At 32.6% G+C, this 144,179-nt stretch overlaps 3 protein-coding genes across 3 annotated transcripts; 2 read left to right on the top strand and 1 right to left on the bottom strand.

The window, feature by feature from the left end:
- Positions 1–41,053: 41,053 nt before the first annotated feature.
- On the bottom strand, positions 41,054–60,378 carry LOC134696798 (uncharacterized). Its single transcript, XM_063558744.1, has 13 exons — positions 59,756–60,378; positions 54,811–54,859; positions 54,360–54,548; positions 51,213–51,548; positions 50,302–50,616; positions 49,936–49,998; positions 47,041–47,382; positions 46,410–46,724; positions 45,832–46,134; positions 44,707–44,778; positions 42,992–43,192; positions 41,765–42,423; positions 41,054–41,415 (listed from the first exon to the last, which is right to left on the bottom strand). Exons 1-13 carry the CDS (start codon positions 60,209–60,211, stop codon positions 41,182–41,184), a joined length of 3,534 nt encoding a protein of 1,177 aa, XP_063414814.1. The 5' UTR covers positions 60,212–60,378; the 3' UTR covers positions 41,054–41,181.
- Positions 60,379–87,708: 27,330 nt separating this feature from the next.
- Positions 87,709–110,403, top strand: LOC134697455 (uncharacterized). Its single transcript, XM_063559733.1, has 14 exons — positions 87,709–87,916; positions 97,642–97,944; positions 100,932–100,998; positions 101,293–101,336; positions 101,664–101,741; positions 102,138–102,167; positions 103,420–103,731; positions 104,560–104,841; positions 105,220–105,267; positions 106,501–106,842; positions 107,494–107,799; positions 108,188–108,490; positions 109,728–109,807; positions 110,163–110,403. Exons 1-14 carry the CDS (start codon positions 87,709–87,711, stop codon positions 110,163–110,165), a joined length of 2,406 nt encoding a protein of 801 aa, XP_063415803.1. The 3' UTR covers positions 110,166–110,403.
- A 4,611-nt stretch (positions 110,404–115,014) lies between these two features.
- Positions 115,015–140,581, top strand: LOC134697454 (uncharacterized). Its single transcript, XM_063559732.1, has 11 exons — positions 115,015–115,199; positions 117,546–117,881; positions 118,995–119,309; positions 119,613–119,675; positions 122,251–122,592; positions 122,913–123,227; positions 123,502–123,804; positions 124,113–124,184; positions 125,472–125,651; positions 126,437–127,095; positions 140,013–140,581. Exons 2-11 carry the CDS (start codon positions 117,701–117,703, stop codon positions 140,238–140,240), a joined length of 2,658 nt encoding a protein of 885 aa, XP_063415802.1. The 5' UTR covers positions 115,015–115,199; positions 117,546–117,700; the 3' UTR covers positions 140,241–140,581.
- Positions 140,582–144,179: the final 3,598 nt, after the last annotated feature.

Here is a 144,179-nt window from a genome sequence, read left to right as displayed (position 1 = left end):
ATATTCCATGTTCCTCTACTGTTGTATCATTAAAATAGTCATGGAAAGGTTGAATATGACATTTTTTGATAGTACAGATTTTTGAACACTTCCAAAGATGTCAAGTACCTACATTTAACTGATTTTTCTCTGAAACTTGGACTTCTTGTATATTCTCAAACACCCTTTTTGTAGATAGAAGGATACCAGAGGGGTTTATCAGTCATTTGTCAGAAGAACCTGTGTTACAATAGAATTGAATTTTTCATTACATTTAAACGAAAATATGAAAAAAATGGAAATATAGTCTTCAAAATTATGACCATTACCATTGAATGAAAATCAAATCAATCTGCAGTGGACAGAAGTACATGTACAATTTTTGTTTTATTAGCTGCTTTAAGATACAGTGGCAGATCTCAGGGAGTCTGGTAATTGGAACCTCCTCTTTGTATGGAAGATTAATGCATTTGAATGGGATCATATAGTTGAAACCCTCTTTTATATTCCTGGTTGAGAATACCACCACTTATGTTTAAAATTGTCGGGATTCACCCTGAGATAAGAAACTATATAAGATGTACAAGTTCTGTTGCTTGCCTTTATCAAGAGAAACAAAATCTGAACATCTAAAGAACCAGAAAGGGATTTAGAACATAATAATCAACACAAAGATAACTGAACATAAGCTTTATTGCAATCTGATATCATGAAGTTCTCATAATTCCTATTATAGGTCATATTTCAAGTTTTGCTTTATAATTTTTTCTTCTTATACTTGAATTCAAAATTTCTGCAACCAACTGTTAAGTCGTTTCAATTAAATTATTGATTGGATAATAACCTAAGCTGACCAGTAAATAAAATTTGAAAATGCCTTGTTGAAATAAAAAAAGTGGTATTATGTCATAAAATATACTGAATCAACTTCAAATAAAATCCAAATTCACATTTACTTGCTCTTAAATGCATAGTCAATTGAACTACAAAAAACAAAAACCTGAGACAACTGCAATGCATAACATAGAGATTGTTCACTTCCCATGTTATAGTAGTCTCAGACAAAAACAAAACTGACTTAAATACAGTATGTTCAGAAATTTTTGGAAAAAGAACAACAATGAGATATTTATTAATCTGATATGAGAAATAATCACATTATTTACTTTTATAAAAAAAAAAAACTCATGACATTATCTGGATTTACAATCATTGACTAAGCTTGTCAACATCTCACTTACTTTAAATGCTTTTAAAAGATAACCTGTTAGTACTAAAATAAAGAAATGTGGTATACATGTAACATAAGATATTTTATTCCAATTAAAGGGCACATGAAGAGCGAAGTAATGTATTACAATGATTTTTAAAATTGAACAATGATGTTGATATAAATCAGATAAATATGATGATAACCAACTCCATTCTTAGATTTTAAACCACAGCCAGATCAAAGCCACACATATATTAGAAAAAGGGCATATAACAATTATATCTTCTATTAACAGGCAAATATTCTCAAATTCTTTATTAAAACAATATTTGTACTCTATATATTGATAGTTTTCTGAGTTCAAAACATTTATTTTAAACTTTTCCACACCTCTAGGTTTTCTTGAATGAAAAGCCAAAAAATTTGGCCCCTGTGCTTAACTTTTTAATATTTTTACAACTTATTATGATATTATTATTAAATTCTTTTCTTAAAAACTTATAAAGGGGAAAATAACATTTAAATATGGTGTAATTGCCAATGAGATAACAGATCATTACAGTCTAGAAACTTATCACCAGAGTCCAAGTCTCTGTTAGCAGTGACAGTTTAATTACAAGTCACTTTACATACATCAACAATCAATACATTCCATTGTTTTCAGGCAAATGAGGAAAATAAGAGTAACAATAGCTTTTGCCGTACTACATGCACAAGAGAATAATATGAGGAAGGCGCTACCTTAAATGCCAGCTTTATACTAAGACAATGTCCTATATAATGATTGGTTGTTGGTTGTTTAACGTTCAGTGGCAAATATTTCATGCATGTTCATAAAATTATAACTTATAAGTTCAGATGGAAAATGTTTAGGGAACGAACATTGAACTTGAAAAGGCATGATATGATATTTTTTTTTTCTGAAAAAAATATTCTGATTCCCAAATTGATGAATAAAAAATCTGTTCAAGCATTGGACAAAATAAATATTTTGAATACAGATCTCTACCAAAAATGATTTTATCTTTCAGATATGCAAAATAAATTTAACTTTTATATATCTAAAAACATAAAAACTTTCCAAACCTCACATGCCAGTCTGTACACAGTATTTTTTAGGTGATAATAAGGCCATATTTGCCAATTTGTTAAGATAAACCTTAATACTAGAGTTAAATTTTGACTAAATAATTTTAATTGATAGCGTTGAAAGGCTTCCGTAATAAAAATCTGACTCGAATTAAAAACATTTGTATTTCTGATCATCTTCAGTTTGTGAGTTCTACATCAATATCATGTACTATTAAATTCAGAGTCGGTTTTATGTCATTTCTTGCATATATTTTTTCTCTCACAGAAACACATGAGTTATTTGGTAAATAAAACACTTGTCATTGTTTGAAACTTTTAGTTATAAAATTAAGTTAAGCATTTTTGAATGTTTCATTGATTGTGAAAATTTTAACAGAAAATGTACAAAACACTTGATAAAATTGCATTATCTGCAGAATTATTGATAACTTTTCTTACAATATATTCACAAGGACATAGAACTAACATATTGCATTGAAGGATCCAGGGGGTGGTGTTCTTGGGGTTGGAACCCCCCTTTTGTTTGGCCGATCAATGCATTTGATTGGGGACATATAGTAGTTGGAACCAACCCCCCTTTTTTTTGGACGATCAATGCATTTGAATGGGGACATGTGATTGGAACCCCCACTTCCATGAGTTTTTATTCATACATACATATATACTGGCATGACTGGTGCTGTTTCAAGTTGTCTTCTTTTTCGGTTTCTTAAGAAGTATTTGCTTAACCTGTTCAGTCACTATAAAGTGTTACAATTCTTATTTAGACGCAACACATAAATAGTGACCAAAAAGGTACTGCTTTCACATGAGAAAAGCTAGAAAAAAAATTAAATGTACACTTTTCAATATTTTTGTAGGACTTACTTTATACAGATCATATGAAATTAAGGAGATATGTAGTTAGAAACTTCTGCTGAATAGAAATATGTGGATTAACCTGATACCTGTTTTCAAATTAGTCCATATTGAAGTTTAAAGGATCCAAAATTAAAATATGTTTGATTTCAACTGACATAAAAAAAAAATGTTGTTTTTTATGTACATCTGTGGTCATATCAGGCTATATGTGGCGAAACATTTTATTGCCTTTAGTTTTGTACTTTTTTTGTTGGTCATGAAAATAAATTTGTAGTTCTGTTGTGAAGTTGCTAACATGAGAATACCCAAATTGCACCTAAATTGTCAGTTTTTTACCAACTTTTTTTATGTACAAGACAGAAGTTTATTCTGTGCTTGTGCTTATTTTATAGACTTTCCTTGTTTACAATAAAGTTACACCAATTTAATTTTGAGTCCATGTAGAGTCATTGAAAAATGGGTTTGAAATTACATCCAAACAATCCATGATACTGTAATGAGGTCAGACAGTACCCATATTCCATACATCTTTACATGTATGGTTGATTTCAAATACTTAAAACTGGGATATAAACAGAGATTTTGTTTTATTTCTTCAAATATTTCGAACAATTTGACATTATTCCATGCTTTAACTATTCCTTTTTGAAGAAAAAAGATGCTGGTAAGTAACAAATTTAATTTGCTCATTTTAAAAAGATGATAATAAGATAACTTCACATGGTGAAAGAAAACTTGTAAGATTTTTGCAGTTTTTTTTTGGCTGAAAAGGTGCAATTTGGTTACTGAGTACAATTTTGGTACTGTGATGTTTATATAACCATGATAAGTGTGTAATGTATTGCTAAATAGGTTGAAATGTGAACCTGATAGTGATATTAGTGATAAAGTACTTGGTAGAGTGAAAATGTTTTGATCCGACAGGTTTAAACTGATGCATAAAATATGCAGGCAACTATTCTGCTGCAGCTAGAATTTTAGGATGTACCCCACACACTTCCAAGTAACATGCCCTGTATATACATTTTGTACCTATCAAAGTCATGGTATTCTCATGGGTTACATGTATCATAATAACTCCATCTTCCCATAAAATCCAATTTTGGACAATGTGGGAGCATACAATATACACAGAAGTCAGTTCTAAATGTACTACTCAGACTCAAGTCTCCTTTTATGATTAAACTTAGAGAGAGAAAACAAAACAGTTTCCATCTCCTGGGACTGTATAAGGTGTGACACAATCAATAAAAAGATTTGTTGAGAGTTTGCCAAAGGAAGTACAGAATTAGAAGATTGTGAATTATTTGAATAATGTTTAAACTTTTGTTAAGTTTTAAATTAGTCTGTGGGCTACTATAGGATCCAGAGGGGGGACCGTTTTTCTTATGAAAAAAATGATGACTATATAGGGAATCACTGAAGCATGACTAGAGCGCCCCTTATAAATAAATAAATAAATATAAATAAGCTTTATTTAGAGTCGGCATGGTATATAAAACATAGACAAACATAAGCTCTAATGAGCTTTTAACCGACATATGAGACATTATATAACAGTACAACATTTATAACAATACAATACATAATATAGTACACATGCAATAAATATCACAGCACAAAAATGAAGCACTAAAAGCAGAATATAAGCATAAGCTAGGTATTAAGGCTAAAAGCATATAAGTGTAAACTAGGCATAAAAGCTGGTAAAAATGCATAGCATAAAAATTGAAAAAAATGGGATATGATCTAGATGATAAATAAATTTGCATAATATATTAACTAAAAGTCTGCACAAACCGTGCACTTACAGTCATTTCCATTCCATGACTTTAAAATATTTTTGAACTGACTAAAATTAGCAATTTTTCTAAAAGCATCAGGTAGATCATTCCATAAAACAGCAGCTGTGTATTTAAAAGAGTTCTTACCATAGGTTGTTGTTCGGACCCTAGGTATATCTACAATATTAGAATATCTAAAATTATATTTACAGTCTTTCAATACAACTAAATCATGTAAGCATGGTGGTGACAATTTATATAAAATTTTAAAACACTCAAAAGCCATGTTACGCATACGTCTTATTTTCAGTGATGGAACCTTTGCTCGTAAAAGTAGTTCATCATATGAACTAAGGGAGCTACCATTTGACTTTAATGGGGGGGGGGGGGGGGGGGGGGGTTAGGATGAAAAATTTTGTCCTGCTTTTTTTTTGTAGTTGTAATCGTTGTCCTGCCTTTTTATTTTTCACTCTGTTCGGTCCTGCCTTTTTTTTTAGTTTAATCTGACTTTTTTTTTTTTACCTAAATCGTCGTCCTGACTATTTTTTTTTGCAAGTGTCTCATCCTGCCTTTTTTTTTTACTCAAAACTCCTGTCCTGCCTATTTTTTTCAAATTTCATCCTAGCCCCCCCATAAAAATCAAATGGTAGCTCCCTAACATAGTCTTCATATATAAATCGTAAAGCCCTTTCCTGATTTTTTTCCAATTTGGTGGTGTTATTTTTGTTACAAAAATGCCATGCCAAAGGACAAAAATTAAAATTAGATAAAATAAATGTGTGGAAAATTGTCAGTTTATTCAATTTAGTAAGGTAGCAGCCAATGCGCTTTAAAACATTCAGTTGTTGGTATGCTTTCAACAATTATTTTTAATGTGGTGATTAAAATTAAGTTGATAGTCAATATCAATACCCAAAAGTTTGACAATCTCATCACAGGCTATTTTTGCTGACTGTATATTAAAAACAGGCTTTTTTGCAAATGTTTTATTTCCAACTGCATTGGCTTGGAATTTGTCAGGATTTGCCTGCATACAATTAAATATAACCAGTCAATTAAAACAGCACTTTCTCTTTCGAGTGTACATAATAAATTATCAAAATCATTGTCAGCATAAGACAGAGTATTGTCATCGTTATAAATATACAAGGTACCATGTTCAATAAAATAAAATATGTCGTTTATAAAAATATTAAATAATAGGGGCCCCAGGATTGAGCCTTGGGGTACCCCTTTTTGGATATCAGCCCAACTGCTGAGTACTCCCTGAAGTTTGATTTGTTGCCTACGATCTGTAAGATAATTTAAAAGTAATTTCACTGATTTAGAAGAAAGACCGTAGGCAGATAATTTACTTAAAAGAATATCATGAGGTAAACAGTCAAAAGCTTTCGAAAGATCCATAAGAATAACTGCCACATACATATTATTATCCAAAGCTGTTTTCCAATCTTCAAGGAGTCTCAGCAAAGTTGTCTGACATCCATGACCTTTTCTGAATGCACATAAAAAAGCATGAAATATATTCTCAAAAAATTCAGTTAACTGGTCAGACATAACCATTTCATAGACTTTTGAAATTGTTGGTAAAATGCTCACAGGTCTATAGTTCTTTTTATCCAGTGGATCATTCTTTTTATGTAATTGTACAACCTGAGCTTCTTTGAGTCTGTTGGGAAACTCACTGGATTCTATGGTGTTATTTATTAATGTTGTTATGTGTTTGTTGAGTACTGGTGCACCAGCTCGTAGTAGTTTAGATGATATTTGATCTACGCCAGTAGCTTTTTTTACATTGATCTGTTTCACAAGTTTGTTTACTGTGTCAACATGTATAGGTTTAAAATCAACCGGGCTGAAGTACGTCCATTATTCATAGTTCATTATTCATTATTCAATAATGAATAATGAAATAGTTCATTATTCACTATTCAATATTGAAAAATGAATAATGAATAATGAAATGGTTAATGTTTCATTATTCAAATTGAAGCGGTGAATAGTGAAAAAAATATAAAAAAAAATTGACCGTGACACTATAGCTATATTTTGATTCGCAATGACCATAAGAAGGTTTACGGACGACCTAAATGCCACAATATGCATAAAAATGAGGAAATATAAAAAAGAAGATGTGGTATTATTGTCAATGAGACAAACATCCACAAAAGACCAAAATGACACACACATCAACAACTATAGCTCACCGTACAGCCTACAACAATGAGCAAAGCCCATACCGCATAGTCAGCTATAAAAGGCCCCAATAAGACAATGTAAAACAATTTAAACAAGACAACTAACGGCCTTATTTATCAAAAGGTTTATCATGTTGTATGTGAGATTTAATTTTTAAAATACTAGGATGTGTTTTTTCTTCAAAAATAGTACCTTTGTCTATGTCATTGGCAACATTAAAAAAAAAGTATTAAAGTTGTCACAGACATCTTTAGTGTCGTTTAAAATTTTATTATCATCCACAAGTACAATTTTTTGTTGGCTACAGGTAGATTTTTTAGATAAAAATGGTTTGACTGTGCTATAAAAGTGTTTTGATTTTTGTCCTCCAGCACATCTTTCTTGAAAATAAATGTTCACTGATTTTCTTTTTAATTTTGTGACCATATTTCTTTGTCTTCTATATGCTTCCCAAGTTTTGCTTGTTTTGTATTTTTCAAATTTTGTTCTCAGCATTTGTTTGTGAAAGATCGCTTTTCTTAGTTCTCTGTTCATATATGGTACTGAGTTTTTTCGAGGGTATCTGTATTTCATTGGTGCATGACATTTTATCACATCTGAGACTTTTGTTTCAAAATCATTATATACCAAATTTAAATCATTTATACATTCATCTGATCATGTAAAAAATTTATATTATCAAGATCATTAATATAATTATCAACATTAAAAGATTTAAAACTTCTGTATTGTGTCTTACTGTTTACACAATTAGGTGTATGACCTTTTATAAAAGTAGATATCATATGATGACAATCACTAACACCAGTGTTAAAATCCAGTGTTTTGAAACAAAGAGTTGTTCTGTTTGTAAGAATAACATCTACAAGTGATGGTTCATACCCTCTCATATAGCATGTAGGTTTTTTTTACTATATTTGACAGATCAAAAATGTCACATATATCCTCCAATATTTGTGATTTGCTTTTAACCATAAAATCATAGTTAAGATCACCAATAACCATATAATTTTCTATAAATTTGGAACCTTTATCTAATAGTATATTTATGGAGTCATAAAAAATACTCTTCGCCATTGATGGTGGACGATAAATAGCATAAATTAACCATTTAGTTTTATCAAGAGTAATCTCATAAACAATGTTTTCAAGAGTCTTACATTCAATGTCAAGTCTTCTTCTGGCTGGTATGTCAGCTCTCATGAAAGTAGCTATTCCTCCCCCATGGTCAGTACGGTCTCTTCGCTGTAGTTTATAGCCATCGACTTCAAATAAGGAGTCTTTAAAAGAAGAGTATAATTTGGTCTCAGAAATAATCAGACAGTCAACAATTTTTTCTTAAGTAGAATTGGTTTAAGTTCATCAAACTTGTACCGCATACTGTTAATGTTTAAATGGCATATATGAAAGTTGTTTATATGCTTTTTCCTAGCTTCTCTAAGTTCAGTGAAGATGTCAGACCCTGAACTTTCTGAAGATGACGATGAGTTGCTAGTGTTCATACATGTAGAGTTTTGTAAGGAAATATCAAAAAATGAATTGGTAAACTTAAATGAATTACAGTCATTACATAACCACGGTTCTTCAGAGTTACATAGAATATTGTAACTGGTAGGTGAAATATTGGCACATTTAATGTGCCACCAGTAGTTGCAAGCCTCACACAATACTGCACGGTGGTTTTTCGCAACTGCTTTATAGCAGTGACCACATGGATGTTTAGCTGGTCCTGGGTTGAGTGAAATATCACCACTAATAACGAGAAGTATCAGAAGTCTGTGATGTCGTTGTTTAAACTTTACTCAACTGGGATAGATGGTTGGCATCGCCTGCTGTGTTTCATGTGATAAAAAATCATGAAGTGAAATTCAATATCTAGGTCGTTCGCTAGGGTTACGTTGTACGTGCCTGTCGAGTTTTGACAGTAAAATATGTCAGAAATAATGTTAAAATGTGGCACTACATTAAAATTGTTAAACCTAAGCTGCTCTGTTTGCTGATGTAATGATACAGTTAGTATAAAAACACATACTTGGTAAAACATCACCCTTCAGTGGGCCCTCCTTATGAAAAATGCTGGATTCGTCATTGACTACATAAGTAACCGTGATCACATTCAACAGTTTATCAATGTTCCTTGATGTGGAGAATAATGTGGCAGATGAACATAAGTAGTCTTGGTCAACCAGTGCACCGGAGTTTACTCTGCATGCCGCATGGCATATTATTTTTATTATTATTATTATTATAAAAAAAAATCCGAAATGTATTGCCTGCAGAGTTTTTTTTCTGTGTTCCCATGGCTGGACGGAACTTTTACGCTAAATATGTTATCGTTTACTATGATTTTGTTACATTCAAATGAAGTACCTGTGATTATTAAGACTTAGGTAATTTGTTTTGACCTCACTGATAATGGAATGTTAAAGCAGACGAAACATGGCGTCAGATGTTGTTGTCCTAACTTCTGTAATTTCCGTGGTACAATAAAATTTAAATAAGCTACCAAAGTTACCAAAATTTCTGAATTCTTGTTTAATCAAACAAATAAAAATGCATGTCTTATTTAAACATCGAAATTATTCCGATCTGTCCCGTTTTTTCAAGATCGCGTTAAAACGTTAAATTTGGCCGCCATTAAACAAAAATAATCGTACGAGATTTAACGAGAGTGACGAAACTTTTCAGATGGGTCGTCTAGAAAGAGTTATCGTTCTTTGTCCCAAAACTATGCTTCTACCATAAGTGCCAGCATAGCTGGCATATTAGAAATTATAATGTAAATAAGGAAATATCAAAGACAAAAGAGACAGGACTTAACCACTAGTCTATATGTAAAGTATTCCCTTACTAATCCTTAGAGAAACTGCTGTATACTAGTAAAAATGATGTTGATGACTTGGCCCCATCAATCAGCATTTTAGCATTACATTTGTGATAAACCTGACTTAGGTTTGGGGGACTAAAGACAGATTCAACATACAGATATACAACACGTTATTATCAATTGCAATCTGATCTATTTGTTCCAACCTGTTATGAGTATCAAACTTTATACCTAGGGTGGGAATTAAACCCTTGAATGTTCATTTACTTTATATTGTTCTTTGTGTACATAAAATGTACATGTATATGAAATATATCAAATGCCAAAAAAATGCTGTAATGTATCATTACACCCTCATAATCACTCAAAACCCAGTAAAGGAAATCCCTGCACCTACCTGTATGTATTATATAACTCTTGAAAGTATAACACGATAAAGGTTATTGGTAAGTATATAGTAGCATCAACGTGCAATTAAGGTTAACAAACTGTCAAACATAAATAATCTACCACGTGTTTGCTGTGCTTGAATTCAAAATGACATCAGGATTATTTACACGAAGTTTTGCTAAAGTTGCAGACAGTTAAATATGTCCGTTTACCTTATGAGGTCTGTTAAGAATGGGTTTGCTGGTATGACATGTGTATGCATGGAAATATAATGAAGATAATATTTATTTTTACATTCCCAAGGTATCCCCACAAAACACATGAATACTTTGTAACGATGGCTGGTAATGTGTAGCCACTTTCTAACGGTAAATGTAATTGGATGATCTTCAGAGATCAATAATAAAATTCCTTATAAATGATTCGATACGAAATTGTGTCAGCTTATAAATAGATGAAAAAATGTCAACATTGAAATTCGCCATTTTGACGTAGGAAACACACTAATTTTCAATCTGAGACTAAGGACACTGCGCACATTGCCAGAATATCATGCATAAACAGTCATCTGCAAATAAATCTTTCAATTTGTTTTTTTACACTTACTTTTCTATGTTTTAGTTAATTTAATGTTTTAATTTACTGCAGAACGGGACATCGTTCTCAAAGATGCCGTAGAAAAAAATATAGGTGGCGCTGTTTGAGGGTGTTTACAATTTACATACGGGTCCTTTTTGTGTCGACAAGTAGACCTTTATCTGTCAGATTCAGGCGTTTGCCGTCCAACTGACTTCTTTATCGATTGTATTGAGTCAAGCGACTGTGATGATTTTTATAGAACATTTCGATAACAAGTCAACGAGCAAATGTACGTAGCCGACGTCGGAATGTACAATGAAATATTACACATGAAAAACAAAACATAAATTAATTTTCCTAAACAATATGAACCCCGTCAAAAACCTCAAATACTCCATGAATAAGCTTTTTTGATAGGTGAGTATTAACTTCTATGTTGGCTTCATTTTCGGTTGTAAATTTGAGGCAGCAGTATTTGAGGGACGACATCAAAAGATCAATGTAGGATAAAACAAACTTAATTCAAATAGTTTGGGGGTTGTTAAGGGGTAAAAAATGCAAAAAAGTTTTGTTTATCCAACATCAATGTTACATATAACCATATCGTTCAATTATTTTTTTCCCAAATTAAGTTAAGAGGAGGGATAGGGGGTCAGTGAAAAAACTATGTGAATTCATTTTTTTTTTTATCCAACATTGAACTTTTGATGTCGTTCCTTACCGATGTTCATATCTCAAATATTCAGTTCAATGACACAAATCAAGATAAACAAACAGAGGAATTCAAATGAGCTATAAAGAAAAGGAGCGAGATTGATAGTTTCGACAGGGTATATTTCTGCTGCTATGCATGCATCAACGGTCATTGCAACACAGTACATCATATATTAGGATATATGTATAAGTAGGTCTGAGCCAGTGACAACTCTACAACAGATTTATCCATCGGATCACCAGCATTAATGATACATGGATGTGTACATTGTGTATATGTCGTGTAAAAGTTGCGATTTTGTACATAAAAATGGTTTTAACTTGTACAAAATTTACGAAAAATCTTACTGAGTAAAATATACATTTAAATTCACAAATGCAAAAAGAAAAACAATAAATAGACCAGAACGGTTTTTTTTTTCTGTAGAGGAAAAGTTTAAGAAATATATGTTTCATTACTTGAGTTGGCAAAATGTGTTTTCATGTAATTGTGTTTTATGCAGTCCATCATGGCTTAGATAAGTGTGACACTATTTACTAACAGCTTGCATTTCCTCAATAACAATTATATTAGATAGAAGTAACTAAATTCTTCAAAAAAAATAAGAACAATGTCTTATAATTTTGAGTAAAACTCCTCCCTCTCGTTTTATAGCACGCATAGACTAAAACAATGTCTTATATGCTTACTCTGTAAAAGCAAGAGAGAGCTGAAATAGTTTTCATCGGACCACGCTTCATTATCATTATCTTTGGAACTACTAGTACTCTTTGGCCTTCAGCATGACTCAATTTGTGTTTTACAAACTATAAAATCAGTGCACGATGATGTTTATATATATCCTCTACTTTGAAAGCATGTATTTGTAGCCTTTGGATGTTGTCTGCTTCATGGGCGGGTTTGTTGTCTTTTAGACACATACCCCATTTCCATACCCAATTTTATTTGTAGACACTATCTATCCTGGCCATCCTCTTATGTCTTTTAGTGTCAAAATATTTTACTATTGCCTTCAAAGTGGGCACTCACAGTTATAATTCATCAAAAATAGATATGTCCATAGATAGTCTTAAGAGGATCATAAATAATATCGTATGACTGGTCTAAGTAATGCTTCATAATACCGACCCCTGGACATTTACTGTACAAAAAAGGACAAAACACACAAACATGAAGGAATAATAAAAAAGTTATGAACATATTATTGAGGTTAATAACATCTATTGCGATAATAGAAACATATCCTTTTTTTCGATTTTGTACAAGTTAAAACCATTTTTAAGCAATATTTTGTACAGGTTATAACATGCACGAGGTACTTTTGTACATGTTATAACATGTATTTTTGCAGTATACAAGTTATAACCTGTACAATATTTTTGTACAGGTTATAACCTGTACAAAATCGCAACTTGTACACGATATATATATAGCAAAAGTAAATAAATACGGTGTACAGAATGTACATTAAAACTACGTTTCACATCAAATAATAACAGTTCGTTTAAATATTGTCACTAGCGCTTACATGTACGTAAACAGGTTTGATTTATCTCCCCTTACCGTTATTGTAACGTAATAATCGTTACCAACGGTAGTGTCATTTTGGACATTGTTAAAATGTCGCCTGAAGATTTCCAGAAGGCATGAAAGCGCTAGTGAACATATATTAACGAACTGTTATTATTTAATGTGAAATGTAGTTTGCGAATTTGAAAATTTTAAACATGCCTTATATATCATGTACTGTAGTACGAAGCTGGATTAAAACCGACGAGGAAAGGTAACACACAGCCACCGAAAGCTTTATTTTGGTGAAACCCAGGTGGTCGTGTGGTCTAGCGGGACGGCTAGGTACAGTGCAGGCGATTTGGTGTCACGATATCTCAGTAGCATGGGTTCGAATCCCGGCGAGGGAAGAACAAAAAATTTGCGAAAGCAAATTTACAGATCATCTAACATTGTTGGGTTAATGTTTAGACGAGTTGTATATACATAATGTACACAGCCATGTATCACAATCATTGCTGGTGATCCGATGGATAAATCTGTTGTAGCGTTGTCACTGACTCAGACGTACTTATAAATATAATTATTTTCTGTGACTGTATCTTGCATTAATTTGTAGGATCCTTTACTATAGATTATTGAGCTGATCTGTGACAATAACATCTCCATGCCTTATATATCATGTACTGTAGGACGACGCTAGATTAAAACTGACGAGGAAAAGTAACACACGGCCACCGAAAGCTTTATTTTTGTAAATACCAGGTGATCATGTGATCTAGCGGGACGGCTACAGTGCAGGCAATTTGGTTTCATCGATATCTCAGCAGCATGGGTTCGAATCCCGGCGAGGGAAGAACTAAAAATTTGCGAAAGCAAATTTACAGATCTAACATTGTTGAATTGATGTTTAGACGAGTTGTATATATATATATATATATTGCTTTCGCAATTTTTTTTGATATATAGTAAACTTTGTTGATTAGCTGCGTTTTGTTTGGTAGAGAAACAATATATTTCATATGAAGTGGATGTCAGCAAACTATAGGCTTATGTCGTAATTTTTTGTGTTGAGTTTATCGTGTAAAAATTTAATATCTAAATCTAGGAAACGACATCAATGGCTGTTAATATTTGAGTTATAATAAGTTAGTTTGAATAAATTCCGGTAGTATATTTACAGAACGTTATTGTTTAACGAAAAAATATCATCAAGATAAATGAAAGTGATTTAAAAAAAGAAAATATTGAAGGCTTCTTTATGTAATAAAAGTATTAATGCATGACAATTTGGGTAAAATATTCTTCGTAGAATAAATATTGCACTCGCAAGCAGCAATATAAAAATTTACTGTTGGCGACATTCAACAATATATGACTTTCAAAATAATTATGGATTCAACTACGTCATATCATGGGCTAACTGGGAGAAGAAGTTGACTTGGACAATAAAGTTTCTGATAAAAAAAATCGAATTTATAAGTTTAAAAAATGTGTGACCAAAGTCCGTTGTCAAAGACAATGAAACTGTAATATGTATATCTTGTCCTCTCGTTAAATATTGTGTTGTTCCCTCTTACAAAGCTTCTAATAATATATAATTATAGTAGCGAATGGTTACTAGGACCGACACAGTTTCTTTACTCATAATATAAGGGTAATGTCGATGATTCAGGTAACGATGGATAAATCCGTGCTTTTGATTTTGACATTAGATTAGCGACTTTTCAATTCAACTTTTCGTCGAATTCGATAGTTTGGTATTTACTTTTTATGCATGTACTTGTGGCGAAATCAGACTAACTCGGAATCCTTTTATATCTTTAATCAAATAACTAACAGTTATTTACAGTATGTACAGTATCAAAGTTAATAAATGCCATATTTGAATAAACTGCTAAATGCTCCTCCTTTTTCTTTCTAGTTTAACTGATAATACTTCCATACTTCTGTTACTACTATTTTTACAATGCTCTTTAATCATAAAAACCCGTAGCTTATATACCAAAATCATAAGAACATTCTAAATCTAGAACAAACTATAATTGACTAGAGAAATTATAAATAATCTATCTTTATTAACAGGGTAAATTACGGAATTTTCCAAAACCTTTCTTAACATAAATATACTCAATTACTTTCACTATCCATCTGGAATATTCTAGCACGATTCATTTACTATTATAATTAAAATAACAATGTAATATTACATAAACAGTGTCAAATAAAAGTCCAATGTCTTTATAATTGCGTACTATTCGCAACAGTACTGAATCTGCCATGTCTAAAGTACTATTATAATTATTATGTATTACACTTATACTAAGAAAGTTTGTCAAAAAAGTATATCATACTTGGAAGCTCCTGAAATATGTTTTACAGCTCAGGAAAATATTAAGTGTACTAACTGTAAAACACATATACTATTATAACTATCTAAAAAAAGGTATAAATTATTATGAATGATAATAATAATCATTTGTCATCTGTTATTTGTTGATATTGTAGGTCATTTGTTGCCGTTGGTGCAATTGAGTTAGGAAATACTAATTCTGGATGTGCCTTTTCTACAGTACAAGAATTCAAAACTAACCCATTGAAGATAAACACATTTCAACTAGATCATAATAATATATCTTCCTTTAAGACTCCTACAGTACTGCTTCTTACTCCAGAGGGTCGGTTTCATTCATTTGGAGCAACGGCAGAAAACCATTACGTAACTTTAGACGAGAAAGAAGAGGCTTATAATTGGTACTACTTCAATCGCTTCATAATGCAACTACATAAGAAGGTATTTTGATTTATATAGTTCGTTATCGAAGCAATATTGTATAAGGTAGTTAAAAATAATTTGAGATGTTAAAATCAGACATAAAACTATGGCCACATTCTACTGACACCAATCGATTGAAGCCATAATTGATCCCATGTGACATGGTTTTATTATAAGAATTCCGCAGGATAAAGCCAAACTTCCAAGTCAGATCATATATTAAATGTAAATATCAGTTTTACATACGTTCAATAAACTTAAAAACTTCATTGCATTTCATTCACACCAGAAGAAGAATCTTTAGGAAAATCCCGGTGCATATAAGTTAAATTAACCATAAGGAACGGTAAGTTGTCACTTTTGTTGTACACATTTATCTTGAGTTTCCCATGTGAAACTACTATTATAGTAAATAATCAACTAAAAAGAAAAAAAAGATAATTATATCAAATTAAAAAACAATTGAACTAACATCATGCAATTAAGCGGCAAAAAGAAGATTATCTAAACTTGATGTAAATTACCCGTTTTATTTAAGACCTATGATAATAGAACTCTTGACAAGTTAAAGCAAAGAGAATAAATAATATGAACTAAGGCAGTGTTCATAGAGGAACAAGTTTGATATCGATTGGGGAAAATTGTGTTCTCTTGAAATACCTACAATCCGTGTTCACAACTTTAAAAAAAATTATGAAGCTCATTGAACTTTAAAAATCGTAGTACATGTACCAACGAAATCCACGAAAATTGGTATCGAACGAATAATAACGAATCCACAGTAGAACATTAAAAAAGATATAGAAAACGATATTATTTATGTACGTATTGGCAACAAAGTTTATCGACAGGTTGTAGGTATTTCTATGAGCATTAATTGCGCCCCTTTATTAGCTGACTTGTTTTTGTACTCCAATGATTCGCAGTTTATGACCGTACTCAGTAAAGACCCATCTAAATAACATTAAATTGATAAATTCAGCAACTTTTATCGTCATCTTGATGATATTTACCCAAAGGAATTATGTTTAAATATGTAAACGGTAATAAATGTCCTTTCCTAGATTTAGATATTTTGATTATAGGTGTAATACTAACAAATCATAGTACGTCATATCCGGTAACGTATACGAAAAGGGTCGAAAAAAAATTCCCTTGAAATGACAGTTGTAGGTAAATAATTTTACATTTCATTGCAGTAAACACAAACTGATTTATAAACATATGCCTTATGTATTTGAAAGCACCTTTTTTTATATGGGGTTTCTATAGAACATTTTGTAAACTTGAGGTTACATTGTTATTAAATCTTGTACACAGGCATAAAAGAGGTGAACATTGAATTGGTTAAGTCACAGTGATAGGTTTTTTTTCTTATATGCAATGCAATTTTGTCTATATTACTGGACAGTATAAAACTTTACTCATGCCAATTAATGTTTATTTGAAACAAAAATACATTCTACACATGTTTTTACAAGTGCAATTAACAAAGGCTAAAAGTGGACATCAATGGTGGTGTTACCCCTAATATGGGAAGCTGTACATGCACTTTTGACTTTGTGAGTGATCTCATTTGTTAACATTTCTTGCAATAATGTGAAACATTACAAAAAAATGAAATATTCTGATTGGATTGAGTCTCAAAAACGCTAATATGAGAACATTTCATTGAAATAGAACTGTATCATGAATATAAGTAGACAGAGCAAGCCATACGCAGTGTTTTGGTGAGCTTTTTCTCATTATTTGTTATTTTCTACTAAAATAGAAGAAATTTTCTAAGTAATACTTTAATAATTATATAGTTATAAGTAAATGAAATTATTTTTAAAGATGTAACAACAAATTATTCATTTAAAGAGAAGCTTTTTATGTCCCTCTCTTGAACGCTGCTTAAATTTTAGTCTCACGTAAGGATTTTTACAAAAAGAAACATTAGAGACAGTAAACTTTTATATGAATTGTTCATTTATCTCGAACTTCTCATTTACTATACCATTTCTATCATAAATGAGTAACGGTTACCCCAAATGGTTATATAGTGACCTAAAAATTGAAATTTTGAATAAATGAGAGGTATAAATAGGCCCGGTAATTGAGTCTTAGTTGCGTGATTTTTTTGTTAGTTGTTAGTGGATTAGAAACTGGCTGTCAGTAACTACGAGTACTCTCAGAAATGTGCATCGGGTCTCTTTGCTTTAGGGTTGCACAATATCCGGTCATATCAACTCTGTTTTAGTTATATGTATTTCCTTTTGGATCCGTCAAATGAGTTAACAATTTCAACTGATTTTTACAGTTTGTTCTTATGTTGTACTGTTACACTACTGTCCAAGGCTAAGAAGGGTTGGGATACCGCTATCATGTTTATCCCCGCCACATTATTTATGTATGTGCCTATAAAATACATGATGAAGTTCTATAAAGTATAGAAAATAATAGCGAATTTCTATATTTAAAAAAATAAGATTTATTTCTCGAGCCCCTTAAACGTTCATTATTTGAGAAAAAGTTCCAAACACTTTTCATCTATTTACATTTGAGATAATAACAAATATTCAGCTGTTGGATATAAAATTCGATATCATTTTCTTAATTTCTATTTCAATCTCAAACAATGATTTCAGTTCACCTATTTCGTTTATAAGTAGCCAATATCGACAGGTTCCCCTTTATTACACATATATAATTTGCAGTTATATGTGTACTGGTATTATGTTTCGTTCCGTATTGTTGTTTACTTCGCCGTTTTATAACTAATCGCTTTCAAGGAAATATTTACAAAAGTATAATCAAAAGCCTTATGATTGATTAGAAGTTCATAATCAATGGAAACGTTATTTTTATATTTCATTAAATAAAACATAATTTTTAATTGAAAATAGTTCCTAACCATCCGAAAACTACAATAACGTTTGCAAGTAGTATGAAATTTTCGAAACCTGGTAGCTATCGGTCTTAGATTTTAGGTTTGAAATATTCAACTGTTGACCAATACAACTAATTCTAGCAGTTATTTTTTTATTAATACATCGTCAATAATTTTTTGAAATACTTTTAGGTTTTATTGTAGAATGCAGCCTCAAAAACAAGTTTTGTTATATAATAGACTAAAAATTTAGAATAGAGGAAAATTCTAACAATTTGAATAAATCCCACTAGTTATGCGTGTACAATAATCATGTTGTACCATTAGCAAAGGCTTCTTTACTGGTTTGCTATAATGACATTGAATTTTACAAGCAGTAACGTAGTTAGACGTTTCGAAAAAAAAAACATTCAAAATAGATTGATTCTTTTCTGTTTTCATTATCTGTCATTTTTAGGGTTATGTTTTCTTATGGAAACGTATTCTTGTCGCGCACTAAAAAACGAAGTACACATTTACTATTAAGTCACCCTCTATGACTTTGGTCTTTTTATTATTATTAGTGTATTTGTAATTGTTTAATTATAACTAATAGCATGGTCATCATATTTGTGAACATTGTTTGTTTTTTTATTGTCATGCACAGGACCTGACTAGCGACATGGTTATAGAGGAAATTAGAGGAAAAACAGTGAAAGCCACGTTGGTGTTTGCATTCTGTATAGAACACATCAAGAACATAGTCTTACAAAGATTGAAACATGCTATACGTGAATTAGACCACAACGATGTCCACTGGGTTGTAACTGTTCCAGCAATCGGGAATGGTCAAGCTAGACAATTTATGTTTGAAGCTTCCGCAAAGGTAACTTTAAATGTTGTTAAGGTAAAATATCTTAACCGTTAAACTAATAAATGGTGATATTTCTTGTGACCAAGAAAACAAATATACAACTATTTATTTGTTCAAATACACATCTTCAAGACATGCAACCAAAGTCAATAGACATGTGCGGAACTCCAATGCATAGCTAGAACTACACATAGACTTAGCATTATAGGTGACGATGACAAATAGATAAATACAAAAACAAAATGCACCTTGCTCCACTTGTTCTATTATGTATCCATATTCAATGACCCGTAAAATTCGGGTTAATTCGTACTTGGTTCATGATTAAAACAATAACTATCTTTAAAAAAGATATCCGACGTATTTAAATTTGAGTATATGTTTAAACCTATTTCGATAACCTTCAGAAGCACAATGACTTAATGATGCCGGACCTCTTTAATAAAATCTCTATCTGAATGTAACTACAAGAAATCTTTACTAAATCTGTTTATATTAAGGCAATAATATATCAGAATATTGTGATGACACCTAAGAAAATTATTTGTCAAAAAATCCAGTGCAAATAACAAGAAACAAATATACATTTACTACTGTTTACATTAAACTTAATTCATGGTTAACAAAGCTAGAAAAAGAGAATAAGAAGATACCACAGGTATATTATCATACACTTTATGTTGAAGACAGACTGGCTACGCTATGTCAAAATCCGAAAACCCATAAAGGGACAACAAACTTTTGAAATAACACAAAAAGAAAGCCTAAGAATGATCATGAATCCAACAAAAATACGAGGGGGTCATATTCTACTTCACATATATCATCCGTTATGTGTTTATAGATTTAGTAATAAATCTCATTTAGTAATAAGACATATAGGGAAAAACTACGAAATCGCAGAATGTGAATGTCTGCCATCTTCTTATATGATGTTTAGATTTTGAGATTAGACCATGTACAATAAGAAGTCGTTTTACATGATTCGAACTATATCTCAAACACCGATATATCGATATTCCAGTTCCACCGGTTTATACTACCTACTCAACATTATGGCTTATAAATATTCACTGGGGTAGAGCTGATGACCGTAACTGCATTCACGGTCATCCCAAGATGTCGGATGAAAAATTAGGTCAGTTTCTGTATTGTCTGTTAAAGTGTTTCTATATCATTTTGTAAATCATAATCAAAACATTTTCAAGATGACCGTAACATAAAACAAGGATGACCGTGATTGGTAAAAAGATAACCGTAACTTGTAAAGGATGACCGTAATTTGTCAAGACTGACTGTAATTTATATAGGACGACCGTTACTTTTATAGGATGACCATCAATACTAAGAAATATCCGTATTGTATTCAAAGCTTTTTTGTTGAGTTTGTCGATCTCAATAGGGGCTCGGTTAGCGGATATTAATATGTTTCATAATTTTTCTTTTTTTTAAACTATAAAATAATTGGCCGTATTTTGGATTTATGACAATGATAGTAAATTAAAGCCATATTTCTGGTAAACAATGAAATATTTAATGATAACGACGTTAAAATTTTAACACAAATTGACAGCAATACGACGAAAATTTGTAGAAACATGAATGTGTCCCTAGTACACGGATGCCTCGTCTAAGTCCGAGATTACTCTGACGTCCAACTGCTGTTTTGCCAGAAAAGCTGGGGCCATGGACCCATGGACGAACAACGGCCCCAGCTTGTCTGGCAAAACAGTCGTTGAACGTCAGAGTAATCTCGGACTAGCCTCATCTACACTTTCATTTTCTGTTTAGTGGACTGTGAAAATGGGAAAAAAACTGTAATTTGGCATTAGAATTAAAAAGATCATACCATAGGGAAAATGAATACTAAGTTTCAATCTTATTTAACTTGAAAGCTGGATAAACGGACAAACAAACAGACGAACGGACGAATGTACGCACAGACTAGAAAACAGAATGCCAATAAATGGAGCATTAAAACATTAATAATACATACGAATATTTGGTAATCGAGCCCATGTGTATGGTTTCAGAGGAAGCAGATTAAAAGTTTAATTTGTCTTGATATATACAGGTGGAAACACTTTTGAAATAGAACAAAAGAGTCGAAGCTCTTTGTTTATCAAGAAAGCGATAAATGTTTACTGTAACGTTTGATATAGTAACGGACGGAGGACATATCAATCTTTTAGTTCAGAAATATTCGTGTCTGCCCTTCCATTATGTGAATCAGGAAAAAATTCCCCAAAATAGGTAACGATTGTATCGAAAAGAGAAAATCGAGTGCACCTTTTTATGTTAGGGCATGTTTGGGGTGTATATTTTGTCTTTAAAACGTACAAAGCAAGAGTATTATTTGATAAAGCATCTCGCTACAGATTCTATCATTTTTGTATATCAAAGCTACAGGTTGACTATATAACGTTAAAACATGACAGTACAAAAAGATGAAATATATGGGTCAAGTGAAATACCTAATGAATCACTAAAACAGAGTAGATGTGTTCGAATAGCTTTTTTTTTCTAAAAGTGTTTGACGACAGTCTTTTAATTTAGATGATGAAAATGAATATCTTCGAAAAAATATGATTTTCTTGTGTGTGATAAATAGGGATTATAAATTTCAACCACTAAAAATGTTAAGTCTGCCCTCCACGAAATATTTAATTGGAAATTTTTTAAATGCTTAAGAATTTTCGAAAATTCCACCTGACATCCGAACAGACAATATTTTTTAAGATTAATCAATGCAGACAAGATCATTAACTGATGCTCATTAGCTAGTAGATACATTTGTCTTTTGAAATATAACTGACATATAACGATCGATCGTAATGGTGCTATGTGGATAAATTTATCAGTTTTTAAAAGCAAAATTGCCAGAGCGTCATCCCTACAATGGCTTCTATTTCTATGATTATGAGCAGGAACTGGCGTAATGGGGACATAATTTTGAAGAAGTAGAATCCTGACTGTATGGATAACATTTCTGTATATATACAAATTGACAACGTTCCGCCTTGTGATACGCTATTCGTACAAGACTATTTAGATGATCTACTTTGCTGGAGCTCACCTTCACTAGTTTAGTCGTATGATATTTTCAAAATATTTCTTTTATTTTATTTGCACGACCAAATGGAAGAAGATATAATATCAATGGGTTCACATGCATTGGCATTTTTAAAAATGTGTATTTATTATATGTCATTAAAAGGAATCCCAGAAACAAAACAAAAATCTTTTGTCTTGTAGTTGGAGGCTGTGCACCGCATTTTTTTCATTATACTTGTTGTCATTTTATCGCGCTTTTGTAGCATGTTTTCTATACCTGTTCATTTGCATGTCTTTTTGCAAATTCATTTTAAAAATTAAACCCTCTACTGTAAAAAAGATACATATGGTAATCTTTGCATTTGAAGCACGTCTTATTTTCTTCTTCCTATAGGATAATACTCTCATATTAATATGTTTATACCAACACGATACATCATTTGATACAAAAAGGTAGTTATATGAATATGGATATTTCTTAGAATTGAATAATAAAAGTTACGGTCATCATTTACAAATTACGGTCATCTTATTATATAATAAAAGCAATTACGGTCAGCCTTGTTATGAATCGCTGATTCTGTTACGGTCATCTCGATTGTGATTTACGGTCATCTGAGCGACTTTTTCAAATCGAATTTCCCGTTTCATGCACATTTCTCGGAAGTTATTATTGATTTCCGAGTGATTCATTTATTAATTTACATCGTTTCAATGTATGATTTGTAATCAAAATTATATAGAAACGCTTTAACAGACAATACAGAAACTGACCTAATTTTTCATCCGACATCTTGGGATGACCGTAAATGCAGTTACGGTCATCAGCTTTACCCCAGTGAATATTTTTAAACGTCTCCTTTAACGAATGTGATAATACAACTAATTAAATGACAAATCAATATTTCAATGACAGGTTGACAAAATCTTTTCGTTCAATTTGAAAACGGCTTTGTCCATACTGGTACACATATACATTTATAAAACTTGTGTCCAAATAGACAACTACGATATTGCTATTCGTTAAGATTAACGACTCGACAATGTTGCCTACACTTACCGTATTTGTTTATCTCTCGTCGAGTCTTTAAGATATTAATTGTAAGCAAATACATGTATTAGTAAAAGATAAAAAAAGGACACAAAATAAAACAAAAATCAGATGAAATATCAAGATATTTACCAAACAAATACCCGTGGATAAAAATAAAACGAAAATTGGTATCGAAACCAAAATATGAAATATATCTTGTTGTTATTTCTAGGCTGGCATAACAAAAGATAACCTGACATTTGCTTTAGAACCAGAATGCGCTGCGATGTTTTGCAGATATCTTGTCATGGACAAAAAAGAACATGGTGAAGATATTGAAATAAAAGCATTTGATGAAAATTCAGGGCTTATAGTGGTTGATTTAGGCAGTATGATATATGATTTCTAAATTGTTTGTTGTTGTTTAGATATATGATCAACTGAAATATCATTTAGCATATTAAATCTGCTTGTAAAATGTTATATTCAACTGAACAAGGTACCCCAAGCTCGCGTATGCAAATTTAATTGTCATTTAGCATTTATCTTTAACATACAATTTGACAAGCAAACAAACACAAATGTATATTTTCAATTACTCCCATGTATGAGGATTAAAATATAATATTGTAATTGATTCCTAGTGAACATTCAATTAACAAAAATACCAAGCTCCAAGAAAAATTCAAGACCAAAAGTCCTTTATCAAATAGCAAAATCAAAACCCAAATACATCAAATGAATAGATATCAACTGTAATATTTTTTCTAAGAGTAACCTCTCGAGAATGTTGTCTGCAATTAACGTGATTGTTTATCTCTTTTCAACTGTCTAAGATACAGATGGTACGTAGTTACAAATAGATCTTCTAGTAAAATATGACCAAGACAAAAAAGACAGAAAAATCTTAAGAAATATCTAAATATTCACAAACAAAATATCTGGAGTCTCATTTCCTCAAATGGCTTTAGTCAAATGGAGAAAATTAGAACACTTATTATAATTTGATCACTAGCTCTAATAATTGTATTCATTACGTCGTTTTCAAGACACAAACAGAAGTGTACAAATGACAACTAGAGGCTCTAAAGAGCCTGTGTCGCTCACCTTGGTCTATGTGCATATTAATCAAAGGACACAAATGGATTCATGACAAAATTGTATTTTGGTGATGGTGATGTGTTTGAAGTTCTTACTTTACTGAACGATTTTGCTTCTTACAATTATATCTATCATGAACTTTACCCATTAGTAACAGAGAACTATATTTGGTAAAAATTTACATAAATTTACCAAATTAATGAAAATTGTTAAAAATTGACTATAAAGGGCAATAACTCCTTAAGGGGTCAATTGACCATTTAGGTCATGTTGACTTATTTGTAGATCTTTGCTGAACATTATTGCTGTTTACAGTTTATCGATATCTATAATAGTATTCAAGATAACCAAAAACGGCAAAATTTCTTTAAAAATTACCAATTGGAGGGCAGCAACCCAACAATCAGTTGTCCAATTCATCTGAAAAATTCAGGGCAGATAGATATTGACTTGATTAACAATTTAACTTCTTGTCAGATTTGCTCTAGATGCTTTGATTTCATAGTTATAAGCAAAAAACTGCATTTTATCCCTATGTTCTATTTTTAGCCGTGGCAGCCATCTTGGTTGAATGGCCAGGTCATCGGACACATTTTTCAAACTAGATACCCCAAAGATGATTGTGGCCTAGTAGTTTCAGTGGAGATTTTGTAAAAGATTACTTAGATTTATGAAAAATGGTTAAAGATTGACTATAAAGGGCAATAACTCCTAAAGGGGTCAACTGACCATTTTGTTCATGTTGACTTATTTGTAGATCTTACTTTGCTGAACATTATTGCTGTTTACAATTTATCTCTATCTATAATAATATTCAAGATAATAACCAAAAACAGCAAAATTTCCTCAAAATTACCAATTCAGGGGCAGCAACCCAACAACCGATTGACCGATTCATCTGAAAATTTCAGGGCAGATAGTTCTTGACCTGATAAACATTTTTATCCCATGTCAGATTTCCTCAAAATGCTTTGGTTTTTTAGTTATAAGCCAAAAACTGCATTTTACCCCTATGTTCTATTTTTAGCGGTGGCGGCCATCTTGGTTGGTTGACCAGGTCACGCCACACATTTTTTAAACTAGATACCCCAAAGATGATTGTGGCCAAGATTGAATTAATTTGGCCAAGTAGTTTCAGAGGAGAAGATTTTTGTAAAAGATTACTTTAATTTACGAAAAATGGTTAAAAATTGACTATAAAGGGCAATAACTCCTAAACGGGTCAACTGACCATTTTGTTCATGTTGACTTATTTGTAGATCTTACTTTGCTGAACATTATTGCTGTTTACAGTTTATCTCTATCTATAATAATATTCAAGATAATAACCAAAAACAGCAAAATTTCCTCAAAATTACCAATTCAGGGGCAGCAACCCAACAACCGATTGACCGATTCATCTGAAAATTTTAGGGCAGATAGATCTTGACCTGATAAACATTTTTATCCCATGTCAGATTTCCTCAAAATGCTTTGGTTTTTGAGTTATAAGCCAAAAACTGCATTTTACCCCTATGTTTTATTTTTAGCCGTGGCGGCCATCTTGGTTGGTTGACCAGGTCACGCCACACATTTTTTAAACTAGATACCCCAAAGATGATTGTGGCCAAGTTTGGATTAATTTGGCTCAGTAGTTTCAGAGGAGAAGATTTTTGTAAAAGATTACTTAGATTTATGAAAAATGGTTAAAAATTGACTATAAAGGGCAATAACTCCTAAAGGGGTCAACTGACCATTTCGGTCATGTTGACTTATTTGTAAATCTAACTTTGCTGAACATTATTACTGTTTACAGTTTATCTCTATCTATAATAATATTCAAGATAATAACCAAAACAGCAAAATTTCCTCAAAATTACCAATTCAGGGGCAGCAACCCAACAACAGGTTAACCGATTCATCTGAAAATTTCAGGGCAGATAGATCTTGACCTGATAAACATTTTTACCCCATGTCAGATTTCCTCTAAATGCTTTGGTTTTTGAGTTATAAGCCAAAAACTGCATTTTACCCCTATGTTCTATTTTTAGCCGTGGCGGCCATCTTGGTTGGATGACCGGGTCACGCCACACATTTTTTAAACTAGATACCCCAATGATGATTGTGGCCAAGTTTGGTTTGATTTGGCCCAGTAGTTTCAGAGGAGAAGATTTTTGTAAAAGCTAACGCCGGACGACGGACGACGGACGCCGGACGCCAAGTGATGAGAAAAGCTCACTTGGCCCTTTGGGCCAGGTGAGCTAAAAAGGGGAATTCCTAAATGGAAAGTTTACAGACAAAAACACCCAAATTTAAAACTGATAGATCTTAGTGAACGCTTTATTAATGTTATGCTAATTCTTAAGACAAACTTTTTATTAATTTTCAAAGACATGTCCGTTAATGAAAATAAAAGTATACATTGCGTGCATATGATGAGATTTTCTAGATTTTGACTTCATCCGGAACGCCCAAATATTAAAATTTGTGAAGCCAGTGATACATGTAAAAAGAAGCATGGACAAGAAATATGCTGTTTAACCAAAATGTAGAATTTAAAATGTCATGAAAAGTTTACGGAAAAAAACATGTTAAATGGATTGCAGTAAATAATGTGGTACGATAAAAACTGTGAATATGCAGCCCTCTCTTAAAATATACATCGCGTGTGATTTTGTTTGTTTTTCTGAAATGTAACCATAAAATGGTTAATATAGTAAAATAGAGAATGCATTATCAATGGAAAAGGCAGCGGCAGTTTAAAGATGCATGTTTAAATACATATATCCATTACCAACATACAAGTTAAGGTAGAACATCAATAGACTGAAAGACATGCGTTGACAGGGAAAACTTTTCATGTGGTATACTTGGACACTCGCCGTCCGAATGTACACAGTTCGAAAGTCACAATTAAAGGAAGACATACAATTGGCAACCTTTAAGAAAGACATTTCAATAATATGAAAATAAATTAATTATCTGAACTAAAAAGTGAGTGTTTTTACGAAAGACATGCATAATGCACAGGCTGCATTTTTTCAATTAAAGCTAAGACGGATTAACACTTATTTTCGACTTAGGCTTCTTATATTTTTTAAACACAATTCAAATATTTGCAGGCAGAACAATAAACATATCAGAGGTATTGGCGACGGGACAACTTAGAGAAATACATAATGCCACAGGGGGTCCATGGGGTGGAAATTATGTCAATGACCAAATAATGAAAACCCTGAAAGAAGTCATCGGATGGGAGATGATGAGAAAATTCCAAGATGAGGATTATGATGATTACCTTAAAATAGTGAAGCAAATTGAACAAAAAAAACGTGGCTGGGATCACGACTCTGAATTTACAGTTTCAATACCAAGAGAACTTTTGAAGAACATTAACGTCCCCGATTCACTCCAGCAGTACGTGCGTATTGGGAGGAAGAGTATTACGTTGTCCACATCATTAATACATAAAATGTTTTCTTTATCAGTTGATTACATTATTCGATATGTTGAAAAACAAATTCAAAACAAAGAAGCCTGTAGCGTGTCAACTATTGTGTTGGTAGGGGGATATTCAGCATCCAACGTCATTCAACATGCTTTTAGAGAAAGGTTAAAGAAGAAATGTAGTTTAATTATTCCATTACCCTCAGATATGATAGTTGTAAAAGGAGCAGTTATTACAGGCCATTGTGTCGAGGCAATTGTTGGAGGAATGACAAAGCACAACTATGGTTTAGGATTGTGTGCAGCAGCAGTCTCTGGCCGCAGTATATCAATAGGAGATAAAAAATATTTTTCGTTAATAAAGAAAGGCCAAAAGAATAAAGTTGGTGAAGTAGTTACACAATACGAAATTGTATTAAAATCGAAATCAAGATCGGCCAACTTTGAAACGTATATCACTAAAGATGATAACCCAGGGACAGTCATTCATAACGAGCATCTCACAAAAGTTGAAAGAATACTTGTTAAACTTCCACAATACAAAAAAGAAAGCATACTTATTGTGACAATATCGTATGACGAAACAGAATGCAAGGTGACAGCTACAGATAAACATACAGGTCGATGCTGTGTTGGTATATGTAGGTTTCCTGAGAAGGAATGCAATCAAAACGAGTATTAATTATTAAATAAGAATAAGAACATATTGTGCAACATGTGAAAAGTATTGCTGATTTAGTCCTTTTCACATTTCACACAATTCAACATATAGCATTTCATATAAACTTAAACTTATTTACCAGTATATTGAGATTTCCAAAACTCTTTCTGTTTGTGAATAGTTTTGCTCTTTTCCGATCATACCACATCTTTATATATTATATAATCTTTCCGAACTTATTTCCTATAATTGTGTTGTCAGACAGATTGATGTAATAGATTAAGTTTGATATGATGCTAATGATTATATATACCAGCTAGTAATTTAACCTGCTGTAACTTTCTTACTTTGTTATACATAAATTAAATACAGTGTCATTTCTTTCTTTTTGTAAATATGTGTATTACTTTTCAAAGTCAATTTGTAAATTTTTTTCTACCTTCATTTCGTGAAAGCCAATGCTTCACTTCCTCAAAATTCATTGTGATCCTTTAGATATTAGACGCATACCATCTTGAAAAATTATCTGATGACAGGAAAAATAAAATTTAATGTTATTTCAAATTGAACAAAACGCAAAACAAATGTCTATTTCATATGGATTAAAGAAGAAAAATGAAGAAAATGTGTTGACATTTCATGTCATCTTTTAAAATTAGTATATGAATGTATTTTAGATTATGAAAATATTTGATGTACTTTTATTGTCTGCTAGCAACACACTGATACACACATAACTTACATTTTATAAATGATGTATTTGTTTGTAAAATAATTGCGTTAAAAGCGGGTATTTCCAATTTTGTGCTTACATAAACAGCACAACGTATACCACAGTGAAGCGAGGCACCTCTGATAACCACAGGTTTTGGTTGGCTTTGTATTGATCAGTCTTTTCATTTCTTTACAGTGTTTTGTAAAGTAATGTCTTTGTCTTTTGTCAATGATCATTTCTTCACGGTTTGTTCGTCCGTATATGATCCGCTTTTGATTAAAGTTTTTGGTCAAGGTAGTTTTTGATGAAGTCCAATCAACTTGAATATCAGTACACAGTACATTGTCTTATCGGGGCCTTTTATAGCTAACTATGCGATATGGACTTTGCTCATTGATGAAGGCCGAACGGTGACCTATAGTTTTTAATGTCTGTGTCATTTTAGTCTTTTGTGAATAATTGTCTCATTGACAATCATACCAAATCTTTTTTTTAAACACATGTTTCCTATGATAAGATCTTTCAAATTCCAATGTCACATTAGAGTTTTGACCCCATTTCATGGTTCACTGAACATAGAATATGATGGTGCAAAAAGGGCATACGTGTAATATAGACACACTATTGTTTCTCATGACATTGCGAATTTGTCTTTAACTTATGAGTTTGAATAGCAAATTGGTATATCCCGCCTTTTTTGTACTAAATTAGTCCGTTTGTTTTCTCAATTGAACCGTTTTTTGTTGTTTTTTTGTTGTTGTTGTTTTTTATGTCCAGGCTTTTTCAGCCTACTAATTGGTAATATTTTGTTGTAAAAAATGCTGATGGCCGAACAATTGCATATAATTGCTTGCAACCAATTCATTTGAACTTTGGTGGATAGTTGTCTTATTTTTTATTCATACCACATATCTGTTATTTTATTTTTTTATTTTTCGAATATCCGGTATGTTAAACGATCGATATGAGACATAATCAGAATTGATCAATTAATAATACAGTCGATACTATGATTATATTTCCCGACATGTACCAAGAAAGGATAATACACAACAGTGCAGTTTTCTAAAAGAAAATACCCTAATAAATGGGTTTTGTATTCGGCATAGCGCTACTGTCGATCATTACATAAAAGGTTCATAGGCTATTGAATAAGCTCATTTTGTCTCTATAGACAAAATTTTGTTAAATTAACTTTAAAAAAACATCCATCGTTCAAATATTATCTGGATGACTCCTAACATGTATAATTTTAGAAGACCTTGCTTAAATGTTTCGCTACAACACTCAGCTATGTTAGACAAAAATTGCATGGTCAACTCGAATTAAGATTTGAATGGCCATGATATGGCTTTCTGTGGACTGTTTCGTTGCGATTTAGCACGTTAAAATCCGGCTCCTGAAGGTGAATATGCCAAATGAAAATCACAGTTCAAAATAAGTTTGATAGGACATAGACATAAAATAATTCCTGTTGTATTCACATTACACATATTCCTGTTGTAAAAATGAGAATGGAAATGGGAAATGTGTCAAAGAGACAACAACCCGACTATAGAGCAAACAACGGCAGTAGGTCACTTACAGGTCTTCAATGAATCGAGAAATTCCCGTTCACATTACTCATGGAACATCCATCTATCATTATCATTATTAGTTTGTCGATGAATGGAACATACACCTCTGGAATAAAGTTTAATGCCTAAACTAAGAGGCCCTTACATCATACAGTTTATCTTAATATTACTGCCAAATTGCTAGCCACTATCAGTTTGGTCTGTTCTATTCTAACCAATATATGAAAAACATGTTCTACAAAAAGCAACAGGTTGTCATATTTTTAAAGATCGTCAATTAATCTCTTACATGAATAATGATTGTTATCATTGTTTTATAGAACATATATGATAGATAGTGCGAACCTTTAAAAGGCAAAAAATGTTCAGCAAAGTAAGATAATATAAATATTGATAAAAATTAACAAATTGCCAATTGACACATCATATACTTGAGTACTTAGGTAATTGCCCTTAAGAGATTGTTTTCCATTTTTCTTTCTGTTTATTTTTTTGTAAAAGCTATGATACATGACGAAACAAGTGGGATGTGTAATCACGTGTTAGGCCGTGTTCACACCAAACGCCGTGTACAGTAAACATGTTTTCATTTGGTTTAATGAACTGTACACTAGTTTCACATAAGATTTGTCCACATCTATACACCTTGTTTGGTTACCTGTACATAAGATTTGTTCACACTTGCAAACTATATGCCATTTAAATGTTCATTACGTAGAAACCGAATTCAAACTTTCAAACAACTTTTCTAGCAGTAAGGGAACGACCATTTTACTTTAAAAAAAAGGGGGATGGATTTTTCCACAATTTGATTAAAAAAAAAATTGGGTCATACAGATGATTAGAATGAAAAAATATTCTGAATCCAAAGTTTCACCATACATTAAAGTGTTAAATATTGAATTGCTATCATCAAAATAAATATTAACTTTCGCGCGAGAAAAAATTCGGACTCAGACCCCCCCCCCCTTTGTTTTTGAAGTAAAGTGGTTGCTCCTTTAAGAAAGTATTGCGATTTAAAGGATCAGTACATTTCTATCTTTTCTGTTTGTTTCAAATGATATTTTTTCTTTGGCAAAAGAAGAGGGTGATATATTTTTTTTTTATTTCTAATTGTACATTAACGGATCAGAGATTCTACACAAACAAACAAGTAACCTCACCCTTTTTCAGTAATGCATTAATGAGTGAATCGTTGTTTGAAAAAATACCAGTGGCAAATATTTCTGTCAAGTGTGTACCTCCAGTCGATATGGGAAGCACAGGCACTTGTTTCTGTCAATATATGGTTTACTATCCATACCAGTACAAAAAAAAACATTTTGTACTGGTATGGATAGTAAACCATATATTGACAGAAACAAGTGCCTGTGATGGGAAGACCTTTTCTAATAAATTATGTGTTCGGCAAAGATGATGGATGAGTCTTGATAAGGGGCTAATAAGGCTACGTAAAGTGTTTTATAACAAATAAATATATCAAGTTTAGACAAATATTTCTGTAAAGAACTTTATTAATAAGTGTTATAAGTATAAATTTTATATAAAAATCGTTTCTTTTTTTACGCATAAATGGAAAAATTACAGTTCGGAATGCCTAGTTTTGTGTACACTGAACTTACACAAGGCCTACATCGACTATCGACTGCATGTAGGCAAAACATGATTTAAACTACATGTAAACATTGAGTGTTATCAATGGGAACGTAATTATGTTTAGTTTATGTGTGAGTTACACTAACATAACACCGAGTTTAGGTAATAGTTATACACCGTGGGAAAGGTATGTCTAGATAAGAAACCCCGTCGGCCGGAGGCCGTAGGGGTTTCTTATCCAGACATGCCGTATCCCGAGGTGTATAACTAACTTACACCCCGTTCTAAACTCTATATTGTTAACATTGATTATCAAATGAAAAAAAAACCCGATAGCATATATTTTATTGACAATATCAAACCATGATTTATAAGATTTTTTGATTATTACATGAAAACCCACTAGTAACCCTTTTTGGTTATCTTCGTTCACACTTTGACAAGTGAGTGTGTTTTACCAATGTCAATGTTGTTTTGCATATTCCAAATAAATCCGATCAGCAGGTCAAGGTTGACCGTATCGTGTATTCATATTGAAATCAAAAACATACGTCATGCTCCTTGTATGCAGTTGTCAATATGGAAGGGTATGAGACGGACGACAATTCTTAGCAAGCGTTGGATTTGGTAGATGAGACTAATTTAAAAGATAAAGGCAATATTATAACCCAAACTCCTTACCTGTATCAGCTTAATAAAGGTAATCATAACTATATTTTCTATCTTACGGTTTTATGGAGAGAAAAAAAAAGCCCCCCCTCTTCTCGTGAATGAATAAACATTCATAATCGGACCTACAAAGGGATAAGTGTGTCTGCAATAGAAACCCGACTTCCAGGCACGCTCAGCATACAAAGATGCAGATTTAATATTTCGTAACTCTCTCTTTTGCGGAAGAGGGGCTGATCCAGCTGGGGTTCCAAATTCAAAAGAAAGGGGCTGGGGTTCCAATAAGTCAAATACATTGATCTTTTAAATGCTTAATTTTTTTCCCTATTGGAATTTCCTTAAATAATGTGTTTTAATATCTTGAAACAATTTGTAGTGAACACTGTAATTACACCCCAGCTCTATTGTTATACTTCAGAGTTTCTATTTTAGAAACACGTGTAAATTGAAAAGATCTATTGTTACGAATAACAATGGATTTGGACCACAGGCTGTGACAAGCGGGGTTTCTGGAAACCCCTGCTTCTACATCCCGCAAACAAAGTCCATTGTTATTCGTAACAATAGAAATTGATTATCCTTTAAATAGCATGAACACAAGAAATTACTTACAGTGTTCACTACAAATTGTTTCAAGATATTAAAACACATTATTTAAGGAAATTCCAATAGGGAAAAAAATTAAGCATTTAAAAGATCAATGTATTTGACTTATTGGAACCCCAGCCCCTTTCTTTTGAATTTGGAACCCCAGCTGGATCAGCCCCTCTTCCGCAAAAGAGAGAGTTACGAAATATTAAATCTGCATCTTTGTATGCTGAGCGTGCCTGGAAGTCGGGTTTCTATTGCAGACACACTTATCCCTTTGTAGGTCCGATTATGAATGTTTATTCATTCACGAGAAGAGGGGGGGCTTTTTTTTTCTCTCCATAAAACCGTAAGATAGAAAATATAGTTATGATTACCTTTATTAAGCTGATACAGGTAAGGAGTTTGGGTTATAATATTGCCTTTATCTTTTAAATTAGTCTCATCTACCAAATCCAACGCTTGCTAAGAATTGTCGTCCGTCTCATACCCTTCCATATTGACAACTGCATACAAGGAGCATGACGTATGTTTTTGATTTCAATATGAATACACGATACGGTCAACCTTGACCTGCTGATCGGATTTATTTGGAATATGCAAAACAACATTGACATTGGTAAAACACACTCACTTGTCAAAGTGTGAACGAAGATAACCAAAAAGGGTTACTAGTGGGTTTTCATGTAATAATCAAAAAATCTTATAAATCATGGTTTGATATTGTCAATAAAATATATGCTATCGGGTTTTTTTTTCATTTGATAATCAATGTTAACAATATAGAGTTTAGAACGGGGTGTAAGTTAGTTATACACCTCGGGATACGGCATGTCTGGATAAGAAACCCCTACGGCCTCCGGCCGACGGGGTTTCTTATCTAGACATACCTTTCCCACGGTGTATAACTATTACGTAATTTCTTGTGTTCATGCTATTTAAAGGATAATCAATTTCTATTGTTACGAATAACAATGGACTTTGTTTGCGGGATGTAGAAGCAGGGGTTTCCAGAAACCCCGCTTGTCACAGCCTGTGGTCCAAATCCATTGTTATTCGTAACAATAGATCTTTTCAATTTACACGTGTTTCTAAAATAGAAACTCTGAAGTATAACAATAGAGCTGGGGTGTAAGTCAATGTAAACACGGTCTAAATCAGGTCCCAACTGCAAGTCGTTCATGTATATGTCTTATTACATTAAAACACAAAATCAAACTTTTAAAACATGAAAGCCGAAAAATGGCATTTGAATGTTTTATATCGAGACATATTCAACACGCTCTTGGATATGGCTCAAAATGTATTAATGCATCTTTGTAATATACATGTACATTTCTTTATGGAATAAACAATAAAATAAAAGAAATGTGACGCATAGGAGTTAGGTTTCTCCATTTTGTATTTAAATCTAATTAATCTAACTTAACCATATTCTAGTAAGCTTAATAAAGTTGGCTTTATTTTGCATTTTTTGCCTGTCCTTTATTAGTCATGTATGGTTGTTTTTAATTTTGGTTACTTATTATATAGTTCAGTGTGACGTTCATTTTCGCTGAATTGATACACAATTTCATTTGGGGGCAGTTGAGGACCACCTCCGGGTGCGGGATTTTCTCGCTACGTTGAAGACCAATTGGTGACCTTCCGATGTTGTTTGCTCTTTAGTTTGGTTGTTGTCCCTTTGACATATTTTCAATTTCTAATCTCAATTTTATTTGAAAAAAGTATGTTCAAAATTTTATTAAAATTGAACAAAATTTGATATTTAGCTGCAAATGAAAACTATTGAAATGGTTGATATATTTTTATGATACTAATTTTAAAGACCAGATTACTGTGAATTTTGAAGGTTTCGTGCAATTTTCACTCTCAACAGACTTTTCAGACAAGGATTTATTCGGGCTTAAAAATACTTATATGCTCATCCTAGGACTTTTACCATTCACAAATGTAAAACAATGCTAAAGTTGGTAGTTATCTTTTTATGCAGGATTTATAGATTCAAGATCACGTCGCGACCAGAAGGGTTCCAGTAGCAGTCGTAATACCCAGGCTCGAAACTATACAAATATAAAAAAGAAGATGTGGTGGTATTGCCAATTAGACAACTATCCACAAAAGACCAAAATGACACAAACATTAACAACTATAGGTCACCGTACGGCCTTCAACAATGAACAAAGCCCATACCGCATAGTCAGCTATAAAAGGCCCCGATAAGAACTTACATATTTGATCAATTGTTGATATGATCTTGGCTGAATATAATGAAACAGTATGGACGTTCAGGAAACAAAACTCAACCAATTATCACCATATGCATCAATGATATTTAGAAATTCCCTTTGCTTTTATTAAATTATCCGGTATTTAGAGAGTAGGTGGAGCATTATGAAAAATGTTTTTCTAAGAAGAAAACTAGATATGAAAAAATAGGAGCGTTTATTTTGTTTTTATTTAGTTAAAATCAATTAAGTTTTTTATCATTTTTTTTATAATTTTGTTTTTTAAATATTATGCCCTTGCTTCAATAAAACTAGAGGCTCTTAAGGGTCTGTGTCGCTCACCTTGGTCTATGTGCATATCAAACAAAGGACACAGATAAATTCATAACAAAATTGTGTAAAGGTGATGGTGATGTGTTTGTAGATCTTACTTTACTGAACATTCTTGCTACCTACAATTTTCTCTATCTGTAATGAATTTGGCCCTTTAGTTACAGAGGAAAACATTTTATAAAAACTTACCAAAATGTACCAAATTAATGAAAATTGTTAAAAATTTAATATAAAGGGCAATAACTTATTAAGGGGTCAACTGACCATTTTGGTCATGTTGATTTATTTGTAGATCTTAAATGGCTGAACATTATTGCTGTAAACAGTTTATCTCTATCTATAATAGTATTCAAGGTAATAACTAAAACGGCTTAATTTCTTTTAAAAATACCAAATGGGGGCAGCAACCCAACAACAAATTGTCCAATTCTTCTGAAAATTTCAGGGAAGATAGACATTTACTAGATAAAAAAGTTAGCTTCTTGTAAGATTTGCTTTAAATGCTTTAGTTTCAGAGTTATAAGCCAAACTCTACATTTTACCTCTATGTTCTATTTTTAGCCATGGCAGCCAACTTGGTTGGTGAGCCGAGTCACCGCACACATTTTTTTAACTCGATACCGAAATAATGATTATGGCTAAGTTTGGGTCAACTGTCCATTTTGATCGTGCTCACTTATTGGTAGATCTTACTTGCTAAACATTATTGCTGTTACCGTTTATCTCTATCTATAATAATTTTCAAGACAATAACCGAAAACTGACAAAACTTCCTTAAAATTACCAATTCAGGGGCAACAACCCAAACACCTATTGTCCGATTCATCAAAATACTTTGGTTTGGTTTAAGAGTTATTAGCCAAAATATACATTTTACCCCTATGTTCTATTTTTAGCCATGGCGGCCATCTTGGTTGGTGTGACGGATCACCGGACACAACTTTTAAGCTAGATACCTCAATGATGATTGTGTTCAATTTTTGTTAAATTTGGCTCAGTAGTTTACCAAGAGAAGATTTTTGTAAAAGTTATAAACGACGGACGACGATGGACGAAGACACCAAGTGATGAGAAAAGCTCACTTGCCCTCTGGTCCAGGTGAGCTAAAAGGAAGTGTGACAATATGATGGGCTTAAAATATATAAATATAATTATATATTGTATATATTTGTATTTATATTTATGATTATAAATTCTCAAAATGTTTATTAAATTGAATAAAATAAATACAGGGGAATATCTATTAAGAAAAACATGACCTTGTAAAAGGTTGTTCAATTGACCGCTGGGTTGCATATAACATGTTTACATGCAGACCAGGTGGTGACATATAGCAATAACAATTAGTTAAAACACTGGACATACGTGTATTCTTCAAACATCAATTTCCAGGTTGGCCAAAACATGTCACTTAGAGTCAACTTAATAGATCTTCATCCATGTATCTTTTAATTTAAGACTATAATGGTTAAATTAATAGAAACCTTGACACTGTTTATATTCTGTATATATACTTGTGTATTTTGCTATATAGATCACATCGACCTATGCAGCAGTTAATAAAACTTGTAACAAACATCTTGTTATAGAAGCAGACGATACTACTTAAAGGTCATTCCATAACAACAAAACAAAAACAGATCACAGTAATGAAAACGACAAAAAACTAACAATTTATGAAACCCTACAAAACAACTAATTACCGAATAACGCAAACCCCACCAAAAAATGGGTGACTAAAGGTGCTTTGGAAGGGTTTACGGAAGTTAAAATCGTCAATGTGTCATAATGTTCATATTTAGTTAGTCTTGTTGATTTTCTAGTCGTCAAAGCCATACAAAACATGTCAGTCTAGCTGTTAACAACCGCTGTTAACATCTGATAGGAGTTATAACTTGAAAACCAATAAACAACTCAAATCACAAAAGACGTTTAATCTAATGTGAAATCATGAGTAGTCAAACTAAGAAATTATGAATTCATTTTTTTTTTCGCCAAAGATTGATTTAAAACATGTCTGTACTTTCAAATATAAAGGTTGATCAGCCATAAGTAGATTGTAAATTTTTCGAAGGTAGTCATCTTAGAAATTCGAATACAGGTAGATGTGGTCATTTGTTTGCGTAGATATATGTAAGACAGAAACCCAACAACACAAAACAGCATATGACAATTAGAAGTTTATAAACACGTTCTAAATCTGTTTAGAATTTAGAAACGTTTTTTTAATCACATAAACATACGATCCGGGTAAACTTATCAATGCTTTAAAGAAATTTATTTTAAAAGGTTACTAATTCATCATTATACTCTTTGGATATTGTTTATGATGTTATAAAAAAGATGACCTTGTTACCAGTTAATAATAATCAAACTAAATAGTTTTGTGTATATACATATGCAACGTTCGTGGCTCTACAATATGTCGATACATTACCTTGGCATAACATAGGGTCATGTTTTTCTCCGATTTTTAATGACGTTTTCACACTAAATCCATTTAATGCTGGATATGTACTGATTGATATTTTATGCTGCTATTGGCCTCTGAACTAGCTGTCAGTAAATGCGAGTACTCTCATGTGTGTACGTATATTAGTTAATGTCTGTCATGTTTTGTTTTTGGTAAATGGTATTTTTTGTTATAGATTATGCAGTTAGCTCTCTCAATAGACCACTTTCGAGTTCATCCGTCACCGGAAAAAACTTGTCAATTATACGCGCCTTTATCACTGTCATTTGTGCTTTTAGGGGCGTCGTCACTTCCCTTCCTATGTTGAGCGAGTGGTTGGAAAACTATAATTCTATATTGTAAGAATTATTCGGCAAATTGAATTCTCAAAATTTACAATCAACACTGCTGTGATTAGGGAATTGTCAGTAAGTACCTACAGAGCAACCATTAGTTCTAGTTTATCCTGCACAAAGACGATCACTAAGACGCGCTTGATGAACGTTAATAGTGCAGGGATACAGGAGACCCCCTCTATCTGGTAAATGACGTCATAAAGGCGTGCATAATTGACGAGTTTTTGCCGGTGACGGATGAACTCGAAAGTGGTCTATTGAGTTGTTTTATATTTTTCAGTCGGATCTTTTCCTAGCATACATTACGGTATTGTTTTTTCTCGCAGTTGAAGGTTGCAAAATTGTATATAAATGCTACCATCGACTTCATTTGAACTTTAGTAAATACATAGCAACAATGACAGTATTTTTGTTCGTGGGTTTCAATTTCTGTTGCTTTTTTAAAGGAGTTGAAAAACATCGTATAGTACAAATGTTTTTTCTGTAGGTTTGAGGGATCCTCGGAATTCAAGAATATTGGTACCACGCGATTAATCATTACTTCTAAAGGTTAAGTATTACCAGTATAACTGTTCACAAACATGTAAGAAAGTTTTGTTATATAATTTTTTTTGGTAAGTTCATGTGATTCAATATGCAGCCAATTGTTCCTTTTGTAAGGACGGCGATATCCTTGTATAAATTTCCCCGAAAAGTTAAAATGTGAAACAATTAAAACGTTGAACTAACGTCCTTATTTGATACAAAACAATAAACGGATATCCAAGTATGACAGACAACAACCAACAGCTGAAATGCAGGCTTCTTGCTTAAGACAATCATTTCCTTACAAGTCACAACTATTCCAATTGACTTGTTTCATATGTTCATGTCACTGCATTGTATAGCTACAAAATGTAGCTGTTCGGGATAGGGTTTTATCATTGTTGAAGGACGCACTGCTGTCTAGAATTTTATAAAGAACTTCCATTTGAGCTTTGGTTGATAAATGCTTCATTGGCGATTATACTAGTGTACTAATACAATTATAAAAACATCTAAGTTCAAACGCTTTATGTATATTCGAATAGTGTAAGACAGAAAACTTAAGCTCTATTCGACGCTTAATTTGCACATTTGAAACCAAAATGTGTTAAACATGGTATTTTTCATTCATATATTTACGAATTGAATGCTTCTTGTTGTAATTTTTGGGGATGTAAAAGCGTTGACCGATTTACATATTGAATAAAGCGCGGGTCAACACTTTTACAACCCTAGACGAATTTATACTTTGCGTACACTTCAGAATGGTTTCAATATTGACAAAATAAGAATTTTAGGCTAAAAATGTGACTTTCTAGGAATTTTTTTAAATAAATGACATACCCTAAAGATGGAAATCAAAATTTCGGCTTTCCTAGTTGCGGATTGGTAGACCGTGGAATATAATCCTTCAAATTATTTGTCAACGTCCAATGAAAATTATCGTTACAAATGAATTGAATTAGAATGAAACATGTATGTATTTGTAATTATCTAATCCCCAATTCAATAAAAAAAAATTATTCTGGTCATACATATGATACAGTGCATAGGATTGGGTGTAAATAAGGCCCCATTATATAACAATGTAAATAATCGATGCCTGAATTTATTTGAATGTTTTAAAAAAATATTATTTAATTGCATTAATCAAATATATTGTCTAGTGAATTGCTCTTTACACAAATAGTAAAAATCAACATCAGAATGATTGCTCTCCTATGTTTTAGTTGATTGTCTAGGTCCTTCCTTGCTTTTACGATGAAAGTATCTTTTACCCCACCAGCGAGGTTTATCTTTTTCTAATTGACGATGAAAAGCAATCAATTCATCTTTCTTTTGTTCAAAATATTTTCCGCAAAATTGTCTACACTCTTCTTCTGGAAGTGATGATTTGAATTCAATCACTCCCACTTTGTCTTCCACTTGCTTTCGGATCTTTTCATCCGTTATCTGAAAAAGTCAAATTTTGTTAAAGGAAACTTTACATTCAAATTAGTTTGCTTTGTATATTTGAGTTTGTCATTTATCTAGAAAATTCGTATATTTTCAACGGTGTTTTCAAAGTCATTATGATATTTGATATTTTTTGTATTTATTTAATGATGACACAAAACTTTGCAAAGGACCGACACAATATTGGTATTTTGCCATATCAATAACTGAGATGAGCAGCAGGACTTCTTCATTAATCGTCTCCGAAGAAGATTTCGAGGAAACAAAATCAACATATTTGAAAATATTCAATTTCTGTTTTTTACTAATAATAGGCTTGGTTAATTTCATAATCGATAACATATACCTCTTCGACTACATCGAGAATCTTGTGTTGACGTCTATACAAGGAAGTCATATCCAGTGGTCTCAACATTATGGCCTTCATCTTTCCTACCATTTCATTCTCCGTGTTGCAATAACGACACACAGTTAGAATAGCATCTTGAAATTCTGTTTTAAACTCTAGATACTTTACATATTCTAGTCTTGCAGAATCAGCCTTGTAAAAGGATTCATTTCTGCACGTTTCAATTGTATCAACAGCTTGTTGAACATAAAATTGCAATTGGAGACTTGTCAGCATAAGTTTCAGTAGCACGTAGTCAAGCTGGTCAATTGTTAAGTTGCTATTGACAGGGCAACAACACAACTGTGGGAAGACTCCATGTCGATGTTCTTTCAGTTTTGTGCCTTTGCTGTTTAGTATAATTTCCAAATGCTCAACAGAGACAGGCAAGTCTTTCAATTTCTCTGGTATGTAATATTGGCAACGACAGCAAGATGTATAGACACAGTGATAAAAGTGATGTCGGTTCTTTGACAGAAAGTCTACAAATTTGACACCGTTTCTGGACAGTTCATATCTCAACAGCATCACTAATGCATCTTTACTGAGATCAATTACAGCTGTAGAGTGGCGATAAAAGTGTTCCCTTTCCTTCTGAATGGTTGGATTAAAACTTTCTGTTAAATAAACAATTATAATTTACTACATAGATTATATCTTGAAAGCTGTTTAAATCTATTAGTAACACAATAATTCTTTTTAGCAGTTTAGAGAGGAGTATACAAAATTTTAATGAACAGTTATTTCAACCTCCAACAATATTTTTTGTGAAGAAATTGTTTAAAATTGTACCTTTTTACAACAAAACATATTTGTCAATCAAAACTCATAAAACCAAAATTAGGACGGATTCATTGGTTAGTCTTTCTCTATATAATGCACGAGCCACCTTGTCAAAACGATACTACAGGACACAAGCATTTCGAAACCTACAAAATTAAACTATTATCTGAAAGAACATAATATACATAGTCAATGAGCTTTCGGAGTGTGGTTTACAATAGGGATTTGACAAAAATAATACAAGAAATATTGACATCTTAACTTTGAAAAGCCACTGCAGGATTGCATGTATGCCCCTGACTTCGAGTAATAAGTAATAATACTACTCTTTCAAAATTTGAATTCAGTCGCAATTATCTAAGAGACCAGATATGCTTAAAATATGTGTTATATTCTACAGACCTTCTGAAATTTCTATGTCTTTTTTCTTTGTGTCTTTTAGGAAACGTTTATACTCTTGTTGAACCAATATTTTGTCATAGAGTTTTGGGTTGGCTTTATCTCTTTCCAACAATTCATTCGCATATAATTCCTTATATTTCAGACATTTGGAACAGGTCGCCCCTACTGCTTCTTTCTTTTCCATAGCACATTTATCTTTATCTAAATAAAAAGTAACTAGAAAGGTCATTAAAGTAAATAAAGTCTTGAAAAACATTATTATTTTTTTCTAAATTGGCGGTCTTTTGTGAACAGTTGTCTCATTGGCAATCATACCACATCTTCTTTTTTATATTTGAACTAGTTTTCAATAACTGAGCATACCCAAGTGGAGATCGTTGCTTTATGTATTTATTGAGGTTTGTGTGTTTGTTTCATGTCAATTAGACGAGTATAAACCTTTCTAAATAGTTTTTAACAATGTGTTATAGTGGTGTGTTAGCGTTGTTACATTACTGTTGAACCCACCATTCCCAAGTCAGGAACTTGCAATTCAGTAGTTGTTGGTTACATTCTGCTTTTTTTTGTCTGGTTTTGAGCTTAAAATAAGTCTTAAGCTTATTTGGTTTTTTTTAAGATTCAGTCTTTTCATTTATTTTTTTGTCATATATTTGCCGTTTTATGACTTACTTTATTTCATATTATGTATTATGTATTTTTTTGCATGAACCGATTCAATCAATTTGTACTATATGTAAATGAACTGCATGCATTTACTAGTTCGGTTAATTTGATTTTGTATTCACTATTGTTGTAATGTCCTGAAATAAGTATGATTGTTTTTTTGGTTTTTTTATTGTCTTTGACCTATGGGTTATGATTGCCCGCTTGGAATTTTATTACTTTTTCTTTTATATTCTATCTAATTTTTTTTGTATTCTGTGTGCTTTTTAATTCAATATTTATACTGGTATTGATCAAAGCAATTTGTCAGAATGCTGCTTCAGATGTTGGCTTATATGTTTTGTGTCTTGATACATTTAATTTTGGTGCTCAATGCTCTTCAACTTTGTACTTTATTTGGCCTTTTGAACTTTTTGGGATTCAAGCGTCACTGATGAGTTTTTTGTAGACGAAACGTCTGGTGTATATACAAAATTTAGTCCTGGGTATCTATGATGAGTTTATTTGTACGTGTGTTGAATCATTTTGTTTTTTAATGACATTTTTGGTAAAGCGTCTATATCTGTTTATGATTGTGCATTGACAACTTTTTGTTGTTTTAAATTGTTCTGCTGTTATCACATTGTCGTAATCTAAACTTTCTTTGCATTCATGTGTCAATATACCATAAAACAAATTGTGAATGAGGGTGTATAATGTTGGCATTTGTAAGTTTTAATGTGTGACGAAAATAAAAAGAACAAAAACGTCTCGACTTTTAGAACCGACAAGAATGCACAAATCAGACTAAAAGACTTTGTAGTGAACTTATTGTTGTCATCTTGATATCTTATTTTTTTTTACGAACAATGAAATTGATATAGATTATAACTGACAGTTTACAATTGAATGTATCACTCAAAAATAATGCCAGTACCATAGCCGTTGTCCCCAATATGAATGCAGTCTGTGTTCAACAAATCATCAACGGTCCTTTTGTCAAGAGAACGTTATACCGTTGTCATAAACTTATTACTCAGAAATATATATCTTTCAATGGTTATTCGTCATACCTTTTTCTACAATTACTCGAAAAGTTCCCTCAAACAGCAAGCCTTTAGATTCTTTTAGTTCCATTTCAGCATCTGAAAAAAATAACTTAAAATTTAAAAGATAAATGATTTTTGAATACAGACTAACATAAGTAAATCCTAATCACGAGTATTATACATTTGTATCTTATTAACACAAGCTTAATGTAATAAAATTGAGTTTTGCTTCCATAGAATTCGAATGACATGTGGTTCATAAATAATTTGAAAATTTCTAGATATTGTTGTAACTGTTATATAATGTAGCGAACTTCGTAATGGTCAGAATAACGTTAAAATTAGGTACAACAGTTAAACAAGTCACTGTACTTTGTTCATTGATCTAAATAATAAAATGGTGATACAGGGCACGTCTATGAGAAAGCTAAAATTATCTTGATTCAAAAAACAAATCGAGCGTTCTTCGATTATATATATTATCAAGGTTTAATCAACCTGTTGTTGTGTTTTGATTTATATTGCATTGCATTGCATGATAGTGGTATGGTCGCCATAAACTGTGCATCGCTTTTTATTTATACTACATTGAAATACGCTATTCCTTACAGTTTCATTATCATATACATTACGCATGTTGGTGGCATTTAAATGCTTTCCCCCCATAGTTTTTTTTTAAGAATCGTTTGTGTATATTTTCAATGTAATGTTAGCTTTCCAGTTTCGAGTAGTTTAATTTGTTTGAAAATTTCTAAGAATATTCTTAAAGATGTTTTATTGACATCTATCATGTCTATATAGAACTATTTTAGCTGTTTGTATGGCTAGGTTTGCTCTGTTTTCTGTTTCCATTGATGTGTGTTAAACACTGGTGTTGTCCTCTTGTAATGTTTTTGTATTTACTATTGGCCATTTGTCTTTGACTTTGAACATCCCTTTGGTCTTTGGTATTTTCTGCCTTTATATAGAGTTAAAAATAGAATTTTAAATCATTACAAAACAAAAATAGTTTTTTCACCCATAAAGCACTGATACATCGAGTCATCAGGAATGTGCGTGCTTTAATGCATGTTTTGATCTTGATTCCCATTATTAATATATAATCTCTAGATTACAGCGTTACATAATTAAGTATTATGTAAGGTTCACCTTCTTCATCAAAAGTTACCAAAGGAAACGGCGCAAATAATTCATTGGCCAATGAATCAATGGCGTTCATGTATAAACCATCTACCAAAGTCACTACTGCTTCATGTCCTGCTTTCAATATTTTTATCAGAAGTGCTGCTGTTGCTTGTTCCCTGTTGTCTTTAAATTGCGCTTCCAATCTATCAAACGTATGTATATCAAACACTTTTCTTTCAACAAATGTCTCCCTCATGTCATCGATATCTATATCATTTACAAGTTTTTCAAATTTGTGAATGATATTTCTCCGCAAATTGGTATAATCTGAAAAATAAAACATTTGATATAAAAACTGTTCCTTTTAATTTAATTTCATGTCTCTACAGTAACTTTTGGTATCTATTATTAAATTTTGGACTGAAACAACTTACACGTAGTTGACATTAAAACACAGCACCATTCAAATATCAAGATATAACATTTAGTATTTTCAAAGTACATATTGTAATTGTATCATTACACAGGGATTGTGAATTTAAAACAACAAAGAAAGACGAAACTAAATTGCAGATGTTTCTATATCAAGCGAAAATAAATACCTGCAGAACACACTTTCTGATACGTTTGAAGTCTGTTAAGAACATATGTCATTTCTTTTTCCTGCAGAATATTACAAAATGTCTCTTGAAGCCCTTCTTTCTCAACAACATCAAGAAACATCTCCGCCTGCTTCGTGATTTCAATTGCTTTATTAATTCCGGCCTTTTCGAATTTCGCAATAGTCTCCGTGTTGGAACTGCCAAAAGCTTCCAATAATGCAATAACATTAATCTGGTCGATCAAAAAGGATCTGTTCACAGATATCAGGTTTGATGATGGACGCTTTTCATTTTCAGTCAAACATTTAGATTCATCTATAAATGAACAATAAAAACAGAATAAACGGTATATTGTTCAAACCAAAAACGTAGTGTTATTAGCTTGATACCAAATTTAAAATAAATGAAACTAGAAATTTATTGCAATTCAAATTACTTTAATTTGATATCGATTTTGACATTTCCTTAACATAATTTTTTATCAAATCTTTTAATTATCCAACAAAGTATAATACTTTTGGTACTTTATCCATTACAAACGAATTGGTTTCATTAAAGTATAACTTATAATTTGTATAAGCAATGATGAGAAATCTCTGTATTACTAGTAAATTTTACTACGTACTCATACCTTGGAATACTGATCCTTCGTTAGGTTCTATTGTAACTTCTAACTTGTAATTTCCTTTAGACAATGATGTTTTTAATGCCTTATCATTGAACAATTTGTCCAACAATTCAACGAAACTGCCATCGATAAGACTTCGCTGAAGTCTTTTTGCAAGATCCTTTTCTAGTGATTTCAAATATATGATAACAGATCCTTTGTCTGCTCCTGTTGGATAACTGCGAAGAACTTTCATCAAGTCTGGAGTTATGTTTTCAACATTTTGTACCACTTTATCATTGAAAGTAGACTGGTCTTGTTGATCGTCATTGGTAAGGTTCAGTTTTATCATAAGATTAGCAGATGCTGTAAACAGATATATATCGAAGGTTACATACTATTGTTCGTTAAATAAAAAAAAAGCTATATAAATTTGGTGTGTTAGAAGTGCTTTTCTGAGATAACCTTCAACAGTACCGTTTATATGTTTAAATATTTGTAGATCAAGGATTGAAGAGATCATAATTCATTTATTCTAGTTAGGTCTCCTGTGTCAAAAACGGTAAAATAATTTGCCCTTATAAAAACAATAATTTTACCTGCAAAGGCCAAATTGCCGTTAAATGTGTTACATAAGGATTAGCATTATTGTAGTTTATAATTTGCTGTCGTTTATGTGGATTTGACGGTCGTAAATACAGTCTTAAAAGGCGACGCGTAGCCGAAGCACTAAACACTCATATGTTACCGTAAAAACATAATGTTGAAAGAACCCTTTTAAAATAGCTTTTCACGATTTCATTTATTATTTATCATTTGATACTGATATATTTCTGCACATTGTTTATGTCTATCATTTAAAAACATTAAAAACATTTACATGATTAAGTTCCTGAAATAAACATAGTTTATTAAGTTAAGGATGCATTCCTTGTCGTGCTAAACACACAAACACACACCATTCGTTATTAAAAGTATCGCAAGGGGGAAACAGGATGTAGGTAAGAAATATCAGAAAAGCCAACGTTCGAAAAACTTATCAAAGATTCCAGGCTTATATATTTGTACGGCAGACATAAAGTTCGTCTTCATCAGTGACGTTCGAATATAACAATTCCAGATCCAATGAAAAATTGATGAGTAGTCAATGCCAAACTTTTAACTGCAGTCGTTCTGTTTAGTTGTACTTGATGAAAGTGTAACGATATATTTAATTTAATTTAGAATAGAGGCACAAGATATAAAGGGTGGGCGCCGCAAACATGTTTAACCGCGCCACATTCCGTATGTCCCTCTCCCAAGACAGGAGCCTGTTATTCTATGGTTGTCGTTTGTTGCTCTATCATTTTTGTTTTTCGTTTATTTTTTTTAACATTAATCAGGCTGTTAGTTTTTTTGTTTGAATTATTTCACATTTGATATGTCATTTGATCATTTATTAGCTGACTGTGAGGTATAGGCTTTGCAAAATGTTGAAGACCTTACGGTGACCTATGTTTGTTTATTTTGTTTCATTTGGTCTCTTTGGGGGGATTAGTCTAATTGGCAATTAAACCACATCTAATTTGTATATCATAAGTTGAAAACATATTGACAACGCCATGTAAAAAAAACGAAACCGACGAAAAGACAAACAACGGTATAAAAAATAGACACCAAAACACGGAGCGACACGAACCCCACTTAACATCCCATGTGATCAGGAAGGGTAAGCAAATCTTGCTCCATATGTGGCACCCGTCGTGTGCTGCGCATGCCAGTACAGACCCGGTGATTAAGTTCCGAAGGTTACATTCGATGAAAAATGGACAGTATTTGGTTTCAATAATTGGAACATAGCAGTTGTCATCTGTGAAACAGATATTTCATAAAACTCAATCAACACATGGTGGTGTCTGTAGAATTTATGAAGGGATGATTTCAACTTCACGATTTGGAACTCTTTGTTTAATAGCTTCCTTGTGAATAGCAGTTCTATATCAAGGAAATGATGATTCAAAATAACAGACCTGATACAACGTATCAATTGCATAAGCCATATGCAGGTTCTGCTGGAATGTTGCTACTTAGAAATGAAAAGTTTACAATTGGGATGCTGAGGTCATTGATTTTATCATGAAGTTTTGTTTTCAACCGACCATTATTGTCAATTGCTAGATGAAAAACAAGATGTGAGGCAGACTTTACTACATCTGTTGTATCCTTTTTTTCTCCAGTTCGATGGGATAGATGCGTTCAATATAGTCACCAAATTTTGATTTCTTTAGTTAGTAATAGTAAATCATCTGTATAGTGTGACACAAAGTTTATTTATAATGCTAGTTTCTTTTTACTTTTCCATAAAAAATCATGTAGAAAGTCAAAATGAAAAAAGTCAAAGTATTGGCGAACAAAAAGTGGGTGCATGGCAACTTATAAAACCCTTCTAACTGCCCACTGTTAAGGTGTGTACTAAATATTAAGAAATTATGTTTAGAAGTACTTCAGTGTTACGAAAATTGAAATGTTCATTCAAGCTTTTTCTGATGTCAAAGTATCTGCAAACAGAAAGTAGATGTCTGGCCAATCAAAACAGTGCTCACACAGTACCACTCATGAATGTCAAGCTACTGACCAAATTTCAAGTTATTCTGTTTTGTAGGATATAAGGAAAATTTTACAAGAGGAAGGAGAACGTAAATATAACGTAATTTGATGAGACTGCCGTATAAAGTGAGAGGTTTAGCGCTATAAAACCAGGTTTAATCCACCATTTGTTTCATTTGAAAATGCCTGTCCTAAGTCAGGAATGTTGTTGTCCATTCGTTTTTTATATGTTTTGTCATTTATTTTTGCGATGTGATTATGAACTTTCATATTTGATTTTCCTCTGAGTTCAGTATTTTTGAGATTTTACTTTTTATAAATGCTATTACTCACCTTCTATTGTTTGATTAAAGCTGCACTGTACCATTTCTATTGAGCTTCTTGTACTTGATAAGTCTGTAATATGAAAGGTATTTAAATGTCACCGACAAAAATATATCACTATATCAAGTGGAAAGACCAACACAAAAGACAAAATGGAGTTATCGGGCGATTATCTTGTAAACATGTACATAACAGGTAATATTTTCATTTCGAAATAGCCAATACAATGTGCGTAGTTTATTCTGTAATCAAACCACTGAGTTGAAATAATTTCCGTATTAAAACTAGTCAATGTATGAAATATTTGACAATACCATCTTATCAATCATTTTCCTTGTAACTTAGAATAACATATACTGCTAACTATAACTTTACCTGATGGTTTGCTTGTTCCACGTAACATATCCACCAGAGCCTTAATATTACTTTGCTTTATTTTCTGTTTCTCGTTGAATTGTTGTAAACTATGTGCCAAACAATCTAATGAACGCGTACTAGATCTATCAAAAATCAACTGTATAAAAGTATCAGACACTGCACGTTCTCTAAGATCGTTGGATACTTTTTCATGTTCATCAATTGTTATAATTGAGTGAACGAGAAAATCATCCTTGATGTCGATGGCAACCTTTCCCTTTACAGTTCGTGTTAACGTTCGTTTGAATCCATCGTTTGATGAGACAACATTTTCTGTAAATAAAAAAACCACAAGGAAATCATTTCAATCCAAATTGCCAGAAATTAGGGTTCCTGTACCAAGTAAGGTATATGACAGTTGTATTCATTCGTTTGATGTGTTTGGGCTTTTGATTTTTTCATTTGATTAGGGACCTTACATTTTGAATTTTCCTCGGAGTCCAGTATTTTCGCGTTTTTATTTTTTCTGATAATGTTTGTTATATATATAACTACAAATAAGATAGAATTGTGAATTTTGAGTATTTTATGAATGTCGGACAATTGAAATTTAAAATCTGTCGTCACCTTCGTTTATTAGGTCGATACCACTGACGATGGACTGTCATGCTCCTATTTATAATCGGCTAAATAGTCAGTTTCAGAACATATTTTCAAAATTTCACGTTTATTAATAAACAATCATGACAATGCTTGACTACCTGCCTAATGCCTAATATTAATATATGTTTTCCAAAAAAGCAAATAATAAAACAGATTAAAAACGTGCTCCCTGAAAATAGAATAATTAAAAGAGGTAGCATATTGTTGGACTAAATAATCGAAAGTGTGTCTTTAAACAGCGCTAACATATAACAGTCAAAACGTACCAGGAATGTTGATATCTTCATAAGGCACTGTACATGTGTCATCAATGCTGGCATCCCATTCAATATTAGCACCAGAATTAACATCATGAACAGCTGCTTTCAATATGTCAAAATGTGTCTTTGTGAAAATGTTCCGGTAACACGATATTAAGACTTTGTCTAGTGCTAGGGATCTATCCATACTATTAAGATCCCCAAAGTGTTCTCGTTGAAGTAAGTTTCTTTTACAAAGTTGTTCTAGCAAATCAACAGGATATACATACTTTTTCACAGTTTTCCAATTTCTTATGAGTTTTTGTCTGCATGAACGGCATTCCTCTTTCCTTTGAATAATATCTAGAACACAGGTATGATCATGACAACAAATTTAACATGCAAACAGTAACTAACGATAAACAATGATAAATATGGTACCAGAAACATTAGACTGCTGATCAGTTATTTCTTCATAAATAACAATCACCTTACACGTTCAGTACGTGGCACACTGAGAGATGAGAAAAGTATGTTTGATCATATATTTTTTATAGCTAGTTCCACTACATGTTATGTTTATTGAAAGAAATTTAAATTCAATTTTGACTGTTTTTTAAAAAAAAATTAAGTAGATGCAAAAATGCCAAAAACAATTATCAGACTAAAAATCTGGTATGCCAGACGCACGTATAGTCTATAGAAGTCACGTGCATATCCGTAAAAGTCTATTCACAACAGTTGGACGGCCACATCAAATATGAAGAAGTATGAAACAAGAAAACGAGTTATTTCCAGACCATGTTTAACTTACTTATGTTACCAAGTAATAGTCTATTTCGTATTCAAGCCTTGTTTAATCACTTTTACATGTAATTGCTTTTTATATATTACATTAGAAGTGGTTCAAACAGAGAAATTGAATAGAACTATATCTATTTTAACAAATTACTTTGAATACAAACATAAATGTACCTAATAAGTCTGTATACCTTTTTCCTGTTAAACAAGAGCGTATAAATAACATGCACAGCAATATCTTTCTTTTGCCAGAAGCGCATTTGATTAAAGAGGACTTTTCAGTCAGCTATTTAAGCAAATCTGGAATGATGAAAATGATATCAATTTGATATGCAAATTGTGCTTTGAAATATTTTGATCTTAGCGTCACTGGTGAGTTGTATGTTAACGAAAGGCTAGCCTGACGTATTGAATTATAAACCTGGTATCTTTGATTACAATTAATGATTTTGTAATAGGGAATCGCTCCTCCTTGTATAACTATTTATCATATGTTTAGTGGTAAATACAGTAGTTTGGTATATTTGATAATAGCCTGCTGTTTAATCCATATCGCACAACTTTGATGAACACTCTTTATCGCATACCCTTTATCACATCCCTTCTTTTTTTCTCCTTTTTTTTTTACATATGATAAAGTCATTTTTTATTTATAAAAGCTCAAGAAAATTTTTCCTCAAAATAGGTCCAATAGAACGGTAATTAGAGCGTTACGCCATTTAGTGAATGACGTCATTGTTTGGTAAATGACGACACGAATGTCAAGTTTTCATATTTTTTTGTACACTAAATGCAATTATAAAAAACGCACACACACACACACAAAAATACAATAATAAACAAATTATTGTTAAAACAACAGCACTCAAATTGTAAATTTACCCAGCTGCATCGGATAAGTAATTGAGCAGTTGGCTTTTGAAACAAGACAAAAGTAGAACTTTCAGAGGTTTGCAGTTTTGGGTTACTATTTTGAATATTGAAATAGATAGAGATGAACTGTACACATCACACAAATGTTTAGCAAAATAATATCTTCAAATAAGTCAATTGATCAAAAGTATCAATTGATCCAATAAGGAGTTTAAAGTCTTTTTTTTCACAATGTTTTTATAAATTTTTGCAATCTTTTACAAAGTCTTCTCCACATAATCTACTGTGCCAAATAGAATTAAACAAATCCAAAATTTTAAGTAGGATTTTAACCTTATTTTAAAGGATTTTCAAACCGAAGTAGATACAGGTGATCGACACAGGCTTTTCAGTGTCTCTTTTTTTAACTTGTGCCTACACTCCAAGGGTGATTTGGGTATACAAATATGGTCACTTGGTCTTCTTCCGACTGGCAGTAAAACGCTTGCTGAAGTGGGCCGTTCGTTTGGCTGTGTGGGATGTATCAAATTCGCAGTCACGTCCGGTCAAAAGGGGGACGTTAAATCCGATGCCTCGTGTAAAGAGAGTGCCACGCTCTATGCACGTTAAGAACCCTTGCAACAACTCTTTGAGGGGTCCGAAGGTGGTCTGTTGCAAGGCAAAATTTCTGTCCCTATCCAATATACCCTCATTTTCAAGTGGCAGTCAAAATTTCCCCGACCATCATTCTTAATGGTCTTTATTGATTAAACCTACCTAAAGTATTTATTGTTAACTTGTTCCCGTCCTGAATATGCATGAAATATTTGCCACTGGACGTTAAGCAACCAACAATCAATCAATCAATCTATTCTTTGATTGTTTCATTTTGTAATTGGTATCAGTAGATATGGTATGAGTCGTGTGTTTATATAGCTGACTAAACAGTGTGGGTAGTAGTTTATTATTTAATGTTGCTTGTTGGCGTATAGATGCTTACACTAACTACATTTTTACTCTAATATATCATTGTCTTATTGTCAACCATATCAAAATCCCGTTACTTTAAAACTATGTATGATCACCTTGCCAATCTCTTGATATTTATGATTTTAAATGAAATATAAGCTGGTATACCTTGTAGGCATTGCTTCGGTCAATATTGTTTTTTGACAGCAATCGCAATGCAAACCCACAGTCAATCATGTCACAATCGGGAATAGGTGACTCCCATGGATAAAACTATTAAAAGACATGTTAAGGTTTTTTCCTGTTGATTGACTTGATAATGGTCGAATTGCAGGATTGTGCAGATTATGCAGGAAGCAAAGTTTCACTAGAATGATAAACAGTTCGTTCAATCCAATGTATTCACTATTGCCTAGGTAACCTGTCCCTTCCCCCCTTTTCACCCATACACACACAAACAACGACAAACTAGCATATTTTCGATACACATCCGCATACATATTATTCATATTTCTTAACTTTTATACGTTAAAGGTTTTAAAAAAAACCTACCTTTTCTTTCATCTGTTTTTGTCTCTCCACCTCTTATTTTGTTTGAGGTAGATGTTGATTGTCTATCATAACCAGGCATTAAACACTGATTACCAGTTCTACTCGATCTTGAAACACTGCCAGCTATGCATTGATATCTTTCCTGAATAATTGTACTTTCAAGTGACCTTTTACGAATTTTTCCATGACCTGTTGATAAAATGTTAAACTATTTGTTAAGAATTTACTGCATTCTCACAACTTGGTTTTTTTTCAAATGTGTACGTTATGAAGTTGTATTTTTCAATAATGTTTTCTAATACTTAAATAAAAACGGTTTATTGTTCGCTCTAGCAAACTGTGGAGTTGCTTGATTCATCATACAGATTAGATTTCGGCATCTTCAATTGTTAAATAATTTTGTTTTTAGTAAAGTTATAATTGTTTTTAAATGAAATATAAGCTGGTATACCTAAGATGTCATTATCAGGTTCCTCCTCCTCTCTGGTATAAGTCATTATCTACAATGGAGATGACATTTAATTCTTTAACTTGGGAAATGTAGCATATTTGTTTTTGTCATTCAATCATTATATTAGATACTAGAAACATAATCGTTTCTTAAACCGTTTTGTCGAACATGAAATGTACAGCTGCATGATAATTCGTCATTGTAATTAGAGGTTTTACTCAAGAATGAAAAATAGTAGGGTTGTATAACTTGCATTGATAGTACAAAGATGAAGGAAAATGGTTCCTGTTAGTGACGGTGCCCGACTTAAACAAACTTACTAACACAAACAATAATTGTTATAAATGAGTCTCTTTTTTTCAACTCGTTGCCAATAATTCATGGTACGCCAACAACAGTCATTGAAAAGAATCAGAATATAAACAAGCAATTTTAGCGTTTGAAATCCAGTGCGTCCTCTAGTAAACAATATAACGAAACAAATAGGGTGTACCCTTGTTGATTATTGAATATTTTACACACTGTGGTTAGTTTATTTGAATTAAAATGATGATTCCACGATTGAATTGATGTGTTCATTCGAAGAATCGAAGCTCTTTGTTAAAGAAGGCGATGAATGCTTACTGTAATGTTTGCTATAGTAACACAATCTTTAAAAGTTAAGATGTGTTATTTTTTTTTTCAAATATGATTATATAGTTAAGCAAAACAATTAGATATCAAGTCGACGACTAGGGTATCTATCAAGCTGGATGTAGAAAATGCATAACCTCCGATGTTTTAAAAAAAATACCATGGACGGAGAACATATCAATCTATTGGTTCAGTAATTTTCGTGTCTGCCCTTCCATTATGTGACTCATTAAAAAAAATCCAAAAAATGGGTAACAATTGTATCGAAAAGAGAAAACCGAGTGCTCCTTTTTATTTAAGGGCATGTTTGGGTTGCATATTTTGTCTTGAAAACGTACAAAGCAAGAATATTTAATATAATCTCGCTTCAGATTCTATCTTTTTTATATATCAAAGCTACAGCTTGACTTTATTACATAAACAAATCACAGTGTTAAAAGATAAAATATAAGGGTCTTGTGAAATACCTATCTTATGAATAACAAAAACAGAGTAGGTGTGTTCGAATAGCTATTTGTGTACTAAAAGTACTCGTCGACAGTCTTTCAAGTTGGATAGTGAAAATGCATATCTTTGTGTGTGATAACTATGGTTTATAGTCTTTAATCACTGAACATTTTTAGTCCGCTCTTCCACGAAATATTTAATAAAATTTGTTTAAAATGTTTATGAATTTCCGAAAATTCCACCTGACAACCGTTCAGACAATAGTTTTAAGTTGAACAAATGCAGACAAGATAATTTAGTTTTTTTAAAATACAACTGACATAGAAGGATCGAATAGTACTATGTGGATATTTGTTCAGGTTTTCAAAGGCAAAATTGGCAGCGCGTCATCACTACAATGGCTTCCATTTCTACGATTGTGAAACGTAAAGAAACAATGAAATAACATCACATGGGCATAGAATACTTTCAAACATCAGAAATTTTAGGTCGGACAGGACCCAGACAAATATAGCATTCACAGACCTTTTACAATATTATCGAACAGAAATGATGCCTACATTTACATTTTTACAAAATTGGAATGAATTGACAATTGGAGAACAAACCTCTACAGTTAAAGTATAATTTTTTTTGTGTTCTCCATTTATTGGTTAATTTTTCAGAATGTTTGTCGCCTATAATTTTACAATTGGAAAGGATGCAAGACAAAGAACCAGTTATTCCAGAAAGATTTGATGATGAGGACAGACCTGATATACAAATATATGCCTTTGATGCAAAAACAATATCTTTCTGACGTTTCTGTGGAAAATGTTTTGGACAAGGAGTTGATAATTCTATCGCGCATTTAAAACATATTGTCAAAGAGAAAATGAAAATGTCATGTTTGTAGATTTTAGGGAAACAGGTTCAATATAATCTTTCTTATGAGACAAATTTCCTTCTATCAGCACGAAAGAATTAAAGCATTTTTTGAAATTGTACACGGAGCTTACAATAAACTTTATAAGCTAACCTTACAACTTGTTAAAAAAAACAGTATATATTGGCTTGTTGTAAAGTACTTGGTCTGATTTCATAAATGATAACTGCACCATTATGGAGGCTCATAGAAAGTAACATGCATGTGTTGGATATGAATACTAACTACCTTTCACTGTTATCATATTTAGACAAAATGAGTAAGGACTCCATGGATTGCAATACTGGCTAAGAATTTATTTTAACAAAGGAACTTGTAGAAAAGGACAATATGTTGGAAAAGCTAGTGCAAGCCAATGATGTAATAGATGACAAGGCATGTGCATTTGCAGGGGGAGCTTACTTCAGTCCTACAGAAGACATCATAGATCAAACAAAGTCAGTAATACCTCACAACAAAAACTACTTGACTTCGTCTTGTGATACAGGCTAAACGCATCAACAATTTGTAACGAGGCCTTCCTGATGTTTGTTTTTAATAAAACTTCAGATTGGTACAAGGCGTTTTCCTGTTGATTAAAGGAACAAAATGTTGGAAGATAATATTGAGGAAGGAAGGCCAATAAGGACAAAATATCAGGAGCGACTGAAAGAAAAATCAAGAGAAAAACATTTGCCTTGGACAGAAAGCTGCAATAAAAACTTAAAACTAAACATACAAGTGATGTAACTTACTATGGTTTGTGGCCAAGACCAGATGAAGTTGATGATATACTGAATGAAATAACATCGGTAACGGAGAAAAAAAAGAAAGCCTTGATATCTCAAATAAAATTCAGGCAGAAAGTCCTGAAACAAGTTGTAGTGGATTCTTGACTCCGAGAAAGGTATAGCGTTATCACTCGAGAAACTGAAGAGAAATGTAATGAATTTAAAAGTGGATGTCACTGAAGGTCCATCTGAGGAGAAAGTTGCTAGAGATGTTCCATTATTTGTTGGAAAAGAAGTTATCCATACTCTTAAGGAAGGATAATGGAATTGTATGTTTAAGTGTCGTTGAAGGATTCCAAGAATTTTATAACATTATTTATGATCGTGACCTTTATGATCAACTGCAACTATTGGCAATACCACAATCATTTACTTATAAACTGAAGCAAGAGTACAGAGATGGCAATCTGGAAATTCTTCATTAGGCGGTGAGACAACTGTTCCAGTTCCAGCTTTGTTAAGTGACTGTTTTAGTTTTGTTATTGTTCTGGATATGTTGCAATTCCAAATCTATTATGACACTGCCATTGATTTGCATGACAAAATCAGCTGGATTTCAACCAAATAAAGGACCAGGAAACATAGAGCGCAGGCGTCGACAAGCTTAATATTCAAATAAGACATGTGAAATGTCTTCACAAACATTATTTTAAAAGATCTTTGTTGTCGACGTATGCGCTCTATGTTTCCTGTCCAATAATCTATGGAAATATACCCATTTTCAATGATTTTGTCGTGAAAAATCAATATGAGTTCAACTTGTGACGTCACAATGAAACGCAGAAACGTAAAATTTTCAACAAAATGGCTTATATCCTATCTAGTAAATATATTAGCAATATTTAATCGCGATATTGGTTAATAAATCCGAATTTGAAATTTACGCTAAAAAAGGAGGCCATTTTCGGACCTTATCGAACATTCTCCTTTGTTCAATGTTTAACTTCAAGTAGGTTCCGAACTTTACTAGTTATAAAGTTTCTGGGATAAAATTGTGGCTGTATTGTGCTGTTTTTGTATTTGTGCGTTTGTGAGTTTCTGTTAGGGGTGTTGCACTTCTTTCATGTATTTGTCTTTAGGGGTCGAGTAATGCAGATAAATTAAGACAGCATGTTTGCTCAATTTGAGTTCTGACATAATTGTATACACAATATTAAAGCAACACATGATTTTACAAGTAGCAGGATAAATGCGGTTGGAGATTATATGATGCATACCACAACTTGAAACATAGTATTCTTGACAGCAGATTGAAAGCATGTGTTATCCACCTATTGTACCTCATATTAAAAGTAGACAAAAACTCTTTAGCTGATTACCAGAATACAATCTTTAACGAAATTTATGATAACTTGGAAGAAGATTCCATAACTGTTTTTCTAGAGTAACTTGTCTCATCACGCAAATAAACTTAATGATCACAAGATAATGTCGAAGCGAGTCTTTGCAGACTCAGGTAGATATATCTAAATATGAATAGAAAATTGACTGTATACTAAAGGTAGCATTCTAAAAGTATAGTATTAGTAATTAATTTAAAAAACATGTTAGAGGACAGACAAGTTCAGCAATGTTTATGTTCGAACATAACTAAAGAACAGTAAAAGTGACGCCACTCCATTTCAAACTGGAGCTGAATTATGTGGTAGTAAGCATTGTGAATAAGTTTCAGTTTATTCATTTGAAGCAAACTAAAGTTAAAAAACTTACACGAAAAAATTCAGCAAAAATCATGCTTATAAAGTGGCTTAACTCAGGAAAAAACCCACATAAAAACATACTGAAGTGAATTGAAAAACAAGGTTCATGTATTTGATATGTGGTTTTAATCATTGTGTATATGTTTCATAACATTTGGTTGAGCTAACTTAAGTTATACAAGGGAAATCAATTGTAGGACATTCGGACGTACAGACGGACAAGGGTAAAACTAAATGCCCCCTTCGCTACGGCGTTGGCATAAAAACATAATGAAACAATTGAAAAACAAGGTACATTACATGCATTTAGTATTTAGTATAATCTAAATGATAAGACTTCGGCGTTTCAAAATTTGGTTCTATGCATCAGAGTAACACTCTGACGACAAAACAAATCTTGGCATTTTATTTTTTTAAATACCTGAATTATTGAGTTTTACGGAAATATTTTAGAAAAGTTTCTAATTTACCTTATTCAAGTCATCATCGCTCTCTTTTGACATCGGCAAATAGCTTATCAACTGATGGTAAACCCTCACATCTAAAGGTCTATTTCTCGCATCTTCCAATTTCTGGCGTACTTTATCTTTATTTCCACATCTCTGTGCTATAGTCAGTATACAATTTTCGATTTGTTGCCGATTCTTATCATATTCTAGACGAGGAATGACTCCCCGACTTGCATGTCCAAATGTAACATTTCTCAGCTTGACCAACCCTTCAACAGCTTGCCTTTCATTAGACCCGACTGGTATAACATTAGTAAAATTAACTAGAAGGCATCTTGTAAGAGTAAGGTCCAAGTCTTCTTGTTTTATATTTCCATTAACTGGAAGGCAACAATGTTTAGACTTGCTGTATGGATTGTGTCCAGGTTGCTTTGCACTTGTAATATCAAACAACAAGTTTAACTGGTCTGGATACATAATTCGATATGGTGGACAATTTGTTGTTGCTCCATGTGCATTTTGATGACAAATACAGCAAGGCGTTTTGTTATAACAAAGATGATATATTTCATGGTGATGTTTTTCTAAAAATTCTAGAAAAGTTATTCTTTCGTTAGATAGATGTAAATCTAACAATTCATTAAATGCCTCTTTTGCATCATCTACAATCAACGTAGAAATTCTATAGAAATTTTCTTTTTCCGTTGACATTTCTGTTATCCTTCAACTCGTTGAACCATTTGAAAGTTCCAACTAATAAAATCTTTAAATGCACTTTTAACACAACGGTCTAACATAAGGATCAGTTTGTAACTAATTCTGTTCCTTGATCGTCCATACATCAAACATGTAAGAAATCCTAAAAAAAAAAGAGAAAAAAAACATCTTTCTGACATTCAAACGTTATTTGTGTTAATAGGCAAAATATTCAAACTTCGTGTGCAATATTTAAACTCAAATTTTTCATACTGCTTTTTGCATTGTAAAAGACTTTAAAAAATCTGGCGATAATTCATGCGCTTGTTTACCTCACTGTGTTTTGCCGACACGAACAATATAGATTTTGCGAAAATGTTTCACAAAATAAGGATTAGCAAATTTATGATGATTACGATTATTTATTGATAAAATTCTAAAAATTTAACACGTCATGTCTCCTACATAAAAGTGTAGAGAAAAACAAATTTAGTGGGTACCATTTTGTAATGTCTATGCTGTTACCAATATATATATCAATTAAACCAGTATAATACTTGTGAAATGTGCAATTTCGTGTAAGAAACCAAAATTATAGCAGCAAAATATCATCACTTCTTCAAAGGGAGTAGTTATTTCACAACATCATTCTTAAATGAAGAAATTTGTCAATCCTGTTAACTTTATTCTTAACTATGGGTAATATCGTTACAGTAAAGGATAGACAATATCTGACGGAAACGTCTTTAAAAAAGTTTATAATTACATACAGTTTTACAAATAATGTAATGTTTGGCTGTTTGATTTTATTTGAAGGTTACAACGTATTAATATTCGCAATAAACTATAAACAGATGCAATACTGCTCTTGGTAACAGGATAGACAAATAGGTAACTTACTAGGTGATATATCGTTAACGTACGTTCCTGTCATCAAAATAAAACCAACATGCGAGGGAATTACTTGATGTTGGGTTTTTAAGAAAGAGACGAAAGTGCTGAATATTGAGATAATATAAGATAAGATTTTGTTACTATAAAATGAAAATTAGAGGTTCTAAAGAGCCTGTGTCGCTCACCTTTGTCTATGTGAATATTCAACAACGACTCGGATGGATTCATGACAAAATTGTGTTTTAGTGATGGTGATGTGTTTGAAGATCTTACTTTACTGAACATTCTTGCTGCGTAAAATTATTCCTATCTATAATGATTGGCCCAGTAGTTTCAGTGGAAAATGTAAGTAAAAATTTACAAATTTTATGATAACTGTTAAAAATTGACTATAAAGTGCAATAACTCCTTAGGGGATCAATTGACTTTTTTTTAGGTCTTACTTTGCTGTAAACTATTGCTGTTTACAGTTTATCTCTATCTCTAATAATATTCAAGATAACAAAAATTCAGGGAAGCAACCTAATAACCAGTTGTCCAATTCATCTGAAAATTTTAGGGCAGATAGATCTCGACCTGATAAACAATATCAACCCCTATCAGATTTGCTCTAAATGCTTTTGTTTTTGAGTAATAAGCCAAAAACTGCATTTTACCTATATGTTCTATGTTTAGCCATGGCAGCCATCTTGGTTAGTTGGCTGGGTCACTGGACATTTTTTAAAGTAGATACCCCAATGATGAGTGTGGCCTAGTTTGGTTTAATTTGGCCCAGGAGTTTCAGAGAAGAAGCTTTTTGTGAAAGACAACTAAGATTTACGAAAAATGGTTTAAAATTGACTATAAAGGGCAATGACTCCTAAAGGGGTCAACTGACCATTTTGGTTCTGTTGACTTATTTGTAAGTCTCACTTTGCGAAACATTTTTGCTGTTTACAGTTTATCTCTATCTATAATAATATTCAAGATAATAACAAAAAACGGCAAAATTTCCTTAAAATTACCAAATCAGGGGCAGCAACCTAACAACCAGTTGTCCAATTCATCTTAAAAATTCAGGGCAGATAGATCTTAGCCTGATTGACAATTTTACTTCGTCATATTTTCTCTAAATGCTTTGGTTTTTGAGTTATAAGCCAAAAACTGCATTTTGTCCCTATGTTCTATGTTAAGCCATGGCGGCCATCTTGCTATCTTTGTTGGTCATAGGACACAATTTTTAAATAACATACCCCAATGATGATTGTGGCAAAGTTTGGTTTAATTTGGCCCAGTAGTTTCATAGGCCAAGATTTTTGTAAACGATAACTAAGATTTAGGAAAAATGGTTAAAAATTAACTATAAAGGGCAAAACTCCTAAAGAGGTCAACTGACCATTTTGTTCCTGTTGCCTTATTTGTTAATCTTATTTTGCTGAACATTTTGCTGTTTACAGTTTATCTCTATCTATAATAATATTTAAGATAATAACAAAAAACGGCAAAATTTCCTTAGAATTACCAATTCAGGGAAAGCAACCTAACAACCAGTTGTTCAATTAATCTGAAAATTTCAGGGCAGATAGATCTTGACCTGATAAACAATTAAACTCTAAATGCTCTAAATGCTTTGGTTTCAGAGATACGAGCCAAAATCTACATTTTACCCCTATGTTCTATTTTTCGCCATGGGGCCATCTTGGCTGGATGGCCGAATCAACGGACACATTTTTTTAAAACTAGATACCCTTATGATGATTGTGACCAAGTTTGGTTAAATTTGACTAAGTAGTTTCAGAGGAGAAGATTTTTGTAAAAGTTAACAGACGACGCCGGACGACGACGACGACGACGGACTCAAAGTGATGAGTAAAACTCACTTGGCCCTTCGGGCCAGGTGAGCTAAAAATCGGATTGCTTCTATAAACAAACACAAATAAGAAATAAACAGTACTATTATGTATCATTTACAAACATTAATGGGGAATGTGTCAATGGTACACAGATGATACCCCCTCTTGTATATCATAAAGTTATTAAGGAACATAAATAAAGGAAGAACGGTAAAAGTCGCCCTACCAAATTTGTACTTGATCTGAGTTGTGTGGTGATAAGTATTGCGTATAAGTTTAATAAGATTTGGTTTAGAAAATCTAATGTAAGAGAACAGAAACTAAAATATTAGCATTTTTTATAATATAAATTTATAATTTATAAAGGGGCATAACTCTAGAACGGTCAAAGTGACAACACAAAAATTAGAACTGGATCTGTGTTGTGTGGTTATAATCATTGTGTAGAAGTTTCATAACAATTAGTTGAGGCAAAGAAAATAAAGAGAAGAGTAACTTAAAATTCAGCATTTTCCATTTAAAAGGGGGATAACTCTAGAACGGTTAAAGTGACACCACCAAAATTCAAACATAATCTGTTTTTTTGTGATACTGTGTTGACTTTAGTTAACATTGATATTTTTACAATTATAAATCACTGTTAACAAAAATTTTGAATTTATGAAATACTAAAGCTTTTCTACCTCAGGAGTAGATTACCATTAGCTGTATTTGGCAAAACCTTTAGGAATTTTTGGTCCTCAATTCTCTTCAGCTTCGTACTTAATTTGGCCTTTTTTATTTTTATATTTCAATTCTGGTATCTATGATCAGTTTATTTGTCAGTTTATCAGTTTATTTATTAATGTCATATATACTATTGTTTTTCTGTTTGTCTTTTTCAACTTTAGCCATGGCGTTGTCAGTTTGTTTTAGATTTATGAGTTTGACTGTCCCTTTGGTATCTTTCGTCCTCTTTTATTTTATAACATTTGGTAGTGGCAAACAGGTTGAAGAATGAAAACCAACTTTGGGATGTCAGTACGTACAGACGGACAAAGCTTAAACTTGATGCCCTGACAAATACGGCGGGGTCATAAATATTGAATTTTTAGACGACATGTCTACACTTTAAATTACCATGTGACTAGGAACTCTCCGATTAAATTTTTCCTCGGAGTTCAGTATTTTTGTGATTTTACTTTTTAGCATTTAATGATTATATTTTGACGAAATGCTGCTTTACTCTATTTTATTCATTTGGTAGTATGAATTGATATCTTGTACTTGCATTGCTGGTGGCTATCTTTATAACATTTGAAAACATAAATGACCTGCCAGTCAGCGTTACATCATCAGTTGGACTTTTTGCAGGCGATTGCCTATCATACAGAACTTTTAAAACTGATTAAGACCAACACAAACTTTAATCATCTTTTGAACAACTGGAAATGTGGACCGACAAATGTGGATGAATTGCTAAAACAAATGCTTTGTCTTCTCCATCAATAACAAACATTCTTAAGTATTGCATGGCAACACATAGTCCCCTACCTGTTAAAAATCAATTGAACAAAATGCAAACTTGATCTATAACTTGTCATGGTGTTAATTTTATAACAATTATCAACATGTTCAGGCATACAAGTTTTGTTAAGGCATACAAAAAATGTGTGGAAAAACTGATTGTTTGAGTGAAGTCGAAGGACCAAAACCGAAACAAATTTGAACTTAATCTGTATCTTGTAATTGTGAAACTTTCAAGGATTTGGCTATACTTTTTGGAACTTTTGGATTATATAGCTCTTCGTCTATTATATAAGCTTTGAATTTTACATATTTTGGCCAAGAGCATCACTGAAGAGACATGTATTGTCGAAATGCGCATCTGGTGCAGAAACATTGATACCTGCTGGTGGACTGTTAGACCCCAAGGGTATAACCAGCCAAGTAGCCAGTAGTCAGTACTCCTGTACTGGCATAAAAATACGGATTTGTTTGTGTTATTCAATTTGCTGTTACAAAATGTTAAAAAATATCAAAAATTAAGGAATGTATCTCCCTCATGCAAAGCTCTGATTCCTTTCAAGGATTTGGCTATACTTTTTGGAACTTTTGGATTATATAGCTCTTAACCTTTTATATAAGCTTTGGATTTTGCATACTTTGGCCACAAGCATCACTAATTAAAGAGACATATTATGTCGAAATGCGCATCTGTTGCAGAAAAATTGGTACCGTTAACGTTATTACTACCAGTGGGTCGATGCCTCTGCTGGTGGACTGTTAGTCTCCAGAAGGTATCATCAGCCCAGTATTCAGTACTCCGGTACTGGCATGAAAATACGGATGTTTTGTGTTATTAGATTTGCTGTTACAAAATGTTGAAAAATATCAAAAATTAAGGAATGTCTCTCCCTCATGCATAGCTCTGATTCCTTTCGCGGATTTGGCTATACTTTTTTGAACTTTTCGATTATAAAGCTATTCATCTTTTATATAAGCTTTGTATTTGACATATTTTGGCCACGAGCATCACTGAAGAGACATGTATTGTCAATGGGCATCTGGTGCAGAACAATTGGTACCGTTAATGTTTAAATAGCAAGATGAAAAAAATGGAGAATGTGTCCCCATGGACACAGATTATACTTTCATTCAACATAATAAAGGGACATAATTCAAGAATGATAAAAGTGACGCTACCAAAATCTGTTCTTGATTGGAGTATTGTAATAGTATGTATTGTGTATAGGTTTCATAATGTTTGGTTAAACAAACTTGAGTTACAGAACGTAAACTTAATATTGTGCATGTTTTTATTTATAAAGGGGTATAACTCGATAATCTGTGCGTTTTTAGTAATAAGCATTGTGTTTAAGCTTCATAACATTTGGTTGAGGCAACTCAAATAAGAAAACTGAAACTGAAACTTTTGCATTTATTTTCATTTATAAAGGGTTATTTCTCGAGAATTATGTAAGTGACCCCACTAAAATTCATAATTGACCTGCATTTTGTGGCAATAAGCATTGTGTATAAGTTTCTTAACATTTGGGTGAAACAATATTAAGTTAGTGAACGATAACTAAACATTTTGCATTTTTTCCATTTGTAAAGGGAACATATCTCTAGAACTGTTCAAGTGACGCCAGCCGAGGGCAAAAAAAGGCGGAAAAATGATTATTGGCTTGCATTTTTGTGAAGTCCTAGGACCATAACTTAGCACAAAATTACCAGACCGAAACAACATTTGAACTTGATATGTACTAGTCATGGTGAAACTATACACCAAATATCAAATCAATATCTTTAAGCACGAAGAACACAATTGGAGACAATTGATGTGCCGGCCTGATGGACAGACAGACAGACAGACAGAAAGAGAGAGAGAGAGACAGACAGACAGACATGTGCCAACCCGAAGGTTCCGTGTATATTTGCGTAAATTCGTTATTCGTTTTAAAAATGTTAAAAACACAAAACGGAAAACGAAAGTGTTTTATTTTTTTTATTTAAAAAAAAATCGAAAAAGGAAGTGATTTCGCTTTCTGTTTATTAAAATTATTAATTTTAAAAGTTTCGAAAATATCATTCATCATTATAACAGTGTCTTTAAAAGCTCTATAAAACTTATCTCTTTTTTTCAAAAAATCTAATAATGAACATTTAAATTTATAACATTTATACATAATTTCTAAAATAAGAATATAATGCTATCTATTTTAAACTACTTTTTGACTCAACTATCAATTTCTAACAATTGTTCAATACAGCTCTTAATGCAGGTTCTGATTAAGAGTTTGAGAATGGAATTATTTGCCACTGGACGTTCAGCAATCCATTTACGTTTATTTCTTAACTACGGAGTTGGGTTGAATAAAGCTATAAGAGAGAGACTAAAGGTTAAACTAAAATGAATACTATGGACCAGTTTTGTTTATTTATTATTAGCGAAGACTCACTGTCAACGTTTGCAAATAACGTAGGTGGCAATTTCAAAGTGCGGCTGCCCAAACGCTTTACGTTGGATGGATCATGGGAGTGTGCATATATTGTTGGAGGTGTCGTTCATACCGGAATTCGAGGAATCAACGAGACGCATGTACTTTTGTTCCGATTTCGTGCACCAGTCATATGTGAGGGAAACGCCTCTCCCTATTCTCCAGTCGATACGGCTATTGAATGAAGATATCACGGACGTGATGTTTGAGAAACCAATCTATTTCCCGGTCACCAGAAATGAATTGTATCACATTGAATTTATGTTGAGAGACGATCATCTGCAAATATGTCGTCTGAAAGACGATCGCGTATTTCTCTTGCTACATTTTCGAAAGAAGAATCTATAAGAGGAAACTACGTTACACTCTCATTTAGGACATTACGAATATGTTTAGTTACAATATTTGCCGTAAAGTATATGTGTGGCCGCACGATCTTAAAAAAAATATGAAAAGAAAACATTCTTTCGATAAACCACTATACCACCCAGATGTTACCCAGCATCAGCAGCAGCAAAAGCAGCAGCAGCAGCAGCATAAGCAGAACCAGCATGAGGCTTTCGTGTTTAAACACCCTTTCACCATGATTGTGTCCGGTCCAACTTCCTGTGGAAAAACTCATTTCATGAAAGATTTGCTTCAACACATAGAAAGGCTGTCCTAGTCCAGACAGGATTGTTTGGTTGTATAAAAGGTGGTAACCTCTTTACGAGGAAATACGGCGAACAGTGCTTCCACGCGTTGAATTCATTCGTGGGATTCCTTTTGATCTCGAAAGGGACGATTTTTTCGATCCAAACATTCGAAACATGATCCTATTAGATGACCCCATGTCGACCTCGGCCAAAGACTCCAGAATAAATGATTTTTTTACGGAAGGGACTCACCATAGAAATTTAACGGTCGTCGTTTTAAATCAAAATTTATACTTTGGTAAAGACCCCACCCAGAGACGCAACTGTCATTATCTTGTTCTCTTTTATAACCCCATTGATCGACAGCCCATCATGACGCTGAGCTGACATATGTATCCTTCTCGAGGGGACTTCTTTCTCCGGACATTCGAAGAGGCAACGAGGGCACCTTTCGGGTACCTTCTTATTGACCTAAAAGCTAGAACCCCGGAAGCATCCAGATTACGCACAGAGGTCTTGCAGATCGGTCAAGGAGAGACACATGACGAAAAAAGGACTCCCATCTATCCGAAGACGAAAGTTCGGTCTCGTCAGACGAAGACATGGCCGACGAGACAACAGACGTATCTTCTATTTATGCGCTTGAATTTTTACTTGATAACATTTGTGTTCGCCTCGGAGATTCCGTATATCGTCAAGTTATTGGAATTTCAATGGGGACTAACTGTGCACCACTTATTGCAAACCTGTTTTTGTATTGTTATGAGTTACAATTTATGACTAAAATTAGCAAAGACCCATCAAAACAACATTTGATACAAAAATTTAACAAGACTTTTAGATATTTGGATAATATATTGGCTCTCAATAATGACGACTTCAGTATGTATACTAAAGAAATTTATCCTGTAGAACTTACATTAAATAAAGCTAATGATAACAATGACCACTGCCCTTTTCTCGATCTTGATATCTGTATCATAAACGGGAAGCTTAATACAAAAATTTATGATAAAAGAGATGATTTTTCATTCCCTATTGTTAATTATCCATTGTAAGATGGTGACGTTCCCTTGTCACCATCTTATGGTGTTTATATATCTCAACTTGTACGATTCGCTCGTGTATGTAACAACGTATTAGATTTTAGCGAGAGAAATTTATGTATTACTGAAAAATTATTACACCAGGGTTTTCGATATCACAAACTGGTCAAAACATTTACCAAAAAATAAACTAATGTACCTGTAGCTTCTGGCATGACTCCACTCGTTGTCTCCTTATCATTTCCTCTATGGTTTTTGGTTAATTCATCTAAAATCTTTTCGATGTATCTCATTCCAGTATCTGGGTCTGTTTTCAGAGCAAAGGTTGACTTGGTCATTGTATGCATATTTTCTGCACCTCGTCGACAAAAGTACAGTCTTATATCATACTGGACTTTATTAAATAGTCCTGTGGGGGTATGTGTAGAAAAGTAAACTGACTTGTATAGCTTCTCCCTGTCAGATTCCTGTATTATTGGATAATGCTGTACGTTTCCCTTTCCAGATTGTTTAAGTTCGGCCCTCGCAGCGTCAAAGCTCATATTTGCATATCGGAAAGCTGTATCTTTGATAATGTCAAATACCTTATTGTTCGGAGGTGCTTTAAGGTGACGATTTAAGCCATGTCGAATAGATTCCAAGGAAGAGGTTTTATACATTGAACCATCTATTTTTCTAACATCAAGGTAGAAATGAGACAACGCTTCATCCAAATGTTGTGTTGTAAAGCTTTCAAAGTCCGCTTCATGGTTTTTACTGGTAAGATATTCCTTGAACAATTTTGCAGATTGGGTGTTACTCTTTTGTGTCTTATCGGCGTGAATATTCCGTCTTTTATCGTCAATGTCCTGACGTGTTGACGTCCCGAATCTCTCCATTTTGTTGCAGACGAAAATATGACGTCACATGTTGTTTGCAATGGGAGATAACTTCTTTAAAGGGCTGATTTTGTATACTGATCAACGGGGGACAACTCCCAAATAATTAATTGAATAGATAAGGTTTGCATTTAAAATACCGTTTTGAAAATTCGAAGCGGCACATACTAATCTTCTATCGCCGCCATGACACCCCATATGAAATCTACTGACCCCATACGGGCCCATAGGGGGTCACCACGTGACGGCGTTAAACCAATCATAATATGACTATTTACTCGAGGTGCGATAAACAAATACATGAGACTTTTGTTTTTTAAATTTGCTAATGAAAACCTATAAATCTGGCTCTTTACTTTGAGTCTGTCTTGAATCAGAAACCATATAAAGGCAGTAATATAAAGAGCAAATCACAGATGACCAATTCTTCTTTTTTCCCAAAAATTTCAAGCTTGTATTTTGTTTTTTTGTTAGATTTTTTTTTGCTACTTTGACAAACTTTTGATTTTTTTCTTTTATTTTTCTTTATCCATGTTTTTCTTCTTCAAAATTTTACTATAGAAATAAAACAAAACATAGTTTGCAGCAGAAAACTCAAACTGTTCTTTAGAATAAGAAATTAAGTATTAGAATTAAATTAATTATAATTATCTGTAATTGTATTACCTGCATCGTAAAGAATAATTTATATACCTTTGTATATTCTCATAATCATGTATTGTGTTTTGATAAAATAAAATAAATATCAAAAAAATATCAAATAACCCCAAAAATTTCAGTTTTGATAAAATTTTATTTAGGAAGCTTTGGACCACAATGTTGACCTAGTTAATAACGGAGCCCAAAATCCCAAAGATAAACTCTTTTTTTTGTTTATATCAAACAAAGTCTACTTTGGACCAACTTCAAAACTAGGCCCAAACCCAGTGTTTCAAATAACCCAGTATATATTCAATTGATATTGTAATCAAACATATTTAATTTTCAAACCGATTTGGACCAACTTGAAAACTGGGTCCAAAATTATAAATCTAAATACATGTTAACTAATAGACAATATAAGTTTATTTTTTTTAAGATATTGTTTTATCAAAAAAGTATATATAGCATTTAGTAAAATAAATGAGGAAAGTGTCCATGGGTCACACATGTGCCCCCGCTTTCACATAAAGTTATAAAGTAACATAACTGAATAACGTTATTAGTGGCGCTACCAAAATTCATACAGTTGTTTCGAGTTTTGTGGTAATTAGCATTGTGTAAAAAAAGTAAAATCAAAAGTGACCTACGAATGCAAATGTATGTCCAATTACCAGCCATTTATAAAAAAATATTTATTAAGTATCTATCAAAAGATGTTATATCGGTTATATCGCTTTTAATATTGCTTCCCGTGGCTTTTCTTGGTGAACTGTTTCAACTTCAAACAACAGATACTAGTTAATATCAGCCATTTTTATCCCACGCTACAATGTATTTTGTACAGTACGTAATCACTATTGTTTACATAAATTAAACTTCCTGGATTAAAACCTCATAAAAAAGAAACTTATCTGAATCCCAAAAAAGAGACATAAACTTTACAATGTTTTTAAGGTTGACCGATCGACATTTTTCGCCTTAATACTCCATAAATTCCCAATAAATATTACATAATGACATACGCCTGTCGTGTTGCAAAAACATGACTAGTTGGCAGATGTAAGATTGTTTATTGTTTAGACCACAAGGGGTGGCTAGAACCAGATGTGACAGAAATAGTATATATAATACCTTTTCTTTTAAAATGTGTGTATCCTCTATCTTTGCATCATCCTTTAAACCATTAATCTGGACAGGACCAAAAGCAAATGTCGCAACCTTATTATTAGTAAATATCTATTTTAGATTTAAAATAAAAGGAAACGAATCTATATATATTTATTCCGTTTTCTTGTTTTGTTTTCTGTACTTTTTAAATAAAGTTTATTTCGGAGTTGGATCGTTTTATTTCTGTGCTCAACCATATTATATTGGTGGGCATATTTGACAAAATTTTGTCCATATGTACTTACTGACTAAACTTGCATAAACTAATTGTATAATATATATAGTAAATGACAATACTCAGTTATGTAAAGCGTTATCATAAGCAAATAAACAGAAATAAAAGCATGAAGGGCAAAGGCCTCTCGAATAATTCTAAATATGTCTTTCCAGGATTTCCAGTGTATACCTGTCAGACAAATATATATATCGTAATCTATGTTTTACTGTATTTATCAACCTGTTTACGATTTTTTGTCATAGGTAAAATAATCAATCAATACTACATAACTTTAATTATGTGTATATCTTTACCTTTGATAATATTAAAAGCATTCATACCGGAATACACTATGCTGTGTGTAATTATTTAAATGTTTTACCGAGTAAGTTTAAATATTTCATAACCTTTTTTTAAACAAATGAGATACTTGAAATATAATTTATTTGTGTAATGTCATTGTGTAGCCTTCAGTGCGCAAAAATAATTAGATATGGACTATTGATATACAATTAGTAATATATGATTTTGTCCACGATAATATCAAAAGTGATGACAAGAATATAGAACAAACGAAATAAATCATCAACACATAATTACCAATAGAAATGAAGTAAGTGTGCGATCTAATGAATCATACGAGAAATATATTGTTGTTAAATACAGTGAAACCAAGTTTTACCCAAACAAGTAAAAAACGTCGTTATTGTCAAATACGTAAATGAAATAAACATTTCCTAATCAATATACAATTCAATGAATTACAATTTGTATTTTATTAACTCATACCTATAATTAATAAATATAAAGATGACGTTGTCTTCAATATGTCGAGGATCGCCTTCGATGCTTCTGAATGAAATCCCCAAAATCATAGAAATAGATATGGTGTAGCTTACGATGTGGTGTAAAAAGTAAAATCACAAAAAACTCCGAGTGGAAAGTCCTAAATCGAATGGATAACAACTGTCACATTCCTGACTTATTACAGGCATTTTCTTAGCTAGCTAAACTTCTCAATTGTATAATAGTCGCTTAAAACTCCACTATATTGACAACGATGTGTGAACAAAGCAAATAGACATAAAAGGTAAAACTATCACAATAGGGGTACAACAGTAAAAATAAATCATCATAGATACAAGGACTAAATTTAGTATATACGCCAGACGCGCGTTTCGTCTACGAAAAGACTTATCAGTGACGCTCAAATCCAATAAAGTTAAAAAGGCCAAATAAAGTACGAAGTTGAAGACCATTGAGGACCAACATTTCTAAAAGTGTTGCCAAATACAGCTAAAATAATTAATGCCTGAGGTAGAAAGGCCTTAGTAATTTCAAATAAATTAAAAAAAATTGTAAACAGTAAATTTTTAAATATAACCATGTCAATGACCGGTCATGTCAGCACAAAAAGTGCTGACTACTGGGTTTTTGATACTCTCGGAGAAAAAAATCTCCACCAGCAGTGGCATCGACCCAGTGGTTGTAAATAAACTCATCATAGATACCAGGACTATTCTGTTATAATCTTAATCACTATAAAACAAACAAATCTGCAACAAAGAAACACAAAAATGCATATAAACAAGGCACCCAAGACAGACAGAAAGACAAGAGTACAAACAATTACCATAGCACAATAACAAAATAACACAAGTCGGGATGTACGAGCTACGTTAAATGGATATCACCAACACAATACAAAAGTATTATTAAAAAAAAATAAAAATTAAAGAATACCAAACATGTTATTAAAATGTTACACAACGTCAGTATCCAGAATTTATATTTCAAGACCATCGTGTATTATTTGTGAAAATGATACGAAATATTTATGAACAAGGTCTTGGTACCTCCGAGTGAACTTTTTTAGAAAAAGAATGAGACGTTCCTTGACATACCCCTGGTTAGTCCATTTTCTGCGCAGATTTTGGTGACGTTTTAAAAAGTATCAGCTGTAATCTCTTGATTACCGCATAAGCTTAGAAATGTATATCCCGTATGCATGTGAAGTTTATATATTGCTCTTCACATGACTAAAGTGGGAGAAATTGATAATTTAAAATTGTAATTGTCTAGTTTGTCCTATATTCTAGTACTGAGATTACTGTGTATGTCAAATTCGAGTTATAAGTCTTAAAATGAGGCTGAGGAAGCTTTGTGTGTTGTTTCATTAATTTCTAGTTCTGGGGGTATATTAATGGACCTAATCAGAAAATGTAATCGACCGTCTTGTACCACATACTGTAACTCACTGGTGTACCAACTAATTTGTGCAGATCAGATCCAGATATCATAAAGGCTTGCGGTTGTCTGTCTCTAATAGACCCGTATAACTGGTTCCGTTGGATATGCTGCCGACACTTCACCAGGACGGTCCTCCTGCTTAATTCCTTCATTGCTCTTTTCTAGTGGCAGATTTGGACTGTCTCTTCTGCTTCAATGGTTGTAACTTCGCTGGAATGAGCGGTCCCGTCCGAGGCAGACTCATCAGGTGTTTTAATAACAAAAGAGTCAACCTGCTGTTATGTTTCCTCGTTTATGGTAGTGTGCAATCAACTAAAAGCTCCACTATAGCACGCTCTAGTAGATGTGGTTCTTCGCCAGATCTTAAGGACTCAATTGGCTTTCTAGTTTAGCAGATGTCGTAATAGGTGTAGGTTATTACTTCTTCAGTCGTGGTGTCGGTACGGGTCGTTCTGTCTTAAATGGTGTCTCAGACTCTGTCAGATATCAATGGTAGGAATAGATTTATGTATTTGTTTTTCTTTTCTTCCATCCCCATTTTCTGTATGATCAGTAAACACTGGCATCCACGCACTTGCCTGAGCAAGCACGGTGTAAGGGCCATGCTCCTATTTGTCTGCTAGATTGTGCTTACTTTTTTAAAACGCCACTATATTGACCAGGACACTGATACTTTTCTGTATCGTAAGGTGGCATTTAATTCTTTATGATTAAGTTGTTACTTCTCGGTGACTTTTGGAGCAACTTTGTAGGCGTGATCCAGTCTTTGTTCCATGTCCTTAGTGTAATTGGATCCTGTGCCATCTTTCCTGAAACCGAAAGCTATGTTTGCTGGTATTAATTTGGTATTTGCAACCAGACAGCTGATTTAAAATAGTGAGTAGCCGTTGGAATCATATCGATTTCGTTGAAAGATTGAACGAGTGGTCCAGCGTTGGTTTGCCAATTCCTTGTTTGTGTAGGCTCCAGTGTTGTTAGCATGTCAAATAGTGTCAGGTTAAAAACTCTTGCACATACCGTTACTCTTCTTCATTCCTGTCAAGTTACAGATTTCCTTCACGTCCTTCAACTCTGAATATGCTTCCTGGTCTAAATGTATCCTCTCATATACAACGTATACTCCGTAATGAACGACGTAGTGTTGCTGGTTTCTGATAGGAATTCTTAGTAGCTTGGCCAAATATGGTGAAGTAGTCGTTGCTTACAAGGATGAATAGTCTTCCTTTAGATGCTCTATGGCTTTCTCTTGGTACATCCTTAACAGTGTGCAATAAATTCGTCCATATCCGTACAAGGCCAGAAAACATGATTCTGAGTTGTGACAAAGTCTTGTCTATTTCTGGGTAACCCATGTCGGTGTGTAAAGCCTGTTGTATGTAGTTGAAATGTAGTTCAGGTAAAACTAGTTGTCGTTTCATAGATATGTCATAAGCAGCTTTCACTTGCTGATAAAGTACAAGTGTTCCCTCTGTAATCTTGAGGTGGTGATACTGTCCCTTCAAGATCTAGATGATATTTTCATTACCTGGTGTCTATTGTTTTCCATCATAACATTCCAGTGTTACACCGTATCATCTTGTACTATTTTCTAATCAATGATGTAAAGTTTTGATGTTCAAGTTGGTATATTATTGTCAGCAATAACATCATATGTCATAGCTAGGCATCCCTCATACGGTGTTGCGTTGACTAACCGAAAAATGGTTTTCATGGGCAGATAATCGTGTTCCGTACGGTCCATTCAATGGCAAGACACTCAAGCGGAAGAGGTGGGAAGCTCTTCTCTCAATTGGTGAGTATTCTGCTGGTACAACTTATGACCCACTTCCTTTTATCCTGTTCCTGGTAAAGGACGTCTCCTACCCTGTTTCTGTAAGCATCAGTTTGCAGTTTATACACAAGTGCACTGTCTGTACTCCAAGGAATAGAAGCATGGAAAGAATGCTGTCATACAGTGATTAATGCTTTGAATACCCGCAAAAATGGGCACTATATACTTTTAATAATAAAGAAGATATAAGTCCTTGAATATAACACAATTAATGGACATGTTTTGATGATAAAAAAAACAGTATAGTTCGTAGGGAAAGTACTGATGTGCCCTTTTGTACTATGAAGTGATTTAAAAAAAAAAAGCTTTTATCACATGAAATTGATCCCTCATTTCATGTGTAGTCATTACATCGAAGGGTTACTCTCATTCGAGGGGTTGTTGCCAAACTTTTTGCCAGAATGCTTGACTATCGTAAATACAAAAGTTGAGACGTAAAACTATGCTTGAAACACGTGTGTCCCTCAAACGACTTTACAGTAGTCTCCATAATCAATTACCTATATTAAAGTCAATGGATAATTAAAGTTTTAAATCAGAGATTTTTTTTGCTTTTGAACATTTGTCGTCGCAACAACAGCTTTCTTTTTTAAACTATCTTGAAATGGAGAGGAGACGTAAAAATTTTGTTTCAAACACGTGCGTCGCAAAGTGGTAAATAAAGTCTGTATGTGACATTTAGCGGAAGCCATTTAACAAAATCATTTTGTCAAACAATTCAATCAACACCTTTATTTATTAGTCCTTTGTTGTCGATACAATGTAGCTTTAAAATAAAATAAGCTGATTATTGATTTTCTGTCCAAATCTTAATGGGTCAAGGTGAATTTCGAGTATTGTCTGATCAGGTAAAGAGAAACACGAATAAAGTTAATAAACAAGATGGAGGAAAATAAATCATTATGTATATATTTCTGTCTCCAAATTCTTTTGCATATGACGAATTTTTATCGCCGCAATTATTATTTTTTCGCAAGTTGCGAAGATGGCGACCGCCAGCGGAAACCCTGCCTATATGATGATATCCACACTTTTAGCCAATGATTCTTCCTCCAAAACAATCAAGGAGCTCTTCAATTCTTTACAATATGTATTGGTAATCTTTGCTGATAGTCTTAGCTGTCTATAACCAACACATTTTCATTCTTTCTAACGAGGACCACCTTGAGACAAAGGGACTATACGATGGCTTGATAGTTCAATTATCAGGTAACTGTAGGCTGACGATTGTATACGCCTCTGCCTCTTTTTGAATAATTTATTATCCGTCAAGCCTATCAAGTGCAGTACAATATCTGTGTAGCAAACATCGTCGTCTTTATTCGAACAAACGTCCAAACAGGAAGCAACGAGTTGGTCATAATGATCATTTGTTGCTCTGAGTTTACTCCATCTGATCCATAATGTTAACGGTCTCTTTTCAATTGGCGCTGCATGTTGGTAATCAATCAATATTGATTGAAATTCATAGATGAATGCTTCAGTTGGAATGTTGATGGGTTTTTTTATGACGTTGAACATCTTGATGGTTATTTATGAAACGCCATCACTGCCTTTTGAGATAAACTACTATAACATGGTTCAAATGATGCAATTACGTCATCTAAAAATACTTTTACATGATGATATAAATACTAAATTCTTCATTACGTGATAGGGTCACTTCTTTACATGATGTGATGTTAAAAAGTAATTCAATTTATGTCGTTGTTTTGTATTGGCCAAAAAGATGTACATTGAAATGTCAAATGGGTATTTCGTGGTAAGAAACATATGCGATATGTAAACACTTTATTATGTCAAAACATCTTTATGAGAACATGGACCCTCTAGAACGAAAAGGCATAAGGGTATCCGAAAGAAAAAGTAGGCATGGCGACTGTATATCAAATTCTGGAAAGAATAGGGAAGACTGCTTTCGAGCATATAGTGACCACAGGGACTTGGTAAGCATATTGAAATTTTTGTTTATCAATGTTTTCAATTTTGGAGTGCGATCGTGACCTAGTGTGGTATGGGGTTCACACATTGCCGATTATTGGTCCCGTTTGAGATCAGACGGCGATACGACACGAAAAGTGAAAAAGGTCGGAGTACTATTCTCAATTATCTTAAATGTCCAATCATTGTCTGAACGCAGTCGTTCAAGTTCGTAACAGATTCCTACGGGTCGGCAATGGTCCGGATCGTTCTGCGAAGGCTCGACAGTTAGGTGTTCCCAGTACATGCGTGACAGATTCTGCTGTATCGGATCATAATCTTTACAATGTTCTGTGTTTTCTTGATGTCATGTGGAATGGGAATGATCTCAAGAAATTTTTCATTGCAATTTTTCTTCCGATTGAGTCCAGATTGCATCCATATGTTTTAGATTTCGGACCGTCTTTGCCGAATCTCTTCTGGAACAGTCACGTTATTTATACGAAATTCGTCAATGATAGCCACGTCGGTGTCCCGACAATTACAGAATACGATACGACTGAGACCAGACAAAGCCGTTTGCAGTGCAATAGAGTGGACCGTGATAGCATTACGTTCCGACAGTACCTGATAATCCGAGTATACCTACAGTTTTCGAACGGATAACTTCCGTCAATGTCGGTTCACTGTCTGGTCACTGTCTGATTACATTTGGTAGAATCGGGACGCAGTCGTGACACACTCGGTCGAATTATACCAGGCGAAAGAAACAAATTGAATGAGAAGCGGATTAACATGATTTTAAAAGAACGGGATCATTGGGATAAATTCGTTTCGAAACGGTTGAATATTGACGCTTCCTGTACAATATCTGATTGTTGTCGTTATTAATTTATTTGTTTTACAAATTCAAATTAACGTTTGATATTCCATAGATATAGGAAGATGTGGTGTGAGTGGCAATGAGACAACCCTCCATCCAAATAACAATTTAAAAAGTAAACCATTATAGGTTAAAGTACGGCAATCAACACGGAGCGTTGGCTCACACCGAACAACAAGCTATAAAGGGCCCCTAAATTACTAGTGTAAAACCATTCAAAAGGGAAAACCAACGGTCTAATCTATATAAACAAAACGAGAATGCACGATTCACAGGATCTCGATCACACTTTTGACAAACTTTAATCAGGAATGGTCCTGTCAAGGACGGCAGTAAAAATCGTGAATGTGTGATCCCAGCTTTAGCCCTAGTCAAACTAGACCACGATCGCACCACGGTCACCGCGATCTAAAATAAATTCACATCGTGGTGAGGTCGCAGTATGAGCGGCATGAAAATGTTCATTTTCGTTGCTTTCAAGATGTCCTTATTACGCTTCTACAACCATCCCGCTACGATTATACGACGTTCTCATCGCGCTTATTCTGCGACCTGACTACGCTTCGCAATATCTTTATACGCTCTATCGAAGATCATACAACGAGTTATTCGATTGCAATACGATCTTACCACGCTTCTACTCCGATTATAGCACGTTCTTAATGCTCTTCAATTTCGTACTTTATTTGGCCTTTTTAACTGTTTTGGATTCGAGCGTCACTGATGAGTCTTTTGTAGACGAAACGCGCATCTCGCGTATATGCAAAATGTAGTCCTGGTATCTATGATGAGTTCATTTACAACGCTTTGACTACGTTATTACCGCGATCTTAGGAACGACATCAAAATATCAATGTAGGATTAAAAGAATTTAAATCTAATAGTTTGCGAGGGGGGTAAACTGTTGCAAGTTTCGTAAATTCGACATTGATTTTTAAATATATCCATATTGCTCAATCAATTTTTTCCCAAATTAAGTTAAGATAAGTGGGTTTGGTGTAGGAGGAATCAGTGAGAGACAAGCTGTGTGAATTAAGTTTTATATTTTTCATTGAACTTTTGATGATGTCCCTTACTGCGTTCTCAACAATAATAACATCATCGTAATCCATGTCAATTTAGTTCTATTTCTTCTATATCTGGTAAAAACGTAGCTTTCTCAGAAACAATACAGTCATGCCATCGAAAACTACTAGAACATGACGATATTTTAGTGAACGATAGCAGAGATGACATAGATGTGTCAATATCTACAGGAAGATGTGGTATAAATGCCAATGAGACAACTTATAAAAGTAAACCATTATAGGCCAAGGTACGGCCTTTAACATATAGTCTAGGCTAATATCGAACAGCATGTAATACTAGTGTAAAATCATTCAAACGACAAAACCAACGGTCCAATCTAAATACAAATGAGAAGCCGTTAGAGCAAATAGATAATTACATATAGACACACAAATACTAGGGAGCTTTTTACATATATTTAATGTGAAAATGACAATGAGAATGATGGTCGTAGTATGAACGTAGTCGGGTCCAGAGAAGAAGGTGATGAGGAATACAAGGCTGTGCTAGAATCGTTCTATGGTCCTGACCAGCGTGATATAGTCGAGGTGGAAGCGTACTTGGGCGCGATTTGAACGTTCTGGTCGTAGTGAGGTCGTAATAACGTCGCTGTGAGATCGTAGCGCTGTCTCTCAAAATAGAATCACGCTTTCGCTACGCTCTCTCTACGATGGTACAGCGATCGTTGCGATCTTACTACGATCTTAGTGCGCTCTCAATACGCTTCTACTACGACCTGATTTTGCAACGACCGCACCACGATTGTTTTGAACATGTTCAAATAGTTGGCCAAGCTCATCACGATCTTGAAGACCTCACCAAGACTGTGATACGACCTAACCGCGATCTACATTATCGTACTACGATCATCAAAATTTTCAAAGATCGCAGTGCGATCGTAGCCTAGTGGGACTGCGGTATTAATGGTTTTAGCGTATTAAAATCGCGATCTGAACGTGGTATGATCGTAGTAAGAGCGTGTTATAATCGCGGCAGAAGCGTTATACGTCGTGTTGCAATCATAAAAATCGTGATATGGTCATAGTGAGAACGTGAGGAGCGTAATAAGATCGGGGTCACGTAGTGAGATCAAGGTATTATTGCAGCGGGGACGTTGAGGAAGCGTAATGAGGACGTAGTAGCATCGGTGAAAACAACGAAAATTTCGATTTTCACGCCGCTCATACCCCGACCTCAACACATTCTAAGTTTATTTTAGATCGCGGTGAGTGTGGTGCGGTTGTGGTCTGGTGTAACGTGTGTTTTAACAAAAAAAATATTCTTAGAATAATTGTCTCAAGGCGTCAGACTAAAAAAATAAAATACCCTTTCAAGACGTCATAATTCTTTGGATTATGTATAGTTGTAATGTCAGATTATCCTCCTACCCCTGTTTTCTGATACAAAACTTTGATTTTCGACAAACTAAGGATTTTCTTATCCCAGCAAAAGATTACCTTAGCTGTATTTGGCACAATTTGTTTGAAATTTCGGGTCCACATTGCTCTCCAATTTCGTACTTTATTGGCATTATAACTATTTTGATCTAAGGGTCATTGTTGAGTCTGTAGACGAAACGCGCGTCAAGCATATTAAATTATAATCATGGTACCTTTGATAACTATAGGCAACCGTACGGCTTTCGACAATGAGAAAAAAAAACCTATCGTGTAGTCAACTATAAAAAGCCCTGCCATGAAAACTATGAAAAAATTCAATTGAGAAAACTAACGGCCTTTTTAATTACTAAACAATTTTCGAATATAATCGACATGAACCTTCGACAACCTACAAGCTATTGTACAGTCTGGGTCAGGCACATAAAGAAAGTGGTGGAGTTAATCATGTTTGTGTGCGCAAACCCCCCGTCAAACCTGGTGTTACATCACAACATAATGAACATAATGAAAAAATTATAAAAATCAGTTGAAAAAGGATGAGCTCATCCGATCGATACAGCGCAGAAAACAACACTTGGCTGTATACCAGCTTTGATTATTTGTAATATCTTCAATTTTTCACTTATTCTTACAACATTTGTATAAACTTCAAAATTATAAAAAAACGTTTTTTTTCTAAAGTGAACATTGATTGGTTAAATATTTCTCAGTGTGTTTGAATTTGTTTGTTAGCCTTTTGGTCATGAATGTTTGTCTCTAATATTTAATTAACTGTGCATTTGTATTCAGATATCGCAGATCAAATTTATTCGTTCATTGTGTAATCATACGTTTTTTGATTGAGTTAAGTCTGCTAATTGATATTTTATCGTATGTTTTTATATGTTGTGATGTTATGCTATTGTTTCAGAAAAAGGGAGAAGGTTTGGGCCCATTAAAACGTTTAATCCCGCTGCAAATGTTTGCACCTGTCCTAAGTCAGGAATCTGATGTACAGTAGTTGTCGTTTGTTTATGTACTATATACGTGTTTCTCGTTTCTCGTTTTGTTTATATAGATTAGACCGTTGGTTTTCCCGTTTGAATGGTTTTACACTAGTAATTTTGGGGCCCTTTATAGCTTGTTGTTCGGTGTGAGCCAAGGCTCCGTGTTGAAGGCCGTACTTTAACCTATAATGGTTTAATTTTTAAATTGTTATTTGGATGGAGAGTTGTCTCATTGGCACTCACACCACATCTTCCTATATCTATATAACAAAAACACAGACCGGACGCTACGATAGTTGAGTAAGGATATCAATTAATAAAGTGCAGACCTCTTAGTACTCGCAGTTACTGAAAACTAATAAAAACATCCTGTAAGACTAAAATATCGATCGGTGCACATCCAACATCGAGGGGATTTAGTGTAAAGACGTCATTTTAACACTCAGAATAAAACTTGACCTTGTGCAATTACAAAATAAAGGTATCGACAGACTGTACGACATTTATATACATAACAATAATGTTTAGACTGGTTTTAATTGTCTGATAACACAATCAATATTTTTTTACCAATAAAAAACGATATTTACGGATATAATATAGTGCTAAAATAGTAACCTTTTATAATAATCTTATACAAAGAATCGATCAGAAATAATGAAACGAAAACATACTAATATGACTAGATAAACACACACAAACCAGAACTAAATATAATGTTATGAAATAAACAAAATGAAACTTAACAATTACAGTCCTCACACCTGACTTGGGACAGGCACATACAAACATAACGTGGCGGAGTAAAATATATTAGCGGGATCCCAACCCTCCTCCCACAATGGAATAGTTGTATAACAGTACAACATAAGAACGAACAAAAAAACAATCAGTTGAAAAAGGCTTAACTCATCAGATGGACAAAAATACAAGTGGTCGTGGCCAGGTACTTGTACATCAGTTAACTGACAGCTAGTTCAAAGCCAATAAAAAAAATAATGCATCTAGGACTAAATTATCAATCCGTACACATCCAACGTCCAATAGATTTAGTGTAAAAATGTCATAAACAGCCAGAGAAAAACATGACCTTGTGCAATGCCAAGATACAGGTATCGACAAATTGTAGATCCATGATTGTATATATGTATATATTATACAAGTAATATTTATATTTGCGATTTTTGTAGAATGGACAAACATTCGAGATAAGATATTGCGATTTCAGGAAAAATCTGCATACAGATATCAAAATGAGAGTTGTCGATACTCACCAATTCACATTGATTGAATTATTAAAACCTCGCAAAAATACCTAAATACATGTTTTGATTTTTTTCAGTTCAATTAGGGTTCATAAAAGTATCTTTATTCTTTAAGACTTATACATTTAAAATATATAATATAAAAATAAGAAGATGTAAATTAAATCATACATCTTCTTATTTTTACATTATATATTTACCTGCAGTTGTTTAATAAAATTGAGAATGTAAATGGGGAATGTGTCAAAGAGACAACAACCCGACCAATGAAAAAAAACAACAGCAAGTCACCAACAGGTCTTCAATGTAGCGATAAATTCCTGCACCCGTAGGCGTCCTTCAGCTGGCCCCTAAACAAATATATACTAGTTCAGTGATAATGAACGCCATACTAATTTCCAAATTGTACACAAGAAACTAAAATTAAAATAATACAAGACTAACAAAGGCCAGAGGCTCCTGACTTGGGACAGGTGCCAAAATGCGGCGGGGTTAACCATGTTTGTGAGATCCCAACCCTCCCCCTATACCTCTAACCAATGTAGTAAAGTAAACGCATAACAATACGCACATTAAAATTCAGTTCAAGAGAAGTCCGAGTCTTATGTCAGAAGATGTCACCAAAGAAAATAAACAGAATGACAATAATACATAAATAACAACAGACTACTAGCAGTTAACTGACATGCCAGCTCCAGACTTCAATTAAACTGACTGAAAGATTATGATTTCATCATATGAACATCAGGCACAATCCTTCCCGTTAGGGGTTTAGTATCATACCATCATAACATATATGAGAAGAACATAACCCGTGTCATGCCAACAACTGTTTTTTGAATACATGTGTTTAGTTCCGACGCAAAGACCTTATCAGTGACTCAATATTAACGCCAAAATATGCAATCTTTAATGACTTGACAACTGTTTCGTAATAATATCCCTTCTTAATCAGTCTATTCAAAGGTTTTGCAAGTTTCTGAGGTGAATACTGACACATTTGTGCTTTATAAAGAATATTTCCATAAAAAATTGGATGTGAAATTCCTGAACGTATAAGAAGTCTGCATGTTGAGTTACATGAATGATGTCTTTATACCGAAGATAAAATTTAGTAAATGTTTTGACTAGTAGTGATATCGAAAACCCTGGTGTAATAATTTTTCAGTAATACATAAATTTCTCTCGTTAAAATCTAAAAAATTGTTACATACACGAGCGAATCGTACACGTTGAGATATATAAACACCATAAGATGGTGATAAGGGAACTTCACCATCTAAAAACGGATAATTTACGATAGGAAATGAAAAATCATCACTTTTATCATAAATTTTAGTATTCAGCTTTCCGTTAGTGATATAGATATCATGATCGAGGAAAGGGCAGTGGTCATTGTTAGTATTACCTTTATTTAAAGTCAGTTCAGCAGGATAAATTTCCTTAATATACATACTGAAGTCGTCATTATTGAGAGCCAAAATATCATCCAAATATCTAAAAGTATTATTAAATTTGTTTATCAGATGTTGTTTCCATGGGTCTTTTTTTATTTTTTATTTTTGTCATAAATTGTAATTCATAACAATACAAAAAGAGGTCCACAATAAGTGGTGCATAGTTAACCATGTTTACACATGGGCGAATCTTTTTGAAAAGGATAATAAGGAAGGGGTCCAACCATATCGTCCCCATTCAAAAGCATTAATCGTAAAATAAAATAGAGATGGGATTCAAACATTTCCTCCTGCAACTGTCGCTGTAACATGTACAACCTGTCTGCCTTCTAAGCTCTAAACTCTGCGGTTATTTCGGAAATTTGTAATATCATTTTTTTTCTATTAATTTTGCATATACGCTTTCTTGTTTAGAGAGATTAGGTTGACAAATTTGTAATCTCTGTAAAATTTAAGTATTAAAATTTGATGTTAAATTCGTTTTATTCATTTATTTGTGTAACATGTGTAAAATGGAACTACTTTAAAATCACAATCTATTTATACTTCAGTTTATCACTTCCTTGTCCATGAGTATGGTACGTAACCTATTTTTAAACACTTTGCAATAATAACTTACATATTGTGTTACATACTGTAATTTATACATACAGTTTGAATATATGACTAAATATTAAAACATCGCCATTTACAAAAAATGTACTGCATTAGATTCATTGTCTCACTATGCCTATGAATCAAAAGAATGATTCCTTTGTGTTTCGAAACAACAAAGTTCAATTCTCAAATAATTGTAAAACGTAGCAATACTTTTGACATAAGACTCGGACATTTCTTGAACTGAATTTTAATGTACGTATTGTTATGCGTTTACTTTTCTCGTTGGTTAAAGGTATAGGGGGAGGGTTGAGATCTCACAAACATGTTTAACCCCGCTGCATTGTTGCGCCTGTCCAAAGTCAGGAGCCTCTGGCATTTGTTAGTCTTGTATTATTTTACTCTTAGTCTCTTGTGTACAATTTGGAAATTAGTTTGGCGTTCATAATCACTGAACTAGTATGTATGTGTTTAGGGGCCAGCTGAAGGACGCCTCCGGGTGCGGGAATTTCTCGCTACATTGAAGACCTGTTGGTGACCTTCTGCTGTTGTTTTTTTTTTTCATTGGTCGGGTTGTTGTCTCTTTGACACATTCCCCATTTCCATTCTCAATTTTATACTTATATACCAAATTTTAAACTCATTTCAATATTTTTTTCTTATGTTTTGCTGTATTTAACAGTTACACCATTACCATGATTACACCATTGTCCTAAGTTGCATGAGGATTGTACGTTCATATGACTTTTGTACATGTACAACCCCACCATATTCTTTATGTGCCTGTCCCAAGTCAGGAGCCTGTAGTAAGTGTAGTTCATGTCGGTCGTAATTTTTTGTTTGTTAATTGTTTTGTTATAAATTAGGCCGTTGTAATGTTAGTTTTCCAAATTGAATTCCTTCATATTTTTTATATCCGGGCCTTTTATAGCTGACTTTACGCGTTATGGGTTTTTCTCAATTTGGGAGGCAATGCAGTTGTTTAAAAGTGCATACATGTACATCCGATTTGTTTTGACACACTTCAACAATGAAAAAAGTAGAACTTAAAATACGAATGATATTTGTTTACTGTCAACTAAAACGTATCCCCTTTTTTTTGTAACCTGCTCCTTGTATTGCTTAAGGTTGCTGGAGGTTTTTATAATATTCGACTTGCCATGTACCGTAGGTATAAGTTAAAGAAGGAAATTGGGTAAACGTTAATTAGACAGCAGCCCAAAGACAAACATGACCAGAAAATGAAATATCGAGACAGTCCATTTGAGATGTCCTCTTTTGATTTTCAGCCAAGACATATACATTTATTTGATGCTTTTACGTAGTACTTAAACGACACTGTGACAGTGGAAAATGTCATTTCGAACATTTTTTTGTGTGCACTAGACAAAAAAAAATCATTTAACACTTTGACGGAAAATATAATTATATATAGATAAATAATTATACGCATTACGGAACAGGACTTAAGTTTGATAGGTTGCTTTTCTTTCTGTTTCTTATCTCCTTTAAATGAATTGAGCATTGCTTTATTCCAAAAAAATCGTACAAATGTTGTTGTTTTTATTTCGACCATACACGTCGGGTGTTGCGTTCACTATGTATTTCTTATTTCAACATATATCTCCTTAATAGATATAGGAAGATGTGGTATGAGTACCAATGTGACAACTCTTCATCCAAGTAACAATTTATAAACATGTTTATCAGAAATATAATTATATGATACACAAGAAACAATAAGGGCCTCTTCCAACCCACGTGTGAATATTTTATCTTTTCTTTTTGCCAATGAAGTAAAAGTCATAATTGTAATGCCATAATTATAACATTTGCATCAAATTTTATCCGAATGGTTTGTCATGATGTCGGCCTAACTTGTTACAAAACATGAGTTTGAAAGAATGATAAGTATGGCAAGCTGTTTTTATATTTAATCAAGAAGATATCTTACTAAGGTAAATAAGATATCTTATAACAAGGTATATAAGATATCTTATAAAAAGGTAAACAAGATATCTTATAAAAAGGTAAATAAGATATCTTATAAAATTAATAAGATATCATATAAAGTCAATAAGATATCTTGTAATGTTGATAAGATATTTTATTTAATTTAAAGTTATTAAGATTTTTGCATCAGCTAAGTCTTTGTTTCCAAAAACAGATACAATGTATTTGACATTATTACTGTGTGTCTATATTTTCCATCTTACACAATAATGTTCAGCGTTATTCTCAATATGATGTACTGAATTTGAGTCAAATGACACTTTCACACTCAATGCACGGACACAAGTTTTCATCACGGAAGCATATAATTTGAAATGAATATTTTACAGCTCTTCTTACTGTTCCTGTTGCCTTACTTTAACACTGCCTATGAGTTATCATGCCCACCTTCGTCACATTGGACTTTGAGAGCTGAAGGGTTATGCAACAATGAACTGGCATTTCAGTATTATTGTTTATGGGATACCAATAACAAATCGTACACAGAATCATGTTCAGAAAAACCAGACGTTGCACCTAAAGGTAAGATGGAAAAACAAACTTTATGTATTGTGTAGTATGATAGCTTGAGTTGCCTTAATATTTACCGAAGAAAAAAATCGCTCTATATCGCTTGGTTTTATTAACCAGTGTATATAAAGTGCGGATCCAGCTAGTTCATTTTCACTATCATATGCGAGTGTCTCTATTCTAGAATAAAGGATCGTGGGAAAACTGTATTTGTTTACGTTTCGAAAATACCAAAATAATTGATTTGAAGGCAAATTTCAACATATTTTCATTGTGATATGTCTTTTTAATGCACAAAAAACAGCATTAAAGTTCAAATAAGTGTTATAAAAGCAACATAATATAGCATATCGATTATTGAAAGCGATCCATTTTGACTATAGATGCGATGAATTATCACTATTAGTGCATTCATTTCCGATGTAGAATTTTCGAAGATGCAAGGAATTTTTATATTGTAGATTTATATGATAAATGGACTTGCAATAAATGAAACATTTTAATTGATGACTATATCATTTATGATATTTTCAAATTGAAATACAAACTCCTCATTCATCCGGCAAGCTGGACAAATAGCATTTTTACGGTTTTTCGCTATTTGAATTCTTATCACATATCAGAAAAGTTCGGAATTTATTTTTTTAGAGAGGGAACAAACTATATAGAAATTGTCTGTGAAAAAAAATCCTCCAGAACATATTTTATGTGATATAAATTACACTGGAACAAATTTTGGCTCACACTGTCAGCCCGGGGTGAGATCTTAAGTAAACATGAGTATGGAATGGAAAAAATGTTATCAACAACACAACTTCAAGGTTATCTACGTGCATAAATAAAGTAAAACGTATTGGTAATGCCACTACAGCCAGATTATTTTACAAAAATGCACGTGGATATCCACAAATTTCCCCGTGCAATGCCAAAAAATGACTAACCTGTTTTAGATTAACTTCTCAAAATACTATAAGGTCAACAGTGAACGGGAGAAATTTTTCGCTCTCCTTTTCCTGTTTTATAACCTGAAAAACTCAAAAACTATGTTGTAACTTGAACACAACCTAAGTGTGGTATTCAATATGTGGGACAGACGGGACGAGAGTATTACAGAAGAAATCAAGAACATCTCTACCGCTTTCGTAGACCCAAAAAATCAAAAGTTTAGTATATTAGCATATTGATAAGGATAATGATCATAATCTGAAATATATAGAATTCCAACCCCTCGAAACCGTTCAGAAACAACCAGGAGAATCGCACAAGCAATTTAAAAAAATCACGCGAAGTTCGCGAATTGTTTTGGATAAAAAGACTTCAAACAGCTTATCCTCTCGGTCTAAATGATAAAATATTAGGGCAAGGGAACATATCTAAAACTTCTATCAATGTCATTGATATCGTTGATGAACGACTTAGACATAATAGGTATCATGGTAAACGCAAAAACCGTAATCAACGTATTAAACATCGTATAAATTATACACTTGCTGATCTGTTATCTATAATTAAGAATAATGACAGACATCAAGTATTATGCAAACTGGGTCTGATACCTATAAGTAAATTATATGCTATTTTTCTGGAGTGTGATAAAATTTCTTTTTTTAATCCGTTTTATGAATACACCCGTATTATTACAGCCTATTGCCATCACAGGCTATTTCCTAGTTTTGATAAACCGGAAAATCATAAACGACATTTTCTTAAATTAAAATATATATATCGTCGAAGACCGTGAGGTCATAAATTGTCTAAAGAAAGGACCGAACTATCGTCCTCCATCTATAATAGATTGGAAACAGTGCGTCAGGTCATTAATGTCAGACGCTCTGCTCTGTCTGCCTACTGTAAAAATTGGTGCAAACGTGAAAAATATGATAAAAAAAACTTTAGACAGTTATTTGGATGAAATTATGAATACTGTTAATATTCGAATATCTCATTATGAAAACAATTCTGAAATTAATAATAGGAACCATAATATTCCCATTTCTAGATAAAAAAAATAAACTCAAGGTAGCGTTTGTGTTCGTACCGGCAGACAAGGCAGCCAGATTGTAGTGGTGTACTCAGTAAAGACCCATAATTGTTATATTTGGTTGATACATTCAATACCTACAGTTATTTGGATGATATTTTTTCGTTAAATAATTCAGAGTTCTCTAAATATACTTCCGAAATTTACTCAAAATAACTTACTTTAACTAAATCTAACATAAACAGCAGCAGTTTTCTAGATTAAGACATTTCAATTTTAAACGGGAAACTTCATACTACGATTTACGACAAAAGAGACGATTTTTCATTTTCTATTGTTAATATTCCTTTTTTAAACGACGGCGATGTGCCTTTAGCTCCATCATACGTTGTTTATATGATCATAACTTATAGGTGTTTTAAAAAGTTTAATGAAGAGAATTTTATAAAAGAACTTCAATGTAAACCTTTTAATAAATGTGATAGAAGAACAAGACACAGAGAAAGCTTTACATATCTGGTATTCTCTTTTCAATGATGTTTGAAATAAGCATGCTCCAATAAAATCAGAGCGTGTCAAAAATGATCAAAGGCCAGAATGGATAACCCCTGAAATATTAACTGCCAGACAAAACAGGGATTATTACAACAAAAAGCATAACCTAGACAGATACAGGTTCTGGAAGAACAAAAGCACAGCACTTATAGATGTTGCAAAAAACAAATTTTATAAAACATCTATTGAACAGGCTAAAAATCCAAAAGAATTACGGAAATATGTCAAGGGGCTCAACCAAACAAAAAGTTCTCCTTTTCAATCTCAACTTAAGACACACAATGGTGTTACCACAGAATCTCAGCATAAAGTTGATGCTTTTAACAAACATTTTAAAAATATTGCCCCAAAAGATAGCCTATCGACATCTCAATCATACAAATTTGATAGTATTTATGAGGAGGTAGCAGCAAAAGTTCATTTTCATCAGAAGTTATTTCACCGTCAATAGCTTATATTATAAATAGGAGTATCACTGCTGTTGTATTTCCTTCTGCGCTAAAAAATGCCCGTGTCATGCCAAGCCATAAAAAGGGTCCTAAAGATACTGTCGACAACTATAGACCAATGTCTGTTTTGAATACTCTTTAAAAGATTTTTGAAAAGTATGTCTGCAAACACCTATACCGATACCTATTAAAATATAAGCTCCTTCATGCAAGTCAGTCTGGATTTAGAAGCCACCACTCTTGTCATACTGCTTTACTTCAACTTATTGATTAGTGGTTGAAAGCCATTGATGATGGAGAAATTATAGGTATTATCTTCCTAGATTTTAAAAAAGCATTTGATCTTGTAGATCACATAATACTTCTTCAAAAACTGCAGTGCTACAAATTTTCAAATTTATCATGTAACTGGTTTAAATCATATATATCTCATAGATTCCAACAAGTGGGAAATGGGACAATTAAGTCAAGGGTACTACTACAAATAAAAACTAGGCCCCCTTTTATTTTTATTGTTCATTAATGATTTGCCCCTTCATATAACCTCATGTCAAGCAGACCTCTATGCAGATGATACTACTATTCACTGCACATGTCGTAGTTTCAATACCATCAAGGACAGCATTACAAATGATTTAGAAAGAATTGAAGAATGGTGCAAGGGAAATACGATGTATATAAATCCAACAAAAACTACATCTATAATTATTGGTTCTAGACAGAAACTAGCAAAAACATACTATGTTCTTAATTTGACTGTTGGTAACTCACACATTAGAGATGTTAATTGCGAAAAGCTCCTTGGGTTTTTTATTGATGAAAATCTTGAGGGGACAGCCCAAATTGACACTTTGTGCACAAAAATCAGTATCAGACTTAATCTTTTGTCTAGCATAAAGAAATCTCTCCCCTATAGCTAGAACACGAAAGTTGTACTCTCCCTATTTTGGATTACTGTTGTACTATTTGGGGAAACACCAGTTACCAAAATACAATAGATAAGTTAAACTTTTAAAAAAAACGAGCAGCTATAATTATTATTGAACTTCCTTATGATACCCCATGTAATACAAAAATGTTTAAAAAGTTGTCTTGGCTTCGATTTACTGATCGTGTGATTTACCACAAGGCCTTATATGTTCATAGATGTTTATATGGATCTGTCCCAGAATATTTGTCTAACAAAATCTCCTATGTTACAAATAAACTTGAATGGAATGCAACTTAGATCTAATACTACCCAATTACTTAATATACCAAAGGCAAGAGCAAACACAATTAGAAGATCTTTTTCATATTCTGGCCCAACTTAAGAAGCACTTAGACACATGTCAAACATAGATACTTTTAAAACAAACTGCTTTTAAGTTTGAACTTGAAAATTGAGGAATTATTTGAATGACTATGTATCAATTTTGATTTATGTTTTCTTATGTTTGTCTTTGTTATGATGAAATTGTGTGAATTGCATTGTGAGTGGAGCGTGACATCTTCGCTAGCCAAGGGTTACGATCCACTCCCGCTCTCTTCAACCTTGGCGGATTGAGATAAAATTTCGGAGACACAAGGTAAGGAGTTTTTTTGGTTGCAGTCATAACTCGCTGCATCCAATCAAAATGCGCCTATAACATGATCACGTGTAAATGTAGAAAGTGTTTGTAAACAGTTGCCACGTGTTTTTTGTGCAACAAGTCTTTACATCCCTAAACATACGACTATATTTAGTGAAAACTTGAATGTTTTTAATCAACAAATAGAAGTTTCTGTGTATGTTGCATGCACAAATGCATGAATGTTGACGTATGTTTTCATTTCCAGCTTTACCAAGTGTGTAGAATCTAAACGCTACCGTGTGTTTACCTCCAAAGTGAAGAGTTCAAGTGCTACCATTGGTCAAGAATAATGTATTCGGAATTGGCGTGATTTTTATCTGCCGATAGATGGCGCATCATTGTTATCACAAATATTGGCTCAATCCGCCAAGAGTGAAGAGAGCGGGAGTGGATCGTAACCCTTGGCTACCGAAGATGGGAGTGTGAGGGCCTCAATGGAGAATAGTGTTTGTACTTATTGAGCATACCCTCTTGAAATAAGGATTATTATTATATATCCCAACTCGTTCGGTTTGCCCGTGTGTGTTCTGATGTCATAGATTTTAACGAACGTAATCAATGCATCACTTGGAAACTGTTGTGTCAGGGATTTCGATACCATCAATTAGTTTAAACTTTTACTAAATTCGTTCATAGATACAAAGATTTGATTAGTAAATTTGGCTGTACCTGTTAAAACCTTTGTATTTCACATCCTAAATTTTATTGTAAAATTATACTTAAAGCGAGGACATATATGTGATCCGTGTAAACTTATCGAACCTTTGAAAAAACTTATAAGTAAGGGTTATCGTACCAATATTGTAATAAGATCCCTGATTATAGTTTACATTGGCACTAATATCGATTTTGTCATAAGAAAACTATAACATAACTAAATTGTATCTTCCTTTGAGGCGTGATGTATAGGCACACAGACACCGTAATTTTCACACAGACACCGTAATTTTCACTATAGAAGTCGCTCCTCACTATCCTATTACGTGTCGATACATTTATTTTATGGCATTGCACAAGTCAGGTCTTCTCTGACTGTTCATGACGTTAAAATAATAAATCCCTGGGATGTGTTTTAGTTAATTTTAGTCTTTGATGCATGACTTTTTAGCTCACCTGGCCCGAAGGGCCAAGTGAGCTTATGCCATCACTTGGCGTCCGTCGTCGTCCATCGTCCGTCGTCTGTCGTCTGTCGTCGTCTGTCGTCGTCGTCTGTCGTCGTAAACTATTTCAAGAATCTTCTCCTCTGAAACTACTGGGCCAAATACTTCCAAACTTCAACTGAATGTTCCTTAGGGTATCTAGTTTATAAATTGTATCCGAGGTTTTGATCTATCAACAAACATGGTCGCCATTGCTAAAAATAGAACATAAGGGGTCAAATGCAGTTTTTGGCTTATAACTCAAAAACCAAAGCATTTAGAGCAAATTTGACTGGGGTAATATTGTTTATCAGGTCAAGATCTATCTGCTCTTAAATTTTCAGATGAATCAGACAACCCGTTGTTGGGTTGCTGCCCCTGAATTGGTAATTTTAAGGACATTTTGCTGTTTTTGGTTATTATCTTGAATACTATTATAGATAGAGATAAACTGTAAACAGCAATAATGTTCAGCAAAGTAAGATTTACAAATAAGTCAACATGACCGAAATGGTCAGTTGACCCCTTTAGGAGTTATTGCCCTTTATAGTCAATTTCTAACCATTTTTCGTAAATCTTAGTTATCTTTTACAAAAATCCTCTCCTCTGAAACTACTGGGCCAAATACTTCCAAACTTTTTACTGAATGTTCCTTAAGGTATCTTGTTTATAAATTGTATCCGAAGTTTTAATCTATCAACAAACATGGTCGCCATTACTAAAAATAGAACATACATGTAGGGGTCAAATGCAGTTTTTGGCTTCTAACTCAAAAACCAATGCATTTAGAGCAAATCTGACATCGGGTTATAATGTTAATCAGGTCAAGATCTATCTGCCCTGAAATTTTCAGATGAATCAGACAACCTGTTGTTGGGTTGCTGCCCCCGAATTGATAATTTTAAGGAAATTTTGCTGTTTTTGGATATTATCTTGAATATTATTATAGATAGAGATAAACTGTAACTAGCAATAATGTTCAGCAAAGTAAGATTTACAAATAAGTCAACATGACCGAAATGGTCAGTTGACCCCTTTAGGAGTTATTGCCCTTTATAGTCAATGTTTAACCATTTTTCATAAATCTTAGTAATCTTTTACAAAAATCTTCTCCTCTGAAACTCCTGGGCCAAATACTTCCAAACTTACACTGAATGTTCCTTAGGGTATCTAGTTTATAAATTGTATCCGAAGTTTTGATCTATCAACAAACATGGTCGCCATTGCTTAAAATAGAACATAGGGGTCAAATGCATTTTTTGGCTTATAACTCAAAAACCAAAGCATTTAGAGCAAATCTGACATCGGGCTATGTTGTTTATCAGGTCAAGATCTATCTGCCCTGAAATTTTCAGATGAATCAGACAACCTGTTGTTGGGTTGCTGCCCCTGAATTGATAATTTTAATGAAATTTTGCTGTTTTTGGTTATTATCTTGAATATTATTATAGATAGAGATAAACTGTAAAGTGAGCAATAATGTTCAGCCAAGTAAGATCTACAAATAAGTCTATCTGACCAAAATTGTCAATTGACCCCTTAAGGAGCTATTGTGTTTAAAGACTTTTTTTCACAATATGTTCATCATGTTGACTTACTTTTAAAAAAAAATCTCCTTTGAAACTGCTGTATCAATTTCAGCCAAACTTAGGCTAAATGAGTTTCATAGTATCTAGTATAAATTTTATATTTTATTTCCTTGTATGTGAAGAAACATAGCTTCTATGGCTAAAATAGAACATAGAAGAAAATGATTTTTTTTTTTGCTTTTGAAGAAAATAGGACGATCCAAAAAACATTTAAATAAATTGAAAAGCCAAAATAATCATTGATGAGAGATTTAACCAAAAGAATTAAGGTGAGCGATTCATAAATTATTTATTGTTTTTGGCTTTTAACTACATGTAGCTGTCAGTAACTGCGAGCACTCTCAAATCTTCTCTGACTGTTCATGACGTTAGAATACTAAATCCCTGGGATGTGTTTTCTTGTTAATTCGACTTGTTGATACTGTTTATAATGCTTTTTGTTATTATATGTTAATATGGATCTTGTCCATATACCAGCTTTGATTTTTTGGAATATCTTCTTATTTTTTCTTACTACATTTGTATAAATCTCAAGATTTACCTGTATTATTAAAACCGTTTTTTTTCTAAAAAAGTGATTCTTTTTGAAGGGTTAAATATTTCGCAGTGGTGTTTTGCCATGGCTTTGTTTGGATTTGTTTGTTTGCTTTTTGGCCTTGAATAGTTGTCCCTAATATTTTATTAACTGTGCATTTGCATTCAGATATCGCAGATCAAATTTATTCGTTCATTGTGTATTAATTAACGTATGCCTACCAATGGATATTTTATCGTGTGTTTTTCTATGTTGTGATTTTATATGCTATTGTTTCAGAAAAAGGGAGAAGGTTTGGTACCATTTAAACATTTAATCCCGCTGCAAATGTTTGCACATGTCCTAAGTCAGGAATCCGATGTACAGTAGTTGTCGTTTGTTTATGTAATTTATACGTGTTTCTCTTTTCTCGTTTTTTTTTATATATATTAGACCGTTGTCTTTCCCGTTTAAATGCTTATACACTAGTAATTTTGTTGTTCAGAGTGAGCCAAGGCTCCGTGTTGAAGGCCGTACATTGACCTATAATGGTTTACTTTTTTTTAATTGTTATTTGGATGGAGAGTTGTCTCATTGGTACTCATGCAGCATCTTCCTATATCTATATATGAGTAGTATACCTGTTTTTTTAAACAGTTACTTTAAATCAGCAAATTCGATTAAATTTTAGGATTAATTTTACTTCATTATTTTATTATTGATCTACTATTGCTTAGACCTATATATGAATGTACAAGGCTTTGTCATACTTTAAACGAAATGTCATCTTAAAAAAAATGTACTAAAATCAAGGTGAAAGCAATTAATGTATACTTGCAACTGGCATAATGATTTCAAATTGAAACACCCCACATTATTTTCTGTGACATCAAAAGAAAGAGAAAGAATCATTTTAATTCGACGAGATCAAAATGGTTATCAATATGAAGGTATTACAAACCCAATAGAATATACGGTGGTGTTGGATTATTAAAAGTAAACCTTCGCTAGTATTCCTCAAAGACAATCCTTATAACATGTATATCTGCTCTTTGTTGGGTTGTTGTCTCTCTGACATATTGCCCATTTCCATTTTTTAAATTCATCGTATTATGATATTTTAATTTAGTTTAAAACATATTTATTTATAGTGGATTGGGAAACAAGTTTTGCAACTTATATAAATCCCTTTCCACTTTGCGGGTGGATATTTTGGTATATATGTATCAAAGCTGGATGGCTTTAGGCGCGATAAAACCCCGTTTGCATCTCTTACAATGTCTTTATAGTATTATTTTCTTAACAAATACAATTTAACTTATTTTCTTCATTTTCTTTAAAAAAAAAAAACAATCGTCTGTTTATTTATCATTTTACATCAAAAATATATGGCATATACAGTGAAAATGAAATTTTAGGATCCGCACTTTACATACACTGTTAACTATTATTTGTTTCAATCTCGAAAAATGAATGTTATTGTCATGTTGCATGTTCATGTTCTTCGGGGACCATTATTGGTATACGACATTCCTTTCATCTTCTTCTGTACAAGCGTACGATGAGATGTATTACCTATTGATAAAACGACAACAAATTACAGAATATAATAAGCCAGAAAAGTAAATTTCAACAAAACCGAGTTTTAAAATGAACTACAATAACCAGTGTGAACAGAATATTGTTTTTATCTTGAGGAAAAGAAAAGAAAACCAAATAAACACACTTACTTTTGTCTTTATTGTGTTCGAATCTTTAAATACTGTTGTTTACCTTGGATTTAAGCGTTTCAGTGAAAAACAAACACCCAGGTACATTTTGTGAGCAAAAGGGTGAATGTAATCGATGATTGTTCTGGTTCGACAGTAAGCATTTAAAATATTTTTATTGCAATTAGGAAGAAAATATATTGTGGAAGGATCACCAACATTTGTTCCATGTTCACTTGATCGATATCAACCCATAACATTTTACCGGAATGCTAGCAGTCATTGCATCTTACTCAAATCGGTATGTGCTGATAGAGGACAGACATTCTCGGGTCAGGGTTCGGCAGAAGATGACGTCAGATGTCGATGTGACTACCAACAAGGATACGATTACGTCAGCAAACCAAAAGATATGTGTAATTGTAATCCTACCCAGGAAGACTGTTCCTGCTATCTGCAACAATGCAAAGACAACGAATATCTGTCACGTGGTATGTGTAGGCTAAATGGAAAGTTGAATATTACTGCAAACTGTTTTAGATTTAAGTGAAAAAACGTGAAACTGATCAAAATAACATTGCCAACAAACGTTGGTTTCAGGTTATTATATTAACAATTAAGTGTCTAGTTTGTACTTTTGTGGGTCAATAACCAAAGGCCTATTATTTCGTTTTTATTATTCAAGTTGATGTGTATTCTGCTTCAAACTAACTGTTCTTTTTTTACATCGTTAACTGTCAAGCACATCATGAATGCAAACCATAAAATATCCTATTCAAATCTTGGGAAATGCCAATTGTTTTTGTACGCATTTGATAACAATATAACCAAATGAGGGCTTTTGTATTCAATATAAGAATAAGATTAAGTAGTGTAACGTGTAACCGGACCATCAATGGATCCGTATCTGAATAATTCAGGATTTCAAGTGTTCAACCTTAATTTGCACCACAACAAGTTGTCATATTTAAAACAATTAAAACACCCTTAAATGAATTCACAATGTCAAATATATAAGCTACACAATGCACATAAACTAAATTACAAGGTGAAGTTCCTCATTCACTTTGTATAAACACAATGCCTTATTATAGAATATATACACACAATGTCACTATGCAATCACTTTGCAACATGTATTAAGCCTGAGTATTCACAATGTCACTAATATATCACTATGCAACATGCATCAGACACTTTATTACACAATGTCACCAACGGATTACTATGCAACATGCATCAATTTATTTCACACAAAACGTATAAACACATTTTCACATATATACAACATCTATTAATAATACCAATTTGTAATATCACCTTTAATATTCAATAAACCACTATAACACAGTGACACAATAACACTTGCACAATACTTCAATGCACAAGGAATGTATATGAACACAGCTCAACTCACACACTAATTATCACTATGAATCCGAACGAAATGAATATATTCCAAACTGGTAAGATTAAACACAGTGCACATTCACTTAAACACTTCCACAATATAACAACTTGCAACACCAGCAAGATTTCACAATGTATTATCACTAATACACGTCACAATGTAACAACTTGCAACACAAGCAAGTATACACCTTGTACTTTCACTGTACAATAACTTATTATATAAGTTCACTTTATAACACAATCACTATTCGAAATATTCACATATAAATCCAAACACTATAATATATATCCTTTGAATCACTAAAGCCACCCTACTTACCAGTTGGAATATTTAATCCTAGAAGTTAACTCTTCAATGGTCCACATACAAATGACAAAGTTTCTCTGTCTTGAGCTGCCTTATATACTACGATATGGAACGGTCCATTATACGTGAAGGGGTGAAAATCAAGACTATACCAAAATTAGGGGTGTTTTAAGTAATACATGGTTCTCCAACTATGGAGAAACTTATAAACATATAGAAACACAATTAACAGGGAAAGACAACTGGTGTTTCACATCAAAATAAATAAACTATGACCGATTTTCGTTACAGTAGTATGATTGTCAATAAGAGAACTATTCACCAAAGTTCAAAGGAACTGTATGAAAGTATAGGCAATCCAATCTTACGGCCTTCAACAATGAGAAAACCATTACCGTCTAGTCGGGTGTATCAAAGGGTGTACGAAAGAAAACCAACGGTCTAATTTGAAACAAAACAATTTACGAAGAACAAATATGACAGACATGACCCAACAATGAACACCGAACTACTTGGAACAGGCTTATACATTTTGTGGGGGTAAACATGTTTGAGAATACTCCACCCTCCCTTTCCCTTGCTCAGTGGTATTACAGCACAACATCAGAACAAATTATAAAAATCAGCTGAAAAAGGCGTACTTCAATAGATCGAAACAAAGCAACTTCGTCGTAAAACCTATATATATTATTCCGTATGAAATGGGTTTTCTACAGACACAGCCAAACTTGGAAACTGTATTTGTGTATCTATACAAGAATTCATTAAAAAAATATAACTTAATTTTCCATTTACTAAGTTTGCAAAATAATTGATTTCTACCTTTGGTTTTAAAAATAGAAAAAAGGATCACCAAATGTGAAATTAGAACGATGTTTGCAGATAATGTCATTACCTTGATATTTATGTTTTGTTGTCTTTTATCAATAATAGTCATGAAATCCTTTGGGGAGGTTTGAGGTATGTTCCCTTGACCCATGATGTTATTATTTAGACTTAGGGGATACGCTGTCTGTAACCGATTAAGTTTGCAAATATAATTGGATATTTATGTTTTTCAAAGATTTGATTGTCATTTTTGTTTCTGAACGGTGTAAAGTGGTTGAAAGATTTGAAATTTAATATTGTGTAAACGTCGGTAAATTAAACTTTTGGATTTCTAATGTCGTCTGAAGCGGTATAGATTTTCTTGGGTTTGTTTAAAAATTCACGTTCATAGCCCTATTGAATAGAAACTGATTTCATTCATGTTACAAGGTTTATGAGGCTTTGTGATTTCAAGTTATGGCATATGAAAAGGAGAGATAAGAGGTTCTTTTGTTCACTGACGACTAAACAGTATTGCATGAACATAGTCTTGTGCAGGTTTGTAATTTTCACCCAATACACGGGCATATTTGTGAGTATCAACGTGCGTTTTATTTAAACGATTTCTGCAGAGGCATAGAGTTTTTTACACAATTGTGAAAGTTCTAAATGTTGAAGGTAATTTAGATATGCAGCTATTAAAGCATTTTAAGTTCGAAGCATTTATGCCAACTTTAATAAGACAGCAACACTAATTGTCAGGAGAGATGTTTGAATTTGTATCGCCAAACACAGCCTGAAGAATTATAAATTATATTAAATAGAATTATAAGAATACTGCATAGTTTAAAAAAAAAAAAAAAAAAAAAACTACATAATAACTTGTAATACTGGGTTCTTTTTTTGCTAATTTGTGTATTAAATCTTCTATGATATGCTTGGATTTTACAGATTATCAATGTTTGCTCAAGGATTCATTCCCAGTCAAGTTTCAATGTGGACAGATTAACGAATCACGGTTAGACATACTCTATATTGTTAAATTGTATTTTGAAGAAAAAACAATACTATTTCAATATTTAGAATTAGTTTATATATCATATTTGAAAGAGAAAGCATAGCTTGGTTACATGAACCATGGCTACATTTGAAAGTTATCAATAGTATCATGTATGCATATACTAGTATGTTAAGTAACAAACATATAATTCATATATACCGTTACATTACTTTCATAGTATAAAATTTAAAAGGAAGTATTTCACTGTTTGATTAACCAAGTACCTGAAACACGTTTTTCTTCTTGTTTTAGAGAGGAAAACAACACCAAATTCCTTTCAAAGGATATATTGACAGGTATTTACAATCATATTTCTACTTTAAATAGTTCATAACTTGTTTCTAAAAATAAAGATGTGATAACTATATAGTCAGAAAAATATAAGAGGGGCTAATTGTTATGACAGAGTAGTAGTCCGCTTCTTTGAGTTATCATATGGAATAAATGAAATTAAATACATTTTGACTTTAAGTATTCCTCATTTTCATATAAAACTATCTCGGACCTTTACATTCTATAATTTACAAAATCTCAAATGTTGTAAAAAAGATATTATTCATGGATCATATAAAATTGTCACATGAGAATGTGTTGTAATGTCTTTTGTTCGTGTTTAATTGTAGATTTTGCAATGAAGACCACAACTAATGGACAGACAGGAGCAATTGTATTGATAGTTATCATTGCATTGTTTATTGGATGTAACTATTTATTATGTTAGATTGTTTATTGTAATGCAAAATCATCATCATTTTCGAAATAATGTTTAGTTGTATACAGCTGAACGAGTTTGCTGATTACAGTTTCACGCAAAATCATAACAGTGTACATGTGTCTGTATGATTAGATAGCTACAAAAGGTGGCATGTTGATGTTACAAGAAAATGAGTTCGTTGCAATGTTTTGACTAATTTAAATTAGTACCAAAAAATGAACTTTCAACTCGTTACACCTATTGATTTATTGTATCTCAACACGACCTTATTTTGCAAATCATCATCTTCATTTATTTCTAACTTTTAAATAGACTTTGGAAATGTTTTTTTAAATACTGCCAACATTATGCAAAATTCGTTTATCAGTGTACTTTTTTTCAGTGGCCAAAATCATATACCATCGCTTGAGAGGTAGGTTTTTAAAATAGTGTTTCATGATATTATGGGTTTAATACCAGTCAATACTTTTAAACTGATGCCTTATATATGAAGATGTTTTATTATTTTTTCTATGATTATGTTTTTAAGGATATATTAATTATTACTTTTGAAATTTTGTAATTGATACTTTTAGGAGCAAAATTATAATTTTGGAGAACTTTAAAAAAGAAGATGTGGTATGATTGCCAATGAGACAACTATCCACAAAAGACCAAAATGACACAGACATTAACAACTATAGGTCACCGTACGGCCTTCAACAATGAACAAAGCCCATACAACATAATCAGCTATAAAAGGCCCCGATAAGACAAAGTAAAACAATTCAAACGAGAAAACTAACGGCCTTATTTATGTAAAAAAAAAACGAAAATCAAATATGTAAGACATAAACAAACGACAACCACTGAATTTACAGGCTCCTGACTTGGGAAAGGCACATACATAAATAATGAGGCGGGGTTACACATGTTAGCGGGATCCCAACCCTCCCCTCACCTGGGACAGTGGTATAACAGTACTTTTCGATCTCTTTACATAAATACATTGTTGAAGGCCGTACTTAAACCTATAATGGTTTAATTTTTAAATTGTTATTTGGATGGAGAGTTGTCTCATTGGCACTCACACCACATCTTCCTATATCTATATATTATAAATATAGTTTCTTTATTTTGATAATAGCATTCACTCATAGTATTGAGACAAAAGATTGACATATTGGTGTTAATTAAATCTACAGCTGCATTTTATTTTAAAATAAGCGGCATCAAAGAAAGACTATAAAATACTTTAAATCTTGGCAGAAGATACAAAGAAAAAAAAATAAAGTTACACAAATACTGAAATCAAAAGGAAAATTCAAAAGAGACAGATCCTAAGCAAATGGCAAAATCAAATGATAAAATACTTCAAACGAATGGACAACAACCGTCATATTCATGACTTGGTACAGGCATTTTCAAATGTAGAAAATGTTGGAATGAACCTGGTTTGAAAGCACTACACCTCTAACTAGTATGACAGTCGCATCACATTCCAATAATTCACAACGATGCGTGAACAAAACAGACATAATAGGTAAAATTTCAAAATAGGGATACAGCAGCCATCACCGTTATTATATTTATTGTCTAAAAATCTTTGAGTTCTTCTTCGTTTATGATAGTGAAATTTAATAACGCCTCAATGTCACTTATTTACTGATCAAATATAATTCTAGTTCAAGTAATATATAATGGAATTCCGTTAGAAAAACAGATTACTGGTAACTGGAGAGCACTAAAAGAAACAATTAATCACGAACTTATGCTGAGATCACTAGTTAAGGAAGGAATGATCCAAACAGATCGTTTAAATGATTTTAAAATGAAGTCACCAAATAGTCAGAAGAATCACTACTTAATGTTGCTTATTCGAAAAAGTAGAGACCCAAGCAGTTTTAACAAATGTATAGTTATTTTACGAATGCAAGGGAAATCAACTATACAAGTACTAAACAGATCAGTTATTAGTCAAAATTGGAGAAAAAGAAGTAAGTAGTCTATTAAGTTATTCTTTTGAGGAAATATCTGTTTTTGACAAATTCTTATTTGAATTTCTTCTAATAAATTGTGTCCATTAAAATACGCCGTGCATGATTATTTTTATTAAGGATAATGTGCATACTTGAAATGAGTTTTATTTTAATATTTAGTTCTGAGGTCCTGAACGATGTATTCGAATCGAACAAATAGCGGATTATTTTGTAAATATAAACAGACATTCAAAAATTAATAAAATGATTAGTATAGCAAATACACCAGTTCTTCCTCACCACTCAATAATTTGTAAAACTTTTGTTGATTAAGTACACCATTTTCTGAATCTGGTAGACGGGTAATATAATAGTTCATATTCCATGAGTCATTTGATTCCCCCCCCCCCCCCTCCCCCAAAATCCCCTTAATTATGCGCACTCATCAAAGACAATCTATGATAAAAGGGAAACCTTTTAACGGCAGTGAATTGACAAATAATATTTCTTATGTTTGTATGTATAAAAACATATACACAAAAAAACACCAAATAAACAACATAAAAGTTATCAAAGATCATTCAAAATATAGAGACGTTCTTAGTAATAAGAAGTTTGAATAATGTAAAAGAGGTATGGATGTTAATCGGTAAACTGTTTATAATCTTAGGAAAATGGTTTTGTGCCTGAATTCTTCTGGTAATCAAAATTAAACACTTTATAATTAGCAATAAACGTATACTTACAATCATACATAAAGAATATTAGTATTAAATAAGTGCTGTTTCGCATAGTTGTAAGTACACTTTTTGAACTGATTGATTTTCTTTTTGTATTTTGTTTTAGATTTAGAAAAATGTCGTCAACAGATAGATAAATGTACTCCATCGTTAGATGAATTTTTTAATCCAGACCAAGTGGTGGACTATTTCTTTGAAAATTTTATATTTGATGTAAAAGATTTCGAAGATGTAATTATTTGTGAAGATTCACGTACTATGATACAGTGTTTTATGCAGAAAGTAGAAATGTCATTACACAAAGGCTCATTCGAATGCTTATTAAAAGTTTTAAAAGATTTCGAATATGACATTGTGTTAGAAGAATTAAAAACAGGTTTAGTTCCAGGTAATTTAAGTGGTTTTTGTTATTATTCTGACTATTTGATGGTTGACTTTATTATTTATCAACGTTTCAGTCACTTGGAGAACATATTGAGACAGATATTTGATCATCTTTAATATATGTACCCATTACGCATCTATAAACTATTATTTTCATTTGTAGACATAGTACAATGCTGATATAATATATCGACAACCGTCTTTTTATGAAAACATTATGTTGACCTCCATATATCTTTAATTGATGTGTTGTTTGGTTATTATAAATGACATTTTCCCAAAGTGAACTTTATGATCGGTTTATATTTCATTTATTTTCATGACTAAGAAACTGAGACTGGAATGACAAAGTGAGTGCATTAACTGTTTATTTTATTTTCAGCAATAAGTTGTTACTGTGAAGATGGCATAATTTATTCAGAATTAAAAGGTAATGTTCATAACGAATATTTTTATTTCTGTTAAGACGTATGTGTTTGCAAGTTGAATATTTATCAATTAAAATGCAGATTCATACTTAGGTAGAGAATATCAGAAAAAGTTATTTCCTTGTCTGATAAAACATGTGTCATGTTATAAATGTTTTCATAGTCTTTTGTAAAGTAAGGATTAATGCTACTGTGATAAGATACGCTCTGCTATTTTATATTTTTATTTCCGGAATATTTATTCTATTTCGAATAGATATAGGAAGATTTGGTATGGTGCCTATCAGACAACTCTCCATCCAAGTAACAATTAATAAAAGTAAACAATTAAAGTTCAAGGTACGGTTTTCAACATGGAGCCTTGGTTCAAACCGAACAGCAAGCTATAAAGGGCCCACAAAAGTTACTAGTGTATAACCATTTGAACGGGGAAACCAACGGTATGAACTACATAAACAAAGGACAACCACTGTACATCAGATTCCTGACTAAGAACAGGTGCAAACATTTGCAGTGGGATTAAACGTATTTATGGTACCAAACCTTCTCTCTTTTCTGAAACAATATAATACCATCACAACATAGACAGACACACTATAAGATATCAACTGGAAGCACCGTCAGAGGATTCTTGAATATTGTCTTTTTTGCGCCAAATGTTTTGTCATATCGTACGTATAATACTATATGTAACCGCACTAGCTGAAACGCCTATACCGTTCTTGTTTTCGTCAATTTCATTTAAGAATAAAACAAATTTGCAGTAACACAACAATGTTCACACTTCATCATGTACATTGATATAAGAGAGGGGCGTAATTCATAAATAAACTGAAAATGACATGGCCAAAAAAGAAAAAAAAACCTGACCAATAACAGTACAAACGACACAAAATAGAAAACTAAAAACTTAGCACCACGAACCCAACTTAGCACCACGAACCCCACGAAAAACTAATGGTGATATCAGGTGTAGAGGCGCTCTTATACGGATTGTTTTGAGTACACTGAATCACAGAACATATGCGCATCTTTTTAACTATATAAGTAGATATTGATAATGACGCTTACAAATGTTGATCATTCCATGAAGTAAGATTGTGTTTTTTTAATGTGATATACAATTCAGACCTCAAGTTCTGGTAATAAATTAATTTAAAAGTCTTATTACACTAGTGCGTTATAAAATATTTGTTTTCAGCAATTTAAAATATAAAGTGTTGTACTTGTTTCAGCTCCAGAGGACAACTATGAAGTACACATGACTTTATCGTCCACAAACTTAAATGATAAAATTGAATTCGAGTTACGGGATTCATCTTGTGATTGCCTTGTATGGTTAGTTAAAACATTTGCAATATACCCAATCACATCTTTCGTCTCCGGAAGCGCCACTTTCCGTTCATTATCAGATACCACACTTAAATCACTAAAAGAAGGATATCAAAGCAGAAGCTGGTCACATTTTCTAGAAACTCTTTTCAGTATTGACTATTTGAGACCTTCTGCAGATAATGGAAATGACTTAATTGAAATGAATATTTTTCTTAACGCTGTGCACATGAATTGTGACAGAGGTATGTTAAAACAAAATTTATTTATTGAATTGTATAATCATCTATACTGAAAAAGACTTGCTGTCAAGTTTGTACTATTTAAACATTTTACGTGTATTATACATAAATAGACTGAAATAAGATTGTCTGAAAAGGACCCGACTCGAAGTAAAAACGATTTGTTTCTTTTTCTCGAAGAGCTTTGATAATAATTAAGTCAGAAATAATATAATCATTCAAAATGCTGAACCTGATTTATGTTGCACTAAATCTTTGTTCATGCTATCATGGTTAGGTCATGTAAAAATGCCTACAATGAATAACTCCATTAACACATGCAGTCAGTATCGAAGTTTTTAAAATTCTTGTCATTTCTATATAAACAATGCAGATGAAGAACCAAATTTCGGTTAATCACGGCGGTAGTTGCCTATTAACAAAGTCATTGCATGCCTTTATTTCATCATATATGTAGACAGGTTTATGTCTGATGTTGGTTCTCAATAAAACCGAAAATATTTTGTTGTTTACAAATGGGAATATTCGCGAACGTTACACTAAATATTTCGCTCTTCAAAATTATGTTTTTCTCTAGAAATTGGTTGCAGGTATCATCGAGTTGTATATATTTAAATGTTTTAATTTTTTTACACGCATGTTGATCTTTTTAAGACAGTTTACCAGGACAAAACCAAACCGAAGATGAATCGATAAATGTTTTCACAGCTAACAAACATTTTGTTGAATCGCATATTGACGTAAATGAACTTCTTAAGGCATTCAAAGAAGAAGAACAGTATATTTTTCAAGATTGTGATGATATACCAGAAATAGAAAAAAAGGCAGAAATGTTTGTTGTCTTGCTTGGGAGGAATTCAAACCTTACATGTAAATTTATTCGGATATTAAAGAAGCAACGGGGAAAAAACAAGAAAATATTGGATAGATTGCATACTTTTCAGAAAGTATTTAATTCAAGTAAGATTTTGAAATAAGGACGTTATAAGTATTCATGTTTGTTTATATTAAATAAAAAACATGAATGAATTAGTTAAATGTCTTCAAATATATTTTATACGACTGAAATAGTTTTTCAATCATATTGCAAAGTAAAATATAATGAAAGCAAAATAAATACATTAGATTAAAATTATTCAATTTGCATTTTAAACTTCAAGGAGTGAAAAAAACCAGAAATAATATGAAGTGAAAAATAACTGAAATCTTTTCTTGAAATATGGATGAACCACCAGAAGCAAACCCAAAACAAGTACACTTATCCATTTCATTGATTTAGAACAATACCTAAAGTCATTATTACACTGTTATTGTAAAGTTAAATAAAGAATATATTTATTTGTTTTAGATACTGATAATTTGCCTGATAACATACTGTACTATTTTCCTGAACTGGTCTGCATATCAGACGATTTCGATACTTTCCGAAATTATTTTGTCGAAAGAAATATTCTCTGCACGGAACTAGATAGTATTCTGGAACAACGTCACGAAAACAATCGACACAATATGATAGCTTTTCTAATTGAAATTTTAAAGTCGAGAAGAAGAAATGTAATGCTGTCATTGGTAGATTCTTTATTTATGTACGAACACAACATATTAGCAGAGAGATTACTTCAAAGACGAGAACACAGTATTGAAGTGTCAGGTACAGAATTTGGAAAATTCAATTGTTTTACTTCTTAAAGATAATTAAGGTTAAACAATATGTTGACCTTATTTATAAATTGTTTTGAAATAGTATTGAGTTTTAATAAACATGCAAAAAAGTCACTGTTCTAACGAAACCCTGAGTAGATCATAAAGTATCATAATATATAAGATATTCATTTAGACAACTAGTTTTAACATATGTTTTAAAAGTACTACTGCAAATGAATAAACTATCCTTGATTTTTTTTTAATTTAACTACCATCTTGCACCTTTACTTTTTCCAGGAATTAACAAAATGATTAGAATTGTATGATGTCAAACTGAATTAGACCTTGTGCCTCGAGATGTTAGACACCATTCGACCATCCAATTCCTAATGGCAACAGCATAACTTGTTCCAATTCCTTGAATAACCTTCATAGGCCGTACGGTTGCCAATGTTAACTTACACCTACTTCATTTGAATTTTGGTGGATAGTTTTCTCATTGTTAAAAATACCGCATTGCCTTGTTTTTTCAATCGATATTCGTGAACTATCTTTGAGCTGATAGTCGTCACTTTAGATAAAGCTCCAGCTATATTGCCTCTCAGAAGAAGCAATTTGACGATACAAGTATTTTCTGTTGATGTCTTTATTGATAATCGCATTACGCAGAAATCGTTGAGTCGTTCTGCATTTCACTTAAATGAAATTTATATTATTAGTAGAACGTTTCGATATTAATGCACTATTCGTAAGGCTATGATCGACATTGTAATTCGAGGAAAAAAATACACCTGTTTGAAATCGAGGGTTGTGACCAACTACTCACAATATATTTAAAACTTCACTCATAATATGGAAAAGTAGGTTGTATAATTTAAAAACATTAGGTTGGAAACCAACTAGAAGATAAAGTTAAATTTCATATTTTGTATTTTTTAATCTCATAACAGAAGGAAAAGGAAATATATTCTTCTTTTTAATATTTCATACCAATGACAAAATTACAGATTTATAGTTTTAAAATTTTATCTAGCGTAATACTTTTTTTAAGTTCTGCATTGTTTGAGAGTTTTTAATGAGTATGTGGAAAAGGTCTTAGGGTGAAAGATACCAAAGGGAAAGCCAAACTCAAAAATTGCAAACAAACTGACAATGTCAACAAAAAAAAACAGACAAATAATAATACACAAGACACAATATTGAAAGTACTTTAAATATTAAAAATAGTTTTTATTCATTTTCAGATTCAAATATATTATCGGAGTCTATGTATAGTAAGAATGGTTTATTGTTTTCTGGTAAATTTAAAGTTTGCTTTGTTGATGTGAGTTTTTCATTATACGCACTTGATTTTTTGTTTAATTGTTGGAAATAAGTATTAAGAACATACGAGTCGAAAAAAATAGGCTTTAAAGATATTTGCTAATATCAAATTAATTCTTGTCAAATGTTGAGTAAAATTTTATTAAGGAGACGTTTCAAGACAGTATTTTATACCAATTATTAAACAACAAATAATGACGTCAATTTGGCAAATTTAACAAAACTGACATTGACTAAAAGAGGATGAAAGGTACTTTATGATTATACATGAATAAATCAGCTTTACAACATTATTATTATTTCAAATTAAATCTGAACGTTTATATGATTTTAAAAATTTTATTTTTTAATTTCAGTGAGTGGTGATGTTTGACAAGTGCAGGAATCCAGATATTTTATGAAACTGCAATATTGACTATTCAAATAGACAAAAGCAACCCACCTTTTTTTAAACATTTGTAATAGTGCATCAAACAGATATTGTTATCAAAACTACATATTGATCATTATATTTTTTTCCTTTTACTTTTAATGTTCGCATCAATCTATTCAGAAGGTTTAAGATATTGAACTTTAAATATCATGTTCAAATAAATAAAAAAGGGATAAATCATTCATAATATAATACTTGTGAAATTGTTATCTGTTTGAATATTTTGTTATAATAAACCCTTACTACGATCAAAGTTGAAAATGTTATGCCTTGTTTTTTCTTAACAAAGGACTACTAAAACATAAAATTTGAAAACAAACCACTTTTAAACGTTTAAACAAAATTGGATATGACGGCAAAATATCGATTCCCAAGAGCAGATAAACAATTCCCTCATCGACCCTCAATACAACATTTTACAGGACACTTAATGCGATGAAAAATCTGCCCAATTAAAAAAAACAACATGGGGTTTAAATGTGATATCTTGAAGGTTGATAATTTCCTTCTCCTCTTGTGTTTAACCATTTTGTTATTGGTTAGGGCGTCTAGTAAATGCCTTAACATTTTTTGTTTAAATGAGAGATGTAAGATACCGACGGGATATTCAAACTCATTATTTGAAACCTTGAAAATGTCATGGCAAACAAAGAAAACCGACGGAAAAATAAACAACGGTCTATAAAATACAACACGTACAACTAAAATCTGTGCAACCTTAACCACACCAATATCGGTAGTGATCTCAAATGCTCTGGATAGAGTTAGCAGAACCGGCTCCACATGTGACAATTGTCGTGTTTTTCATGTTCAAACAAATTCAATCAAAAGTATATTGCAGTGAGGTTGCAGTCGAGAAAAGGAGACGGGATTGGGATAATAACAACTGACAAATAGGGCAAAAGATACAAGAGGGACATTCAAACTCATATATCGACAATAAATTAACAACACCATGGCTAAAAGAGAAAAAGACAAACAGACAAATTATAGTACACAAGTAACAACATAGAGATATAAAGACTAAACACAACAAATTCCACCAAAAACTGCAGGTCCCCTCAAGTACTCCAGAAGGGTAACGAATCCTGCTCCACATTTGGCACCCGTCGTGTTGCTTATTATTATTATGTAGCCTTTTTCGGTAGGTCATATTCATGAATAGGGAACGGGATTGTAGTAACGACATAAGAAACTATCCGATATTATCCGTGAAACAGATATTCTATAACGGTCAACCAACTCATGATGGCATCGGTAATATTTACGAAGAGATGATTTCAACCTCACCATTTGGAACTCTTGATTGCACAGCCTCCTTGCGAGCTGCAACCCTCTTTAAAAAAAAATCACGATAGGAAATTCAAACCCAGAGTATCGTATTAATTGGGTGATATATACTGTGTAGGCAGAAGCTGAAGGAATGTTGCTATATAGAAATGGAAAGTTCAGAATTGGAAAGCTAAAACTATCTACCTTGTCGTAAAATTGTTTTTCAACCAACCCTCATTGTCAATTTAAAGCTGTAAGTAAAGATATGAGACAGACTTGACTGTATTTGATGTATCCTTTATCGTTAGTTCTATGGAATACATGCGGTCAATATAGTCCCTAAATGTTGAATTATTTTGTGAGAGAACATTACCTATATAGCGAAAAGTAAAGTTAAAAGATATAGCTAACTTCTTATCTTTCTTTCCAAAAAAGTTCCTATATGACTTTAGCCTCATAACGGAAAGGTACAAGTCGACAAGAAGAGGGGCACTATTGGGTCCTATGGTAATGTCGAAAGTCTTTTGAAAAAGACGTCCTCCAAACGTGGCAAATATGTTGTTAATCAAGAAATCAATCATCTTGATAATGTCAGTTTCAAAAAAAAAAATTCTTTAAATCCTAGTGATTCTTTACAATGTCGGATTTCCCCTCCCTAAGTTACTTGTATCTATGTTGACCATTTGTTTTTATGAAACAAATAAATATCAACTATTTCAAATTGTCTGGGTGTTTTTCTTTTAAATAATGATTTATCCCTCGATCCCTTAAACAATATATCTGCATCTACGTATTCTAAGGCATGATATTAACGAGCTTAGAGGTACTTAAAGAACAACCATGCACTATTTTCCATGAACGCAATGACCAGACCAACAAAATACATAAAAAAAAAAAGATTTGAACAACATAACATTACCAAAATCAAAGATTAACTCCCGTGTTGCAGAACAGGTATATCTGTATCAGACAACAACTATAATTTGTCAAATAGATGTCAAATACAAATGTTCCATTTAAAAATACTGTTTGAGGATATATCCGAGATAATTGATTGCGTGACATAGTTGATCTGGCTAGTCATAATAACAGGAATTACTTTCAAAACTATTCTGAGAGATGACTTTAACTATCTAAAAGAAAAAAACAACTTTGATTAGTAGCTAAGCCCTAGCAAAGAAAAGATTGCTAGTAAAAAAATACTCTTAGAAGTAGTTGGAGGACTTTTATAGAATTTAATCAGGTGAGCCTGGAAAAGTAAAATAACAAAACAAACTCAATCAAGCTGCAATCGACGATAATTATAAGTCTTTTGGTGTTGTCATTTTATTTTAAATTTAGGAATTTGACTGTCCCTCTGGTATCTTTCGTCCCTCTTTTGAAGACAAAACCCAAATCTGGCGTCACATATGTGACCCTGGTAAACAAATGTTGTTTAAATACATTTCAACTTCATATTTGAGATATACGTTTATTGATTCGCATCAATATAGACTGCCTCATTCGATTTTCTTTGTATAATATGATTATGTCTAGCCGTATGTGCAAAGAATGATTGAATATTTGTTCTTTGAAGACTGTCCACGAATAAGAGTATATGTCAGTACGGAAATGGTATACATTTGTTGGAACCTCGATTACGTATGGTGGCATAACTCTTTACTTTGAACGCATCATCTCAACTTGCTTAGCAGCGATGCAACTACATTATTTGAAGTAACAGATCTATAATAAACAATTTTTTGAGATCCTGTTATTTGCTTTGCTATGTATATCCAATCTGTACATTTTAGTGTCAGCGACAGTCATTGTTGCATCTCGTAACTGGTAAAAAACGAACGCACATGCCTTATATATTTTTTTTTCAATTATTACGCCAACTAATTTTCTATTTATATTAATAGCTTTTGAAGGCCTCACGGAATATTAATATTTAATGGGTAAATGTGTTACCTTCGTAATTATTATTATAATTGTCTGTACAACAAGAAAAGCAAATGTATTTTGAATTGAAAAATACGATTGAATAAGATTCGTTTCGTTTTTTTTTCTAATCTAAAAAACAATATCAGATACAACTGAAAAGTTGCGTCACATGTGTTCATTTCCCTCCTCAATGGGATGTAGTTGAAGATTAGATATACAAGTAACAGACCATTCAAGGTAATGAATGAATTGTTTCCGCAAAATTTGATTCAATTTATTATACATGCAATTGTTATAGTACAAAACGGTATGCACGGTCTGTAACCTCCTGTTAATTGTGTTTTCAAAGAATACTGACAAACGTCACCATAGTCACATTTTAATTTCAGCTGAAGTCGTGCATTTCAGATCAACCTTGAATTACGCCGTTGTTAACTCGTGTATGTTTTATTAAAGTACTTTCATATTTGGTTGATTTTTATCCAGGAAGTTTAATACAATGTACATGTTATATAAAGATCTAAAAAAAGGTTTGGAGAATCACACACAGTGAAAACCATAGTTATATCATAATTAGTCCTACTTGCGTTTTAATAAATTGCTATTGATTCTTATTTGGTAGTAAAAAAAACGATTCTACTATTATCTGTGATGATTAATTCTAGATTGTCATAATAATTTACACTAATGTGACCGATGAAGGTAAACGTATCGTTTATCAAATGACAGATCAATCTTTGAATAACACCTTTTCGATTTAAATAACCTAACCATATTGTGTAAAAAGTTTAAAAATTCAAAAAAGGTAACAATTTATTTTGTTCTGATTTATTGCTTTGAGAGGACTCACTGGAGTTCAAATGTTGGAAGCCTCTTTTTAATATTCTGATTCTTTTCAGTGAGACTTTTTACACTTGTTGGTATACCGAAAATTATATGCTTAGAGTTGAATAAGAATATAGACACATTTATATTTTGTGTTTGTGCTAATCTGTAAATATTTGTTCATCAACATATACCACGTCCTTCTCCTCTGTAATACAACTGAAAGTGATATGGCAATAAATGATTCTTGAGTAAACCTCTCATTTCAAAGTCAAATTCTCGTGCTGCTGTTAAATCTATATCAAATAAAAGGATTAAAGAATGATTATAATTCTATTCTACTAAGGACTTTCAGTTGAATTCCTTTGAGTTCAGTATTTTTGTAATTTTACATGAATAACATAGCCATAAGTGCATCATACCGTATCCAAAGTTTGAGAATTAAATGCCATCTCCATTGTAGAAAATGACTGATACCAGAAAAGAGGAGGAACTTCAGGAACCTGACACCTTAGGTTCGTCAATTCTTTAATAAGTTCAATAAAAACTCGTTCAATAATTTTAGATGCCAAATTAAATATGTTTAAATCAGACTCGAAACTCCAGGTTTTGCTGGCACAAATTATAAACCGATTTTATATATGTATTAGGAAAATTATTTGAAAATTCACATTCATAACGTATAAATTGAAAACAAGTTGTGACAATGCAGTAAATTCTTAACAAATAGATAAACATTTATGAACAGGTCATGGAAAGATTCGTAAAAGGTCATTAGAAAGTACAATTATTCAGGAAAGGAACAAATGCATAGCCAGCATTTCTTCAAGAACGAATGGAACTGGTAATCAGTGTGCATGGCCTGGTTATGACAGACAATCAACATATACCTCCAACCAAATAAGAGGTGGAGAGACAAAAACAGATGAAAGAAAAGGTAGGTTTTTTTTAAAACCTTTAACGTATAAAAGTTAAGAAATATGAATAATATGTATGCGGTTGTTTTGAGAAAAATTAGTTTTCAAGTTGTGAATATTTGAAAAAAAAATCAATTTCCCATAGACTTATCTCGTAAACCCCTATGTTCTATTTTTAGCTATGGCGGTCATGTTGGTTGGATGGCTTGGTCATCGGATACATTTTGCAATTAAGATATCCTATTAAAAATTGTGGATAAGTTTAATTCTATTTGGCACAGTAGATTATGTGGAGAAGACTTTGTAAAAGATTACAAAAAATTATAAAAACATTTAAAAAAAAAAAAGAAGACTTTAAACTCCTTATGTGATCGATTGACACTTTTGATCATTTGACTTATTTGTAGATATTTTTTTGCTGAACATTTGTGTGATGTTTACAGTTCATCTCTATCTATTTCAATATTCAAAATAATAACCCGAAACTGCAAACTTACTTAGAATTAGCAATTCAGTGGCAGTGAACATTTCAAGAATATCAGACTTGCTTTAGTTTCAGAGATATAAACCGAAAACTGCATTTTTTCGTTTTTACCCATGGTAACCATCTTGGTTATGGGCGAGGTCACCGGAAACATTTTAAAACTATATACACAGAGGATGATTAAGATTAAGTTTAGTTTTATTTTGCCTAGAGGGGAAGACGTTAGTAAAAGTAAACGTACAACGACGGCCGACGACGGACATCAAGTGATGAGAAAAGCTTACATTGCACTTTTTGCTAGATTAGCTAAAAATATATCTTTTTAAGTATTTCTATGCTTTTAATTTCGAAATTCATAAATCGAGATTGTCAATAAATAGTTATATAAGGAGGAGCGACTTGCTCTTACAAATATTGCTATTTCCTAATACAAAATCATTAATAGTTATCAAAGATATCAGGCTTATAATTTAAAACGCCAGGCTAGCGTTTCGTTTACATACAACTCACCAGTGACGATAAGATCACAATATATCCAAGCACAGTGTTCATATCAAATTGATATCATTTTCATCATTCCAGATTTGCTTAAATAGCTTACCGAATGGTCCTAAATTATTTTATGTCTACTTGTGCGAATTTTAAACGCGCATTTTTACACCAGTATTTAAAACCTTCCATCCTTTATGGGTGGATTCGTTTTGTTATTTGATTTTGTCATGTGATTATGGACTTTCCGAATTGATTTTCCTCTGAGTTCAGTTTTTTTGTGATTTTACTTTTTTTTAAATAGATGAATGAAATCGTATAATATAAGCAATATGAGGATGTTTATTTTGATTTTTGCCTTTTTGTGCTTCTTCGTTACATTTGTTGTTTTGAAAATGATTAAGATGATAACACAATGTTGACTGCTGTACCCCTATTTTTAACATTTTTACATATTGCGTCTGTTTGTTTGGTTCACAAATCGTTGACAATATCATGAAATTTGATGCGACTGTCATACAAGTGAGAGGTTTAGCTAGCTATAAAACCAGGTTCAATCCGCCATTTTCTACAAAAGAAAATGCCTGTACCAAGTCAGGAATATGACAGTTGTTATCCATTCGTTTGATGTGTATGAACTTTTGATTTAGCCATTTGATTTGGGATTTTCCTTTTTGAATATTTCTCGGAGTTCAGTATTTTAGTGTTTTTACTTTTTTTTTTATCCAAATGCGCTTCCTGCACAAGAAAGATTTTGCTATGCATGTTATTTATACGTTCTTGTTTAACAGGAAAAATATATACAGACTTATTAAGTAAATTTCTGTTTGTTGTCAAAGTAATTTGTTAAGATAGATATAGTTCTATATAATTTCTCTGTTTGAACCTCTTCTAATGTAATATGCATAAAGCAATCAAAAGTTATTAAACAAGTCATTAGACTATTGCTTGGTAACATAATAAGTTAAACATGACCTGGACATAACTCGTTTTCTTGTTTCATACTTCTTCATATTTGATGTGGCCGTCCAACTTTTGTGAATCAACTATTACGGATATGCACGTGACTTTTATAGACTATACGTGCGTCTGCCGTATCAAATTATGAGTCTGGTAAATGTTTTTTTTGGAATTTTTGCATCTACTTATTTTTTTATTTCATAAAACATCAAAATTTAATAAAAGTTCTTTCAATAACATAATATGTAGTGGAACTAAAATATATGATCAAACGGACTTTTCTCATCTCTCAGTGTGCCACGTACTGAACGTGTAAGGTGATTGTAATATATGCTGAAATTATCGATCAGTAGTCCAATGTTTCTGGTACCATATTTATCTTAGTTACTGTTTACATGTTAAATTTGTTGTCATGATCATGCCCGTGTTTTAGATATTATTCAAAGGAAAGAGGAATGCCGTTCATGCAGACAAAAAATCATCAGAAATTGGAAAAATGTGAAGAAGTATGTATACCCTGTTGCCTTGTTAGAACAACTTTGTAAAAGAAGGTTACTTAAACGGGAAAACTTTGAGGATCTTAACTGGATGGATAGGTCCCTAGCACTAGACAAAGTCTTAACATCGTGTTATCGGAACATTTTCACAAAGAAACAATTTGACATATTGAAAGCAGCTGTACAAGATGTAAATTCTGGTGCTAATATTGAATGGGATGCCAGCATTGATGACACCTCTACAGTGCCTTATGAAGATATCAACATACCTGGTACGTTTTGACTGTTATATGTTAGACAAACTTTGGATTATTTAGTCCCACAATATGCTGCCTTTTTTATTTTATTTTCATTGAGCCCGTTTTTAATCTGTTTTATGATTTTCTTATTTGGAAAAATTATATTAATACTAGGCATCAGGCAAGTACAAAATGAAGTCAAACATTGTCATGACTGTTAACTAATAACGTGAATTTTTTAAAATACGTTCTGAATCTGACTACTAATATAAAAAAGAAGATGTGGTATGATTGCTAATGAGACAACATTCCACAAAAGACCAAAATGATACAAACATTAACAACTATAGGCCAACGTACGACCTTCAAAAATGAGCAAAGCCCATACTGCATAGTCATCTATAAAAGGCCCCGATAAGAAAATGTTAAAAAATTCAAACGAGAAAAACTAACGGTCTTATTTATTAAAAAATAAATAAACGAAAAACAAATATGTAACACATAAACAAACGACTACCACTGAATTACAGGCACCTGACTTGGGACACGCACATACATAAATAATGTGACGGGGTTAAACATGTTAGCGGGATCCCGACCCTTCCCCTAACCTGTGACAGTGGTATAACAATTCAACATGAGAACGAACTAAAAAAATCAGTTGAAAAGGGCTTAACTCATCAGACGGACAAAAATACAAGTGGACGTGGTGGTTGACTTCTACATTCCGACACAAAAAGACACAATGAACAGATCTGAGAGTACTCGCAGTTATCTGACAGCTTGTTCAAAGCCACCAACAACTAACAAAAAAATCATCCATCTTAGACTAAGCCGATTATAAAGAGTTCATCGTCAGTGGTGACGACAGATTTCTAATTTCGTTTGTCCGACATTTATAAAATACTCCAAACTCATAATTCTATCTTTTTTGTAGTTATATATATAACATACATTATCAGAAAAATAAATAAAAAACGCGAAAATACTGAACTCCGAGAAAAAGTCCCTAATCAATTTGAAAAATAAAAAGCACAAACACATCAGACGAATGAATAATAACTGTCATTTTCCTTACTTGGTACAGGAACCCTAATTTCTGGCAATTTGGATTGAAATGATTTCGTGGTGGTTTTTTTTTTACAGAATATGTTGTATCATCAAACGATGGATTCAAACGAACGTTAACACGAACTGTAAAGGGAAAGGTCGCAATCGACATCAAGGATGATTTTCTCGTTCACTCAATTATAACAATTGATGAACATGAAAAAGTATCCAACGATCTTAGAGAACGTACAGTGTCTGATACTTTTATACAGTTGATTTTCGACAAATCTAATACGCGTGCATTCGATTGTTTGGCACATAGTTTACAACAATTCAACGAGAAACAGAAAATAAAGCAAAGTAATATAAAGTCTTTAGTGGATATGTTACTTGGAACAAGCAAACAATCAGGTAAAGTTATAGTTAGCAGTATATGTTATTCTAAGTTACAAGGAAAATGATTGATAAGATGGTATTGTCAAATATTTCATACATTGACTAGTTTTAATACGGAAATTAATTTCAACTCAGTGGTTTGATTACAGAATAAACTACGCACATTGTATTGCATATTTTGAAATGAAAATATTACCTGTTATGACATGTTTACAAGACAATCGCCCGATAACTCCATTTTGTCTTTTGTGTTGGTCTTTGTACTTGATATAGTGATATATTTTTGTCGGTGACATTTTAATACCTTTCATATTACAGACTTATCAAGTACAAGAAGCTCAATAGAAATGATACAGTGCAGCTTTAATCAAACAATAGAAGGTGAGTAATAGCATTTATAAAAAGTAAAATCTCAAAAATACTGAACTCAGAGGAAAATCAAATATGAAAGTTCATAATCACATCTCATAATTAAATGACAAAACATATAAAAAACGAATGGACAACAACTGTCATATTCCTGACTTAGGACAAGCATTTTCAAATGGAACAAATGGTGGATTAAACCTGGTATTATATCGCTAAACCTCTCACTTTATACGGAAGTCTCATCAAATTACGTTATATTTACGTTATCCTTCCTCTTGTAAAGTTTTTCTTATATCCTGCAAAACAGAATATTTTGATATTTGGTCAGTAGCTTGACAGTCATGAGTGGGACTGTGTGAGCACTGTTTTGATTGGCCAGACATCTACTTTCTGTTTGCAGATACTTTGACATTAGAAAAAGCTTGAATAAACATTTCAATTTTCGTAACACTGAAGTACTTCTAAACATTTCTTAATATTTAGTACACACCTTAACAGTGGGCAGTTAGAAGGGTTTTATAAGTTGCCATGCACCAACTTTCTGTTCGCCAATACTTTGACCTTTTTCAATTTGACTTTCTACATTAGTTTTTAAGGAAAAGTCAAAAGAAGCCAGCATTATAAATAAACTTTGTGTCACACTATACAGATGATTTACTATTACTTACTAAAGAAATCAGAATTTGGTGACTGTTGAACGCATCTATCCCATCGAACTTGAGGACAAAAGGATACAACAGATGTAGTAAAGTCTGCCTCACATCTTGTTTTTCATCTAGCAATTGACAATAATGGTCGGTTGAAAACAAAACTTCATGATAAAATCAATGACCGCAGCATCCCAATTGTAAACTTTTCATTTCTAAGTAGCAACATTCCAGCAGCACCTGCATATGGATTATGCAATTGATACGTTGTATCAGGTCTGTTATTTTGTATCATCATTTCCTTGATATAGAACTGCTATTCACAAGGAAGCTATTAAACAAAGAGTTCCAAATCGTGAAGTTGAAATCATCCCTTCATAAATTTTACAGACGCCATCATGTGTTGATTGACTTTTATGGAATATCTGTTTCACAGATGACGACTGCTATGTTCCAATTATTGAAACCAAATACTGTCCATTTTTCATCGAATGTAACCTTCGGAACTTAATCACCGGGTCTGTACTGGCATGTGCAGCACACGACGGGTGCCACATATGGAGCAAGATTTGCTTACCCTTCCTGATCACAGGGGATGTTAAGTGGGGTTCGTGTCGCTCCGTGTTTTGGTTTCTACTTTTTTTATACCGTTGTTTGTTTTTTCGTCGGTTTCGTTTTTTTTTACATGGCGTTGTCAATATGTTTTCAACTTATGATATACAAATTAGATGTGGTTTAATTGTCAATTAGACAACTCCCCCAAAGAGACCTAATGAAACAAAATTAACAAACATAGGTCACCGTACGGTCTTTAACATTTTGCAAAGCCTATATATCATAGTCAGTTAATAAATGATCAAATGACATATCAAATGTAAAATAATTCAAACAAAAAAACTAACAGCCTGATTAATGTTCAAAAACTAAACGAAAAACATACAGCAACAAACGACAACCACTGAATAACAGGCTCCTGTCTTGGGAGAGGGACATACGGAATGTGGCGGGGTTAAACATGTTTGCGGCGCCCACCCTTTATATCTTGTGCCTCTATTTTAAATGAAATTAGATATATCGTTACACTTTCATCAAGTACAACTAAACAGAACGACTGCAGTTTAAAGTTTGGCATTGACTACTCATCAATTTTTCATTGGATCTGGAATTGTTATATTCGAACGTCACTGATAAGACGAAACTTATGTCTGCCGTACAAATATATAAGCCTGGAATCTTTGATAAGTTTTTCGAACGTTAGCTTTTCTAATATTTCTTACTTACATCCTGTTTCCCCCTTGCGATACTTTTAATCACGAAAGGTGTGTGTGTGTGTGTTTTTAGCACAACAAGGAGTGCATTCTTAGCTTGATAAACTATGTTTATTTCAGGAAATTAATCATGTAAATGTTTTTTGATGTTTTTAAATGCTAGACATAAACAATGTGCAGAAGGGAGAAATAGATCAGTATCAAATGATAAATAATAAATGAAATCGTTAAAGATATTTTAAAAGGGTTCTTTCAACATTATGTTTTTACGGTAACATATGAGTGTTTAGTGCTTCTGCTACGCGTCGCCTTTCAGACTGTATTTACGACCGGCAAATCCACATAAACGGCAGCAAATTATAAACTACAAAAATGCTTATCCTTATGTAACCCATTTATCGGCAATTTTGACCTTGCAGCTAAAATTATTGTTTTTATAAGGGCAAATTATTTTACCGTTTTTGACGGTTAATCGAATGATAAAACACAGGAGACCCAACTAGAATAAATGAATTATGATCTCTTCAATCCTTGATCTACAAATATTAAATATAAACGGTACTGTTGAAGGTTAACTCAGAAAAGCACTTCTAACACACCAAATTTATATAGCTTTTTTTTTTTTATTTACCGAACAATAGTATGTAACCTTCGATATATATCTGTTTACAGCATCTGCTGATCTTATGATAAAACTGAACCTTACCAATGACGATCAGCAAGACCAGTCTACTTTCAATGATAAAGTGGTACAAAATGTTGAAAACATAACTCTAGACTTGATGCAAGTTCTTCGCAGTTATCCAACAGGAGCAGACAAAGGATCTGTTATCATATATTTGAAATCACTAGAAAATGATCTTGCAAAAAGACTTCAGCGAAGTCTTATCGATGGCAGTTTCGTTGAATTTTTGGACAACTTGTTCAATGATAAGGCAATAAAAACATCATTGTCCAAAGGAGATTACAAGTTAGAAGTTACAATAGAGCCTTACGAAGGATCAGTATTCCAAGGTATGAGTACGTAGTAAAATTAACTAGTTATATAGAGAGAACTCTCATCATTTGGTATACACATTATGAATTATACTTTGATGAAACCAATTCGTTTTTAATGATTACAGTACCAAAAGTATAACTATACCTTGTTGGAAAATTAAAGATTTGATAAATAATTATGTTAAAGAAATGTCAAAATCGATATCAAATGAAAATGATTTGATTCACAATAATTTTCTAGTTTCATTTATTTTAGATTTGCTATTAAGCTTATAACAATACGTTTTTGATTAGATCTATGTACCGTTTATTACTTTTTTAATGTACATTTATAGATGAATCTGAATGTTTGACTGAAAATGAAAAACGTCCATCGCCAAACCTGATATCTGTTAACAGAACCTTTTTGATCGACCAGATTAATGTTATTGCATTATTGGAAGCTTTTGGCAGTACCAGCACAGAGACTTTTACGAAATTTGAAAAGGCTGGAATTTATAAAGCAACTGAAATTACACAGCAGTCGGAGATTTTTCTTGATGTTGTTGAGAAAGAAGGGCTTCAAGAGACATTTTGTAATATTCTGCAGGAAAAAAAAATGACATATGTTCTTAACAGACTTCAAACGTATCAGAAAGTGTGTTCTGCAGGTATTAATTTTCGTTTGATATAGAAATATCTGCAATTTAGTTTCGTCTTTCTTCGTTTCAAATTCACAATCACCGTGAAATTATACAATTACGACCCGTACTTTTAAAGAACTAATTTTAATGACTTAAATTTTGAGTGATGCTATGTTTAAATGTCAAGTACGTTTACATTGTTTTAGTCCAATATAAAATAATAGATACCAAAAGTTACTGTAGAGACATGAAATAAAGATAAAAGGAACATTTTTTTTATCAAATGTTTTATTTTTTTCAGATTATACCAATTTGCGGAAAAAAATTATACACAATTTTGAAAAACTGGTAAATACTTTAGACATCGATGACATGAGGGAGACATTCGTTGAAAGGAAAGTATTTGATATCCCTACGTTTGATAGATTGGAAGAGCAATTTGCAGACAACAGGGAACAAGCAACAGCAGCACTTCTGATCAAAATATTAAAAGCAGGGCATGAAGCAGTAGTGACTTTGGTAGATGTTTTATACATAAACGCCATTGATTCATTGGCTAATGATTTACTTGAACCGCTACCAGAGACAACTGTTTATAAAGAAGGTACATCTTGTATATTTAACCATTACAGTACGTTGAAACACAGGGGCGATTAATACCAGAGGGACATTCAATACATAGAGGTAATATAGACATAATATATTACGCAAAAGAATTAAAGTCAGAAAAACTTTGTAACACAATGTCATAATGAATTATTTAATGTATCAGTGTTTTGTGGTTGTGAATACCTTTGAATTATAATGATTACAAATGTCTTAAGGTATCATAATCGATAACAGTATTGACCTAGATATGTCTACATATCAAAGGATTCATTGATTGCATTTTATATTTTGCATTTTCTTCAGATTCAGGTATGGAACTAGACAAATCTGAAGGCTTGTTGTTTGAGGGAACTTTTCGAGTATTAGTAGAAAAGGGTATGAATAATTGTGCTTTTGAAAACTTCATGTATATATATAAAAGATTCGTAAGTTCTTTTGCAATAGCACTTTAAGGTATTTTATTAGCATATATTGAATAAACCTTGGCTTTGGTACTGACTTGTTTTTTGGATGATACGTGTAGTTGTAGTCTTTCAGTTAACATCTATGTCATTGTCATTGTTTATATATATATAAAACAAATGCGTACAAGGGGGCAACAGTCAGTCAAAACATGGTCATCAATAATACACAAGTTTGGCTATACACACGATCTACCATTTAAAAACCAACATGACTCAACATCCTTACAATGTAATAGGTTACACATTGCCTCTTTTAATCTCGAACAATAAATGACAAGAAGTGTAAATAGTTACTTAAGAGCACACAACAATATATAAATAGACTATAATTGAAAAAAAGCGATAAATATGAAGCGGGCGATCGAAACCAATGTGTCGAAGGAAAATACGCAGTCAGAAAGTAACAAACAAAACAATATTGAATAACAAAGTTAAAATCACAAAAATATACACAAATACACGCAGTTCACCGACAGATAGTGCAAATTAATGTAACCTGTTGATATAATTATATGCCGTAATTTTAGATTGAAATTATATGCCTGATCGAAAGACATGCAAGATCAAATTCCTTACTAATAATGCCTCAGATATTCAATGTATCCTCAGTTGAAAAAAATGTTAGTGGTTTTCTGTATGACAATGTGTATATGATCTGTATGTATTATAAATACTGTGCAAGTGTTAGTTTTCGGTTTTACGAATTAACGAATGATGTCATTAACCTACCATACGACCTTCAACATTAAGCAAACTTCATATTGTGAAGTAAGTTATAAAGCAGCCCCGATAGTAAGTATTTTTTTTCTTAAAAAGACTTATTTTAAGCTAACAATCAACTAACAAAATAAATAGAGCAGAAGGTAAATAACCATTGAATAGCCGGCTCCTTACTTTGGAACAGGCATACACATCTAGAATGTTGCGGAATTTAACATTTTTGTCAGCCCCCCTTTTTAATAAGAACAGTGGTGTGTCAACGTGAACAAACTATAGATCAAATGTTGAAAACGAGTTAAAAGGATCAGGCATGTCAAACTAGCATGACTCACAATACAAACCTTATCATATATGGACCCTCACTAGAGAATGTACAGTTACTGAAAGTTAGTTCAAAGGAAAGTTCAACAAATGTATAATGTTTATAAGACTTTTGTTTAATTTAATGTTTTTTTAGTTATTTTTTATTCATAAATAGATGAATCTGATATAGAAAAGATGGAAGTAGGAGAAACTTGTTCAAAACAGCTAAACTATGAGGAAATTTATCCAAAAAGAGATATATCCACGACAAAACACGATGACAGATTATTGGTTCAACAAGAGTATAAGCGATTCCTAAAAGACACAAAGAAAAAAGACATAGAACTTTTAGAAGGTCTTATTAAATATCAGAATGTAGCACATGTACAAAGTATTTCTTGCCTGCCTAAAATATTGAAAAAGTACAATATTTAAATCCTGATAGCAATTATTTAAATGCCTGATTAACCTTTTGCATCTGAATTTGACAAAAAGGAATATTGACATGCATACCTGAAAACGGGGCATACATGGAGTCGCTCTTACTATGTCCACTGCTGTGCCCCCCACCCTTTTTTTTACATGTTAACCTATTATGTCTGTTTGTTTTGACTTATTGTTGTCAACATAATTGAACTGTATGCGACTGTCATACAATTGAAAGGTTTAGCTATCTTTAAAATCAGGTTTAACCACCGTTTACTACTTACGAAATGCCTGTACAAAGTGATTTATATGATAATTGTTGTCTATTGTTTGATGTGTTTGAGCTTTTGATTGTGCCATTTAATTTGGGACTTTACTTTTTAAATTTCCTCGGAGTTTAGTATTTTTGTGATTTTATTTAGTACCCCCAATCGCATGTCAATATGTCAAAACCAAATTCCGAGACATTATTCATCATGTTTATCCTTTTCTTTGTTTGTTTTTAAATGAATGCACTTCCTGTGTCGCTGTGATTATTTGGCGTCCTTAGTAAGAACGATTTAGAATATATATGACAATGTTGAAAGTTCAAATAGCTTTATAAAGATATTTTGAATATTCTTTCCTACAAAAAAACAATATGGTTGTGACAATACACAGACAGCAGTCAATATATAATCTGTGTCATAAAACTGCTTTTTGTTTATTTGACAGATATTTTCGATCCGCAAATTCAGAAGGAAAGAGAAAACTTTTATCGCCACTCTACAGTTGTAATTGATCTTGGCAAAGAAGCATTAATGTTGTTGTTAAAATATGAACTTTCCAAAAGCGGTGTGAAATTTTTAGATTTTCTGGCTGATAACCGACATAATTTGTATCACTGTGTTTATACAACTTGCTGTCGATGTCGATATAACAAACCAAAAACAAAGAAAGGCTTTTCACTATCTGTCGAGAATTTGGAAACCATACTTGATAATACAGGTCTGAAATTAGAAACGCATCGACATGGAAACTTTCCACAGTTATGTTGTAGTCCTATCAAAAATGAATTAACAATTGATCAACTTGACTACGTGCTACTGAGAGATTTGTTGGGAAGTCTTCAATTGCAATCTAATGTTCAACAAGCTGTTGATAATATTGAAACGTGCAGAAATGAGTCGTTTTTCAAGGCAGATGTTGCACGACTGGATTATGTACAGTATCTAGAGCTTAAAAGAGAAATTCAAGATGCTATCCTAACCGTGTGTCGTTATTGCAACACAGAAGACGAAATGACGAAAAAGCTGAAAGATTTTATGTTGAAGCCGATGGATATGACTTCCTTGTATAGGCGACAAAAGAAAATCCTTGATGCAGTAGAAGAGGTATGTAATATTGGATATGCTTGATATACAAAATGTTCAAAATTCTTTTTTATGATATGTAGATTTTTTTCATTCAAATATTTATTAAATGTAGTACAGGTAAATCATATAATTTTCTGCAATACCATTAACAATTGACAAATAGCCACATATAATTGAAAAAAATGCATTCTTATGATCACATCATGAATTAGCTCGAGAATTAAAACAAGTATATGCTTATCATGCATTTTATCAATAACATGGAATACATGAAGTCGATGACTAATATTTTATCGGTATCAGTGTATGTAGAGTGCGGATCCTAAAATACCATTTTCACTGTATACGCCATGAATGTCTGATGTAGAATGGTAAATAAACAGACGAACAAATTATGATTTTTGAAGAAAATGAAGAAAATTGTTCACTTGTATTATGTTTAGTAATAAATAATAAAAGTTATACAATGTAAAAGATGGGAACGGGTTTTTATCGCGCCAAAAGCCATCCACACGTGAAATATATACCGAAATGGGTGTATATTTAGGACGATTTACGAACAAATCGTGCATGTGATTAAAAAAGTATTGTATATGTGGTGCATTTGCACTGTATGAATTTTATTAATTTTTATGCATTCAATTCCAAATTCAGCCGACTTGCTCAAACAATTATTAAAGTAAGAAAAGGATTTGATAGTGCTGACTTTAAGACGAAAAGGTCGATTGAACACTCCAAGAAATTCAATAGAATTAATATTTATTTCAAATAAAACACATCGTTGTCATCATATAACAATATGTGGATCATTTCAGAGTTGAAAGTGTTTTCGGTTAATGCAAAATATTTTCAAATGCATGCCAATTTGATAAAATTCATGTTTCTGCAGTATTCATTATACGCATGTGCAAACAATTTTTATCATTGGATTTCGAGTATGGATCTATTTACCAATCAGAAGAAGTATGTCATAGATTTTTTTTATAATTCATCAGAATTTTTATTCAAAGTGTAGTTATATTTATCCAATGCATTGAAACTTCATCACATAATACGTATATCTCTCATTTCTATCGAAATAGAATGGGATAAAAAGGGATAAAAACAAAAATACTTTCTAGCATATTTTATAAATCCACTTCTTAACCAATTTCAATAAGGTTTTCAAGTAAGATTTTTGATTTTGGGTCCCGTGTCAAATTGGCCCTCAGGGTCCTAAATAAAATTTGAAGTTCTTTGGCAGGCTGAATTCAAACATGATTGTGTTAGTTATTATTTTTTAGTGTTTGGTCCCATTAAGTTTGTGGGGTCCAAACTGTCAAGAAATAACTTCTTTTGGATTTCAACAACAGTTGAATATTTAGGGTACTTTGGAATGCCGAATTTTACAGTGTTTTTAAATTTGGAATTTTGGTATTTTTGGAAAAGTTATCGAAATGGTCCACATTGAGGCCCGAAGAGTCAAAAATAAAGTCTAGCTTGAATGTTGTGTAAATACTTATCCAAAACTGTTCAGAGTTCGACCTCTGCGGTAGTATCAAGGGTGCTATACAACACGAAAATCATGTTCCTATGCAACTTTATCAGTATACGTTTACTTTTTGACTGATAAAGTTTGCCATACACAACTTGACTTGCGTTTCACACTTTAATGACTTTGGATAATTATATGTTACATTGTCGTTTCATTTTATACAGTAAAGCCGCGGCCACACCTTACCAGATAGCACGAACGGACGCCTAACGGATGAAAATAAAAGTTGTCCGTTGATTTACTGACCGAATAAAACGGACGTGTAACGGATGCATAACGGACACACACCGGATATCGATGTACGAGAAACGGACACGTACCAGACAGAACGGATGTCGAACGTACATCAAACGAACGAGTACCGCATTAAATGGACATCTAATTGGCACTCACACCACATCTTCCTATATCTATCTAACGGGAGCGCACCGGATAAAACGGATGAACGAGATATACGGAAAAATCAGAGGCGACAAAAATAATACATGAAAACCGCATAAATATTCAAAATATTTGTGTGCAACTGGTTTTGGTTTGTTCTTCAAAGTGTCTGACCTGAATAAGAACTGTTTGATTGTGAAGACGTGCCTATACTCTAAAATCGATTATGAATAATAAGCATGAACCTTAAGCCTCGGTCACACCTTACCGGATAGCTCGAACGAACGAACGGATAACTTTTTTTCAATCCGTTGATGTCCGTTAGACGTCCGTTCTTATCCGTTAGACATCCGTCCATATCCGTTACATGTCCGTTAAGCGTCCGTTTTATCCGTCGACGTCCGTTTTGTCCGGTGAAAAATTTTGAGCATCGCAGGTAGGTTAATGCTGTTCGATGATATCGGCTATTTATTCATATAAAAATCAATGAAATTTGAAATTATTTAGATTTTTTGTCTAGAAACTTCCATACTCAGAACTTATTTATATCATCCCTAATATCATCCAAAGTTTTAATTTATGGTGTCTCAGAACCCCCCACCTGGTTGCCATGGTAACGGGCACCATTCAAAGATGGCGTGTGAGCGTCCAACTTCAAGAGCCTGGCGCACCCCATAGAACTAGACAAATGAATAAAAATAAAGTTGCATTTGGTTGACAAATATGTTATCTTTCACGTAACAGCTGTTTCATTCTTTAAATGTGCCTTTTATAATAGAAAAAAACAGAAGTGACATACAATCCAACCGTCGCCACACCAAAAGTCAACTATTTTGCCAATTTTAGAAATGTTGTAATCATTTTAAAAACAAGAAACAGCAATCTTCGTATTCGTGAGCTTTCCAAGAATAAATATGCCAAGTTTTAAAGAGATCAATAAATGTTAACGGGGTGTGCCAATGCGATCTTTATAGATGAATAAAGATACAGAAGATATGGTTAGCATGTTCATGGACAAATTATCGGATGCTATGAATTTACATATACCGAAAAAACATATATCAAAGAAGAAATTTAAAACACCTCTTAGTGCTGAGGCTAGATTATCAATCAGGAAAAAACACAGAGCATGGGAAAAATATAGAATCAATAAAGATAACGATAGCTACAGGGGGTATACAAAAGCTCGCAATAAAGCAAAAGCAACAGTTTCTAAAGAAAGGAAAAACCGGGAAAAGTCTATAGCAGAGTCTGCAAAAACAAACTGTAAAAACTTTTGGTCTTATGTTAATGCAAAGCGAAAATCTAAAAGTGGCGTATCAGAACTTCATGTAAAAAGGGATGGTAAAAACTTTATTGCAAGTACAGATACAGAAAAGGCTGAGGTACTGGCTGAATTTTTCACTAGTGTTTTGACAGTAGAGGACGATGATGATGATACATTTATTGAAAATATACCATATGTTGAAGAATCTAGCAATGATAACTTTAATATCAAAGAAATCAACAAACTTCTTAAAAACTTAAATACTTCAAAATCACCAGGACCTGACCAGGTACATCCAAAGGTATTATTTGAACTAGCTGATATAATAGACACCCCACTAACCATGATTTTCAATAGCTCATTCAAAACTGGTACGGTACCTAAAGATTGGAAAATTGGCCAAATTACAGCTCTCTTTAAGAAAGGTGACAAGAAACTAGCTTCAAACTACAGACCTGTAAGCCTGACTAGCATTATATGCAAGCTGATGGAGAAACTTATAAGAAAGAAAATCGTAGACCATATGAACCGTTATAATCTTTTCAGCGATAGACAATTTGGTTTTATTGGAGGTAGATCAACCTCATTACAACTATTAAAAGTCCTAGATCACTGGACCAGTATTTTAGATAGTGGTGGGTCAATAGATGCAGTTTACACCGATTTTATGAAGGCGTTTGACAAAGTCCCGCATAGACGACTTATCAACAAACTTAGATCATATGGCATGAGCTTACAAACATGTAATTGGATCAAGAACTTTCTTAGTGACCGCCAACAAAGAGTACAAATTAATGGAAACTTTTCAAAATGGCACGATGTTACTAGTGGTATTCCGCAAGGATCAGTTTTGGGCCCAATTTTGTTTGTTATATTTATCAACGATTTGCCGTCATGTGCAGAGTCTGATGTATACATGTTTGCCGATGACACTAAACTATATAGAGCTATAAACAACGATAGTGACAACATCATAATGCAAAACGACATAAATAGTATGTTTAAGTGGAGCGAAAAATGGCTTTTACGTTTTCATCCGGACAAGTGTAAAGTACTTCCAATTTCTACCAAATCCAATTATGGACAAGATAGCACTTATAAAATGTCGACATACGATGGATCTGAAATCACACTAGAAACAGTTCAATCAGAGAAAGATGTAGGAGTAACTATAGATTCAAAGCTAAAGTTTGATAAACACATACAGACACAAGTCAACAAAGCAAACCAACTAGTTGGGATTATTAGAAGAACTTTTAAATATTTAGATTATAAAAGCTTCTGCCTACTATTTAAGGCGTTAGCCCGTCCTCATCTTGAATATGCTAGTAGTGTATGGAACCCCCACAAAAAGAAAGATATTGAGACAATTGAAAATGTACAACGTAGAGCTACAAAGATGTTACCCAACCTTAAAGATTTGTCATACGAGGAACGCTTAAAAATTCTGAAAATTCCAACTCTAAAATTTAGAAGGCTAAGAGGCGACATGATAGAAACATACAAGATAACAACAGGTGTATATGACTCAAGAGTGACAGAAGGTCTATTTACTCGTAATACCAGCTCGACAACAAGAGGCAACTCTATGAAATTAGTAAAATTTAGAAGCAGACTAGACATAAGAAAATACTACTTTACTAACAGAGTAGTGGAAGTATGGAACAGCCTACCAGACATCGTAGTGACCGCAAATAATGTAAAGATTTTTGGAAATCGCCTAGACAAGCATTGGAAAGAACACCCAATGATATATAACTTTGACACTGAATACACCTATAACACCGGAAGTAGCACAAGTGTAGTTAGTGACGATGAACCAGAGCCACCAAATATAGAGGAGCAAACTGATCTCCTGCGTTTGGAAACACTTAGGTAGACTTAGGTAGGTAGGTAATAATATTCAAGTCCTTACTCGGCGACATTTAAACACTGAATTGATTCAGATCATGACAGATGGATTATTCCCCTTTTTGGTGTGAAAATGCCGGGAAAGAAATAATCGACATTTTGATAGTTTCTGACTGGAGATTAACACATTAAAGATGTAAAATAATGTTGTTGTTTTCACATTTTCATACTTGAGTTGTTCATGAATCTTTAAAGAATCACCATGCATACGAAGAGAAAAAAGGGGGGATACTCTGACGTTATACTTTGTAAGGGTTTTCGTAACCAAATGTTCATTTCTAACTACACATACATATATACGTGTGCCGATTGCAAAATAATTATCTTGCTTACTTCCTTAAATTTTAATATCATAGGGTCTCTACGACTTTTAGATTACCAAGGTTTAGCATAGTGAAATAACGTGATGACGAACGACAAAACAGTATATTTCTAAAACAAAATGATTCTCCAGATAGGGAAAACACTTTAACAAGCACAACTGCATGGTAGCATGAAGCCCCTTGAAGGCTTCTATCCAACTCATGTTTTACTAGAAATATTTATCTGCTCAGCCCTTTTAAAGTTTTTTCAATGTTGTTTTTTTTATTTAAAAACATTTTTAATTAATTCACTGAATTATAAGGATCAGTTACTGTCACATCACATGTGTGAATGGGTCTTTTTTAAAACTATATCAGCTATAAGCAATAATTTCTAGAGCTATGTTCATTTTTTGAACATGCATCACTCATTCATTGCAGTTTTCCCAGTACAAAACAGTAAATTAAAAAAAAACATTAAAAAGAAATCTTCAGATAAAACTACTTGTTTATTCAATAAAGTTGTATGCATGTGAAAGCCTTGAGTTCAGTATGAGTATTATCCACCTATTAAATACAAGTATGACTATTGATTTTTCAAAGGTTTCAGAGTAAAAGAAACTTATATTTTTCATTCATTCAAAAAGTTTTCTCAAAATTAAAACAAAAAGAATTGCATATGACACACTGAATTAAAACTGATAATTCTGATATAACAATGCACACAATATATACTTCCTTGTAGGTTTCCATGATCCATAATAAATGTAAACATATATCAAAGAATATTCCAATATATTCATGTAAAATGTTGTGAATTTCAATATATATATACCAGTAAGTACATGCAGGTACCACATATGATGTTTGAATTATAATTATATATCACTTAGTTCACAGTTTTTATGTATATATCCAAAATTATCTCAACTACTGCACATGATGCATAATGATATGAACATTTCCTTTTGTGTGTTGATCCTTCAAGAAAGAAGTGCACAGTCATTTCCTCTAATGTAAAACCTTTATTTCTCTGTCTTCAATGTTCAAGAGTCAGTTTTAACAGTAATGAAATCCTTCCTTTTAGTGTCATACTGAAAACTGCTGCATTCGAAAGTTACATGTGACATGGCATGGGGTTTTCATATTCAACACTGTTATATTTTTGTTATATGTCATCAAGATTTTATCTTAAAAACATTGATTTCACTTTCTTTTCATGTATATGTCTAAAGCTATCCTCATACATGGTTACACATTGTCTGGCAATCTCCTTGTATATATATGTTGATCTTCATAAGACAGAAGTGGTCACTCTTTTTCTTTGATTAATTTTTTCAAATTTCAGTTAGGCTATCATAGCTAAAACTATCTTGTATGACACCATTGCCTCCAAGTTATCTTCATGCATGTACTGAAAAAAATATGTAAAGCATTAATGGCATTTAAAAGTTATTGGTATTCATGTTATGATACAAATAGAAAACTTCAGTCGAAATTGTCACATTTGTATATTCCTTACTTATTTTTGAAATAAAAGTAAACTTGACACAAAGTTTAATTGATGAATTGTCTGTAAAAGTACAATAAAGTTTATAAATACAACTTTCTATAACTGATATTTACTCATCACATTGCTTTGCCAATTTGTTATAATAATTAATAATCAATATGACTTTAATAATCAATATGGGGTGGGTGTGACTTACAAAGCCGTAACTACCCTTGAGGCAAGTGAGGCAATTGCCTCACTAAAATTTCGACACTGATTTTTTTATACATATATATATAAATATAATAGGCATTTGTTGTTCTGTCTCAACCTTAATTTCTATAACTTGTCATCATTCCTTTTAAACTATTCCATTTCTTAATATAAATCAGCATCTCAACGGGTGATGTCTCGATAACATTAAGCAAACATAGTAACGATAATCATCATTGATCTCTAGTTAAAAAGACCGGGCTCTTGTGGAAAAAGGAAAATCGCAACTGAAGGTAAAGAAAGAATAATTTCATTAGAACAATCCAAAAACGATAAGTTACTGTAGACTGACAAATCAAGTACTGAGCATTGTAAGGGAGCAGGCCAGTCCTGTCTGCGTATATTCACTTCATGAACTTTAATCTTTCTCTTTACAGATAAATAAAATATAAATAATATGGTACATGCATGGATTAGTTTTTATCCATGTTTCTTTAACCTTAAAAATTGAAAGAATATCCCATATTCCAGTTAGATATTATTGAGGAATGGTAGAACCTTTAACACAGGATTTTGTCTTTACTTATTCGGGACTACGGAATTTCGTTTCTTTATATTCGGGGTTTCGGAATCGGACACTCCCAACCCCTAACCCTAAAATTTATAGATTCTGGAACTAAAATACCACCAACTATTTCCAGAAATAATTTGAAATTACGGACCTACATGTAAACGTCAAAATCTCCAATCCAGTTCCCCTGTACCCATATCATATACTTACTCTATAGATAGAATCATATACATGTATCTTATCTCATTCTATCCCTAGTTTGTTTACTCTTTGTCAGCACAAAAGAGAGTTTAATATTTTGTAACTGCGACTGTATGATATGATGCTTACAGGAAAGCTTAATTCCCTTTTACAAACACAACTGTAATACTACCGATGCTGCTACCAAATTCCTGATGGAGAAGGAATTGAAAGAAGACATTGATCATTGTGTTGATGATAATGAGCTACTTTTAGAAAAACAGATTGCCCTGAAACGACTGGAAACTTGGAAAAGAGCCTGCATGAGGGGCGAGAGATTGTGCGGTCTTTCCATGCTCCATGTTCATCGCGATAAGGATATCAGCAGACCAAATTATGATTCTGAAACGATTTGACTGAACCGGCCATAGAAAAGTTTGACAAACTCTACTGAATCGATGTTTGTTAGATATGTTCTGGCAGCAGACTTAAATCAGTGATATTTGGATGATTATCAAGATTACATATAAATTTAAGTAAAGTTGTTAAAAATTTGGTGTTAGTAAATGTCTTAAAATATGAAAAATTTATATAAAAAGTGTACAAATTCAAAACATTATGAAACTCTCTAAAAATGCCTACAATGCAGGATTTTGCACCATTCATTTCATACCCTCCAAAAAAAATTTTCGCCTCGCTTCGCTCGGCTCAATTCTTTTGCCTCACTAAAATAAGATGCCTAGTTACGGCCTTGGACTTAATACACCAGATAACTTAATTATATTATACATAAACTGAGGGTCTGGGTGGTGTTTACAGAATAGATACACCAATCATGTAATAATCCCTTAAGCAAAAGTGCAATATGTAAAGGCAGAGAAATTGAAGATTAAGAAAAAACTGATAATAAAAGAAAATGATGGTGTGTTAAAATACAAAGAATAGAGAATACTGGGCAAAATAGATAAAGATTAATATAGAAAATGGTATATAAAATATAGAACTGAAGCACCCTAGCAGGAATCATACATTATAATATAATTGATACTTACATTTAATTGTGTATAGACCTCATAATTGATGTTATAGAAACTACACTCTTTATGCATTAACTGTCAACTTATGTGTGCCAGTTGTAAATCAATCTGCAAAAGAAGTTACAATAATTACTGAAAGGTTTCAATTAATACTCAATTGTATACACACCAAGTTGTATAATAAAATACACAAAATTAAGATTGATCTGTTGATGTAAATTGTTTTATAATAAGTGTGTTAAAATTTGAAAAGATCTACACAAACACACAAATACTTCAGATACACATTATCATAGTGAATCAATATTAAAAATATATATTTAATTTAATCTTATGTCTATATATATAAAATAAACATAAGAAAACAAATTATTAAAGACAAAAAATTCAAATGTGCACTAAAAGGGATGATTTAAAATAATACTATAAATTATGACTTATGTAGCATCAGATTCAATACCATAAATGAAAAGTTGTTAATAAATTATGGCCATGATAATAAATAATATTTCTCACATATAATATCTCATGTGAATGCTTCCACAGTTTGATTAAAAGCAGGCTGAGGCCATGAGTGATAAGTATGATGCACAGAGTGATGCATACATATATATTTTGAATACATTTTTGTTTTACTTCTACAATATGTTATAAATTGGAATAAGAAATGATTTAACATGTGTAAATGCGATCAGTTTTAAGATTCATGTACAAATATACCTTACAGATCTTAAAAGAAAATTTACACTGCGGGGGGGGGGGGTTAAGGCATAGGTGAAAGGTGGCTGGCCTCAGCCGGCATGTTGATCGGGTATTTTACAAATTCTACTCCTTTAATACGTTGCATGGTTGATCATGGTTTCCCAAATTTAAACATTCGACCCGCATGAATGCATCCCTGGTCAGTCTGCAAAATGTGGACGTGAAATTATATTTGTATAGTCAATAGTCGATAAAGATTGGATTGTTTATAAGCAAGTAAGATAGTGTAAACGTGAACAATTAGTTCAAAGGAAGTTTCAACAGACTGACCACATCATGTTGACAGCGAAACGTGTAAATTACCACATTTTTTAAGTAAACATGCAGCTTTCTCTTCAAACTATATTTATAATCGTGAATGAAATGGATATCCAAGATCCTCGGCAGAAGGCTAAAATAATTAAAACCAAACGTACCTCAAAATATAAGCAACCCACATCTAAATCAACGTGTTGTTGTCGAACTGAAGACACTGACTTCTATCATAACAAGGTGCCCGATCAGCTGTTGGTGACAAGCTAAAATCTGACGTCGACGAAACGTTCTAGCCAATCACGTGTCGAATAGTTGGGAAAATGACGTCAGATTTAGATTGCGATGCAAACACCGAAAATTATTACTATTTTTTTATAGACTGCATTAACCTGCCTGCGATGTTCAAAACTTTGAACGGACGTCCAACGGATAAACTGTCCGTTGAACATCCGTTTGGCGTCCGTTTTGTACGGTACTCGTCCTTTTCGTTCCCGTTTTGTATCCGTTATACATCCGTTGAAGGTCTGGAAGATAAATTCACCAACGGACTTCTATCGGACGTATAACGGATAAAACGGATGATAAACGGATCTGAAACAGATAAATGACAATTGGACATTTTGCGTCAGAAATGCCAATTATTGGTATGTCATATTTCTTAAGGTTCATGAATTCTTGTTATTCATAATCATTCTTAGAATATAGGCACGTCTTCACAATCAATCAGTTCTTATTCAGGACAGACACTGTACTTTAGTGGAATTTTGAAGAACAAACCAAAACCAGTTGCAAAGAAACATTTTGAATATTTATGCGATATGTACATGCATTATTGTCGCCTTTGATTTTTCCGTATATCTTGTTTATACGTTTTATCCGGTACGCCTCCGTTATGGTGTCCGTTTTATACGTTACTCGTCCGTTGGATATACGTTCGACATCCGTTCTGTCCGGTACGTGTCCGTTTCTCGTACGTTGCTTAACCGGTGTTTGTCCGTTATGCATCCGTTACACGTCCGTTTATTCGGTCAGTACATCAACGGAATACCAACGGATAACAATTTTGTCAACGGACAACTTTTATTTTCATCCGTTAGGCGTCCATTTGTGCGGTAAGGTTTGACCGAGCCTTTAAGAAATCTGACATACTAATAGCTTGTTGTTCGGTGTGAGTCAAGGCTCCGTGTTGAAGGCCGTACTTTAACCTATAATGGTTTACTTTTTAAATTGTTATTTGGATGGAGAGTTGTCTCATTGGCACTCACACCACATCTTCCTATATCTAATACTTGGTATTTCTGACGCGAAATTTTCAATTGGCATTTATCCGTTTCAGATCCGTTCTTCATCCGTTTTATCCGTTAAACGTCCGGTAGAAGTCCGTTTTTCATCCGTTTAACATCCGTTTTATCCGTTAAACGTCCGGTAGAAGTCCGTTTTTCATCCGTTTAACATCCGTTTTATCCGTTAAACGTCCGGTAGAAGTCCGTTGGTTAAACGAAACGGACGAGTACCGTACAAAACGAACGCCTAACGGACGTTCAACGGACATTTTATCCGTTGGATGTCCGTTCAAAGTTTTAAACATGCTCACAATTTTCCACCGGACAGAACGGATGTCGATGGATAAAACGTATTCTTAACGGACATGCAACGTATATGGACGGACGTCTAACGGATAAGAACGGACGTCTAACGGACATGAACGGATTGAAAAAAAAGTTATCTGTTAGGCGTCCGTTCGAGCTATTCGGTAAGGTGTGACCGAGGCTTAAAGAACATGCAAGCAACAATCGAGCTGAAAACTATCTTTCCTTCAGAATATGGATATTGGAGCATTTGGGGGCTGAACAATAGGGGAGGCAAGTGAAGATGAATCACAGAAAAAAAAACTAAAGTTAAGAAGGGGTCTTCATACCAATGCACGTATTGTCCTTTCAAGACAAAATAGGTAGCTAGTTTTCCCAGGCATAAGAAGACACACACTAATGGGTTAAACAAATGTGATTAGTGTGAATAAAGATTTTGTCCCTTTTTGTTCCTTTATTCCAAAACTTTTAGTACCATTACCCATAAACCAAACTTAACATTCTACTTGTGGTATTGAAAACTGTGGTACAATTTCAGAACAATCTTAATTCATATACGCAAGTAAATTATCATGAAACTTAAGACATGCTTCTTTAGTGCCCCTTTTTCGTATACGGTTGGAACTATCATCCCCAACATTATCCCAACCTTCCTTCTAAAAAAGGTATTGAACCATCTTTAGAATTTATAAAGATTCATTCACTTAAAGTTGTCCGGAAACCAAATGGGTCTTCGGACGACGCAGACGATAACGACATCATACATGTAGCAATATGCGAACCGGAAAAAAAGCATTGCGGGGAAACATGGCAATACAGTTCACACATGCCAATACTGTGGGAAAACGTATTAATGGCCAGCCAGTTTCTATAGACATATACAAGTTATAAATAGATATAAATATTAAAGTATTCAAATAAGTTGCCTAAGTCTAATTATTACATTAATCTACAATAAAAATGCATCGCATTTTCGAAAATTCTACATCAGAAATGAATGCCATACAGTGATAATTCTTCGCATCTATAGTGAAAATGGATCGCTTGTAATAACTAATATTCTATGTTATGTTGCTTTTGTTACACATATTTGAACTTTAATACTGTTATATTACATTAAAAAGACACATGATAATGAAAATATGTTAAAATTTAGTTTCAAATCAATTATTTTGGTATTTTCAAACGTAAACAAATAAAGTTTTCCCGTGATCCCTTATTCTACAATGAACATACTCGCATACAACAGTAAAAATGGACTGACTGGATTGGCAATTTATATACACTGGGTATGTTGTGCCAGGATTGAAATGTACTTAGCTAAACATAAAAAAAACTTGATTAATGATCTTCTAACGAAAAATTTGAAACACAAAGGGCACAGATAGTTACATCTTACTGAAAAATATTCATAAATGTAATTTGACTCTTTTTTTTACAGATAACGGATAAAAAGACAAGAAATCTTGTAGAAGACAAGGTGGGAGTGGTTGAATTTCAATCATCAATTTCAGAAGAAGAGTGCAAACAACTTTGTGGAACATTTTTCGAACAAAAAAAAGATGAATTAGTTTCTTTTCAGGCTGAATTAGACAAAAGTCGTAATTTGGGTAAACGCTACTTCCATCGTAGAACCAATAGAGGCTCTAAACAATCAACTCAAACATAGGAGAGCAGACATTTTGATGTTGATTGTTTACTATTTGTGTAAAAAGCTTTGCAAATGTCTTACAACAATTCTGTTCTTTAAAATAATCTTCGAATTTTCTGTACAATATTACTATTTGATAAATGCAGTTAATGAAATTGAACGATGTCTGTTTGAAAGCACTTAAATAAATTCAAGTGTCGATTATTAACATTGTAAAGTATTGTGGCCTTATTACACTGAATCTTAAATGTATAAATGAAAACTCAAATGTGTATCCAATTTTGGTTACAAAATTTGCAGACTGTATGATGATTTAAAAACTCAATAGAGATATTACTACTGTAAATAAAGCTTACGAACTAGGATGATTATTACAATAATATTGGAATAAAAAATTGCCGTTGCTAAATATTCAGTATTTTGTGGACTGTTTAATTACATTTTGTGTTCCTTCTTTGTTTTGTTTTGGTTTTTTTTTTTTGAAGGGGGGGGGGAGACATGAATCATGAATACATTATAACAAAAAGAAAATGTTGTACTATTGCCTTTAAGACATGATGTAGGTTATTATAGACTGCTGTTCGACTTTTAACCATGAGAAAATCCTATCTTGAATAGGTGGCTTTAAAATGCAATAAAATAAACATTAAAAATTTGGAAAAAAGCAAATCAAACAAGAAAACTAACGGCGGCATTTATATACAAAATAAATGAAAATCAAATATTATATTACATATAAAACACAAAAAACAACATTATAGTCTCCTGCCTTAAAATTGTCTACACGTATGAAAGAATTTAGCTTAGGTTTTATATAATTATTGTACACTGGACGTTAAGCAACCAACAATCAATCAATATATAATTATTGGTAACAAATCCCCGTCTGAATAATTTAGTTATAAATATATTGCACTCATTGAAAACCAAAAACAGACACGGGCATAGCGAAAGGTTGGGATTTATATACTTTGTAAAACGGTGCCTAAGGAAAATCACCGTTCAATTAGTAAACATTAACATAAGGGAAAGAAAGACATTCATTTCGTCTTTTTTATGTGTACAGCTTCTCTTAGAAAACTGAAAACTCGAAACTTAGTCAATTGCTGTGCATATTTGATTCGTTTAGTCAATTGATGCAGTATATTTAAAGAACTCTTAATTACCTAAAAGGGACAAATCATCAAGATACTGGTAGGTGTTGTTAAATTGATGAAATCAATGTTATTCAGGATATTTGTTGCCACTGACTATCTGAAAGTTTTTCATAGATACAACGTTTTTGTTTGGAAGTTAGTACGTATAGAATTAGTACGTCTATGTATATCATCAACATAAGATGAAACATGAGCATTTGGTTAAACAAAATGGGTTCCAACGTTACTCATTTCATCTTTTCAGGGCATTTAATATTAGTATATAGCCGTCGAGTAGACAAAAGGGACAACTGGTTACAGCTTGAATGACATAACTTACATAAGTTGAATGAACAAAATGTATATGACAAAATTATGTCCTTACATGTGTTATAAAATTTATACTGGTCACACTTTTAAATAAAATTGAAAATGAAAATGAGGAATGTGTCAAAGAGACAACACCCCGACCATAGAACGGACACCTGTATAAGTTATAATCTTCAACAACGAGAAATTCTACACCGTACGGTATGTACGAAAGAACTTGACATGAAAAATACAACAATTCAATTGAGAAAACTAATGTCCTAATTCATAACAAAATAAAAATTTAGTATGGCGTTCATTATCACTGAACTTGCATATATATATATCTGTTTAGGGGCCAACTGAAGGACGCCTACGGGTGCGGGAGTTTCTAACTGCATTGAAGACCTGTTGGTGACCTTCTGCTGTTTTCTGTTCCATGCATGGTCGGGTTGTTGTCTCTTTGACACATTCCCCATTTCCATTCTCAATTTTATTATTAACACAAAACAACCAACATGACAGATATTAACTTATACAACCACGGATCTATAGACTGACTTTGGATAGGCACATTAAGAAAATGGATGGGGATAAACTAGTTTGCTGGCGCTAAACCATAACAATGCGATAGTGATGTTGCAGTAAAACATTAAACAGACTATATAAATCAGTTGAAAAGGGTTGATACATAGCACAAAAACATATGTAAACAAAAACACAGAACGGAAGCAGCAGGGAATTTATACATCCTCACAGCAACACTAATATATAAAAATAATACACTAGGTACACGTATGAGAGTACTCTTTGTTACTGACATCTAGTTCAAAGGTCAATAACAACCAATAAATCAAAGCATGAAATATCAATTAGTATACATCCAACATAAAAAAGATTTTATGTAAACCCAGAGTAAAACATTACCGGTCTATGCAATGCCACGGTAATGTATTGACTGATCGAAGAGACAAGAATGGTGCATATGTAATACTAAGTTTGAATTTTTTTTAATTGTTACAAAGTAATTTCATGCACAATATTCAAAGAGCTTATAACAGTGTTGAATTGGTAACCGTTCAGAATAAGTTTCTTGAAAGCATCGATTTTTTATCCGAATATATATAGGAAGATGTTTTATGAGTGTCAATAAGACACCTCTCCATCCTAGTCACGATTTATAAAAATAATCCTTTATAGGTCAAGGTACGGACATCAACACGGATCCTTGGATCACAACTAACAGCAAGCTATAAAGAACCCCAAAAAATTACTAGTGTAAAACCATTCGAATGGGAAAACCAACGATCTAATCAATATAAAAAACGAAAAACGAGAAACACTTATGAACCACATAAACAAACGACAACAACTGAACATCAGATTCCTGACTTAGCACCGATGCAAACAATTTCAGCGGGATCAAACGTTGTTTGAATGGTACCAACCTTCTCCCTAATATGAAACAATATTGTAACATAGAAATACACACTACAAAATATCAATGGAATGGCTGAACTCAATCAAAAAACCTAGTCACACAAATTAACGATTAATTTGATCTATGATACAATGTAAATACAATGCTAAAAAAAAAGGCATGAATAATTAGAGTAAAAGTATCATACCGCTTTGAAATGTTAAACAATTTCAGAAAAACACCAATTTTGAAAAAAAAACGTCAAATTATACACAGTACGTTTATTCTATCACTTTATCACAGGGTGTATGTTCCATTCATCGAGACTTATCTATATCACCAACGGAAAGCTGAATACTAAAATTTATGAAAAAAAGAATGATTTTTCATTTCCTATCGTTAATTATCCGTTTTTAGATGGTGACGTTCCCTTGTCACCATCTAACGTTGTTGATATATATCACAATTTGTACGATTCGCTCGTGTATGTAACAATGTTTTAGATTTTAACGACAGAAATTTATGTATTACTGAAAAATTATTACACCAGGGTTTTCGATATCACAAACTAGTCAAAACATTAACTAAATTTTATCATCGGTATAAAGACATCATTCGTAAATATAGCTCAACATGCAGACTTCTTATACGTGCAGGTATTTCACATCCAATTTTTTATGGAAATATTCTTTTTAAAGCACAAAGGTGTCAGTATTCACCGCAGAAACTTACAAAACCTTTGAATAGACTTATGAAAAAGGGATATAATTACGATATTGTTGTCAAGTCATTGAAGATTGCATATTTTGGCGTTAATATTGAGTCACTGATAAGGTCTTTGCGTCGGAACTAAACACATTTATTCTAAAAACAGTTGTTGGCATGACACGGGTTTCGTTCTTCTCATCTTTTTTATGATGGTATGATACTAAACCCCTAACGGGAAGGAGTGTGCCTGATGTTCATATGATGAAATCATAATCTTTCAGTCAGTTTAATTGAAGTCTGGAGCTGGCATGTCAGTTAACTGCTAGTAGTCTGTTGTTATTTATGTATTATTGTCATTTTGTTTGTTTTCTTTGGTTACATCTT

The sequence above is a fragment of the Mytilus trossulus genome, chromosome 14, assembly GCF_036588685.1.
Source record: "Mytilus trossulus isolate FHL-02 chromosome 14, PNRI_Mtr1.1.1.hap1, whole genome shotgun sequence".
Classification (NCBI taxonomy): domain Eukaryota; kingdom Metazoa; phylum Mollusca; class Bivalvia; order Mytilida; family Mytilidae; genus Mytilus; species Mytilus trossulus.
This window is presented reverse-complemented; position numbering and strand designations above follow the sequence as displayed.

What these genes read in the sequence shown, in the direction of transcription:
- LOC134697454 (XM_063559732.1), top strand. Translation starts at nt 117,701, where the DNA reads ATGGATAGGTCCCTAGCACTAGACAAAGTCTTAACATCGTGTTATCGG. An exon ending in TGAAGATATCAACATACCTG is followed by an intron (nt 117,882 to 118,994) that starts GTACGTTTTGAC and finishes TTTTTTTTACAG; the next exon opens with AATATGTTGTATCATCAAAC. An exon ending in TCCTTGATGCAGTAGAAGAG is followed by an intron (nt 127,096 to 140,012) that starts GTATGTAATATT and finishes TTTTTTTTACAG; the next exon opens with ATAACGGATAAAAAGACAAG.
- LOC134697455 (XM_063559733.1), top strand. Translation starts at nt 87,709, where the DNA reads ATGAATATTTTACAGCTCTTCTTACTGTTCCTGTTGCCTTACTTTAAC. An exon ending in GGACAGATTAACGAATCACG is followed by an intron (nt 100,999 to 101,292) that starts GTTAGACATACT and finishes TTCTTGTTTTAG; the next exon opens with AGAGGAAAACAACACCAAAT. An exon ending in TCAGAAAGTATTTAATTCAA is followed by an intron (nt 107,800 to 108,187) that starts GTAAGATTTTGA and finishes TATTTGTTTTAG; the next exon opens with ATACTGATAATTTGCCTGAT.
- LOC134696798 (XM_063558744.1), bottom strand. Translation starts at nt 60,211, where the DNA reads ATGTATCCAGACCAGTTAAACTTGTTGTTTGATATTACAAGTGCAAAG. An exon ending in GCGATGATGACTTGAATAAG is followed by an intron (nt 54,860 to 59,755) that starts GTAAATTAGAAA and finishes TCTCCATTGTAG; the next exon opens with ATAATGACTTATACCAGAGA. An exon ending in CGAAGGATCAGTATTCCAAG is followed by an intron (nt 46,725 to 47,040) that starts GTATGAGTACGT and finishes GTTCATTTATAG; the next exon opens with ATGAATCTAAATGTTTGACT.